This window comes from Balaenoptera acutorostrata, chromosome 8, assembly GCF_949987535.1.
Source record: "Balaenoptera acutorostrata chromosome 8, mBalAcu1.1, whole genome shotgun sequence".
NCBI lineage: Eukaryota > Metazoa > Chordata > Mammalia > Artiodactyla > Balaenopteridae > Balaenoptera > Balaenoptera acutorostrata.
In genome coordinates, this window is record NC_080071.1 from 15,687,661 (window position 1) to 15,831,839 (window position 144,179).

Genomic DNA, 144,179 nt, shown 5'->3' on the forward strand with positions numbered 1-144,179 from the left:
ACTATTTCTCCCTTGCCTTCCCTCCTTCCCTTCCTCCCTCCCATTATCTCTCCTTCCTCCTTTCCTTCCTCTCTCCCTTCTTCTTCCCTTACTCCCTTCTTCTTTCCTTCTTTTATTTTTCCCGTCAATGGCTATTTGTTAAATACATATGCCAGACACCTGCAAAGTGTGAATTTTGTTCTTTTATTTTTAAGATTTACTTTTTGTTGTATTAAAAGAGGAAAGGGGGAGGATTAAGATGTAGAGATAATGAAGAATAAAGAAGGCAGCAAACTCACTCAATAAACCAGGTAAGCAGACCATCCCTGGTTACTTTTCTCCATGCCTCCCTCCAAGAATGAACTCTGAATGCTTTGTGACTCCAACACAATTTCCACCCTCATATAGATCTTTCTGGTACTCCCTGGGAAGACTTTGAACCATAGGTCATTGTGAGGACTCAGTTAATCTTTACCAAGTTAAAACCTGGCTTCTGTAATTAGCCCTATCAAACATCTGATCTAGTTCTGTTTAGAGTTCCTGTTCTTTAATTTTAATTTTCATAGAATCTCCATTTCTAATTGCATTAAAATATATTACTTCTCAGCCACCAAAGATTTGCTGTATGATTCTTGCTTGCCAAGTTTCCCAGGTGAATTCTAACAAGGCACTGTGGATGAGATATTAAATAACTATGTAACTCGGTAGCATACATTTCATTAGAACATTGTCAAGTAGAGAATGAGAGCTCCAGGAAACTGTTTCTAGCTTAATTCAGTTCATTGGAGGGAAAAGAAAGTAAGTTGATCTCTAATTTCTACACCTTATCTGTCACTTTCTCTCAAAAGAATAATGTGCCTTTCAGGTGAGAGCTTCTCTAGTTTTTTTTTTTTTTTTTTTTGACTTTAATATGCTTGGAGCAGGTGTTGTATCTCTGTGCTCTGCACAGTGTCTGGCTGCCTAGCCTATGTTGAAGTTCCTTTTACTGCTGCTCCTTATTTAGTGCTGTGCTACCAGTTTCCACTCATCTTATACAATTCATGGGTGAACTATAGCCCTGTGCTTTCCATAGTGTATTTGATCCTTGCTACACAGGTTATGTAGGCTGTTCTAAGGTCTACTTGTCCTTTGAGTCTGAGCCTTATTTTCCTTGTTTGATGAGCTTTTAGGCCAAAACCTTCAAAGGTATGTGCTGATGCAACTGCATTGAGGAAATTAGTGATGTTCACTTTGGTGCTTTGCAACTACATACTTTAAAACTTGGGTAAGGCGAAATTAAAACTTGGGTAAGAAGAAAGAGATACAGAGATGTGGAAATAAAGATGATAATCTGGGCTGGGGCTCTGGACCCAAAGAGAAGAAAAATATACTCAAGACTAAAAATCATGATAAAAGGACAAAATAATGATTTTAAAAAAGCGTTTATCTGGGCAAAATGCAGTCTGACACTTCTGGTGGTAAATAATTGCTGCCTCATATAGTTAATGGATGAGATACTTTAGAAGACAATCAGAGCCATTAAGTGTTTTATGGGGAGACAAGAAATCTGGGAAGACCCTGTATCAAAATATCATAACTCCAAAAACACCTTTCATGCACAATTAGGAGCTGGTTTGTTATTTGCCACTGCTTAGCAGAGATCCTGGCTTCGGTCTCAGTTGGTATTCATAAGTGTCTGGGAAAGTTTTAGTCATCTGGTAAGAGAATGGAGGGTGGATCTTTTTTAATAAACTTGCTTCAAGAGTTTTGCTTGATCAAGGAATGGGAAATTTTTCTTTAAGAGCTTAGGGTAGGTGGGAAGACAGAGTGGCATTTACCTCAGCTGTTGTCCTCCTGCTAGCTTTAAGGACTTGAGTTTGAACCCTGTGGAAAGAGGGGCTTTAGGGGGAAGGGAAGCTGAAGGGCTGTTTCCAGAGTTGCTGGTAGGACCTGAGACATTCCCGTCACTGTGTTAGTGGGGAGAGGGGTGTGCACTAAGACTCCAGGGACATCCTGGGTCTTTGCTGCAGATTTGGGAAATCCAAGAGACAGCTTCCTTGACACTAGCAGATGGAGTATCACAGCCAATACCCACAGGCCAGTGAGATCTGGAACACTTTCCTTAAACCGTTTGCCTTTGTTGGTGCATAGAAAGATGCTAGGGGTAGAAGTCAGGGTGAGACAAAGATTGTACCAAGTGAAAAGGAAGCACAGGCTGTGTAGTGACTTCACCATGAGAACATAAACATCTCAGGAATTCACAGTAATCATCTTAAAATTTAAGGCACAGAGCTTAGAGTCTCCCTTTTTTTAAATCCTAAGGTGGTACTTCAGTCCCTCTCTCCCTCCCTCCTTATCCCCTCTCTCCTTTTTCCTTCTTCCAACCATTATTCCCTCCCTATCTCCCTTTTTCCTTCCATGCTATTAAAAAGGAAGCAGACTGTAATTATTTTCCCTTTACTATATCCTCAGTTTATGTTTTGCTACATTTTGATGTTACTGAATAGGCCCCAGGGATTGACTAGACGTTGCTTGAGAACTCTCAGTGTAAGCTGCATCCTTAAATCATCCATCCTAGAACTGGGTCAATATTGATTTTTTTGCTTGTGTATCCATTCCCTGCATTCATTCCCTGATTTTTATTTGTACACTTCCCCCTTCATCACTGTCAGCCCAAATGGTGTTGGTAAGGCTAGAAGGGAGGCATAAGAGGAGTCAAGACCCTGGCTTCTCATATGGCTCAGGGTTTGGCCACAAGGGACATGTTCCCCTGTACTTTTGTCAGAGTTGTTGTGAAAGAGGTGTGCTCTCTTCTGCTGGGACCCCTAACCTGGCAGAATGGAGCTGGAGCTGCTGGTGGCTAATTTTGCCACTATATTGGAAGAAGAGCCTGTCTGAGCATGAGGCCAAGAAGAGGAGAACAGGTCCGAGAGGAGCAAAGCCAGTTTTCTGAATACGTTGTTGAACCTTTGGGTCCAGTCATGCCAGATGAACTTTCAGGTTTGTGAGTCAAAATGGACTTGTTCTGCTTAAGCATTTTGAACTGGGTTTCTGGCACCTGGAGTTTCCAGAGTCTGTCTAAACACAGCACCCAAACCACACCTGCTGATGCTGTGTGGGGAAGATGATTGATTGAAAAGAGATGGTGCCATGGAACAAATGCCTCTAAAATAGGCATCTAGAAAGAAACCTGACTACTGCAGTGATCTGGCTTTACTAGGGGTGGAGTTGGGGGGATGCCAGGAAGTGCTGAGGTCCCTCTAGTCAGTACATCCCCTCCTCCATAGAGTCTTCTTTCTCTTTCAAGTCTACATATAGGCTCAGGATAGGATTTGAGGGTTTAACGCTGTGAGCTTGAGAGAGGGCCATTTCGAGGTGTTTTGGCACACCGTGACTATCTGACTGCTCGTTCGCAGGTCCTGTGCTAACAAACACACTTGCCTGAGCTAGACCTTGGCTCGTCCAGATTGTCTTATTGTCTATATGCTGGCTAGAAAGTAGAAGGGGGTGGGACAGTAGATCTCGTGATTGGAAAATGAAAGCCTTTCCACATTTCTTTCTGCCTCTTCTAAGAGACTTATTTTTAGAAGTGTAAAGCTGGCAGGTATGTACTGTCTTCCATTCTGTGTACCTGACTGCTTCAGGGATACAGGCCAAACTTGAAAGTGTTTGGAGAAGAAAAATGCAAATCTGTGCCTCAAAAATTAATCACACAGAGGAGAGATTTGGAGATTCAAATGTGTGACTCTTGTCTCATTAAAGATAAAGGTGAAATAAAATTACTGGACATAACCAATTAGAAAAGTGTGGCCTCTTGGAGATTCAAGAAGCAACTCATGGCCACAGTTGGGGGAAATAAGGTAGGAGGGTTAGGTAAGGAGGCTGGCTGATCCACCACCCAGTAACCACTGCTAAGCAGTAGAAATTGGCACTTGAAATTAAACCAATTTGAATTGTTGGCCTAATTCAGCCTCGTTCACTGCAGCCCTGCAAAGGGGCCCAACATTGGGACTCAGATTTTTCTGTGTCAAAGACAATCCTTCTAGCATTGTCACACTGTTTTCTTTAAATCTGATATAAATGTCTTTAAAATTATCAACATGTCTTTCTCTAGTGCTGCAGTCTAGGGGACAGAATTTTAAATGTAATGTTGCAGATACACAATCTAAGTAATTAACTGTTTTGGAGACTATGTTTGTCTCACTGTGACTCCCACAAAACACTTAGGTGTAGCGTGACAAGGTGTTAAAGTGTGTGCATATATATAAAGTGTGTGTGTATATATATGTGTATGTGTGTATTTACTTCAGGTGCCAAGGATTGGATTAATTGTAATTCTTGGTTTATGACACATTCTCATTACTAGTCCCATGAATGGACCATTTTTATTAATTTTCTTGGCCTTTTGGGCATATAGTTGGATGGCACTTCCTATACCCTCTGAAATTCGGTATGGTCATGTGACCTGCTTTGGCCAACAAAACATGACCAACAGAGTGACATGTAGCATTTCTGAGCAGAAGCATTAAAAGCAAGAGTATGATTTGTACACCTTTCCCACTGCTCTGATGGTTATGGAAACTTCCATAAGCCTGAGCCCCTTGCTGACCTGCACTGGACATGGAGAATGGGCAGGAAATACACTTTTATTGTGTTAGATATTCTAGGTTGTCAGGACGGTATAACCTAGCCTACCTGTCTGTGCAGTTAATCAGCTACTGTTTCTTAGTGCCAAACCCACCCTTCTCTACCTTGTTTCTGGGGCTGGGATTTTGCTAACCATATTCCTCCTTGCCCAGCTGGCTTCCTGTTATATTCTACCAATAGGGGGCTGCAGAGAGAGACTGGAAGGCAGCAGGAGGTGAAGGGACTTCTTCCTGTGTTGCTCATTATTCCTGTCAGTATCGCTTCAACAGTGACCTCTCGCCCTGACAAAGTCAGTTGATTCCAGTTTCCAGCTTCTTCTAGCACTCTCAGGACTAGCTTTATTGTGCCCCTTCCCAGGTAGAGCACACGTCAGGTAGAGTCCCTTCCTCAGACTCCATGAGGCCCCTCCTCTAAGCTTCTGGGATTTCATAATCTTGACGTCTTCTGTTTGTTCTTCCACCCCTAAGGATGGCAGCTAGTTCCTGTGGTTACTATATCTATGCTACTTTCATGTTCTATTTTAGCTTTTTTTTTTTTTTTTTTTTTTTAATGTGGACCATTTTTAAAGTCTTTATTGAATTTGTTACAATATTGCTTCTGTTTTATGTTTTGGTTTTTTGGCTGCACTGGCATGTGGGATCTTAGCTCCCTGACCAGGGATAGAACCCACACCCACTGCACTGGAAGGTGAAGTCTTAACCACTGGGCCGCTAGGGAAGTCCCTCTTTTAGCTTTTTAATTTCTCAAATACTCATTTAACCAGTTTCCCATATTAAATTCTCTTTGTTAAAATAATTTGTATGGTTTCTGTTTTCCTGAATGGATCCTAGCTGATACACAGACTGATACAGTTATTTTTAACAATGTAATAAGCACCCATGAATTTGCTACCCAAAGCCAAAGTTAGGACCTTGATAAAGTTTATCTAATTGTGTAAAGTCTAATCTAACCATATCTTTCCTCTCCATTCCATCTTCCAACCTCTTCCCACAAATGGTAGTCAGTGACTTTGATCCTGTGTTCATCACTTCCTTTCTGTCCCTTTTATGTAGTTTTATTGCATCTATATGTATACCTAACCCTAAAAATTATAAATTGTAGTTATAGTTGTTTTAGCTTTATAAAAAGGGGGAATATATAGCATGTAATTTTTCAGGATTTACTGTTTAATTTATCATATTGCTAGGATTTATCTATATTGTTGTTTGTTGCTTTGCTTGTTTTTTATTGCTGTATAATGTACCATTGGGTGAAGAGCCTGAAGTATATAATTTGAAGTAAATTAGAAAAATCAAAGTCTAGGTTTTATGTGATTTGGAAACAAAGATTTGATATTGAAAAGTGGTACTATTGGTCTGCCTGACATAGTTTCTGGACATACACTCTGGGCTCATAGATCAGGTAGCGAGTAAAGAAAGTACACATCTCACTAAGCATTTACATTTGCTAAACATGCAGAGTCTCAGGAGCCTTTGGGTGAAATGTGGAATGGGGTTTTTGTCTTTATATAATTTAACATTTTAGTTTAACAACTAATCCCAGGGTAGAAAGAGAGTCAACATAGAAGTAAAATAACATGAACCATATAATCAGATGCCTTACTGTTTAAAGTTGTCTCTATAGATCAATGTTGTTTAAAAGAAAAGCCATTTTCAGTGAAGTATCTTGGCAAGCATTTTCTATGGGTTAGAAATGGGTGGAGATACAAGGAGCTGATAAACTGTGAAACTCTGTAAGATACTGTTAATTACAATTAACAACAATTACAAAAACAACAAAGAATTGAAAAGTGGTCATTCTCAAAACAATTCTAAAGGCTTCCTAGTCTGTCTGAAGGTTATTTCTGTGGCAGAGCTTCCTTGCCTAGTACCAGCCAGTGATTCCAGTGTTCTGAGAAAAAACCACCCAAGAGATACCTAGCAAATATTGGATAATGAAAGTAATAGAAACTAACATTTATTGAACATTTACTGGGAACTTGGGCCTGCTAAATGATTTACATGCATCACTTCATTTCATCCATACAAGAAGGAGGTACTATCATTGTCTCCATTTTTATGGATGAGGAAATTAAGATCTAGAGAGAATAAGCCACTTGTTCAAATTCACACAGCTATTAAATGATGAAATTGAAATTTAAACCCAGGTCTGTCTCTCTGCAACCTAAGTTCCTAATCTCACTGTTCTTCACAACTTCAGCGAAACACAGCCTCTCTATTTGTGTTGTATTTGATCTTTAGTTTTATAGTCATGTAAACTTCAAACTGTCACTCTTAAATGCTAGAGAGGCAGGGAGTAGAGCTTACATAGACAGGACCACAGAAAGCAAAGCTGCCTGAATTTTAACCTTATTTCTATATTCAGTCATTTATTCATTCACAAAATTATCCATTAAACATTTAATGCTGTGCCAGAAATGGTATCACTCCAAAGATAAGAAAGATAGTCTCTGCCTTGAAGGAACAAATAAGTGAAGTTATACCTTTTCTTACTCTTAGGATACCTTTCCTCATTTGAACATGTGCTAAACCACGCTTTACTTTGAGTTAATGGAAAGACATTGAAGAGTTTTATAAAGAGAAGTAAAGCAGTCAATGTTATATTTTTACTTCACTGGAGATTACTTCTCTAGCAGCTGTCTTGGAGGGAAAAAGTTCGCAGAAGTCCCAAACTAAAGGCAAGGGATCACTAAAGAGCTATTGAAATTAAAGGGGTCCAGTAAAAGATGAGGAGGGTTCACATTAGGATGGAGCAATGAGGATAGAGTTCAGAAATACTACTCGTAGGAGGTGGTGGAGAAAATGTAGTCACAGATGGCTCTCAGGTTCCTGACTTGGATAAATAGATAAACAGTAGTGTTAATTACTGACATAGACAATATGGAGCAAAAGAGCGGATTATAAGTGGAGAGAGAAGTTAATGAGCTGAATTGGGATATGTTGAATTTGAGGTACCTAAAGCCCGTCCAGATGAATGTGTCCATCAGGCACCTGGTTGTATTATCTTATATATCTCTATATTCTCTCTCTCTCTCTATTAGGTAGAGGTCTTTTCTGGAGATAAAATTTTGAAACTCATCAGCAGAACTTTAAAAACTTCTGAAGAGGGTGTGATTGCAAAGGAGAGCATGTAAAATGAAAAAGCCAGAGGTCCAAGGGAGAGAAACCTTGGGGAGTACAGAGATTCAAGGGTACATTCCCCAGCAGTGGTTCAATAACAAATTCTTTAACTGGATTCAGTCTAAAGTTTTATGTTTTCTAAATTCTTTCCTTGATATATATATATATATATGCATTTCTAGCATTTATAATTTTATCATATCAAGCTGTTTTTATTTCTTATCTACCTACTTTTTTCCATAATCCCCTAGTTTTTTATAATGGAAACATTTTCTTCTTTTATCAGTTTGAGGATATTAAAATACTTATTTTTAAAACTTTTCATATGCTTTATTGTTTCCATTTCTTTGAGAATCAATACTCCCTTTTGTTGAGTTTGTGGGCTTTCATTTAATGGGTTGGCTTTCTTTGTCAGGGTTTAAATTCTAACTTTCAAGTTCATCTTAAGTAAGAGATTCTCTTTTCTCTCCTGACACCATCCTTGTACTTGGTGATTTGGCATTGCTTCCCTTTGGATTCTCAGAGTTCCCAGTTCAAAAATATTTCTTACATTGGCCCGGGGATATTGTACATCCAGTCCTAGAAGTCTTCATTTTTTCTTGTGATTCAAGGGTAACAGCTTTTCATTTCAGCCTCTGTTCACAGATAGGAATAACCTTTTTCCAGCACATATTTTCAACATTTGAGCCTGAATGTGGGCTGACACACATGGAGTGTTTTGTCCTTATTCTCCTGCAGCAGTGGACCTTCCAGAGACCAACACTTTTTTTTTTTTTTCCTGGTGCATAGCATGCTTAGAGCTGCAACTCATTTTCATTATTGTGGATTTCTTTCTATATCTGAACCATGAAGATACTTATATTATTTTTCATTGTACCTATGTCTTTTAAAAACATTGAAAAAATTTAAGCTATTTTTAAGTGTTTGGAGTAAAGGAGGGATGGGGATTTGCAAGGGAACTCACTCTACCAGCTCAATAAGCTTGCTTTTGCTTTTGTTTTTTCAGGGTAGCATAAGAGAGATTTAAGCAAAATTGTATCTACAGAGATATTCTGGCCAATGAAAGGCAGGTATATAAAAGTATAGACATATTTGCTGCCAGATGTGGAGATGAGGTAAAATAAATAAAATAAAAATAAATGCAAACTTTCATGTTACGTATATGCTCTCTAACCAGTTTTCTAAAGACTTGGTTGATGAACATAACCTTTGTAAGAAGGACCACTTTGAGCAGTGGTGACCAAGAAATCTTGTGTTTATTTAAAACTTTTGTTTCCCACTTCTCAAAGAGAGGCTATCTGGGGGAAGGTGAGGCAACACAACAGTGGTAATAATGTCACTGATATAGTTATTGGGGGGAGGATAGGATTGGAGAGAAAGCAGAGGAAAGAGGAAGATTGATCATGGCTATAAGTCCATGCTATTCTTATCTGTAGTGAATTTGTTTTATTTCTTCTTTTGGCAAGATTTTCTTCCAATAGAAAAATTACTTTGATAGTTTTTTGTAAGTTTTTGTATCAAAAACTTATTTCCTCTGAACTTAAAAAAAAGATCTTTCTGTGCACTCTCTTTTGTGGTATAGTGATATCCTAATCTGAATGCAATCTTCTGGAGTACTTCCATTAATCTTTAGAGAGGTGTTCTAGTCCCCTTGACTATAACAGAATGCCTTTTTTATGCAGCCTAAAACAGTAGTGTTCTTTTTGTGAATGCTAAATTACATTGTAGGCTTATTCTTAATGTCTCTTGCTAATAGGAGTCAGTCTCTCTTTAATGTCAGACTTCATGCATTTCACATTCATTTTTTACTTTTTAAACTGTTTATTGAAGATAACACACATAAGGAAAAGTGCATAAATCCTAAATTGATAATTTTTTATGAAGTAAATATACTTGTGTAACTACTCCCCAGATCATGAAGCAGAAAATTACCAGCACCCAGAGACACTTCTTGTGCTCTTTCCCAGTTATTACTCTTCTTTCCCAAAGGTAAGTAATACCCTGGCTTCTATAACCATCTCTAAGTTCTGTCTGTTTTGAATTTTATATAAAAGGAATCATATAATATGTCCTCCCTTTTGTCTGACATCTTTCACTCAACATTATGTTTGGAAAACTCTTTCATGTTGTTGTCGTGGCAGTAATTTATTCATTTTCACAGCTGTTTAATATTCTTTTGTATGAATATAACAGAATTTGTCATATTTGTTTGCTTATTATGAACATTTGGGTTGTTTCCAATTTTTGACTATCACAAATAGTGCTGCTGTGAACACTCATGTATGTTCATATAAGGTATTCTTGTAAGTCTTTTGTTGAGTATATATATACACATATGTATCTATCTAGGTGTGGAATTTCTAAGTCACAGGAAATGCATATGTCCAGTTGTTGTAGATAGCAGTGAATGGTTTTCCAAAATGGTTGTACCAATTTACTCCATCTCTATTAGTGTACCAAGAGTTCGAGGTGCTTCCCATCCTTGCCAACACGTGGTATTGTTAGTCATTTAATAATAGCTATTCTGGTCTTGTATAATGAAATCTCATTGTGGTTTTAAGTAACATATCCTTGGAGACTAATGAAGTTGAACAACTTTTCATATGTTTATTGGCCTTTTGGAGAACCTCTTCTGTGCAGTGTCCATTATCCTAATAAGTTGTTTTCTCTCATTGATCTGTAGTTCCTTTAAATTCTGCATATGAATTGTTTGATTGATATGCAGTTGTAAATGTCTCCTTTCACTTTGTTGCATGATCTTCTATTGTCATAATAGTATCTTTGGATGCACAGAATTTCACTTTTTTAATGTAGTGCAATCTATTAATCTTTTACTCTATGCTTAGTGCTTTTTATGTCCTATTTGAAAAATCTTTGCTTACCACAAGATAAGAATATTATCTTTATTCATTTTCTAAAAGTTTTATTGTTTGATGTTCTACATTTAGATCTACGTTCTATGTAGAATTGATATTTATATCAATAGATGTAGATGGAGTCAAAATTTATTCAGTTTTTATGCAAGTATATAATTAACAGAACACCCTTTATTGAAAAAACATTTCTTTTCCCTATATCACAGTGTTTCCTTCATCAAGAAGGCTGAATCTCTTTCTGGACCCACTTTTGTTCTATTGGTCTGTGTTCTAAATACAGTATCTAAGTACTGGAGCTTTATACCTTGAGTCTTGATAACAGTGTAGTAAGTTCTCCAGCTCTATTTTTCTTCAATATTCTTTAAGAAAGGACTCTACTTGGTCCTTTGAGTTTCCATGAAAATTTAAAGAATCAGCTTATTCCACACCTCCTCTTTAAAACCTTCTGGGATTTTGAGGCTGCATTTAATACATGTGTCAATGTTGGGGAAACTGACATTTTAACAATACTGAGTCTTCAAATATGAAAACATGGTATTTCTCTTTATTATATAGATCTTTAAAAATATCTGTTTATGTTTTTGTGTTCAAGTCTTGAATATCTATTATTGGATTTATACTTAGGTATTAGATGCTTTAAGAAATAGTATCTTTAAAAATTTATTTTTAATAGCTTGTTTTAGTATATAGGTACATTTATTTTTGCATGTTAATCTTATACAGATTCCTTGCTAAATTCTCTTAATAACTCTAATAGATTTCTGAACAATCTTTTGGATTTTTTTATATGCAGTCATGTCATCTGTAAATAATGATAATTTTTCTTTTTTGTATTTATAATTTATATAATATTAAAATTATAAATATGTGTGTGTATTATATATATATATATATATATATATATATATATATATATATATGTATAGTACAATTTTTCAATTTCAAAATTTACTATGTTGAGTAGAAGTGGTGATAGAAGGTGTTCTTGTCTTATTCCTGGTCTACAAAGTGGGGATGGGGGAAACTTTCAAATTTCAGCATGATGTTTCCAATAGGGTTTCTGTAAGTATCTTATTGGATTTAGGAAGTTCCTATTTATTCCTAACTTGCCAAGAGTTTTTTTTTTTTTTTTTACTCTAAATGGGTATTGAATTTTATCAAATATTTTTTCTTCTATGTATTTATATAATGTTTCTCCTTTACCTAGTTAAGGTGATGAATACACTGATTAAATTTAGTTTGTTTAAACCAACCTTGTATTTCTTGAATAAATTCTAATTGGTTATGGTTTTTTTATGTACTACTGGATTTGATTTACTAATACTTTGTCTAAGATTTTTATGTCTATGTTCATGAGAGAAATTGACATATACATTTCCTTCTTGAATTTCATTTGCCAGGTTTTGGTATAAATATTATGCTAGCTTTATAAAATGAGTTAAAAAGTGTTTCCTCTTATTCTGTTCTCTGGTAAAGTTTGTGTAAGATTGGTTTTACATCTTTCTTAGTATGTGGAGGAATTCACTGGTGAAGCCATCTGGATCTGGAGATTGTTTTGTGGTGGCTACGTTTTTTATTACAGATTCCATTTATTTTCTAGTATAGTAATATTCTAATTTTTAATTTCTTCTTGTGTTAATTTTTGTAAGTTGTATTTATCTAGGAATTTATTTATTTTATATGTATTTTCAAATTTATTAGCAAACAGTTATTTATGATGACTTCTTATTTTCTTTTTAATGTCCAGAGTGTCTGTAGTGATGTCCCATTTTGTATCCCTGATATTGGTCATTTGTACCTTCCCTCTCTTTTCTTGATCTCTTTTGGTAGGAGTTTATAATTTTATTTTTTTTTAAGAATCATATTGTCTTTGTTAATTTTCTATACTGTGCATATTTTCTACTTCATTTATTTCTACTCTTATCTTTATAATTTTTTTCCTTCTACTTTCATTTGAATTTAATTTGTTGTTATTTTTCTAACTCGCTGAGATATTTTCAGCATTGCTTTCAGTCTTTCTTCTTTCCTAAAATATTAATCATAGGCTAAAATTTTCCCTATAATTACAGTTTTAGCTGGATTCTACAAGATTGGATATATTGTGTTTTAATTGTCATTATTTAAAAAATATTATCTAATTTCCATTGTGATTATTTCTTTGACCCATGAGTTACTTAGTTTCCAAATAGTTGGGGATTTTCTAATTATACTTCTGCTACTGATTTCTAGGCTAATTTTCTTGAATGATTTCAGTCCTTTGAAATTAGTTGAGAATTGCTTTACCATGGGTCAATCTTGATAAATATTTCATTGCACTTGAAAAAAGTTTCTGTTTTCTCTTCTTGGTTTAAGTATTCATGAAAATAAGGTAAAACCAGTTAATTGTATTGTCCAGCTTTATTTAGTCTGTCAACTTCTGAGAGAGGTGTATTAAAATTTCCCACTCTGATGGTGGATATATTCACATTTCACTCTTTAGTTCTGTTAAATTTTGCTTTATATATTTTAAAGCTATACTATTAGGAGAATGAATATTTAAAGGTTATTTTATCTTCCCCTTTACCTTTAGGAGAATCCTTCTTTATCTCTTCTAATGCTTCTTGCCTTGAAGTGTATTTTTATGATATTAGTATGACCACACAAGCTTTTAAAATATTAGTTCTTGCATAGTACATAATTTTTCCATCCTTTTACTTTCCCAACTTCCCATGTCCTTATATTTAGTTGTACTTCTTATAAACAGAATACCATTTTTCTAGGACTCAGTCTGTCAGTCTTTGACTTCTAATTGGAATATTTAATCCATTCATACTTAATGCAATCACTAATATATAGTAATATATTAAGATTTTAACTCTACCATCTTACTATTGGGTTGGCCAAAAAAATTCGTTTGGTAATGAATATGTTGTTCAATAAAGTTCTTGGTGAAAATGAAAAATCTGTCTTTTATTTTTACTTAAAACCAAATGAACTTTTTGGCCAACCCAAATTTTTGTTTTACTTATCCTCTCTGTTTTATGTTCCTTTTCCTCTTTTTGTCTTTTTTTTTTTTGATTACTGAAGTATTTAAAAAAATGATTCCAGTTTCTCCACCTATTAGCTATGTGCTATAAATTCTTTTACTATTCTTCTAAGTGGTTATCCTGAAGATTACAGCATGCATCTATTACTTATGAGATACTAATGAAAATTAGTACCTTGTTACTTCTCAAGTGAGCTTAGAATCTTATAGTACTTTAGCTCTTGTTAATTCTCCTCATCCAGTCCTACCCTTTGTGTTACTGATGTTTTGTATTTTATTTCCACGTGTATTTTAAATCCAAGAAGATGTAATCATTGATGTTTTATACAGTCAATATTCACTTTCATTTACCAACTTTTTTACCTTTTCCTTTGCTCTTCAATACTTCTTGCTCTTCCAAGTGTCCATTTGGGATTATTTTCTTCTTCCTAAAGAACTCCCTTTAGCATTTCTTTTACTGTGGACCTTCTATGGACAGAATTTTTTAGTTTTTCCTTATCTGGAAAGTTCTCTATTTAACTTCACTTTCTCTGCAGTTTTTGAAAATAGAAAACATGATGTAATGGAAAGAGATGCTTTATGCTCTCATCTTTTATTGTCTCAAAACTTTAAATTTTGAAGTAAGTTTAGGTTAACAGAAAAGTTGCAAAAATGATATAAAAAGTATCTTTATATCCTTTATTCAGATTCCCTAAATGATAGCATTTTATCACATTTAAATTATACTTTCCCTGTCTCTGATTATATATAATTCTTTTGAACTATTTTAGAGTAAGAAGCAGATATGAAGCTCTTTACTCCTTATTACCTCATTGCATATTTCCTAAAAATTATATATTACACCTTTATCTATAACCATTTTTCAAAATTGAAAAAAATAAAATAAATTAAAAAATAAAGTTTCTGTAAAAAAAAAACAAAACAGTGTGTGTGGGGGCTTCCCTGGTGGCGCAGTGGTTAAGAATCCACCTGCCAATGCAGGGGACACAGATTTGAGTCCTGGTCCGGGAAGATCCAACACGCTACGGAACAACTAAGCCTGTGCACCACAACTACTGAGCATGCGCTCTAGAGCATGTGAGCCATAACTACTGAGCCTGCGTGCCACAACTACTGAAGCCCGTGCACCTAGAGCCCTTGCTCAGCAGCGAGAGAAGCCACTGCGATGAGAAGCCCGCACACCGCAACGAAGAGTAGCCCCCACTTGACTCAACTAGAGAAAGTCTGCACGCAGCAACAAAGACCCAATACAACCAAAAATAAACAAACAAATAAAAAAACAAACAAATAAATAAATATAGTTTCCTTTGCTGTGCAAAAGCTTTTAAGTTTCATTAGGTCCCATTTGCTCATTTATGTTTTCATTTCCATTACTCTAGGAGGTGGGTCAAAAAAGATCTTGCTGTGATTTATATCAAACAGTGTTCTGACCTATGTTTTCCTCTGAGAGTTTTATAGTGTCCAGTCTTACATTTAGGTTTCTAATCCATTAGCAGTTTATTTTTGTGTATGGTGTTAGGGAGTGTTGTAATTTCATTCTTTTACATGTAGCTGTCTAGTTTCCCCAGCACCACTTATTGAAGAGACTGTATTTTCTCCATTGTATACCCTTGCCTCCTTTGTCATGGATTAGTAGACCATAGGTCTGTGAGTTTATCTCTGGGCTTTCTATCCTGTTGCATTGATCTATATTTCTATTTTTTGTGCCAGTACCATACTGTGTTGATTACTGTAGCTTTGTAGTATAGTCTGAAGTCAAGGAGTCTGATTCCTCCAGCTCTGTTTTTTTCCCTCCAGATTGCTTTGGCTATTCGGGGTCTTTTGTGTTTCCATACAAATTGTAAATTTTTTTGTTCTAGCTCTGTAAAAAATGCCACTGGTAATTTGATAGGGATTGCATTGAATCTGTAGATTGCTTTGGGTAGTATAGTCATTTTCACAATATTGATTCTTCCAAACCAAGAACATGGTATATCTCTCCATCTGTTTGTGTCATCTTTGATTTCTTTCATCAGTGTCTTATAGTTTTCTGCATACAGGTCTTTTGTCTCCTTAGGTAGGTTTATTCCTCGGTATTTTATTCTTTTTGTTTCAATGGTGAATGGGAGTGTTTCCTTAATTTTTCTTTCTGATCTTTCGTTGTTAGTGTATAGGAATGCAAAAGATTTCTGTGCATTAATTTTGTATCCTCCAACTTTACCAAATTCATTGATGAGCTCTAGTAGTTTTCTGGTGGCATCTTTAGGATTATCCATGTATAGTATTATGTCATCTGCAAACAGTGACAGTTTTACTTCTTTTCCAATTTGTATTCCTTTTGTTTCTTTTTCTTCTCTGATTGCTGTGGCTAGGACTTCCAAAACTATGTTGAATAATAGTGGCGAGAGTGGACATCCTTGTCTTGTTCCTGATCTTAGAGGAAATGATTTCAGTTTTTCACCATTGAGGATGATGTTTGCTGTGGATTTGTCATATATGGCCTTTATTATGTTGAGGGAGTTTCCCTCTGTGCTCACTTTCTGGAGAGTTTTTATCATAAATGGGTGTTGAATTTTGTCAGAAGCTTTTTCTGCATCTATTGAGATGATCATATGGTTTTTCTTCTTCAATTTGTTAATATGGTGTATCACATTGACTGATTTGCGTATATTGAAGAATCCTTGTGGCCCTGGGATAAATCCCATTTGATCATGGTGTATGATCCTTTTAATGTGCTGTTGGATTCTGTTTGCTAGTATTTTGTTGAGGATTTTTGCATCTATATTCATCAGTGATATTGGTCTGTAATTTTCTTTTTTTGTAGTATCTTTGTAGGGTTTTGTTATCAGGGTGATGGTGGCTTTGTAGAATGAGTTTGGGAGTGTTCCTTCCTCTGCAGTTTTTTGGAAGAGTTTGAGAAGGATGGGTGTTAGCTCTTCTCTAAATGTTTGATAGAATTCACCTGTGAAGCCATCTGGTCCTGGACTTTTGTTTGTTGGAAGGTTTTTAATCACAGTTTCAATATCATTACTTGTGATCGGTCTGTTCCTATTTTCGATTTCTCCCTGGTTCAGTCTTGGAAGGTTATACCTTTCTAAGAATTTGTCCATTCCTTCCAGGTTGTCCATTTTATTGGCATAGAGTTGCTTGTAGTAGTCTCTTAGGATGCTTTGTATTTCTGCGGTGTCTGTTGTAACTTCTCCTTTTTCATTTCTAATTTTATTGATTTGAGTCCTCTCCTTCTTTTTCTTGATGAGTCTGGCTAAATGTTTATCAATTTTGTTTATGTTCTCAAAGAACCAGCTTTTAGTTTTATTCATCTTTGCTATTGTTTTGTTTGTTTCTATTTCATTTATTTCTGCTCTGATCTTTATGACTTCTTTCCTTCTGCTAACTTTGGGTTTTGTTTGTTCTTCTTTCTCTAGTTCCTTTAGATGTAAGGTTAGATTGTTTATTTGAGATTTTTTTTTGTTTCTTGAGGTAGGATTGTATCGCTGTAAACTCCCCTCTTAGAACTGCTTTTGCTGCATCCCTTAGGTTTTGGATCATTGTGTTTTCATTGTCATTTGTCTCTAGATATGTTTTGATTTCCTCTTTGATTTCTTCAGTGATCTCTTGGTTATTTAGTAATGTACTGTTTAGCCTCCAGGTGTTTGTGTTCTTTTACTGTTTTTTCCCTGTAATTTATTTCTAATCTCATAACGCTGCAGTTGGAAAAGATGTTTGATATGATTTCAGTGTTCTTAAATTTACTGAGGCTTGATTTGTGACCCAAGATGTGATCTATCTTGGAGAATATTCTGTGTGCACTTGCGAAGCAAGTGTAACCTGCTGTTTTCAGATGGAACGTCCTATAAATATCAACTAAGTCTGTCTGGACTATTGTGTCATTTAAAGCTTGTGTTTCCTTTTTAATTTTCTGTTTGGATGATCTGTCCATTGGTGTAAGTGAGGTGTTAAAATCCCCCACTATTATTGTGTTACTGTTGATTTCCTCTTTTATAGCTGTTAGTATTTGCCTTATGTATTGAGGTGCTCCTATGTTGGGTGCATATATTTTTAGAATTGTTACATCTTCTTGGATTGATCCCTTGACCATTATGTAGTGTCCTTCCTTGTCTCTTGTAACATTCTTTATTTTAAAGTCTAATTTATCTGATATGAGTATTGCTACTCCAGCTTTTTTTTGATTTCCATTTGCATGGAATATCTTTTTCCATCCCCTCACTTTCAGTCTGTATGTGTCCCTAGGTCTGAAGTGGGCCTCTCGTAGACGGCATATATATGTGTCTTGTTTTTGTATCCATTCAGCGAGCCTGTGTCTTTTGGTTGGAGCATTTAATCTATTCACATTTAAGGTAATTATCAATATGTATGTTCTTATTACCATTTTCTTAATTTTGGGGGGTTTGTTTTTGTAGATCCTTTTCTTCTCTTGTGTTTCCCACTTAGAGAAGTTCCTTTAGCATTTGTTGTAGAGCTAGTTGGTGGTGCTGAATTCTGTTAGCTTTTGCTTGTCTGTAAAGCTTTTGATTTCTCCATTGAACTGGAATGAGATCTTTGCCGGATAGAGTACTCTTGGTTGTAGGTTCTTCCCTTTCATCACTTTAAATATATTGTGCCACTCCCTTCTGGCTTGCATAGTTTCTTCTGAGAAATCAGCTGTTAACCTTATGGGAGTTCCCTTGTATGTCATTTGTCATTTTTCCCTTGTTGCTTTTAATAATTTTTCCTTGTTTTTTATTTTTGTCAGCTTGATTACTATTTGTCTCGGCGTTTTTCTCCTTGGGTTTATCCTGTGTGGGACTCTCTGCACTTCTTGGACTTGGGTGGCTATTTCCTTTCCTATGTTAGGGAAGTTTTCAACTATAATCTCTTCAGATATTTTCTTGAGTCCTTTCTCTCTCTTCTCCTTCTGGGACCTCTATAATGTGAATATTTGTGTGTTTAATGTTGTCCTGGAGGTGTCTTATGCTGTTTTCATTTCTTTTCATTCTTTTTCTTTATTCTGTTCCATGGCAGTGAATTCCATCATTCTGTCTTCTAGGTCACTTATCTGTTCTTCTGCTTCAGTTATTCTGTTATTGATTCCTTCTAGTGTATTTTTCATTTCAATTATTGTATTGTTCATCTCTGTTTGTTCTTTAATTCTCCTAGGTCTTGTTAAACATTTCTTGCATCTTCTCGATCTTTGCCTCCGTTCTTTTTCCAAGGTCCTGGATCATCTTCACTATCATTATTCTGAATTCCTTTTCTGGAAGCTTGCCTATCTCCACTTGGTTTAGTCGTTTATCTGGGGCTTTATCTTGTTTCTTTATCTGGTACATAATCCTCTGCCTTTTCATTTTGTCTGTTTTTCTGTGAATGTGGTTTTTGTTTCACAGGCTGCAAGACTGTAGTTCTTCTTGCTTCTGATGTCTACCCTCTGGTGGATGAGGCTCTCTAAGAGGCTTATGCAAGCTTCCTGATGGGAGGGACTGGTGGTGGGTAGAGCTGGGTGTTGCTCTGGTGGACAGAGCTCAGGAAAACTTTAATCCCCTTGTCTGCTCGTGGGTGGCACTGGGTTCCCTCTCTGTTGGTTATTTGGCCTGAGGCAACCCAGCACTGGAGGCTACAGGCTCTTTGGTGGGACTAATGGTGGACTCTTGGAGGGCTTATGCCTAGGAGTACTTTCAGAACTTCTGCTGCGTGTGTTCTTGTCCCCATGGTGAGCCACAGCCACCCCCCGCCTCTGTAGGAGACCCTCCAACAGTAGCAGGTCGGTCTGGTTCAGTGTCCTATGGGGTCACTTCTCCTTCCTCCGGTTCCTGATGTGCACACTACTTTCTGTGTGCCCTCCAAGAGTGGCGTCTCTGTTACTCCCAGTCCTGTTGAAGTCCTGCAGTCAAATCTGCTAGCCTTCAAAGTCTGATTCTTTGGGAATTCTTCTTCCTGTTGCTGCACCCCCAGGTTGGGAAGCCTGACGTGGGGCTCAGAACCTTCACTCCAGTGGGTGGACTTCTGTGCTATAATTGTTCTCCAGTTTGTGAGTCACCCACCCAGCAGGTATGGGCTTTGATTATATTGTGATTGCTCCCCTCCTGCTGTCTCATTGCAGCTTCTCCTTTGTCTTTGGATGTGGGGTATCTTTTTTGGTGAGTTCCAGTGTCTTCCTGTCGATGATTGTTCAACAGTTAATGGTGATTCCACTGCTCTCACAAGAGGGAGTCTCATTCTTTTTTTATGGCTGAGTAATATTCCATTATATATATATATACACATATATATATATGTATATATACATATATATACATATATACATTATATATATATATATATATATATATACATATTTATATATATATATCACATCTTCTTTATCCATTTATCTGTCAGTGGACATTTTGGTTACTTCCATGCTTTGGCTGTTGTAAATAATGCTGCTGTGAACACTGGGGTGCATGTATCTTTTCAAATTAGAGTTTTCTCTGGATATATGTCCAGGAGTGGGATTGCAGAATCATATGGTAACTCTTTCAGTTTTTTAAGGAACATCCAAATTGTTCTCCATCGTGGCTGGGCCAGTTTACATTCTCACAAACAGTGTAAGAGGGTTCCTCTTTCTCCACACCCTCTCCAGCATTTATTATATGTAGACTTGTTAGTTGTGGCCATTCTGCCTGGTGTGAGGTGATGCCTCATTGTAGTTTTGATTTGCATTTCTCTAGTAATTAGCAATGTTGAGCATCTTTTCATGTGCCTCTTGGCCATCTGTATGTCTTCTTTAGAGAAATGACTGTTTAGATCTTCTGCCCATTTTTTGATTGGGTTGTTTGTTTTTTTGATATTGAGCTGAGTGAGCTGTTTGTATATTTTGGAGGTTAATCCCTTGTCAGATGCTTGTATTGAAGGGTGGGGTTTTTTAAAATTAATTAATTTATTCATTTTTGGCTGCATTGGGTCTTCGTTTCTGCACATGGGTTTTCTCTAGTTGTGTCTCTACTCTCCGTTGCGGTGCGTGGACTTCTCATTGCGGTGGCTTCTCGTTGCAGAGCATGGGCTCTAGGCACGCAGGCTTCAGTAGTTGTGGCACGTGGGCTTAGTTGCTCCGTGGCATGTGGGATCTTTCTGCACCAGAGCTCGAACCTGTGTCCCCTGCATTGGCAGGCAGATTGTGAACCACTGTGCCACCAGGGAAGCCCCTGGAATGAAGTTTTTATAGCTCCTCCTTATCTAGTTTTTCTTCATTAGCTTCCAGAAATCTAACACGCTCTTAGTTTTCCTCCTACCTCTCCATCATTCCTTCTTAGTTTCTTTTCTGGTTCCTTCGTTTTCACCTTGACCCTGAATATCAATGTGTCCTAGTGCTTGCCCCTTAGTTAGTGATGTTGAGCATCTTTTCATGTGCCTGTTGGTCATCTGTATGTCTTCTTTGGAGAAATGTCTATTTAGGTCTTCTGCCCATTTTTTTATTGTTGTTGTTGTTGTTGTTTTTATATATATTAAACTGTATGAGCTGTTTGTCTATTTTGGAAACTAATTCCTTGTCAGTAGCATCTTTTTCAAATATTTTCTCCCAGGCTGTAGGTTGTCTTTTCATTTTGTTTATGGTTTATACCTTTGTCTTTAAAGATCATTTTTTCTGGACATATAATTCTACATTGGATTTTTAAAAATCTTTCAGCAGTTATCCTATTATTTTCTGGCTTCCATCATTTCTTTTCAAACTTAGCTGTTCATTTGGTAGCCCGTTTAAAACTAATGTGTTTTGTTCTTTCAGCTGATTTTTAGTATCTTTCCCTTTATCACGATTTTTTTCAGGAGTTTTAGTTAAAATGTGCTTAGAATGCTTTCCTTTTTGTTTAGTTTGTTTGAGTTTCTTAGAATGTTATGAAACTGTGGATTGATGTTTTTCACAAGTCTTAAATCTGTCTCAACCATATTCCTTCAAATGTTGCTTTGGTCTGATTCTTTCATCCTCCCATCCCAGGTCTCCAGTTATATGAATGTTAGATTTTTCTTCATATCTCTGTCTCTTATACTCTTTTTGTATCATATTTCTTCCTGTTCTTGAGTCTGGATATTTTATAATAACCTATCTTTTTTTGTTCATGAATTCTCTATTTGTATCCAATTTGCTGTTGAAAGAATGATTGCATTTTAATATCAATTATTTTACTTTTCAGTTTTACAATTTATAATTGGTTGTTTTTGTAGATTTTATTTCTCAGGTGAAATTCTTCATCTTATCTATTTTCTTAAACATGCATACATAATTTAAATTTTGTGTATAATAACTGGGCCTCATTTGTGGTTCTGTTTCTTTTTTTAAATTTTATATTGGAGTGTAGTTGATTTATAATTTTGTGTTAATTTCCAGTGTACAGCAAAGTGATTTGGTTATACATATATATATATATCCATTTTTTTCAAGTTCTTTTCTGTTGGTCTGTTTCTATTGTCTGCTTTTCACCTGGTCCTGTTTCTTTGTATGCCTAATAACTTTTTTAATGGAATGATGGCATTATATCTATATCTATATCTATAACTGTACCTGTCTATAAATTGGAGAGGCTTTGGATGATGTTATCTTCCTCCAGAGATGATTTGCCCTATACTCCATCAGGAAGCTAGAGAAGGGTCAGAACACTTAATCTAATCAGGGATTAGTGTGATTCTAGGCTACAGTTTTGATTTTTTTTTTTCACACACACACACACTGTATTTTATTTTTACAAGAGATAAATAGACTGACACCAAGCATTGTACATGGATGACCACAACAAAAGCAACAATGATTGCAATTACCAAACATGAAACACACTCATACTATGTCATAATATTGACATTCAGTCCAGTAATCCTCCACTGCAACAGCTCCTTTACTTTGCAGTGAAAATTGATTTGTATATTCTTTGCCTCTGAGTCCTTGTGGGATTTTTTTTTTTTTAATTCAGACAGAAAGTCACAAAAATTATACTCATCCTCATCAGTTCACTCAGTCCCATGTAATTAATTTTTTTTTTTCATCTTGATCTTTTGTTAGCACTTTTATGAGTTCATCAGTTTTTCATTAGAGTTCTGAAAATGCTTATTCATTCAGTTCAGCAGTACAGTCAGTTACCAGAAACCTGTACTTGTCAGAGTCTTTTCCATGAATTTCTTGAAGATGAAACCCTTTTATAGGAACATATTTGCAAAATCATCAGAGTACACCCAGAACTGTCTGTAAATGACAAAAGACTTAAAAATAACCACGGTTAAAGATTTGATGAAAGTTCATAATAATGCAGTTGACAAGAAAATTAGTTATTTCTGAGATATACATTTTAAAGTAATAACTAGGATTATTACTTATAACATTATACCAGAACATATAAGATTTTTAGAAATTTCATGTAATGTCTGAAACATTTATATTAACATATTTCCATACATATTTCCATACAAATACAAGATTTTTAGAAATTTCATGTAATGTCTGAAACATTTATATTAACATATTTCCATACAAATAACCCAATGAAAGTTTAGTATTAGTTGTTTTGTTTGTTTTTTTATACTGCAGGTTCTTATTAGGCATCAATTTTATACACATCAGTGTATACATGTCAATCCCAATCGCCCAATTCAGCACACCACCATCCCCACCCCACCGCAGTTTTCCCCCCTTGGTGTCCATATGTCCATTCTCTACATCTGTGTCTCAACTTCTGCCCTGCAAACTGGCTCATCTGTACCATTTTTCTAGGTTCCACATACATGCATTAATATACGATATTTGTTTTTCTCTTTCTGACTTACTTCACTCTGTATGACAGTCTCTAGATCCATCCACGTCTCAGCAAATGACTCAATTTCGTTCCTTTTTATGGCTGAGTAATATTCCATTGTATATATGTACCACAACTTCTTTATCCATTCGTCTGTTGATGGGCATTTAGGTTGCTTCCATGACCTGGCTATTGTAAATAGTGCTGCAATGAACATTCGGGTGCATGTGTCTTTTTGAATTACGGTTTTCTCTGGGTATATGCCCAGTAGTGGGATTGCTGGGTCATATGGTAATTCTATTTTTAGTTTTCTAAGGAACCTCCATATTGTTCTCCATAGTGGCTGTATCAATTTACATTCCCACCAACAGTGCAAGAGGTTTCCCTTTTCTCCACACCCTCTCCAGCATTTGTTGTTTGTAGATTTTCTGATGATGCCCCTTCTAACAGGAGTGAGGTGATACCTCATTGTAGTTTTGATTTGCATTTCTCTAATAATTAGTGATGTTGAGCATCTTTTCATGTGCTTCGTGGCCGTCTGTATGTCTTCTTTGGAGAAATGTCTATTTAGGTCTTCTGCCCATTTTTGGATTGGGGTGTTTGTTTCTTTAATATTGAGCTGAATGAGCTGTTTATATATTTTGGAGATTAATCCTTTGTCCGTTGATTCGTTTGCAAATATTTTTTAAGTCTAGATCTAAGATTTGCCCATCTCAGAAGATAGAACTCAAAAGTTCCCAAGTGAGAGCCTAGGGTATTTCCCAGGGCTGTTCTTTTTGGCAGATCCTGAACTCTAATTTTTATTTCATTTGCACTCTGAGACTGTAGAAAGCTCCACTGAGGTTTCCTGTAGATTTTTGCTCTGCTTCTTATCTACTTTTCCGTGTGTAATTTAAGAATTGGTAAATGCTATGAGGGGAAAACTTATGTGAGTTTGGGCTTACTTCTTTATACTTCCCTTCTGTTGATGATCTCAGCTTCTCTGGCCCCTCTGGCTGCCTTAGCAGACCCAAAGTGCATTTTTAAAAATTATTTATTTATTTATTTATTTATTTATGGCTGTTTTGGGTCTTCGTTTCTGTGCGAGGGCTTTCTCTAGTTGCGGCAAGTGGGGGCCACTCTTCATTGCGGTGCGTGGGCCTCTCACTATCGCGACCTCTCTTGTTGCGGAGCACAAGCTCCAGATGCGCAGGCTCAGTAGTTGTGGCTCGCGGGCCTAATTGCTCTGCAGCATGTGGGATCTTCCCAGACCAGGGCTCGAACCCATGTCCCCTGCATTGGCAGGCAGATTCTCAACCACTGTGCCACCAGGGAAGCCCCCAAAGTGCATTTTTTATCTTCTTAGTTCTATGAGAAAAGCTCCATTGGCTTCTTTGCCTCTTAGAATTTTCATTCTACAAAATTTTTTAGCCTCTGTCTTCAGCCTCTTCCCTCTTGTTTAAGACTCAACAAATGACCCAAGGGGAAAATGTTTATAGAGTATTGGGTTCACCTCAAAGAATTTCTCTCCTTTCTGAGATCTTGACCCTCAGTTCCTGGATGCCCCAAAGACTCTCCAATGCCAACAGATATATATTAAAAACTATTTTATATAGATTTTCTAGTTACTTTTGGAGGGAATATTGGACTATGAAAGCTATTCTGTTTTTGCTGCACAGAATATGTCCGCATTCATCTTTGATACATTAAATTTTTTGAAAACAAGTTTTTAAAAAAGATACTAAGTTTATGGAGATCTTATTAATCTACTTTATTGAAGGTTATTTTTTAGAAAATTTATTAATTAAAAACTTTTTTTCACAAGTGACCCAATCCCTTTTTATGATGTATGCACTCTAATAAATACTTCATATCTCCACCTACTAAGGTGGACAAATAGAAGTTGTTTGTGGCAGGGGATCTTTCTTCAGGTATTTGCTTGATTGAAGTTTTCATATTGAATATTGTTCTCTATCCATAAATCAGACACTCAAGAGTAACACCTTCCACATCAGCAAGTGCCTTGGATGAAACAGGCTGTCAGGAACATTAATGATAACTGACAGCTCCAGGGAAAGGAAGGAGGTTGATGAAAGGACTGGTGCCCTTGTAGAGTACATCCATTTGGCAGTTACTTCAAGAACATATTGTCTTAGCTTAAAGTGGAAGATAGGCTTGCCACGAAATAAAGGGTTTCATATTTTGTAATTTGCCATAATTTTTCTTTTTTTGTCATCTCAAGCAAATAATAAATAAGTAATTTTAAAATGATCCTGCCTGTCTGAAGCCTAGTTAACAGATAGGCTGTCCTTTCAAGATCTCTCTCAATTTAGTTTCTATGTTATTATTAAAAAGAAAGTTAATATGATCTTATGGAGAATTAGACAATAGTTTATAATTTCCAAGATGAATATAATGAAATGCTTTTCTTGAAAATTTCCATTTCCATTTCTCTGCTCATGTCCTTACCTGGAATGTATTCTGTTTTCCTCTTTGCATTTTACTTTGGGAGCTGGCTCAGATTTCACCATCTTGAGGAAGCCACCCCTGGTTTCCACACTGAGTCTTACTAAGTCTTTACTCATATTTACTAATGCTTGTCATGCATTAAGTACTGAATAAGTACTCTAACTGAATTATCACATTAAATAATAAAAATCACAATGAGGTAACCATTTTAGAAATATGGAGAATAAGTTTCAGAGAAGTTAAGACATTTGCTCGGTCACACCATTAGTGAATGATGTTGCATTTTTTAACCTTTACATTTCCAATTTGCACTATCTGTTGATATTAAATTCTATATTTTGTTATTGCTCATCTGTAAATTTTTTATACAGTCTTATATAGTTGATTATTCTTCACTCATTGTATCTAGTAGAAGACTGTATAGAGCTAAGTGCTTACTAGTGTCTGCTGGATTAACTGTTTGGAATATAAAGAACTGTCATTGTGCTGGAAAGATCATCATGAGCACAGTTCTGGTTCATATACTGACTATAAGAGAGATCAAGGTATATTGTCAGAAAACACTAGAGATGTATAATTTTAAAACATGATTCAACCCTGGATATTTGAGGGGAAATTAAAATTGAGCAAGCCCTTGAAAATCGTGAGAAATACTTCTGGAGGCCTCTATAATCTTTTAAATTCATGAATTCCATCTGTTCTTTAGAATCTCTATTTTCTCTTTATTTTTATTATTAAGCAGTAATATTTTTCCTTTTGGGGACAATAAAAAATAAAATTATTAAAATTACTTCTTAAGAATTATTGTTTACGTGGTGATGAGGATGGCAAAAATAAATTGAGATATAGATCTCGAAAGGTTTGCCAGACTCCCTCACTAAAAAGTGACATATTCTTAAACTCCAACCAAGTGTTCAATTCAAATTTGTGTTTCACCTGATTCAGAAATTATCATAGCCTTAGATCTTGAGAGTTGCTTTCAAAATAGTGGAAAATGCACATATAATTTCCTGAGAGGAAAGTAAATTCTCCTGTATGCAACAATAGTATTTTCATGAAGGATATTAATTTATTGGACTAAGACCTCTTTGTTTTTGAAGTCAAAGATGTCTTATATCTAAAATTTAAAAAATAAAATATTATATTTTGAATGCTAAATTAATACCCATAAAGAATTAAACTTAGGAAACATTTTATTCATTCTTATAAAATTTCAATTAAATTTATACTTTTTTCAGAGAAAAAGTTATTATTAAAAATGGCATGCTTGTCAATTAAATTTTTCTTCTTCCTGGATATAAATGGTTGTTCTTTCTTACCTCTTTGGACATATATATTTATTCTCTCACTCTGTTTCAATTTATTAAGATTTCACTGAATTTTGATGCTGTCCTTATGGCTTTAGCACATATACCCTCTATTCCATCCCAATCATTGTCATTTTCAAATGCCATTTGCTTAGAAGGCAGCCAGTTCAATTATTCTTGTTGAAATTAATCTCTTCCATAACCATCCATGAAGTCCAGCCTAGCCAGCTGTAGACTCTGAGTGGCTTTTGGATCTAGGGCAGAATCAGAAAAGACATGGCATGGTGCTGTCATTCAATTCTTCTCTCCATGACAAACATTGCTTATGAATGATGATACTCTAATCTGCTGGGCCTGGATAAGATTTCATAGTCCTCTCAATATGGTGCTCTAGGCTATAATTAACCAACTGATAGACTTTGGCAAATCAGACCAAGCCTCCATGCCAACTTAGGTCTTCTATTTTAGTCAAGGGAATGGTATGTTATGCTAGATGGAATTTAAAAGTACCACCAGCACCAAAATTTACCACAGCTAATACATTTTTTAGGTATGAAAAAATTTTAAAGGCTTCACACTCCCAGGAAAAAGCGTACATGATAACCAGCAAACATCAGTACTGGTTTTAAACCTGTCCAATTGATTAATGAGAGTTTGCTTTTGTGAATTCCCCTCTGAAAGCCAACCAATCAGTTGGCTCATGCTCTGAAAGTCAACCATTCAGCAGTGAACTCACTCCAGTGAACTTGAGTCAAAGGCTGACGTCAACCAAACCTTATTTCTGTAACCAAGCACAGCATGTTTCTTTATCCAACATAAGCCACCTTTTAAGACTGATGTAAACCTACTGTTGCCTCTATAACTAACACAATCTCCTCCTCCACCACCAGTATTTCTTAAAATCCTATGTAATATCAGCAGTTTGCTTAATTCAGTGAGACTGTGCCTAACCAGCATAGCTCTCTCCCTTACCTAGGTGAGCAATCAGTCAAACTTCGCCACTTTGGGTTTTGCTTCAGAGTTTAAATGGTGGTCTCACCCTTTGACAGATGACAGTAATGTCAGTGCTCCCCACCCCACCTTTTTTTTTTTTCAGTAAAGGTAACATATTTGCTCAACTTCTCAAATGAATCATTTTTGGGGAATAAAGTCTCATTCCAAAGGGTGGATTGGCCATATGACTGAACCCTCCTTACCAAAAATAGATTTCATTGGGCTATCACATTAATGAGCATTGAGAATTTCAAAAGCTTTTTTTTTTTTCCATTTTAACTGCATGGAATGTATTTCATTGTTTTATAGTATCCATTTTATATAACTTTCATGTGAAATCAGCCTCTTGAAGTAGAACATTAGCAAGTCTGACACGCTTGAAGTGTGAAGAGTTGTGGGCTTAAGGAGAGAAATTCTGGGAAATCCCTGGGAGTAAAATAAAGAGTTGATGAGTGATAGAAAATGTCTGTTTGGAGTTCCCCAAGATGAGACTGCACTGCACCATTTCTGCATCTTTTCTAGACATCTCAATCAGTCTAGAAACAGAGAAAATAGAGTGGAAGAACATGTATATGTGGGAAACTAATTTGGATATTAGCTTGCCAGTAGGTCCTAGGGTGAGGCTTTTGATGGTGGTGATGGGGCTGGCAGAGAAGTGACTCAACAGTAGTCCAGGACTGAGTAGGGATTATACTGCCAGTGGGGAGATCAATGATGGACTGGAAGAAATATAAAAGACTTGGTTATTAAGTATCTTTTATAAGAATGAAGTGCAGATGTGATTGGAGATGGGGAGGAAGACAGATGGCAGGATTGTGACCAGGCAGGGGAGAATGCTGTGGTAAGAATCTCAGATATATTCCATTTTCAAGCCTCAGTGGTATATTACGTGCTGATCATTTTGCCAAATGCTGTGGGAGCTGCAAAAATTAGCAAGCTGTAGCTTTTGCTGTCATGGAACTTACAGTTTATTAGGACCAGACCTTTACGACGAGGTTGTTCAGACATGTTTGTCGCAGGCTGGTTTGGGAAGGAGGCCATCAAAGCCATTGAAAAATACAGGCTGTGAAGTCCATGTGCCAGATGGTCATCAATGTAAGTGCTAAAGGCTGAGGATAAAGGCAAGGAATGGACTGAAGGGAAATGAAAATGCTGCACATCCCCAAGGTGTGTAGGTCAATTATGATTGCTTCTTTCTTTTGATTTCTTCCTTTTGGATTATCTAGTAAGGGATAGGAAACCAAGAACTCCATGGGAACCCAGAGCAGATGGTATAAATTTACAGAGACGTCAGATATACATTTATGAGAGGAGGTGGGCCTGGCTAATTATGAAAGCATTACATTATTACTTGAGATATTAAGTGCTACATAAATTGCCTGAAAACATTAATTCAAACCTGAAAATTTGAAACCTTCTTTTATAGGAAGTGTATACATCTGGGAAAATTGTTAGTAGCTGCATAATTCCTGTGATCATTTTTCAGTCTCTAACATCAAGGCTTTAGCACTCAATGTTTGAAGAATAATGCAGCTTTGATGATTACTTGTTTACATCAATTCTAGAAGAAAAGATAATTTTGCAAGGTTAGATGATAATATTAAGGATAAATCAATAGAATCAAAGCTAGAGGCCTAATCACAGACTGAATTTGGGGTAAAGTTGCCAAATTCAAGGCTTCTTGTTGTACTTAATCCTCTTAAGCCAAACTGTTACACTTCGTACCCAGCATCACTGGTAATTTATCCACAGTGTCCTCATGTCTATAATTTATGTTGCAGACCTTGTCTGCAGCACTTGGTTTTTTTTTTAAAGCCTTCTTTCCATGTATGATAGTTGGGCTTAATATGGTTATTAGAGAGAAGCTTGTTAGTGGTAAGGGAGTTCAGAGATGAAAGTCGGTGTTCTCAGATGGCCTGTCTGTTCTGCATTCCGTTTGCTGGGAGGTAGCAGTTATCAAAGGAAACATTGGCTGCTGCTGGTGAGTCTGAGGGGTCTGAGGAGTTTTCAGAGCACAGGCTGATGGACTTGGGGTGAATAATTGCCAGAGGTTTAATCCTGGCTTGTCGCCAACTCAGTGCCTGGGAAGCTCACAATAGGAAATGACAGGTGTGTTAAAGCATGGGGCCAGTGTGTGACATGGTTTTGGACAGAAGCCACAGAGTGCTGGTTACCTTAGGTGTTGCTGTGTCTTTTCTTTTACCTTACCACTTGTTTTTCTTCACAAGGTAAATTAAACATCCTCATGCGGTTCCAGTCCTTGATGAAAAAGATTTTTAAGGGGTGTATTTATATCTTTCCTTTGTACTTACATGAATCATGTGTGCTGGCATCTGTTGGCTGCATTTGTGATGGGGCCAAGCGGGAGACAGTATACCCACAGTTTTCTCATTTAATTATAAGGGAAAGAGCAGATCATCCTTGTGTCACATGCTTTGGTATCATGGCATTTCTAGCATCTGGCACTGCATGTGGTGCAGTTAGGCTCATATGGATATGTGGCAGGAGGAAGATGCCCAAGGCAGATAGAAATTGAAAACAAGATTACAGGCAGGGCCAAACAAGCAGTGTGTCATTTTTGGAAACACTGAAATATTGAACAGAGCCTTAACTTGGGCAGCAGATTGGCTGCAAATGATCTTTTCTGATGCTGGTGCTTAATGTAGCATTAAAAAAAAAGAAGAAGAAAACATATTGAGCAAGTACCCTAAAAAGAGGCAAAAATTAGCCCCAAAAGGAGATGGCATTGTTCCTATATCTGTTTAATTGTATAACAGTATTTGGAAGCACATCTGGTTTCCTGTGGGAATACTGATACCATCATTTAAAGCTTAGATTGCCTATGCCAAATACTAGGGATGCAAAAGCATTCTTTTCCTTTCATGTAGGTACCTATACAAGAAATGGTAACTACACCTAGAAGAGGCATGAAACCACATGAAGAGAAATGACTTGAGTCATTTACAAACTTTTGTTTGTAAATATTGTTGTTTCTCATATAGAGACAATATATGTTGCATGTTCTTGGCAAAGCACCCAATTCTGTTTCAAGGGGAACATCACAGAAAGGAGGGGGTTTGGAAAAGAGAGTAGTTTTCCTTCTTTAAATGGTACTCTTCAAATCCTACCTGGGCCAGAAAGGATGCAAGTTCCCTTTGATTTCTATTCCTGTAAAGTGTTGAAAACATGAAAGTAGTTTCCCAGCAAATTAGCCTGCTCCCTAATTTTCACGCACTGTCTTTCAACCAAAGAAATATCAGTAAAAACACAAATGGTTTTGTATTTTCTCCTTAGAACAGTCTGTGGCAACCAGCTCTGTTTCTTGTTTTCTTCCTTTGGCATCTCTTATTTTGTATACCATCTAGCTAATACCAGATGTTTAGCAAGGAAACATCACTAAGACTTTTTTCTGCCTTCCTGAGGAATACATGAGATATGTCATATTTACTTTGCAAGCCACAAAGGGGTAGAAGAATGGTTACTTCTTAGAATTAGGTTTTTCAGCAAACAGTAGAGTTTTTATTAAATACTGACATAACACAATTTAATCTATGCTCTCTGAAGTTTTCTGTGAGTTTCCAGAATTAGGCTTGTGAAGTATGAAAGTGTGTATCTGTCTTCTTGTACCATAATGAGGTTTCTTGTACCTCATTATGGTACAATGAGGTTTTTTAAAAATTCATGATACTTATTTTATCTTTTACTCAAAGAGAAACTAGAGATGCACAGTGATTTTTTTTCTACCTGTGAATGACAAATCAGACATAAAATTAGTAATTAAAAAATCTCAGATACAATAATATTTATTCCTTAAATAAACATATATGCAATTTGTTGACTTAGGAAATTTAAGAGGAGACTCTAGCTTCAGTCATGCTGTATACTATAGAAGTATAACTGAGGTTATCAGGAATCTGAGTCTTTTACTCCATCTATTAACTCTGCTTTCCTCTGAATCAGCTTCATTCTAGGTAGGAGCTTTCAGTGTGGAGGTGAAGATGGCCACCGGCCTCTCTGGTTATACATTATCCTTACAGCAAACACCTCTTTCCTTGTAGGTCTATCCAGTCTTGCTAATGACCTTTATTGGCATGATTTGGATCACATGGCCATTCCTTTTTTTAAAAAATTTACTTATTTTTATTTTTATTTATTTTTGGCTGTGTTGGGTCTTCGTTGCTGCGCACGGGCTTGTTTCTCTAGTTGCGGTGAGCGGGGCCTACTCTTCGTTGCAGTGCGTGGCTTCTCACTGTGGTGGCTTCTCTTGTTGTGAAGCATGGGCTCTAGGTATGCAGGCTTCAGTAGTTGTGGCATGCGAGCTCAGTAGTTGTGGCTCATGGGCTCTAGAGCACAGGCTCAGTAGTTGTGGTGCATGGGCTTAGTTGCTTTGCGGCATATGGGATCTTCCCAGACCAGGGCTCAAACCCGTGTCCCCTGCACTGGCAGGCGGATTCTTAACCACTGCACCATCATGGAAGCCCCACATGGCGATTCTTGATCCAATTACTGTGGCCAGGCTTGACTTATATGCGCATGCCTAGAGCTATCAGGACCAAGGACAGCAGTGGTGCTTCCCCAAAGAGATTCTGATTCTAGTCAGAAGAAAATCACGTGTCCACTACAAGTTTCTATTACGTACCAGGCAGCCTGTACTTTCAGAAACTACTTTTTGGAAACCTATAAATGGATAACTTTTTTTTTTCAGTTTTACATATAGATTAATCATGGAACTAATGTTTACAAGCTATAATGATTCCAGCAAATCTTTACAGGGCTAATGATTTATTTTGCTATTTATTTAGAAGTCTAATATTTCCCAAAGGATTAAAATCCCCAACAATTATATGAGGAAATAGAGAAGAAGACACAATCAAATTTATGAGTCTTTTCTGGGCTTTCTCCCAAAACAATGTTTTGATGTGCTGTTTCAAATAGGTATTTGCATGGCCATCTATGAAATCAGCAACCCATTAGATAGACAATAGAAATGGCAAGATAGCATAAACTACTTATCTGCCAATTATTAATAGATATTAACTCACTTATAGAATTTAGTTAGATAAGTGTATTCAAAGTTGTGATTGGACATTGTGCCAGATTTCAATCTGTGGGTTCTTTATAAGAATCCTCTTCTTTTATTCATCATCAAAGTTCTTATACATATGACTATAAATTAAAACATATTTCTTATTTCCTCTTCTATGCTTTGTTTGTGCTTCTAATGTTGCACTTATTCCACAGTTGTTGTAATTTAGTGACCTATATTCTTTTGGGGACAAATTAAGAGTCTAGATAGATAAAACGTTATAACATTATTATTATTTGCTTATGGATTTGTCTCAACCATCAGATTTTAGGAGGGCAGATATTGGGATTTTCTTATCTTTTCTCTCCCCTTATTCAGAACAGTTGGCGCATAGCAAGGAATCAACAAATGCTAGTTGAATCATTTATGAAAGCCCTTAGGGAATTTGCTACTGAAAGAAACGGGGGAAATCTTTCAGTGAGTCTTTGAATAATCATTCTCCAAGTTACCTGTTTTATAAACTTGGATACTTATTAACTGGGTTCCTTTAAAGTAAGATTTATCACACACATGCCCCAGCCAAAAACCTGGTAGAGCCTCCTCATTGATTGTCTATGTGCAACGTTGGATAGATTCTAAAAAATGTTCAGAAATTACCTGTGTATGTATGAAGATGCATGTATATGATGTGTATATATGAAGAAAACCTAAAATTTATGAAATCTCGTTAGAAGTGAAAGAGATCAGACACTGTAATAAAAAATGGTGCATGCAAGCCACTTAGATGGAGTTCCCCCCCGCCCCCCTTACTTATTGAAACCAAAAGAAGAAAATAATTCTTTCACTCCTTGGTGGAAAATGTAGTTTCAGAAAGCAATAAACAGGCTGTAAGGCATAAGCTTTTTCAAAAATCAGAAATAATTTGGTGAAATTTAAAACAAGGATCAGATGTGTTCTCTTTGGCAGGGTAGGAAACTGATATGCTCATTTCTGTAAAGAAGATTTTGGATGTCTTTAAAACAAAAACCTTACCACTCAATAGAGGCTTTCTAAATGATAGTAGCTAAATTTTAATTTCCCAACTGAGATAGTCTAAATACTTTCCTATACATAAAAGATACATAATTATACCTCTTGAATAAGATATGGATATTTGGAAATAAGGCTTCATTTCCACTTTATATACTAATTCTGTGGTTTCTAAAATTAAAATTTACTGTATTTTGTAGCTCATTGGAAGTTGAAATGTTGAAATGGTTCCATCTCACTTTCAGTGAGTTATATTTTAATACCAAAATCATAGAATTAGTATATAAAGTGGAAATGGAGCCTTATTTCCAAATATATATACCTAATTCAAGTGGTAGTTTTAATTCTCCAAGAAATATATGCATTCTAATAAAACATATGGAGAATCTCACTTAAAGGTGGATCACAGATACCTTAGATTCAGGCTTTGCAAGGCTAAATTTTCACAGCACAAGGTATAATAAAAATGCCACTTTATATGTTTTATATATAATAAGGAAATGGCAAAAGTGGATGATAATATTAGGTGGTGGATAGTGGGATAGTTAAAAAACATTCAGGAAGAATAAATATTTACTTGTTGCCAATCCTAATTTTCTTTTTCTTTTTTGTTGTTGTTGTTACTAACACATAGATTCCCCAGATTTTGCCAACTCATCACTCCATTTTGGTCTGTCTTCTCTGAGGTTCATGGAAGTTTATTATACCTTTAGCTCGGACAACAAAAAGAGGTAGGTTATTTCTTTGTGTTAATGGCTTTTTGTTTTTAATGTGTCTACCTTTTCCTTTTGTTTATCTCAATTCCAGCAGGTAAGCAGCCTATACCTTGACTTCTACACGGTGATAGATTATTCTTTTTGTTTCATTTACCAATGTGGAGTGCAGCTGCATCTTCATACCAAAATGTGTGGTTTGCTTACATGGTGTGCCTTCTGTGAAGGAGCGAGCCTGGCTCTTTAGCAGCTCTGTTTCCTCAGATTCTCTATATGCCAAGGGATTTGTACTTTGACAGACGTTAAGCTCCTCAGCTTTGATCAGTATTCCTTTAGAAATGTTGTTGTTATAGTTTCTTTATAATAAGAAGGGGAAACAAATTGCCATGCTTTATGATCCAGAGCCAATAAAAATCCTTTGAAGTAAAAGGCATTTCCTCTTGATTTGTCATTCTCCTAGGAAAGCTTGAAGAAAGGTACCAATTATTTCTGACTGGTGGCAAGGGAATTATGAGCAATTCTCTATTAACATGTTTTTGGTCATTTGCCAGCTTATCTGTATGGTCTGCTAACGCTCAGCACTAATTAACAAAACTCTAAAGAAAGTGAAAAAAGGAATCACCTAAGTTCAGTCAAACTAGCATGACACTGAAAACAGCTGAGAAAAACCTTGCTTTTCTAGAAACATTCTTGAAAGAAGATCCTGGAGACAGAAGTTACTTGCAGAATTAGGACAGTGCTTGGGTTCTTTCACTTACTCCTTATGCATTCTGGCCTGATTATTCTATAGATTGAATGGTAAGATGAATTTGAGATAAAGTTAATGAAATGCATTTAATATCTTTATTTTAGTGCATGAACTAGGACACTTCACACAGTCGGCTTCTTATCATCTCATCACATATTGATTTTTTGCTTTCATTCTCATATTTTTTTCTTTCATTAATTTTGGCCCCAGCTTCTTTACTACCTGTCTGAAACCCTTGTTTAAGGACTAGTTTTGTTGTAAGTTTTGACAGAGACATTTTGACATGGAGAATTCTCTCACATTCTCTATCATCATCCCTAAAGACACTTTGCAGTGTGTGTGTGTGTGTGTGTGTGTGTGTGTGTGTGTGTGAGAGAGAGAGAGAGAGAGAGAGAGAGAGAGAGAGAGAGAGAGAGAGAGAGAGAGGGAGGGAGGGAGGGAGGGAGAGAGAGAAAGAGAGAAAGAGAAGCATTGTTTATCTTCAAGTAGTATCTAAATAGCCGAATAAGATTCTATTAATGTACAATCTCCTTGCTTTAAGCGCTTGGCTAAGATGTATCATGCTGAAAGGGAATGTTTGTCACCATCACTACAAATAGCAGAATTCCAGGGGGTTATAACGAGGCTGTCTCCTCAATCTGAGTTATCTCATTATGGATCCAATGCTAGGTTCCTCTTCTTAGTTGGGATTTGTTCTTTATCAGAGCAAATTGTGATATTATGTTTAATTGGCTCTGTTCTTGTTCAGAGCAGTGATTCATTTTCAGTGCTGTGGTGTAGTGTCTGATATTTATAAAAGGCTAATTTAAAGATGTAATGAATGATACAGATTAGTGATACAGATTAAACATTCTGCTTTCACATCTGTTAAGGGATAAAATAAGGATATGTAAAGAGAAATAACTTAGAAAGCAAGTACACTTTTGACATTCACAGTTGTAGGGTTTGGCTCACAGGTGGCTAGCCTGGCTGACTAGATAGGAGAGCACATAAGGATCTAGGGCCTCAATCTCAATGAATAGTGAAGACATCATTTCCCCAAAAATGTTCTCTGTGCAGAAGATATGCATTGGAGACATGTAGGGACAATAGGTGATGGGTCACGGATCATCAATATAGGCTCTATCTTTTCTGTCAGAGGCATGACTAACACATGGTCATGGTAAAGCTAATTTCCGATGGTATAAGGAGAGTTTATAAAGATAATTAGAATGTTTCTAAGCATAGCTCCTATGTCATTTCTACATTTTTTGGTGTGTTTCTCCATCTAAATCCCCATATTTTGTTCAACATCTACTTGTGAACTTCTTTGTAGAATAGCTTGTTATGAATTCTGATTTGGGGGATAGTGTGAGATTTGTACTGTGAAACTTTTTACTGTGCTTCTCATAACAAGGTTGAGGACATTGTCTTTTATCCATGGTCTCTAGAAGTACTTGGAGTTCTTCTGAGAAGCTGTTATAATTTCTTTTTATGTTTACCATGAATAATGTAACAAACTGTGCTTTCCTCTTTGAATTGACCCCTGTAAGTCTGAATTTGTGGCCCATCTATAAAAAGATAGAACCTCATGGGATGTGTTTGTGTGTGAACTCACTCCAGTTTTATCTTTTTTTTTACTTATATTTATCCTTTGTCATAAAATGCCATCTATTTATTTTAAATTTAATGTTAATTTGAATATGTCTCTGAAAACCTCCTTAAATCATTTTTGGAAAAGGGTGGTTATAAAAAAAACAGTCAAATTTTAAAGACTACTTTACTCCTTAATACTCATTGGTAATTTCCCCATTTCCTAAAGTTCTATTTGTTAAGAGGATAATAGAGAGAAGCTCTAGTAACAGAGTCAACTTTGTGAATAGGTGAGAAAGAAGAGAAAGATTTGGTGAGGGGTAGAAATGTCTAATTTCGCTTTGCTCCCCCGTAAACGTCCCAGGAAAGACAACTGCATTCATTTCTGTGGAAAGATAGAGGTTCTGAGAGTGGGGAGAAGGAGAGAAAGAGGGAACACTGGAGGGGAAAGAAGAGTAATTAAAAAGGGGAGCCAGAAAGCAGAGGGTGAGGAGGATAGAGGACCAAGGCTGCTGGTGTGCTTGGTGCTACCACAGCACGTCCAGGCACCGCTCTGACAGCTGCTTTATTAGGCACGACTGAACAGCCATCAATGGGTGATGGATTAGTATTCCCCAGTTTCCTCTATTTTCTTCACTATTCACATGACTGCTGAAATCAAATTGAAACAACCAACCAGAAAACGTTATTAAACCCCAACTTGTAATGATATTATTTTCTTTATTCAAAATTTCAAAAAATTCTGGTTTTAATTTCCAGAGGAAAACATAGTTTTGATTTTCAGAATAATTTGTGATAATAGCCTTCCAAGCTGAATTTGTAATTCCACTGTTATCATCCCGTGTAATAGTTGCCATAGTTGGAGTAGGGGAGGTGTGTGAGGCATGCCTTTCTTCATGCTGATTATAATAGGCTATAATTTTTTCATTTATGATTTCCATAATCACTACTAGGTATTGTTGTCTTTCATGCTTATGCCCAAATGAGACATGTGAGGGACATCAGAACTAAATTTCGCACATTCTTAAATTGTTTCTACAAGAACATAACTATAAAAATAACAGGGAACATATGTATATGTATAACTGATTCACTTTGTTATAAAGCAGAAACTAACACACCATTGTAAAGCAATTATACTTCAGTAAAGATGTTTAAAAAATAAAAAAAATAAAAAAATAAAAAACAAAATTTATGAAGATGAGCTACTACTCATGTTGATATATAATATTAAGATCAGTTTGTAGCCAGGTTTAAAAAAATAATAAGCATCTGAGCTTGGGAGGGAAGTATAATTTTAAGTCTTTAAGCCAACGTTTAATTTAAATGTAATAGGATGCCCTTCTGGCCTAATAGTCACTTAAAATGAATCCTCCACCACACTTCTGCCTTTGTATAACCACTGCAAACAGCTTGCCAGATTCTCCTTGGTCCGAGCTGTCTGAGGCTCTGCATGTCAGAACTTACCTTGAAACTAGTTACTTCAAGCCCACAAAGCTTTCAGAAACTTTTGCCTGAAGTTGTTCTCCATTGCTCTCATTCCTGCTCAAGGAGTATTCCTCCTTGTTCAAGCCCTTGAACTTCTCTCAGTTGCACCAGCAAGAAAATTCCTACCGTACTTAGCAGATTTTAAGCTGAGTTAAAGTTTTCAAGAAAATGCAACCAACCGCTGTGTCCTAGTTGAGTGGCGGCGAAGTAGGGACATAGGCTCTGAGCCTACTGGCTACATTCAAATACCAGCTTTTCCTCTTATGAGGTATTTTATATGCCTCAATTTCCTTTTATATAAATAGGAATAGAATATTACTAACCTCAAAGGATTTTTAGGAGGAATAAGTGAATTAAGACATATAAACTGCTAGAACAGTGCCTCATGCCAGATAAATGCTATACATGTATTTTTTATTTTTTTAATTAAATTTTTTCATTTGAAAATCTTATAAATAAATTTAATTAAATTGTGTATAGTGAAGTTGAAGTTGCCATAAATTTAAATTCTATGAGACCATATTTAGGTTATCTTTCATCTTTAAAGGCTAAGCTATCACTGGGTCTTCTTTAAAGATACATGTAAACACACACATTCATATTACAAAAGAAATGATTTAGCTGGGTGAGTTTACTATGCACTTTTAGGAAACCAGTAATTACATTGTGGGTTTTTTCAGCTTTAATGAAGTATAATTGACAAATAAAATTGTAAGATATTTAAAGGGTACAATGCGATGATTTGATATGCGGATACATTGTGAAAGGATTCCCACCATCTAGTTAATTATCACATCCATCACCTCACATATTTATTATACATGTATTTTTTATATGAATTAGGAAATGATGTTTTGGTGCTGCTTATCCATCCTCTTTCATCTTAAAGTTCTGAAGCTACTTTTTAATCTGAAATCCCTGCCCAGCCTTTTAAGAAATTAATAGGGAATCACTATTTTTAAAATCACCCAACTTCAGATGAACTATTTTATTATTTTTCTGTCTCAGTAGTGAAATCTTAGAAACAGAACTTTGATCATAATCAAACATTTATTTCAGAATCCTATTATCTCTCATAGTTTAGAGCAGGGATTGGTAAACTATGGCCTATGGGCCAAACCCAGCCACTACCTGTTTTTTAGATAAAAGTTCTATTGGGATACAGCCAAATTCATTCACTTACATATTATCTATAGCAGAGTTGAGTTATTGTGACAGAGACTATATGTTTTGCAAAGCCTAACATATTAACTGCCTGGCCCTTTACAGAAAAACTTTGCCGACCTCTGATTTAGAGTATTAAGATTGTAGTATATTCCCCAAACTAAATCTTTTATGAACACTTCTTGATTTTTGCCACATCTTCTTATTACTTGTTATTTATTTAATATTTTCTTTAAATAGTCCATCATTTTTTTTTAAATCTATTCTTTTTTTAAAATTAATTAATTAATTAATTTATTTATTTATTTATGGCTGTGTTGGGTCTTCGTTTCTGTGCGAGGGCTTTCTCTAATTGCGGCAAGTCGGGGCCACTCTTCATCGCCATGCGCGGGCCTCTCACTATCGCGGCCTCTCTTGTTGCGGAGCACAGGCTCCAGACGCGCAGGCTCAGTAATTGTGGCTCACGGGCCCAGCTGCTCCGCGGCATGTGGGATCCTCCCAGACCAGGGCTCGAACCCGTGTCCCCTGCATTGGCAGGCAGATTCTCAACCACTGCGCCGCCAGGGAAGCCTCCATCATTTTTTAGTTAAAGTTATTTTATTAAAAAATCTTTATATTATTTAAATGAAAACATTAATAAAACAATAGGAGATATTTATGAAAGCAAATATGCTTAAAAACTAATTTATTAAATTCTCTCTGAATACTATTCCCCCGCCGGTCTGCAAACTGCTCTCTTAGGTTACAAAGGACATTTTCAGTTGCTGGAAAGATGATAAAGACATACTTGGCACCAAAACTGAAACTTCAATCTTGTTTTAATCAGAAGAATTAAGTGAGAATTAAAAAAGGAAGGCATACTTTTCTCATTACATGTGATTCATTCCATTCAGTGACACCTCTGAGTCCCCCCTACAATAACTGTATCACCCTTAATCTTGTATATCTGCAATGATACACATCGTACACTTTCAGAAACAATGGATGAACAACGACGATGATGGAAGCTAATGCTATATACCTAAGGTGTATTTAGAGTTTACTCTTCACCAGGCACTCTTTGAAGAGCTCCGCATATAGAAATTTATTCATTTCTCACAAGAACCACTGAAATAGGTTCTATATTCTTTTCCATTGTACAGATGTGACAGCTAAGGCAGATAGAGGCTGGTAACTTGCTCATAGTCCATTGGATTAATAAATGGCAAAGTTGGCAATGAGGAAGTGATGGAGGGTTAGGAATGCAGGCTTGGCCACCAATTTTGCTTGTAGAAAACTTGAGATCAATTGTGAGTTTTCACTTTTTTCTCTGCATGATAAATATTTTAGTAGGATTTTGGGAGAAGGTTTTGTTAGAAACTGCAGTCTTATTAAGGAAAATAAGATTTTTTTCATATTTTTTCTAAAGTATCTCCTTTCTAGTTTGAGGTTGCTGAGAATGGATATTAATGAACAAAATGAATACAAATAATATGGCTTTTTCCTGCTGTACTAGTGAAATATTTCTAAAGTTGTAAAATATCCAATTCTATAAAGATGCAATAAAAATTTTGAGATTTTATATTACATTTATAAATTCGTGGTGGCAATCTAATTTGGTAGGGCTGTTTTGGGAAACAAGCTTAAAATATGTTTTAAGGACCATAATAAAGTTTATTTCTTTAAATTCAAAATTCGACTTTGGGGAATCTGTTGTGAATTAATAATATTAATGGTAAAGATAATTTGGAAACAACCAAAAAAACAATACAACCTTTGGAATCAAGTAGATTCCAGAGCCTCAGTCTATTGTCTCATCTATAGTGAAATGGTGAAGGGGTTCAGGATATGCTACCCCAAAATATGGCACCTTGGCATACTGGATATTTTAAGCTGAAGGAGGTGGAGAAAATGTAGAAGCAGGAAGGTCCCTTTGACCTCCCACAACCCTTCTCCTCCAAAACAGTCAAGAAACCATCATAGGGAAGGAGCATCCTTATGTCCAAAGATAAAGGGACGCTGAGAAGAATGTCAACAAATATGCTTTGTTAAGTTTCCCCAAGTTTACTACACTTACTTCATATTCCTTGACCTATCATATTTCTCCACGACTGTCAACACTTCATTAAACCTAGCATAAAGATACGCAGGTTTAACTGTTTGTTCCCGTCTTCATTTCCTTATGAAGGATTTATGTCATATAAAACTTATATTAAATAAATTTGTATGCTTTTCTCCTGTTCATCTGTATTTGTCAGTTTAACTTTCAGACCCAGCCAGGGACCCTAAGAGGGTCAAGGAAAAAGTTTTCCTCCCCTGCAATGGCAACATCTGAAGGCATAATTAATAGAGCATCTGCACCAAAGAGTAGAGAAAATGGTATTGTACTCACAGGGAGTTACTTAGATGAGTCAGGCAAGAGTTCCTACTTCAGTTTGGGCTTTTGAGTTTCCAGTGGTACCAAATGTGGTAAAAACTGTGCCCACGTGTGGCAAGAAGAGCCAGTCTACATTTGAGTCCTGCCTCTGCCTCTGGATGGTTTTAGGTTGCTTAACCTCTCTGAGTCAGTTCCTAATCATTAAGCAGAGATAAAAATGTCTATCCTGTTCCCAGTACTAAATGAGACAATGTGTGTAAAGGGTCTCAAGAATATTGTTCTTTCAAGAAGTGGTAGCTAACTTTCTTCTCTTTCTTCTCCTGTTTGGTTATCTTTAACATGTAGTAGAGTAAAAAGACCAAACCAGTTGGGACTGAATAGCACAGGTGGCAGTGTTTGCTTAGCTTCAGGTGTGACAATTCTCTTTGTGACGGGGAAGCAGTATTTTTGACTTTTTACCACCAAATATTAAATTCGATTCAGATTTCAAAGTCAGTGTCAAATACTTTTCAGTCATATGCAAACACCAAGTTACTCAGTATCAGAGGACCCAAACTACCAGGAGTTGAAAGGAGCCTCTGACATTTACTAGCCCTGTGATCTTGAGCAGGTTAAACTTTCCATGCCTCCGTTTCCTCATCTGTAAAATGAAGATAATAAGAGTACATCACTCAGAAGGCTAGGAAAATTTAGATTTTAATTTTGTAGATTTATAACACTACCTGATACTTATAAGCATTCTGTATGTATTGTTAAATAGAATACTTTGACACTTCTGAAAAAGGCCATTGAAGCAATAATTACAATGCCATTGAAGCAACAACCTTCTTGAGGTTGTTGGTAAACACTATCTTATCATTATGCCACAAATCCTCTATCTGTGAGCTCTTAAATGATGAAAAGGGCTGGATTCCACTCTCTTGCCTTTAGTTCTTGCTCTTCATGAAGTACATGTTACCTTGTTGTCAAGGAAACAGGATTCAAGAAGGTTTTGTAAAATGAGAATGGGTGCCATTAAAAAAAATAGCACCAGGAAATACTTTAGAAAGGGAGATGGCCTAATAACAGAATTTTATTGAAGCAAAAGTGTCTAAATTTCACTGAAGGCAGAGAATCGATTGCTCTGCAGTTCAGCTGCCTTATTGAAAATAGCCTGTATTTTCAAACACGAGCTTGGCATTTAATATTGTCACAATAATGGGGCAAAACTTTTGAGAGTGAGAATATGAAGAGTTAGTAAAGATTTTTTCCCTTGAGAAATAAACATAAAATAACAGTAGATGTCACTGACTTATGACTGGGGGAAAATGATATATGAAGAGATCTGACAGAATGAGTCTTAGCATTATGAAGAGTATATCAATGTAACGATTTCACTTAGCTTTTCTATCTGAGTCCTGGAACCAATTCACTTGCATGCCAAGCCAAAGGTTAATAATGATAAAACAAATGTAGGAAAATCTAATTTGGGAACAAATAACCTCATTTACATATCAGCTGATTTAAATTGTTCGAAGGAAAGATTTGTTACCAAATACAAGTTCCTGTGCCAAATGCACAGTGAGGCCAAACAAACTGAAACGCTGGAGTCTGCAGCAGAGAAAGGTGTATTGCAGGGCTGAGCAAAGAGCACAGGTGGCCTGTGCTCAAAAACCAGAACACCCTGCTGGTTTGGGGGAGAAGTTTTTAATAGGCAGAATTTGGGGTGAGGGCTGCAGGGTGTGTGACTTTCTTCTGATTGGTTGGTGGTGAGGTAACAGGGTGGTGATCTAGGAATCCTGTGCTTGGCCTGAAGTTGCCATCCTCCACCTGGGTGAGGGCCTTAGTTCCTGCAGAAGAACTCAAAGATACTGTATTTCTTCAGGAGGAACCAGGACCCTGCCCCTTTGCTGCACTATTGTTTCTTGGCTGCTCCTTCTTTGTTTCTGTATTCCCTCCCTTCCCTGATTAGCAACTGTTTGAATCTGCCCTTTGGTATTCAGGGAAGGTCTAGGAGGCTGAAGCCTTTTTCCTACAAACAAGAAATGGGGACACGGAAAGGATTTGTACCAGGGAGGGCCCCACAGGGTCCTGCTTGGTTTTAGATTTTTGCTCTTTTGGTTTTTTACCATACATCTATTAGTTACAAAAACAAAACAGTGTTTATTCCCTTTTTGGGATATCAAGAAAAGAGGAGTGTATGAGAAAAAAAGACCAAGGTATATGAGATGTTTTACAACTTCATTGCTAATTGTGTTTTCATCTTAATTTAATGCATACTATCTAATCTGATAACTGTATATTAAAAACAAAGAAAAAATTTTGGAGCTCCTAATTGTGGGTCTTGATTACAAGTAATAGAAATTGACTCTAGTTTTTCTAATAACAAGAGAGGCATCCCTGCTTGAGATTAGCATTGGATTCTGTGCTGATGGCTGATACCACCACGAGTAATTCTAGCCAGTTTGTTTTCTTTGCATTGCTCCAAAGTCCTGGACATAGAGCCAGATGGCTGAGACTAGGCCACAGGCCTGTGCCCTGGCTGCAGGGGTGGGGAGCTGAACCATCTTCTTCCCCTTAGGTGCCATAGTGGGTGGGTAGGAATTTGCTTCACACCAAGTCTCACACAGTGGGGTCTTCTCTAATTTAGGAAAGAAGTTTAGATACAACAAGTAACAACAAATACCCTAGAGTATAATTTTAAAAAGAGTGGAAAAAAACAAAGGGATAGCACATATATAAAATGGCTTGATTCTATGTATATGATAAGCTATACCTGTATGAGAACTCAAGAACTTGGGTTGCAATTAATATCCTCTTATACATATGCACTCTCCTGATGTCCCAGAAGTGCAGCTCCATCCCACTCAAGGTGATTTAAAGGCTTCTGGCAGACAAAGTATCCCTATTCCCTGACCCATGGGAAAAAAGGGGGCAGAAATAGCTTATCTTCTTGAACACTAGACTCTCCTAATATTAATGTCTTCTCTCCCTACTCTGGCTCTTAGATTGACTAGGTGCTGTTAGTAGAACTGGTCCTGCTAAACAGTCCTCTCAAAGAACTCCACAGGGAGATGTCTTGTACCAACTACTGGTGGTTATTAGAACTTAATGTGGATGTACAGCATCTTTTATTCTCAGCTTGATCTTAGGTCTTAGTCCTAATTCTTAGGCAACAGAAAAAATTCCCATTGCTACCCAGTGACTTACAGTTGGTGCTCCTGAAGAGAGCAGAATAAATGAATCAAATACATATTCAAAGGCAGAATAGAAGAAATGTCTTGAAATAAAGGAATCTGCAGCTAGGAGGGCACAGTATATGCTAAGGAAAAGATGGTAGAGTAGGATCAATATCAAGCTGTATTATAGGGAAGTTACTGAATTTCAAGGGTCTAGAAACCATTCTTAAGGCAAAAGAAAAAAATTGACATGTTTAGACTACATCAGACACAGTGACTTTCAATGATAGAGTATCATGGAGCAACATCAGATACCTAAGAGGAAAAAGTATGACTCAATGATTTTTTACTTTATTAAAGATAAAGATCAAAAACACATATCATCAACTGTGCAAAAAAGAATATAGCACAAATTAGGCCTTGGAAAAAAATTACCTGATGAAAATCAGGCATTAGAGAAGTGAGTCATGATAAGGATCTCAGAAATTGGGAAACTGGTATTAGAAGACTAGCAGTGAATATTCATATGTCTCTATTAGAATTAGGGCTCAACAATTATGGGAATTATGGTTATAGGGAAGTATCTAAGTGTTAAAAGTGTAGGCAGTATAAAAATAATAATCTAAAAAGCAAAATAATGGGAGATGAGGAGAAAAAGTGTAAGGTAGAATGAAATGTAAGTGTACTTTTTTTAGCAGGAAGTCAGAAAATATATTCTGGCAGATAATTCAAGAAATATACTTTAAATATACCATTTAAATTTTTCTTAAAAAAAATAAGAGATCAGACAACTTTGTAAACAATAGAGAAAAGAAAGTACAAAAATCAGAAAATATAAATAAAATATCAGGAACAAGAACAAAGCATATCTGTTTTAAAAAATGAAGGTAACTGAGATAAATTACAAGAGAAATATTCTCAGATTAGTTTCATGAGAATAGGGATTTTGCCTGTTTCATTTGCTGTTGTTTCTTTAGTGCTTAGAATAGAGACAAAGTCAAACTGTCTTGAAAATGAATAAACTATTTGACTCATGTGTTAAAAAACAAAATTCAACTGAGTAAATTGTAAAGATCTTACTGGCTTTATTCAGTGATTCATGAATTGGGCAGTATCCAACCTAGCAGACAGAAATGAGCTCTGAGGAGCTATACAAAATGAAGCAGTTATCAGCAGAAGGGAGCAGGAACAAGGAAGTTATACTAGGCTGAAAAGTGGATTGGTTGTTGGACGGTTGCTGTCTTTTAGGGGATAAAAGGGGTCTCTCAGGCAGATTATCTAACCCAGTGCTGATCAGGGGATTCCTGATTGACTGGTTTAAGATTCCCTTCTGGGAGAGCTGAAACTGTAATTAAGTTTCAGTTTGGTGATGTGGGGCTTACCATAAGTGATTCCATTTTGGGCCTGTTGTCTTATTTTTAACATATGTAACCAAAGGTTCAGTGGAATAGTGGGTGCCATGGGGTCTCTGGCCTTGGTTTTCTGTGAATGTCCTTGGTGTGTACCCTACTTTGTGTGGCTGGTTCTCAGGCTTGCTTTCCTTGTGGTTATAGTAAGAAGGCTGCCCACTGCAACTGTGGCAATGTGATTCCTCATTCACAGTCGTCACTCTTCTTCATAGCCCACCCCCAGAATTCTCAACCACTCTAAACCCATCACAGTGGAAAGGCAGATAGGATTACCTCCTGGTTGATTTAGACCAGACTTCTCAAAATGTGAACCCTAGATCTCTAGGGCTTCTCAAATCTCTTTCAAGAGATCGGCAAAGTTAAAACTATTTTTATAATAATACTAGCAGGTGACTTGCCTTTTTCACTGTTTGACATTTGCCATGATGATTCAAAAGCTGATGGGTAAAATTGCGGATACCTCAGCATGATTCAAGGCAATGGCACCAAACTGCACTAGTGATCATTGTATTCTTTCCTGCCAGTCATTTGCAGCCAAAAATGCCAGTTTCACTTATGTCATTGATAAAGCAGTAAAAACTATTAATTTTTATTAAATCTCAACTCCTGAAAGCAAGTCTTTTTGATATTTTGTCTGATGAAATGAGAAGTAAGCATAAAAGCACTTACTCAATATCTTAAAGTACAAGGGGTATCTCTGGTTGTCTCAGGGACGGCATTTTAGGACTGTCTAAGGTGCAACTGAACTAGCTGCTTTTTTCATGTAACACCATTTTATTTCAAAGAACCACTGACAGACAAACTATTGTTATTCAGACTTGGAAAACATTTGACATTTTCCTGAAAACAAACGAGGTGAATCTGTCACTTCAAGAAACCCACTGGTAGTATTTTTTACCAAAGATAAAATTCAAGCTTTCAGGCAAAAATTTGAATTTTGGAAACTTGTGTCTGCTACCGTGAGCTGAACAGCTTCCCAATATTAAAAGAATTTTCTGGTCATAATGATGATGTTATTACCAAATGTAATTTTTTGGTATTATATAATGAAATCTATCAGCATTTAGAAGATTCACATAACTTAGAGAACCAATATTCTCCAAATGACCAATGTATATTCTTACAAAATCATGCTTCGTAAAATATCCATTCACACTACAAAATAGACCAATAAATTTTAATGAAACAAAATCTTTAGAGTATAAAATGTTTGTTTATATGGTTTCAGATTCTGATTGCAATTAACATTTAAGATACTTACCAGATGTGGCCAAAATGGCAGAGTAGGAAGACCCTGAATTCACCTCCTCCCACGAGCACACCGAAATTATACCTACTTACAGAGCAACTATCTATACCTGCTATAAAATATTCTGTCAGTACAGAAGGGTAAAAAGTAAAAAAATATCTGTTCTTACTCTTACTCTTTTTCTCACTCCTCAAAGGAGGTTTTAACATTTATTTTTCTAGCTCTGTGGATACAATTATACGACACTTGCATAAGGATTTCTTCTAAAGTGATCATATATTACTTTCATAATTTAAACATGCAAAGAGAGAAGAGAAAGAAAAATAATTAAATACCATTTTTTAAGGAAACCGCATATTTCACATTTATCATGAAAGTTTAAAGCTATTTAATTGAGGAAAGCTCCTTTATAATTTTATGTGCTGCTGTCTTCTTTTGGCTCACTTTTGTGTTTTGATTTGGATGTTTCCAAATACTGACCGCTTTCTTTTACTTTTTGCCAGAGATGGAATCACCTGAAATAAGCAGGTATGATGAATCAGAGCCTGTGTTTGGTGAAGTCCCCATCATGGTGTCATGGGAAGAGTTTGCTTATTGGAAGCCTAGATGGGCTTCCTGTCCTCAAATCTGAGGCTGCAACCTTTGATAGTGCCTCTCTCCCAGTGACTCTTAAGTATGTCATTTGTTTCTTACATAGTAAAATTCAGTGGGATGTATATTCATCACTTATATTTCTACTTTTAAACAAATGAATGTATACCAGTCATCTTTCCACTTTCCATCCTTTAAACCTTTTTCAGAAGTACTAGATCATATTGTCCAACCTGATTAGAAATAGCAATCCCACAAAATGAACCATGAGAGAAAGGTACTATGGATAAAAATATTTTGGAACGTGTTGCATACAGTATCTCTGCTTTGGATAGTCCCTGAGTATTAACATATTAAAGGTTTGATTTAGCACTTCTTTAAAAACCTGGACATAGGACTCTTTCTTATCCCCCTAATTCCTATTAGCATCTCAGAAGGCTCCCATTCATCAAAGGCCACAGGAAGCAGGTACAAGAGGAAAGGAAACTAAATCTTTCATGGAATATTTCATGGAAAATTTAGGCTGGAGAGGCAGTATTCCATAGCAGGAATTCCATAGCAGTTTCTGAACCAGATAGATCTGGCTTTGAATTTCAACGCTTTTCCCTCTGTATTTAATAACTGTTAAATCAGGATAAATTTTTCAATATCTCATAGTTCTTATTTTGAAAACTGTAAAATGTGAAAACTAGTTTCTTGGCTTGTAGGGAGATTTAAATGAGATGAGGTGTCTAAAGTAGGTGTTCAAAATACTAACTTCTTTTCTGGTCTCTTTTAGAGAAGTTTTCCACTTATCATGCTTTCCTTCCTCATAATTCTATTTTATTACCTTTAAGGCAACCATTCTGTCCCTCCAAAAAAACCTGGGAACTTTCTTTTCTTTATTTTTTCCCCTGAAACTTTATATTCTTATCTTCGCCCTTAGTGTCTCTTGTTGGATATGATTAATGGAGACAAACCAAAAAGATACAAAAAATACTTTAAGGGTGAAGAAAATAGCCTATTTTGATTTAGCATTTAGCTACGTAAAAAAATTTAGCCTTAAAAAAGTTTTTTATCCCCTACTTTCCAATAGTCATAATAGTCCTAACAGGTCATAGAGATACAGAATCAATTTGGGGGGACTTGATTTGGCCTTCTCCTTATTTGCATTTCATATTTATGCTGGTCATTGTGCTGACCCTACCTCTTGTTAGAGTAGTTTCCGAATTGGGCTTCCTGCCTCTAGAATCTCTCTAGTGTCCCAATGATCACCAACACACCTGTCAGTCCATCTTCCTAAATATTCCACTTTATCTTACTCTTAGTCATTAATTTCAGTAACTTTCCTTGCCCATAGAATTGTGTCTAAGGAGCCTTCCACTATTGAATTCTTCCAGCTTAGTTAATCTTTTGTTTTTATGTGTTTAACATTTACCCCCTATTTCACCAAAATCAGCATTTTTTCTGTTTTATGTATACACTAGGCTCGTGCCAGTGCTGCCAGTTTGCTTTCCTCCAAACCTCTGTGCTCCTCTCCCTATTCTCTGCTGGCTCTAAGCTGACCAGTCTTTTAAGGACCAATGAAGTCTTTCCTTCTACCTGAAACCTTCCCCTTTTACTTCAGCCAGTGAACATGATTTCTTTTTTGAATGCTTAACCATATTTGATTAACTGTGAACAACTTACTGTGGTATATAATCAAATGCTTACCTGAAACGGTAAGACCTTATCTTTTTTCATCCCAAAGGGACAGAAATTTCCTAGAAGATAGGAATTAATTTTTAGACTTCTCTTGTATTGTTTATGAGGTCTAGCATAGTGCATTGGTTGATTTCAGTGACTGAATCAGGTATGACTTTGACTTCATCTAAATTACTGCTATTATCATCTGAATATTGCCATCCCCCTTACCTTGTGACTTTGTCCCATGAGTTATCTTCACTGTTTTAAAACAGTGTTTGAAGTCCTATCTAGGGGAACCTAGTCTAGAGTTATGACTAGGGAGCTCTGGAAGTTTTTATATGTTCATGCAACTATATGCCATTGTAATCAGATGAAAGTTCTTGCGATCAAGCAATTTAAATAAATGAATTGCAAAATAAGGGCATAAAGATTGAAAAAGACAGTGAAGCTCAAGAGGTTTAGGATGACAAGGAGCACAAAATTTCTATGGAAATTAACAAATAACATTATGTTCTATTCAGGAGCTTTCTGATAAAATCAGTTTTAGGAAGCCATTCATTTTCTTCCAAATTCTGTGTTTCCTTGAGAGAAGGCAAGGCATGAATAATAGAATTTTGAAGAGACAGTTCAGGGAAGAAACATGCAATTTGCTGTTGTATTACTTTAAAAGAGAAAAAGACCGTAGGAAATGCCTAAACTTTTTATTTTGTCCTGGCAGTCAGCATTTAGATTTGAAACTCTTGCCTATTTCTTTGCCCACACCTCCAGTATCCAATCCATGTTCAAGTTCTATTGGTTTCTACCTCACAGTGCATCATAAATTTACACTTTAATTTCTACTTCCATCCACAACTATAGGTCAAATTTCATCAGACCTTGTCTGGAACATTGTGTTATAAATGTCTTCTAACTGTTCTTGCTCTCATGGGCCTCTTTTTCCCAAAACCCATTCACCATGCTGCATCGTGAATCATATTCCTTAAGCACTCTTACATCATGTACTTTTCTGCTCACAGAAATGCCAAATAAAGTTCAAATTTTCATGTCCCATCTGATTCTGACCTATTCTTTCTCTAAAATGACTTTCCAATGCACAACCTATAGTCTAGTCATGCAGAACTTCTTGCTGTTTTTTGACACAATCTACAATTTCTTGCTTCTGTTCTAATTGTCATCCTATTATCCCTACTTGGAATGTCCTCTTTCATGCCTACCCATTGAAATCATTTCCATCCTCCAAGAACGAGCACCTACATTAACTATTTTAAAAAACCACCACTGACTTTCTGAATACATGTGAATTGCTCTTGTTTTTGTACATTTGTTTACAACAAACATTGTTTGTCATAATTCTATTCTCCTAAGTCAGTAGCAGAAACTTGTCTTATTCTTTTTTTTTTTTTTTTTTATCCCATAGCATCTAGAACAGAGAGCACTTCTATTTACTTCTATTATTGTCATAAGGGTTGCCTGCAAGAATGACAAGGGCTACTCTGGATTACTGTTAAACTCTTTTGCCTCAGTTTTAAAAATTATTAATCATGTAATCTGTTGTGAATAGGACTCTCATGATTGATCAAAATTAGTTTCTTTTATTAGAATTAGCAAATTTTCTTTCCGTTCTCAATTCATGATTGTTAAGATCACATAATGTTAGTAAACTGTCAAGTTGGGGAACTTTTCAAATTTCTTTCATAAGAGTTGTAACATTTCAGGGCATTTAAAGTTTTTGGGCAGTAACTAGTTTTAAATACTTCTTCAGTTGATGATAGCCATTAAGCATGTTTGTCATCAATGTCCTTGTATTAGTGGTGTATTGTTTTATGTTATTTTGTTCAATGTCAGTATTTTATGTCAAATCAGCAAGAAATTAATTTTTCTAACATATTCATGTGACCCACTGTTATTTGTTGATTTATTAATCACTCCATGAATCTATTGAATATTTTAAAATTAATTTAAAGTTCATCTCTTCTTTTAAATGAATTATTGCTTTGGCAGAACCTGAAAATTTTTGTTACAGTTCTCAATTTCCAAATAATTTCTATTTAGTTACTCATTTGTATCATTTTTATTTAATATTCTTTAAATTTTTAATTTAAATTTATCTCATTTATTTTATTAATAAATTTAAATGTAACAAGAAGAAGCATGCTTCACATCCATCCACATTAGGAGTGGTGCACTCCTAATCCAGTGTTCCCTTAGCCAGATCTCAGAAATGCCCACTGCCACTTGACACAAACATGACATGGGGAAGTTAGAGTGGGAAGAGACTGTGGTCTTAACTGATTTCAGCTAAAATAATTTATTTCTAAAAAGTTTAAAGGAACATATGGTAATATAAACATTGCTAGGAATTGTCTCTGGGTCTTGGAAATAATCCTCACGAATGAAGTAGAAGCTTGAGCTTCCTTAACTGCATGGTAAATCTGATCTTAGTTGACACTGTGGGACCTTGGTTACAATCATGTGATCTTGCAGTTTCCTCATTTGGAAAATAAAGGAGTTGAACTAGATAATCTCTAAAGTTCCTTTCAGGATTAAGTTCTGGGATAATAGTTATATTGGAAGAGGGGGTGTTTGTGGCAGACATATTGCCTAATTAAACAAGATGAAGGTGTTCAAAGGGCTGAGAGACTTAATAGGAATGTCAGATGTGTCAACTATTATGTTTTGGTTACCTGAGAAAAGTTTAGTTGGCTGTTGAGTTGGAGAGGGCATTGGAGACCGTAAGAAGGCACACCCAATTCTATTAATTGCAGCATTTTTCAGACTGGAAACAACCCAATATTCTGTGGTATATCCACACAGTTGAGTAATGTAAAGCTGTAAAAGGGAAGGAGTTACATATCTATATCTACATGGAATGCAGGGAACCAATTAAGTATTCTGAAAACCAGAAAATTTTCTGAACAAAATACTCAAGGGAAAATTTTTTACAGAATAATTCCAGCTAATAAATGTAGAAGGAATGATAGACTTAAGAGTATCACCTTTTCCCCATTACTGATGAACTAGTGGATCTAGGCAGTGATTACCAATGGATAATAAATCTATTAGATGTGAAGCTTATGGGAAACTTTATAATGTATTTTGTGTGTATATATATATATATACACACATAGTATATATTTTGTATTTATATATGTATACATAAATATATTTATATTTATAAATATATATAAATATAAATATATAAAAAATATAAATATAAATATTTATAAATATAAATATATAAATATTTATAATTTTTTATACAAATATATAAAAATATATATTGTATATTAAATATATAAAAATATATATTAAATATATGTTATATATAATATAATATATAATATATATTAAATATATATAAGTATATATTATATATTATATATAATATATATAATATATATATTTATATATTTATATATTATATATAAATATTTATAAATATAAAAATATATTTATATATAAATATATGTATTTATATACACATATATTTATACATAAGTATATATATTTTGTATTTGTATATGGTTCATATAAAGTTTGAATTCTGTAAACAATCTAAATATCACAAAAAGAGATACAATCAGATGTTATTGCTTCCTGCTGTGATGCTATCGGTAATATCATTATATAATACAACCTGTGAAACTGTATATTTAAAAAAATTCAACCTTAATCTAATCAAGCCTCTAGTTCTACCAGTTTATAAGAATATAAGGGACAGAGGCACAAGTTAAATTTTAATATGAGGGTACAACAAGCAAAACCCAGAAAGTGTGAAAATACATGGGTCAAGTGATCTGATGTCCTCAAAATAAATTATAAATACTGAAAGAAACTTAAGGAGCATATCAGCTGAATTCATAATAGGGAATTTATTTGAACAAAGCAACCATAAAAATAAAGTCAAACACTAACAGTAACAAGAGAAACCCAAAACAGTGTATGGGGGATATTTGCCTATAGTCTGGATATTTGATAACATTAAGATATTCTTAAATATTGCCATTTTTATATGTGGTAATGTTATTGTTGTTATATTATTATAGAAAGACCTTATACTTTAGATATACAAACTGAAGAAATTATAGAAGAAATGATCTGATGTGTGGGATTTGTTTCAAAATAATCAAATTTGTGTGGATGATTTCAGTGGATGGGTATGTGGGAAACACCTATAATATGACATTTAAAAACATACGGTTAAGTAAAGACAAAAATTGTTCATGAACTGAGGCTGTGCTGATCTGTAGGATACCAGATCCGAGGTGGAAATCAGCAATGATACATCTGTAGAAAAGATTATTTTGCACCAGGGGTCATTTTCAGAGAACTGAGAAGGGAAGGAGTGATAATGAGGGCTATATAGGCAGAAGATGGCCTTTTAAAATTCTCTTCTTCATGTGGCAATTTCCCTCTTTTGCCTTCCATGTCTGTGCACCACTTGACCTTCATATTCTCCTCTCCATTCCTTACCTCCCTTTCCTTTCTCTTGTTCCTTTTCTACCAATTCTCATTGACTCCCTTCTTTCATTCTTGAATTACCCTCCATTTGCTTGGCATATTATGCAATAAAGGTATATTCAATATATTTTGGAACAATTTGTATTTTCTCTTTTTGATTGAAGTTGTAGATTAATTATTTTATTTTACTTTTTACTTTATTTTATTTATTTATTTATATTGGAACAGAGAAAGGTTTATTGCAAGACCAAGCAAGGAGAACAGGTGGCTTATGCTCAAAAACCTGAACTCCTAGATTAGTTATTTTATATGTAGGTGATCATACACCCAGGTTTGGCTACAACAGTCATGATTTATGACTTTTATCCAAGAGAAGTTATTAATAGCACCCCTGTCCCTCTCAAAAGTGTCTTGGCTTGTATAATAAGTTAAGCTTATACTTTTCTAAAGTTGGCAATAATTAGCTGTCATTCATATGCTTTAAGTAGTTACTTAATGGTGCCATGTGTCTGAACCTATTCCAAGGCTTTGTTTTTCCCTGTACTTTACTCTGGTAAGACTAGCTCATGTGGGCCAATGGTTCTCAACAGAAATAAAATGTCCATTCTTAAAATATTTTTCTAAGTAGACATTTGTTTTAATGAAAACATCTTACCTTTGAGAGATAGAACATTAAAGTATTGGCAGCCACATACCCCTTTCAATAGATTTATTTGGCACAATGAAAATATTTAGAAGCAGAGAGCAGGCTCCCCAGGGAGAAGAAGAGAGGTACATTTTACCAGGGAAGAAAGGAACCAAGCACAGGCACTCTTATGGAGGAAAAGCCAGATATGGGGGCTAGAATGGGACCTAGAAGCTGAAATGAATCAGTGAGAACTGATAGAGTCAGACATTAACATTGAGATCAGGAAGAGTCTGAGACTAAGGGAACAGCAGTTTTATTTATGTAGAAGATAACATTATCTCTAATGTAAATAACAAAAACAGCAAAACAATACTGTAACAATAATAATACAGTGAAACACAGATAAGCAAGAAATGTCCCCTTTTCCCCCTATAACTTCCCTTGATTATAATTTAAAAACTAGATTTTGGTCAATTCACTGTTCTCTCAAATCAGTTCCTTACCTCCCTCAGATTTCTGTTTCAGAGCATAGTTAGATACCAAGATATGTGGGGGGTGTTGGTAAACCTGGTTCATAGTGTCATCGTCTGACCATTCAGGCATCCTCTTAGTGTGGTTGTTCCTGTTTGTGTTTTGCTCCAAAAGCTATCTCAGTGTCTGCTCTCATATCTATATTCAAATCCCTCCAGTCTTTGACCACAGAAAGTCATTGGCTGTGCTCTTGGTGCTGGGAGTTGTGGGGAAAGCTCTGTGAGCCTGTCTCAGGCTGGCTGCCTAGATACCTCAGGTAGCCTTCTCCACGCTTCTGTGTCTATGTCAGGTGCCATGCTCGGAAGCTCTTCAAGGTTTGCTACTTTTTCTGGCACTACCTGAAGAGAGAAGCACAGTTGATCTCTGCTCCTGGATCCCCAAATTCATCTGGGAATTTGTGCCAGTCTTGGACATGTTTGCCCTCAGATCCTTGCTCTTATTTTGCTCTGATCTGTATGGTAAGTCTCTTACTATTGTTTGTATTTTCCTTTCGGCTTTGGGTCACATTTTTCTGCTTCTTTACATATCTAGTAATTTTTTTATTAGATGCTGGACAATGTAAATATATGATGTGAGGATCTGGATCATGTTTTTTTTTTAAAAAAGTTGTGACTTTTATTTTAGCAGGCAGTTAAGTAACTTGAAGATCACCTTGATCATTTTGAAGCTCATTTTTAAATTTTAATTGTTCATATCTGGAGTCGTTTTACTCTAGGTGAATTTAGCTCTGATATTAAAGGGTGAGCCTCTGAGGTCTCTACTCCCTGTTCATTGAGATTTCTCTACTCTAGCTAGTTATATTTCAAACTCCTCCAGGCCCTATCTAAACTCTGGGAATTTTTCATCTTACAGATCCTTAGTTGTTTTTTTTGCCTAGCTTAATGGAGTTTTAACGCTATGCATGTGCCCCTAATAATATTTAGCAAAAGATTCAAGGGGGCGCCCATGTAGATTTTTGGAATCTTTTTCATCTCTCCTCTCTGATTTCTGCCTTACACAATCCATCAGCTTCCCTGAACTCTGATCTCTATTTCCTTAATTTAGCAATAGTCTTATTCTCCACTTGGGTTTTTCCTCTATGTACTATAGTCCTTAATGTGTATCCAGTCAGAGTATGGAATGATCATAGGGCCCACCTTGTTTTCATCCCTTCCCGTAGGAACCATGGTCCTCCTTTACCTACTACCCAGGCCTGAAAATAATTACTGAACATAGTTTGTCAAGTTTTCTAGTTACTGCTGGAAGACAAGTCTGCCTCCACTTACTCCATCAAGGCTAGAAATGGAAGTCTATGATTGCCCCTTTTAAGTTGTATTTGACTCTCCTTTTTAAGTATAAATTCCTTTGCAGATAGGTAATGTATTCCGGTGTACATGCTGGTCCTCCCAACTAGTTAGGCTTATCGAAAACTACCACCACTCTATATGTGGTGGTAAAAACTTGATTACTTGCTGTTTCCTGAATCTACCTTCCTTTGCCACTTCTCTATATTTGTACCTGGTTTTCTCCCCACTATTGGGGATACTCAGAAGATGACACAGTTTTTGTCTTCAAACATCTGATGAACTGAACCTTAAAAGTCCTGCAATACAAAGTCAAATAAGGAAAGTATGGAGACAAGCATAGAGCTGAAGATGTTTTAAATGGGTCTGAAAAACAAAAGTAGAATAATCAGATTTGGTTGTTGGTAGCCAAAAACTTTTATTTATTATGTGCCCCAATTAATGCCATACACCATTTCAAGGATAAAACAAGGTAATTAAAAGTGACCTATTAAAAACAAGCCTTCTTAATAAATGTACTTTAAAAAAATTTTTAATGATATAAACCAGAATTTGGCAAATTACAGCCTATGGGCCAAATCTCTCTTGAGATTTGTTTTTATACAGCCTGAAAGCTAAGATGGTTTTTACTTTTACAATGGTTATATATTAAGTGGTTATATATAAATATCTATATAATATTCTCAATTTTGTCTCTTGGCCTATAAAGTCTAAAATATTTACTGTGTGGCTCTTTAAGAAAAAGTTTGCCAATATTGGTCTTAAACATTTTCTCCATCCATTCCTCTATGCCATCCATTTAAGAAGTATTTATTCAATGCCTTACACTGTGCAAGGTACTTGGCTAAGATTAAAAACTTGAATTATGCAAGGAACCTTCTTTAAGGGAGTTCATAATTTTATCAGGAAAGCTGGGACATGAACACAAATAGCAAGAACACAGAGTTGAGTAAAAGAGGAATCATGGGAGAGAGGTGACAGGTTAAGGACTGTCATATTTCAGAAAAGAATAGTCAACACAGAGCTGGGGAAACTAGAGGATTCTCATCAGAGGAGTTGGGATTGGATCTGGGCTAGGAAAGATGGGTAGGACTTGAATAACACAACCAAGTACATTCTAGGAGGGCAACTTGTTTAAAACTCAGCCATAGTTAAAATTCATAAAAGGAGCTACCAGTTCACTCAGTTCTGAGTCCTACCCTCAGAAGGGCAATTAATTGGTGTTCTGGGTTTTGGAGAAAAACATTCTTTCCCTTGATACAAATTTTCCTCTTGCCATCCTACCTCTTTTCTTTCCTCTGGTCATTATTTAGCCTGAGTTTCCTTTCTGAAATTGTAAGAGATTAAGTAACAGGCTTTGAGAAGTGGTTTCTTAGCCGATTTTTCAGATTTGGGACTCCAGTATGTTTAGGAGGGAGCCAGTATTCTGTACTCTCATCCCAAATTAGAAGAGTTTTGACCAAATGACTCCACATATCATTCTCCATGTATGTCTGTGTTCAGCAGGGAGAGCTCTGCCAAGATTTCCTTCTATAACTGCACTCTTTCTCTTCACCAAGATCCACGGCCAACAGCAGCATTTCTCTTTCTGTGGCTTCGCCAGCCTAGTCTCTCTGCCAACGGTGGGAGAGGGAGGAAAATCAGATTCAATATTTGTAATGTTTAGAAATTACTTTCTCTCATGTAAATAACCCTCTTAATGGTAGGACCAAAGAAACTGATCTGAGCAAAAAGAGAATCTTGATTTCTCTGTTTAATAGAGATCTGAATACAGAATGAGGAACTGAAATAAATACTGTCATTCATCCTAAATGAAATAAACATAACCTGAAAATAATTTTCTTTTATAGTAGAGTTGGAGTATAAAAAGATTATTCAAAGGACTGAAATTCATGAGCTTTCCTATGAAAATAATCTTTTAATATGATTTGGGATAATGACATGGTTCCTGATTGATGAGTTAAAGGTAAAAAAAGAATAGTTATTTGGGGAATAAGAATACAATCATTTTCAGAAAAAGAGCTTTTAAATAATGCTACTATTATTTGAGGTAAATGTATTTTTTGTTATTAAAGACTAGTCATCCTTGAACTTGAATGTTAATTAACCCAAGTGCCTAAAATCCAACTCTATTCATGTACATACACAGCAGTACTTATTAGTCAAAATAACCAAATAATTTTCAAAATGAATTTAATGCGTTTGCACTTGGCAGTCAAAATAGTGTTCTTCCATGTTACAGGTATACTGCTTTTATAACACCTTTTCATTTCCTCCATAGCCTTTGCAGTTAAGTTTGGTTAATTCTATGTTTTCATTTAAATTTTATTTCAAACTCGTATAATAGTCATATTGTTTATGCAACATAACTGAGTTGAAAGTTGTGTTAAAGAATGATGGAGTCACTAGACTCGATCGAATAAGATCAAATAGAATATTTTAGAGAAAGTTCTTGCATTTATTTGGCAACAATAAAAATGCCTTATGTTTGTATACCACTTTAAAATTTTCTCATCGCTTTTCCATAATCTCTCAGTCTGCCTTTGATTGCAAGTGACAGAAACTTACAAGAGCTTAATTTCAAAAAGAGAATATATTGCTTCATACTTGTGAAAAGTCTAGAGGCATCAGTCCTCAGGAATAGCATGTTATATGTTTTCAACTATATAATTAGATTTTGTTTCTGTCCATACCTTGGCTCTGACTTCCTCTGTGTTAGCTTCATTCTTAGAGTCTCTTTCTACAAGGTGGCAATGTGGCCACTGACAACTCTAGGCTTGTGTGGTCCTTATAGCTTATATACAAAAGGAAGAAGGAGCATCGTTACCCACAGATCTAACAATCTTCCCAGAGTGGACTCTGGTATGGGTCATATATCATGAATATGGTTAGGGACTATGATACTGATTGACCAAGCCTGCCTCGTATGCACACATCTGAGGCAGTGTACTTTGGGACTAGGAGCTTCTAGATCAATTCATCAAAAGTCAGTTAGCCAGGGCTTCCCTGGTGGCGCAGTGGTTGAGAATCCGCCTGCCAATGCAGGGGACACGGGTTCGAGCCCTGGTCTGGGAGGATCCCACATGCCACGGAGCAACTAGGCCCGTGAGCCACAATTACTGAGCCTGCGCATCTGGAGCCTGTGCTCCGCAACAAGAGAGGCCACGATAGTGAGACGCCCGCGCACCGCGATGAAGAGTGGCCCCCGCTTGCCACAACTAGAGAAAGCCCTCGCACAGAAACGAAGACCCAACACAGCCATAAATAAATAAATAAATAAATATTAAAAAAAAAAAAAAAGTCAGTTAGCCAGAAGACTAATGAACAATTTATTAAAATAATTTTCTTTTAAGAATTTATTTTTAAACCAGATTTCATTTTGCAATCATGACAACACTTTAAGAGATAATCACTTTATCACTGCTTTATTCCCTACTTCTGTAGCTAGAGATAGAGGGCCAGAGAGGTGCAGGCTCAGGAGCAGAGAGAGGAGAGACACCTGACTCAACTCTGCCTTTGCTTTATGGGTAGTGTCACCTCATCAGAGCTTTTATTTTTCAGATCTAAGATCTAAGGCCTAAATTACTTCATTTGTTAGCATTGAGGGGTTCTATTTAAGTGAAACATGACTCATCAGTGGACAAATTCCATTGACAGCTCTTTTGGAACGGAAGCACCCAGTCCCAGGACCACAAAGTACTCAGAGAGCACAAGTTGGGACTTGGCCACCAACATAATATGAATACATTGTTCACCTGTCATACATTGTTTAAGATGTGGACTTTTGTGATATGCCATTAGCCAATTTATATGAAATAAGAACAAAGTATTTTATCAAGCATTTTCTAGAGGTCCTGAGAAGAGAGGTCAAAAAAGGAATTGCAGTAATTCCCTGTACCCTCAGCCATGAACTCAGTCCACATGCAATTCCCTTCAAGGGTTTCAGGCTTTGAGAACAGAGCAAAAGGTACAGTTTTGAGAGAGGAGGATGACATTTTAGGGTACTTTGTACTCACACTAAAGAGTCACTAGGGTGTAATGTAAAGAACATTTAATTAGGGGTCAAAACATGGGGAGTTAAATCCCATTTTTTCCCTGTTCTAGTCTTTCAACTTTAGTTAAATTCAACTTTCTAACTTTTGAGTTCACCAGTGATATAGCAGATTGATAAGGATCCTTTAAAATGGATACCCATAATAGCATTGTGAGTGTTGCAATGACAGAACAAGATAAGATGAAGCAATTGATTTACTATTCAGAAGAAATGAGTACAATTTTCTCAATATTTCCAGTGTTCTTGTCAACTGCTTGGAACAAAAGGACTTGCTTTTTACTCCCCTACAAGGACATATCAAATAAAATACATTTTAGAAGGATAGGTGAATATCTCTTTGTCATTGCTTATTTAGTAGTGGTAGTGGAACATGTAGCTGACTGTTTCCAAAAGCTATTTCTTTATACTGTAGAGTACTTTAAGCTTGCATTATACAAAATAGCCATCACCATCTCTTGCAGAAATAGCAGTGCAGTACATAGTCACAGTTTGAAATATCAGTGGCTATCAGTCAAAAAGCCTGAGATGTCTTAAAACATTATTGCTGTGTGAGGGCAAAAACCTGTTTTGATCAGGAAATTACACCTTGAGGAACTATTTTTTATTATAGACATTTCTTAAAATGAAATTACACTTTATGGTGCAGGCTGGGGTAAAAAAATTCCAACTATCAATATGATTCTAATATGTTATGCTCTAGGGTTTATCTTTCCTGAGTTTTCAAAATTATATTTCTATGCTTGGCATCCATTCTTTACTCTGTGCTCTGGGGCATCACATTATGTCTGTGTATTTCACAGATTTTCCTTTTGGAAGTGCAGTGATTAATGAGAACAGTAATCAATTAACTCATTTATTACACTCCATTAAACCAGTGATCTATTGACACAAGACATGAACATAAAGTAAAATTTAATGACTAAAATAGTACAGTGAATTAAATTTATCATGCAATGTTAGCTTATTGGAAGAGTTGACAAAGATGATTATTTTTGTGCAACACAAGAGGACTGTCTTTATATGAATTTCAGCTAAAGGAGAAATGTGAATTAAAAACAGTGGAATGCCAACAACTTAATAATGGAAGCTATGTTACAGAACAATTAAAACTGCTTAGCAAAACTGAAAAACAGGAGAGAAAGAAAACCTATTACAGGGTAGGTTGGTAGAAAACAGTAACATTCATTCAATTAGTATTTGTGACGTACTATGTGTACTGTGCTAAATGCTGAAGACCCAAGATGATCAAAGCACTGAAGAGATTTTTAAAAATCTGTTTTCTCTTTTGATTACTGAAGAGTATTCTGCTTTATTTTTATATTATTATAGGAAAATGCATTTGTTTAGCTAAATGGGACCCAGTGCTGTTAACTCAAACATTACCTTCCCTACTCCTTTTAAAAAAGCATCTATTTAATACAGTTGCTAATTATGGGAGATTTTGTTTTGTAAATAGTTGAGGAGGGAGTTTTGGTTTGGGTTTGGAGGAGAGAGCCTAGGTGATGAGGGAAATGGTGGTGTTGATTAGTGGTTTCCAAAAGATGTGATACCACTCCTGATGGAGTGTTTAGAAATTTGTGAGGCATTTTTATATTCTTACAGTGATGGAAGAGGGGGAATACCACTGGGCTATCAAGGATGCTAGATTATCTGCACTGGATGAGACATTCCCAGACAATGAAGACTTGTCATGTGACGCCTATAAATATTTATTGTCCAACCAGACATTAGTGTATATTAAAAAAAAACCCTATTTATAACTATCTGAGTCTAGATGCAAATCACATTTTTACATACAATCACATTTTTTTTGGCAGGTTGTTATATAAACTGAATTTTCGCAGAATGAAGTTACTAAGTAAATCATGGGAAGATTACACTTTGTTTGGTTTATCACCTTACCAAGAATTGTTAATTATTTTGGAAAATAACATCATTGAAGGAAATGCTAATGCAAAATACCAGTATCAGACTTTTTTGGAGTTTCACTGTGGTTGTATACACAGAGATGAGTATCAGATTATACCTTGCCAAAGATTTTGTGCAAGGATTTTCATATTGAAGCACATAATTTTTTTATAAATTGATTTCCATTTATTCTTCTAAAATATAGTTAAAGGTTTCATATATCATAATTTGAATTCATAATATATATTTTGAAATTCTATATTTAGGTAGGTTATCTTATCTATGCATTTTATTTCATACATAAGCATTGAAAAACACAGATGGCAATGGTATGGTATCTGTCCCTCTTTGGAAAAATCTAATTTGAACTCTTATGTATAAAGAAATAAAGGGCAGAATTTTTTTTTTGAAGATTTCTTTTTATTTATTTATGTATTTATTTAGGCTGTGCCGGATCTTAGTTGAGGCATGCAAAATCTTTGTTGCGGCACGCAAACTCTTAGTTGCGGCATGAATGCGGGATCTAGTTCCCCGAGCAGGGATTGAACCTGGGCCCCCTGCATTAAGACCACTGAGTCTTATCCACTGGACCACCAGGAAGTCCCAGGACAGAATTTATAGAACTGTTTTGATGAGGACCCTGTGAGATTCTCTGCTAACAAGAACAACTCAAGAAAGACTATGAAAGACTGAGGAACATTTAGATTTGACTCAGTGTCCAAATGACAAAGTTTGGCACTAAAGTTGGGGAGGAGGACATTCTTCTTGTGTCTCTACTGATCCCAGCATTGGCCAAATTTGGGATAATCTGGAGAGAAGACACTTAACACTCCTATTATGTAATACGTAGCGATAAAATTTTACAAAGTGGCCTAGAGGGGTGTTGGCCTGGGCACAAGAACGAAAGGCAGGAGAGAAAAACCGGGTGGTCATTATAACGGCGGCAAATTCATTGGTTTATTAATTGGTTTATAGGGATTATTTTGGGGACTTCCAAAAATAATAATGGGACACATTGAGGGGGTCAGATTTCCATCAGGCATGCTGATTGGGGCTATCATAATTTGGTCACTGAAACTAAATATCAGTATTCACTTGAAAGAAAATAGAGTTGGGTTTATCCACATACCACGTACTAAAATACATGTTAGACTAAGCATTTTTTTTAACATCTTTATTGGAGTATAATTGCTTTACAATGCTGTGTTAGTTTCTGCTTTATAACAAAGTGAATCAGTTATACATATACATATGTTCCCATATCTCTTCCCTCTTGCATTTCCCTCCCTCCCACCCTCTCTATCCCACCCCTCTAGGTGGTCACAAAGCTCAGAGCTGATCTCCCTGTGCTATGCGGTTGCTTCCCACCAGCTATCTATTTTACGTTTGGTAGTGTATATATGTCCATGCCACTCTCTCACTTCGTCACATCCCACCCTTCCCCCTCCCCATATCCTCAAGTCCATTCTCTAGTAGGTCTGTGTCTTTATTCCTGTCTTGCCACTAGGTTCTTCATGACCTTTTTTTTTTTTCCCTTAGATTCCATATATATGTGTTAGCATACTGTATTTGTTTTTCTCTTTCTGACTTACTTCACTCTGTATGACAGACTCTAACTCCATCCACCTCACTACAAATAACTCAATTTCGTTTCTTTTTATGGCTGAGTAATATTCCATTGTATATATGTGCCACATCTTCTTTATCCATTCATCTGTTGATGCACACTGGTTGCTTCCATGTCCTGGCTATTGTAAATAGAGCTGCAATGAACATTTTGGTACATGACTCTTTTTGAATTATGGTTTTCTCAAGGTATATGCCCAGTAGTGGGATTGCTGGGTCGTATGGTAGTTCTATTTTTAGTTTTTTAAGGAACCTCCATACTGTTCTCCATAGTGGCTGTATCAATTTACATTCCCACCAACAGTGCAAGAGTGTTCCCTTTTCTCCACACCCTCTCCAGCATTTATTGTTTCTAGAGTTTTTGATGATGGCCATTCTGACTGGTGTGAGATGACATCTCATTGTAGTTTTTTTTTTTTTTTTATAGCTACTTTATTTATTTATTTTATTTCTTTTTTGGCTGTGTTGGGTCTTCGTTTCGTGCGAGGGCTTTCTCTAGTTGCGGCAAGCGGGGGCCACTCTTCATCGCAGTGCGCGGGCCTTTCACTATCGCGGCCCCTCCCGTTGCGGGGCACAGGCTCCAGACGCGCAGGCTCAGCAACTGTGGCTCACGGGCCCAGTTGTTCCGTGGCATGCGGGATCCTCCCAGACCAGGGCTCGAACCCGTGTCCCCTGCACTAGCAGGCAGACTCTGAACCACTGCGCCACCAGGGAAGCCCTCATTGTAGTTTTGATTTGCATTTCTCTAATGATTAATGATGTTGAGCATTCTTTCATGTGTCTGTTGGCAATCTGTATGTCTTCCTTGGAGAAATGTCTGTTTAGGTCTTCTGCCCATTTTTGGATTGGGTTGTTTGTTTTTTTGTTATTGAGCTGCATGAGCTGCTTGTAAATCTTGGAGATTAATCCTTTGTCAGTTGCTTCATTTGCAAATATTTTCTCCCATTCTGAGGGTTGTCTTTTCGTCTTGTTTATGGTTTCCTTTGCTGTGCAAAAGCTTTTAAGTTTCATTAGGTCCCATTTGTTTATTTTTGTTTTTATTTCCATTTCTCTGGGAGCTGGGTCAAAAGGAATCTTGCTGTGATGTATGTCATAGAGTGTTCTGCCTATGTTTTCCTCTAAGAGTTTGATAGTGTCTGCCCTTACACTTAGGTCTTTAATCCATTTTGAGTTTATTTTTGTGTATGGTGTTAGGGAGTGTTCTAATTTCATACTTTTACATGTAGCTGTCCAGTTTTCCCAGCACCACTTATTGAAGAGGCTGTCTTTTCTCCACTGTATATGCTTGCCTCCTTTATCAAAGATAAGGTGACCATATGTGCGTGGGTTTATCTCTGGTCTTTCTATCCTGTTCCATTGATCTATGTTACTGTTTTTGTGCCAGTACCATACTGTCTTGATTACTGTAGCTTTGTAATATAGTCTGAAGTCAGGGGGCCTGATTCCTCCAGCTCCGTTTTTCGTTCTCAAGATTGCTTTGGCTATTTGGGGTCTTTTGTGTTTCCATACAAAGTGTGAATTTTTTTGTTCTAGTTCTGTAAAAAATGCCATTGGTAGTTTGATAGGGATTGCATTGAATCTGTAGATTGCTTTGGGTAGTAGAGTCATTTTCACAAGGTTGATTTTTCCAATCCAAGAACATGGTATATCTCTCCATCTATTTGTATCATCTTTAATTTCTTTCATCAGTGTCTTATAATTTTCTGCATACAGGTCTTTTGTCTCCTTAGGTAGGTTTATTCCTAGATATTTTATTGTTTTTGTTGCAATGGGAAATGGGAGTGTTTTCTTAATTTCACTTTCAGATTTTTCATCATTAGTGTATAGGAATGCAAGAGATTTCTAGGCATTAATTTTGTATCCTGCTACTTTACCAAATTCATTGATTAGCTCTAGTAGTTTTCTGGTAGCATCTTTAGTATTCTCTATGTATAGTATCATGTCATCTGCAAACAGTGACAGTTTTACTTCTTCTTTTCCGATTTGGATTCCTTTTATTTCTTTGTCTTCTCTGATTGCTGTGGCTAAAACTTCCAAAACTATGTTGAATAATAGTGGTGAGAGTGGGCAACCTTGTCTTGTTCCTGATCTTAGTGGAAATGGTTTTCAGTTTTTTGAGGACGATGTTGGCTGTGAGTTTGTCATATATGGCCTTTATTATGTTGAGGAAAGTTCCCTTGATGCCTACTTTCTGCAGGGCTTTTATCATAAATGGGTGTTGAATTTTGTCAAAAGCTTTCTCTGCATCTATTGAGATGATCATATGGTTTTTCTCCTTCCATTTGTTAATATGGTGTATCATGTTGATTGATTTGCATATATTGAAGAATCCTCGCATTCCTGGAATAAACCCCACTTGATCATGTTGTATGATCCTTTTCATGTGCCGTTGGATTCTGTTTGCTAGTATTTTGTTGAGGATTTTTGCATCTATGTTCATCAGTGATATTGGCCTGTAGTTTTCTTTCTTTGTGACATCTTTGTCTGGTTTTGGTATCAGGGTGATGGTGGCCTCGTAGAATGAGTTGGGGAGTGTTCCTACCTCTGCAATATTTTGGAAGAGTTTGAGAAGGATAGGTGTTAGCTCTTCTCTAAATGTTTGATAGAATTCGCCTGTGAAGCCGTCTGGTCCTGGGCTTTTGTTTGTTGGAAGATTTTTAATCACAGTTTCTATTTCAGTGCTTGTGATTGGTTTTTTCATATTTTCTATTTCTTCCTGGTTCAGTCTCGGAAGGTTGTGCATTTCTAAGAATTTGTCCATTTCTTCCAGGTTGTCCATTTTATTGGCATAGAGTTGCTTGTAGTAATCTCCCATGATCGTTTATATTTCTGCAGTGTCTGTTGTTACTTCTTTTTCATTTCTAATTCTATTGATTTGAGTCTTCTCCCTTTTTTTCTTGATGAGTCTGGCTAATGGTTTATCAATTTTGTTTATCTTCTCAATGAACCAGCTTTTAGTTTTATTGATCTTTGCTATTGTTTCCTTCATTTCTTTTTCATTTATTTCTGATCTGATCTTTATGATTTCTTTCCGTCTGCTAACTTTGGGGTTTTTTTGTTCTTCTTTCTCTAATTGCTTTAGGTGCAAGGTTAGGTTGTTCTAGATGTTTCCTGTTTCTTGAGGTAGGCTTGTATTGCTAGAAACTTCCCTCTTAGAACTGCTTTTGCTGCATCCCATAGGTTTTGGGTTGTCGTGTCTCCATTGTCATTTGTTTCTAGGTATTTTTTGATTTCCCGTTTGATTTCGTCAGTGATCACTTCGTTATTAAGTAGTGTATTGTGTAGCCTCCATGTATTTGTATTTTTTACAGATCTTTTCCTGTAATTGAAGACTAAGCATTTAAATGTTAAAGAAACCTATAAAAATATTAGGACAAAATTCAGGAGACTATTTGTATTATTCTGCTGTGAGGAGGGTCTTCAACCCCACTAATAAAATATACAACTTAAAACAGTTATTAAATACAAACTTTTCACAAATCTGATAGTCAAAATTTAAAGATTGTTAACATCCAATTTTGGTGATCAGATGGGGAAAAGTCACTTTTATATACTGGTAATGTACAGGTGTTTGGAAGGGTAATTTGGCAATATTTTTAAACATTAGAAATCCATAAACCTATATTTAGAAATCCTACTTTCAGGAATTGAATCCAGAAACTACAGTCCAAATGAATAAATAAATATACACACACACACACACACACATACAAACACACACATACATGTATCCATCAATGGGGAATGATTAAACAAATTATGGTACTATGGTACAAGAGAATACTATGCAGTGATTAAAATGAAAATTAATACTTCCTTTATATATATATATACATATATAATAAATGTGACTATATATGTATTCATTTATATATGAATCTAGATTTATTTTTCTGGGAAGATATGCATGATCTATTAAATGATAAATTTCAGAATAATGCATTTATTGTCACCCAGTATTAGTTAAACAAAACAAAAATGTCCATTGTGAGACTGGACTGGATTGTAATGGTACTGGTAGAATTGTGTCCAGGGAGTCAGAAATACACTAATCATGCTCTGCTCTGTCAATCAGCTGTCTTCCCAGGGCCTCCATACTGCACACCGTGACAGGACAGCATAAACACTTGAGTTCTTCTTTGCATGGTACAGCCTTTCCTTCCTTGGAGTTCTGGAGGCTGCTGAATATTAAAGAATTGTAGAAATGACCAAGTAGTCAATAACCTTTAATGGAGAATTCTCATCAACCTGGATTGGCTCCTATAGCTTAGACCAGAAACCCAAATGATATTTTTATCTCCTTTAAAATTCTAAATCCAAACATTGGGGTTTTATCATCCCCTGGCTCACAGCATAGAAGAGTAAAGTCTAAGAGTGCTAATGGGGAAGACCTTAAAGAGTGAGAAAGAGAGAAAGTGAATGAGAACCAGACAGAAGAAGGAAATTAGAAGAAGAAAATGATTTAGAAGCTTGACCTACTTAGACACCTGGTTGCACTTAGTTGGATGGAAAACAAAGATGTGGAAGGGAGAATAGAATATCCACGGATGTGTACAAGACTTTAAAATACAGTAGCTGAGCCCACCAGTAAATGTGGCTCAATCAATACCTGAAGACCTCGTCAATCATATTCACATTCATTGTTTTTAGGAGGAGCAGGAAGGGGATTCGTGGAGAGGTAAATAGATTTATAAAATCTGGAAGGGTATACACCAACTATTAATACTAATTACCTCACTGAGGGAGGTGGTGGATAATGGAAGTGGGGAGAGAGAAGACTGAGAGCTTTTGTTTCCTAAGGGGGAAAAAAGTAAATGTGATTTATTTTGTTGTCATATTTGGCAAAGTTTGTTGAGATAGAAACTGCCTAGATGCTCACCCATTCTAGTTCCTTTTCCAGGGCATATATTTCCCAGTCTTCCTTGTAGTCTGGCCAATGAAATGTTTCCAAAAGTGACGTCTCTAGGCCTGAACCCTAAAATCTCCAGTGAGATTCTTGGTTCACTTTCTCTCCCTAATCTAGGCAAGTGAAAGTGATAATCTGGTGTGGTAATGCCACAAGATGGAAGGAATCTGGGTTCCTGAATCACTGGTCAGAGAACAGTCCAGGAGAACTACCCAATTGCATCAAACTATGATGGGGGAGGCATAAACTTGTGTTAAGCTGCTGAGATTTTTCAATGTTTATTTGATACCAAAGCATAACTTGGCGTATCCTGACAAATAAAGAATTTGTACTAGAAGTGGGGTACTGTGATGTAACGAAAGTATAAAACATGTAGTTTTGACTTAGTAGCTGGTCTGTGAATGGCAAAGAAAGATACAGCTGGATGGACAGCTAAAGGTCCATTTATGTGCTGACAAAATACTCAAGCTGTTACCTACTTGGAAGGCCCACCTCATGCCAACTGAGTGGGCAGCTATGGGGACGAGGTTGGAAAATTAAATTTGAATAGTTTATATTTGTTACTAATATCTGTTTTAAGAAATTTTCTAAGAAATTAATATAAGAGAGAATCTGGAAACAATTGGCAATTTCAAGCAGATATGAAAGGAAATAGAATTCAGATATCTGGGGCCTAGAAAGATTGAAAAAAAATTATCACAGCTTCTATACCTAAATTGTAAAAGTTGATATTAAAAAAAATAATGAAAACTTTGAGTGTTGAAGGTGCTAAAAATTCACAGTTGAATAAAGTCAGGAAAAGATTTCATTAAGAGTGAAACTTCTCACCTACTGTTCCAGAGAGCCTCACTATAGCCAGTATTACATTGAGAATGTGAGGCACTGGGACAAAGAGGCAAAGAACAAAAGACAGATTTGAGATCTGTGTCTGAAAAGAACTTTGAGTATGGCACATGGAACTACTGGAAGTAAAAATACTAAGTGCTTACTGTGTTTCTGAGGAGAGTGTATATGGCCCAAGAAGCCACACACCCAGAATAAAATCACTTTGACTATTTGAGATGTAAAATAATTCTTGTCCCTTAACTTTCCATAAGCAGGAGGCAGCTTAGAGGGCTTGGTCTAGACCTCAAATAGGATCTTCTCCCTAACACTCACTTTAGATGTGGCCAAGTTGATTAATGAACAAGGAGGAAACTCCCTAAAGATGGAATTATTTGTTTCAGATAGCCAAAAACTATGGAGATGTTCTCAAAGAGCAGAATCAGGGTCTACTTAAGGAACTACCCCCAGATGGAGGGGCTCTTAAAATGTGTGCCTAACAAGATTTCAGGATGACCTATGTCTGCTGTGTTCCTTCATTTTTTCCCTTTTCCAAATGGGGAGTGTTCCTTGTGTAGTCACTGTGTAACCATCATGTCCTTGTTCAACCACTGTATATGGGATGTAGGGAAACAGATACCTTTCTAGTTTAATAGGATGCTGGAACATGAGGAGCCACATCTAGACCTGATGGAGAAGACTGCGTCTCACCCAGTGTTCCTGGACTTGAATTGCAAGCAGTGACTGGATGGGACTTTGGGTTGTCATCCCTGGAGGGAGAGTAAGTGTGTTTCTATGTGTGTGAGAAAGAGTGAAATAGATTTAATGACAAGAAGGGAGAAGATCCAGCTATGGAAGAGAATAGCTAGATTCTCACTAATACCATTTTCTCTTCTTGAGCAAAGTCTACATTTACAGCCCCCTTGCTGGGAAGGAGTTAGTTTAGATAACATAAATATGGTCTTACATCTGGAGCACTCTGATAAAAACCATATATACAGTCAATGATGAAGTGACTTAGAATAAATAAACCAGAGAATATGGGAATAGATTATAGAAGTATCTTTTCACTAAGGAGAGGTCATAGGGCATGCCTATCATAAAAATAAGCTAATTGATAATAATAATGAGCCATTTATATCACACAAATGAGCACAATGAGATCAGGAAAGGATCTGCTGGTCATAGGAGGTGGTAAACAGAACGTAAGTAGTGATATGAAGCTACCAGTAAAAGAAAAGCAGAAATTAGTATGCAATTAGAAGAAACAAGATATTTTTTTGTGTGTCATTGCCAAAATACTCATAGAAAAGCATTCAATCTAGTTCTACAAATTAAGGAATATGAAGAAAGTGATGATGGTTTACTGAAATTATTTTCACCACTTTCAGTAAAGGAAACATAATTTGTTCTTTTTTCTTTTTTTGACTCCTTTTCTTATGTGAACTTTTCACAACATTTGATATTTTTGTCCATTCTTTTTTCTTTAAAAGCTCTTCTTTTCTAGTCCTATAGCACCACTATCTTCATCTTTTTTGTTTTAACCTGGTCATTTTATTTTTATTTTTGGCCACTCTGCACAGCTTGTGGGATCTTAGTTTCCCAACCAGGGATCAAACCCAGGCTCCCGTCAGTAGAAGCGCAGAGTCCTAACCACTGAACCACCAGGGAATTCCCACTATCTTCTAAATACTGTTGTATGTGGATTTTCATGTGCTGAGTATTGAGTTAATCATATTCTCTGTTCAGCGAGTATTTTCATCATGAGGTCCCTTTTTGTTTTATTTGTTCTGTATTCACCGTCCTCACTCACTTTTCCCCACCCAACACACATTCACCCTTTTTACTGTATTTAATAGTCAGCCTCCTAATATACTATCCATATGTTTACTTAGATATGTATCTATTTAAAAAAATATATAGTGCTATTGCTTTGTGTTTTTGATTTACATAAATGACATGGTTATGTCATTGTGCATCTTACTTTTCTTGTGTACTACTGTATTCTTTTGTATCTACGCATGTTGTTACATGTACATCTGGCTCATTATTTATGACTACTCCATGCCATCATTTGCATATGCCATATTGTACTTGTCCATTCTCCTACTGATGAATGTCTAGGATCCCTCCAAATACTTGCTACCAAAAGTCATGCTATGATGTGCATTCCGTCTGTTTCTCTGAGGTTTGTATTCAAGACTATTCAAAGTACACAATTTCATGCTTTCCAGAATGTTTGCCCCGGTTTACATTCGTAATACTAGCAATGGATGTTAAAATTTTCTTATATCCTTGCTAACACTTGATATTACTAATGCTCCAATTTTTACCATTCTAATGACTATATAATTCTATTTCAAATTTGTTTTATTGCCTCTCTCTGACCATTAGGGAGGTAGAATATCTCTCCATATTCTTAATAGTATTTTGGGCTTCCCCATTAGTGAATTGCCTATTCATACTCTTTAACCATTTTTCTATTGTTTCCTAATTTTTGTTTTAAAATATGATTTATAGTACTTCATTATATATCATAGCGATTAATTGTTTGTCAGATTTAGAGATTTCAAATATTTTCTTCTAGTGTGGGACTAGTCTGCTGACTTTGACTGTGTTGCCTTTTTCTGAAAGACATCTTTAGGGGTTTTTTTTTTGAATTTTATTTAATTTATTTTTTTATACAGCAGGTTCTTATTAGTTATCTATTTTATATATATTAGTGTATATATGTCAATCCCAATCTCCCAGTTCATCCCACCACCAACCCCGACACCCACCACTTTCCCCACTTGGTGTCCATACGTTTGTTCTCTACATCTGTGTCTCAATTTCTGGCCTGCAAACCAGTTCACCTGTACCATTTTTCTAGGTTCCACATATATGCATTAATATACGGTATTTGTTTTTCTCCTTCTGACTTACTGCACTCTGTATGACAGTCTCTAGATCCATCCACGTCTCTACAAATGACCCAGTTTCATTCCTTTTTGTGGCTGAGTAATATTCCATTGTATATATGTACCACATCTTCTTTATCCATTCGTCTGTCGATGGGCATTTAGGTTGCTTCCATGACCTGGCTATTGTAAATAGTGCTGCAGTGAACATTGGGGTGCATGTGTCTTTTTGAATTATGGTGTTCTCTGGGTATATGCCCAGTAGTGGGATTGCTGGGTCATATGGTAATTCTATTTTTAGTTTTGTAAGAAACCTCCATACTGTTCGCCATAGTGACTGTATCAATTTACATTCCCACCAACAGTGCAAGAGGATTCCCTTTTCTCCACACCCTCTCCAGCATTTGTTGTTTGTAGACTTTCTGATGATGCCCATTCTAACTGGTGTGAGGTGATACATCATTGTAATTTTGATTTGCATTTCTCTAATAATTAGTGATGTTGAGCAGCTTTTCATGTGCTTCTTGGCAATCTGTATGTCTTCTTTGGAGAAATGTCTATTTAGGTCTTCTGCCCATTTTTTGATCGGGTTGTTTGTTTTTTTAATGTTGAGCTGCATGAGCTGTTTACAATTTTTGGAGATTAATCGTTTGTTAATTTGTTTGCAAATATTTTCTCCCATTCTGAGGGTTGTCTTTTTGTCTTGTTTGTAGTTTCCTTTGCTTTGTAAAAGCTTTTAAGTTTCATTAGGTCCCATTTGTTTATTTTTGTTTTTATTTCCATTACTCTAGGAGGTGGATCAAAAAAGATCTTGCTGTGATTTATGGCAAAGAGTGTTCTTCCCATGTTTTCCTCTTAAGAGTTTTATAGTGTCGGGTCTTACATTTAGGTCTCTAATCCATTTTGAGTTTATTTTTGTGTATGGTGTTAGGGAGTATTCTAATTTCATTCTTTTACATGTAGCTGTCCAGTTTCCCCAGCACCACTTATTGAAGAGACTGTCTTTTCTCCATTGTGTATCCTTGCCTCCTTTGTCATAGATTAGTTGACCATAGGTGCGTGGGTTTATCTCTGGGCTTTCTATCCTGTTCCATTTATCTATATTTCTGTTTTTGTGCTAGTACCATACTGTTTTGATTACTGTAGCTTTGTAGTACAGTCTGAAGGCAGGGAGTCTGATTCCTCCATCTCCGTTTTTTTCCCTCAAGACTGCTTTGGCTATTCGAGGTCTTTTGTGTCTCCATACAAATTTCAAGATTCTTTGTTCTAGTTCTGTAAAAAATGCCACTGGTAATCTGATAGGGATTGCCTTGAATCTGTAGATTGCTTTGGGTAGTATAGGCATTTTCACAATGTTGATTCTTCTAATCCAAGAACATGATATATCTCCATCTGTTTGTGTCATCTTTGATTTCTTTCATCAATGTTTTATAGTTTTCTACATACAGGTCTTTTACCTCCTTAGGTAGGTTTATTCCTAGGTATTATATTCTTTTTATTGCAATGGTGAATGGGATTGTTTCCCTAATTTCTCTTTCTGATCTTTTGTTGTTAGTGTATAGGAATGCAAGAGATTTCTCTGTATTAATTTTGTATCCTGCAACTTTACCAGATTCATTGATGAGCTCTAGTAGTTTTCTGGTGACATCTTTAGGATTCTCTCTCTATAGTATCATGTCATCTGCAAACAGTGACAGTTTTACTTCTTCTTTTCCAGTTTGTATTGCTTTTATTTCTTTTTTCTTCTCTGATTGCTGTAGCCAGGACTTCCAAAGCTATGTTGAATAATAGTGGTGAGAGTGGATATCCTTGTCTTGTTCCTGATCTTAGGGGAAATGATTTCAGTTTTTCACCATTGAGAATGGTGCTTGCTGTGGGTTTGTCTTATATGGCCTTTGTTATGTTGAGGTAGGTTCCCTCTCTGCCCACTTTCTGGAGAGTTTTTATCATAAATGGGTGTTGAATTTTGTCAAAAGCTTTTTCTGCATCTATTGAGATGATCATATGGTTTTTCTTCTTCAATTGGTTAATATGGTATATCACATTGACTGATTTGTGTATATTGAAGAATCCTTTAATTCCTGGGATAAACCCCAGTTGATCATGGTGTATGATCCGTTTCATGTGTTGTTGGATTCTGTTTGCTAGTATTTTGTTGAGGATTTTTGCATCTATATTCATCAGTGATATTGGTCTGTAATTTTCTTTTTTTGTAGTATCTTTGTCTGGTTTTGGTATCAGGAAGATGGTGGCCTCGTAGAATGAGTTTGGGAGTGTTCCTTCCTCTGCAGTTTTTTGGAAGAGTTTGAGAAGGATGGGTGTTAGCTCTTCTCTAAATGTTTGATAGAATTCACCTGTGAAGCCATCTGGTCCTGGACTTTTGTTTGTTGGAAGGTTTTTAATCACAGTTTCAATATCATTACTTGTGATCGGTCTGTTCCTATTTTCGATTTCTCCCTGGTTCAGTCTTGGAAGGTTATACCTTTCTAAGAATTTGTCCATTCCTTCCAGGTTGTCCATTTTATTGGCATAGAGTTGCTTGTAGTAGTCTCTTAGGATGCTTTGTATTTCTGCGGTGTCTGTTGTAACTTCTCCTTTTTCATTTCTAATTTTATTGATTTGAGTCCTCTCCTTCTTTTTCTTGATGAGTCTGGCTAAACGTTTATCAATTTTGTTTATGTTCTCAAAGAACCAGCTTTTAGTTTTATTCATCTTTGCTATTGTTTTGTTTGTTTCTATTTCATTTATTTCTGTTCTGATCTTTATGATTTCTTTCCTTCTGCTAACTTTGGGTTTTGTTTGTTCTTCTTTCTCTAGTTCCTTTAGGTATAAGGTTAGATTGTTTATTTGAGATTTTTCTTGTTTCTTGAGGTAGGCTTGTATTGTTATAAATTTCCCTCTTAGAACTTCTTTTGCTGCATCCGATAGGTTTTAGATTGTCGTGTTTTCATTGTCATTTGTCTCTAGGTATTTTTTGATCTCCTCTTTGATTGCCTCCGTGATCTCTTGGTTGTTTAGTAACGTATCGTTTAGCCTCCATGTGTTTGTGTTTTTTATGTTTTTTTCCCTGTAATTGATTTCTAATCTCATAGTGTTGTGTTTGGAAAAAAATGCTTGATATGATTTCAATTTTTTAAAATTTACTGTGGCTTGATTTGTGACCCAAGGTGTAATCTGTCCTGGAGAATGTTCTGTGTGCACTTAACAAGAACGTGTAATCTGCTGTTTTAGGATGGAATGTCCTATAAATATCAATTAAGTATCTTTGGTCTATTGTGTCATTTAAAGGTTGTGTTTCCATATTAATTTTCTTTCTGGATGATCTGTCCATTGGTATAAGTGAGGTTTTAAAGTCCCCCACTATTACTGTGTTACTGTTGATTTCCTCTTTTAGAGCTGTTAGCAGTTGCCTTATGTATTGAGGTGCTCCTATGTTGGGTGCATATATATTTATAATTGTTATATCTTCTTCTTGGATTGATCCCTTGATAATTTTATAGTGTCCTTCCTTGTCTCTTGTAACATTCTTTATTTTAAAGTCTAATTTATCTGATATGAGTATCGCTACTCCAGCTTTCTTTTGATTTTCGTTTGCATAGAATATCTTTTTCCATCCCCTCACTTTCAATCTGTATGTGTCCCTAGGTCTGAAGTGGGTCTCTTATAGACAGCATGTATATGGGTCTTTTTTTGTTTGTTTGTTTGTTTGTTTTTAAATTTATTTATTTATTTTTGACTGTGTTGGGTCTTCGTTTCTGTGCGAGGGCTTTCACTAGTTGCGGCGAGCGGGGGACACTGTTCATTGCGGTGCGTGGGCCTCTCACTGTTGCGGCCTCTCTTGTTGCGGAGCACAGGCTCCAGACGCACGGGCTCAGTAGTTGTGGCTCACGGGCCCAGTTGCTCCACGCCATGTGGGATCTTCCCAGACCAGGGCTCGAACCCATGTCCCCTGCATTGGCAGGCAGATTGTCAACCACTGTGCCACCAGGGAAGCCGGGTCTTGTTTTTTTAATCCATTCAGCAAGACTGTGTCTTTTGGTTGGAGCATTTAATCCATTCATGTTTAAGGTAATTATCGATATGTATGTCCCTATTACCATTTTCTTAATTGTTATGGGTTTGTTTTTGTAGGTCGTTTTCTTCTCTTGTGTTTCCCACTTAGAGAAATTCCTTTAGCATTTGTTGTTGAGCTGGTTTGGTGGTGCTGAATTCTCTTAGCTTTTGTTTGTCTGTAAAGCTTTTGATTTCTCCGTTGAATCTGAATGAGATCCTTGCCGGGTAGAGTAATCTTGATTGTAGGTTCTTCCCTTTCATCATTTTAAATATATCATGCCACTCCCTTCTGTCTTGTAGAGTTTCTGCTGAGAAATCAGCTGTTAACCTTATGGGAGTTCCTTTGTATGTTATTCGTCATTTTTCCCTTGTTGCTTTCAATAATTTTTCTTTTTCTTTAATTTTTGTCAATTTGATTACTATGTGTCTCTCCATGTTTCTCCTTGGTTTTATCCTGCCTGGGACTCTCTGCACTTCCTGGACTTGGGTGGCTATTTCCTTTCCCATGACAGGGAAGTTTTTGACTATAATCTCTTCAAATATTTTCTCTGGTCCTTTCTCTCTCCCTTCTCCTTCTGGGACCCCTATAGTGCAAATGTTGTGTTTCATGTTGTCCCAGAGGTCTCGTAGGCTGTCTTCATTTCTTTTCCTTCTTTTTTCTTTATTCTGTTAGGCAGCCTTGAATTCCAGCATTCTGTCTTCCAGGTCACTTATCTGTTCTTCTGCCTCAGTTATTCTGCTATTGATTCCTTCTAGTGTATTTTTCATTTCATTTATTGTATTGTTCATCTCTGTTTGCTCTTTAATTCTTCTAGGTCTTTGTTAAACATTTGTTGCATCTTCTCCATCTTTGCTGCCATTCTTTTTCTGACGTCCTGGATCATTCTCACTGTCATTCTGAATTCTTTTTCTAGAAGGTTGCCTATCTCCACTTCAATTAGTTGTTTTTGTGGGGTTTTATCTTGTTCCTTAATCTGGTACGTTGTCCTCTGCCTTTTCATTTTGTCTGTCTTTCTGTGATTGTGGTTTTCGTTCCATAGGCTGCAGGATTGTAGTTCTTCTTGCTTCTGCTGTCTTGACATCTTTAGTTTTTATGTAGAATATATATCCATTAATTTTGCCTTGTGATTTGTGCAGTAGAGGCCTTCTTTATTAAAAAGTCTATCTCCATTTCCATCTTCTACTTCACTCTTTAAATTTACTTTCACATTTAGGTTTTTATCAATCTGGAGTTCATCTGCATGTATGATATAGGAACTATCCAAATGTATTTTTCTTCATATAATAAGCCACTTCTCCAATACTATATACTAAATTATTACTCCATTTTCCACTGATCTGTGATCCTACACTTTCATTTGCTAACTTTTCGTTAATTATGGTGTTTCTGGGCTCTCTATTGTATTTCACTGGTCTTCTCATCTGTTCATGCACCACTCTCATGCTGGTTTCATGGTTTTAAAGTGTCTTAAAATCTGGAAAGGTAAGTACAAACCAAAAAAGATTTGTTCTTTTAAAAAATTTCATAGCTATTCACAGATCTTTATTCTTTGATGTAAATTTAAGAATCACTGTCTTATTCTAAAATAATTCTTTCTAGGATTTTAATATGAATTTTATTGAATATATGGATTGATTTGGGGAAATCTGGCATGTTTAAAATGCTTCATCATTTTATTCTCAAGCATGTTATCTTACTCCATCTTTTAGGCCTTTTTTTTTTTTAAGAATTAACAAATACCATACTACTTCTGTATCCCCACACATGTACTATTTTATTCCATTAAATATTTAATTATTTATTTATTTATGGCTGTGTTGGGTCTTCGTTTCTGTGCGAGGGCTTTCTCTAGTTGTGGCAAGCGGGGGCCACTCTTCATCGCAGTGCGCGGGCCTCTCACTGTCACGGCCTCTCTTGTTGCGGAGCACAGGCTCCAGATGCGCAGGCTCAGTAATTGTGGCTCATGGGCCTAGTTGCTCCGTGGCATGTGGGATCTTCCCAGACCAGGGCTCAAACCTGTGTCGCCTGCATTGGCAGGCAGATTCTCAACCACTGCGCCACCAGGGAAGCCCTAGGCCTTCTTTTAATGGTCTTTTAATATGGTTTCAAAATTTTCTCCCAGAACATTTCAGGAATGGTTTGCTAAATTCATCCCTAGATACCCTATAGTGTTTCTTGTGTTTTATAAATGGATTCTATTTCTATTATATATTCTGTGTAGTTACTGCTACTTTAAAGGAACATTATTATTTTTAAGTTGGATTTTAAATGCAATAAACTCCCTTTACTTTATTATTGATTTTAATATTTTAATAATTTGTTGATTTTCTTTTAGTTATTTTTTATCTGCAAAGACAAATTTATCCTTTTTTTAAAAATTCTTATATGTATTTTTTTTTTAATAAACTAGTTTATTTATTGACCAGGACATTCTCTACTAAATTGAATAACAGCTGTAATAGCGGGTGTCCCTGCCTTGTTTCAGAATGTGAAAGGTGTACATCTAAATTTTTCTCTAGTAAGTGTAATGCATAGTATTTATTTTATCATGTTTGGGAAATTTTATTTTATTCCTAATACAATGTAAACATACATTGATAGTATGTTTTAAAATAATAAATTACTATTAGAGTTTATCACGTAATTTTTTGCACTATTGAGAACATCTCTGGAGCAGCTCCTTAGGACTTTTGGGTATAAACTGTGTGGGGTTCTGCAGTAAGACAACAAAGGAAGTGTCTTTATGAGCTTGGCCACTTAAGGTTAATAGATTGTTGATCTAATTTACTACCCACTTTTGTTCTTAAGCATGTTTGTTTAAAGACTCTAATTTTTGACATGGCTGTGTAGCTGGGTCATTGCAAATCAAATGAGGGTAACATGAAAATGTAATAGTAAACATTAATTCTTTTTGGGCTAAAACTATTCACAGTCGGTACTGATAAAATATAATTTTAATACTGCTACCAACTTCTTTGTTATATTTTGACAGAAAAAGTGACACTTTTAAGCTGGATTTATACTTAGTAAAGAAAAAACAATATCAAGAATATAAAGTGTACACAAGTTTGAGAGGCAGAAAAACAAACTCATCTTTAGATTACAATATCCCGTTGCTGTTTCAGTTTGATTTACTGTGGTTTTATAATTACAAATGTTTCATCAGTTGTAATCATTGCTTAGGAAAGTGTTGTGCACTAACAGAATCATGGAGAATTTTTCAATTTTTTTATTTGAAAAAGAAGAAAGGAAACAAAAGAATTCTATGCACAGTTTCAGTTGTAATCTAGAGTCAATTAATGATTTTGTGGATGACCATAAAGACTGGAAAATCATAAGAAGAAGGGCTTAAAACTTTAAAACATGCCAGGTACTACAGACTTTGAAATAACAAGTAAAAGTGAGCATTGTGTGTATCTCAGAAAAAGAGAATTTATTTATTTTTCCTTTTCATTCAAGGTCATTGACTCTCTGATATCTGAAGCACAAAAAACAGAAGTTCTTTGTAAAAACTCTGATGGCATTTTTTTAAACTACAAAAATCGATTATGTGATTCTGGACCCAACTATAAATAACTTCCTTGAGGAATTCAGTGTCACTTGTGGGGAATTTTTTATTCAATTTACTTTTCCTTATTTTTTTCTATAAGTGCAGCTACACTTAAAAAAAATTCTGAGTTTTTCTACTTTTCTTTTCTCTTTTCTGTTTGGCATTGTTATGTTGAACTTAGGAGTGGTTCAGATGTGGGAAATGGGAAATATTTAGTGAGTTCAAATATAGGACTAGTGTGCTCCTTTTTCTTTTTTGTAATTGGCATGGCTCAACTGTCTGGTACTCAACAAAATTAAGGGGTGTTGGGCATCATCAGAAAATCTACGAACAACAAATGCTGGAGAGGGTGTGGTGAAAAGGGAACACTCTTGCATTGTTGGTGGGAATGTAAATTGATAAAGCCACTATGGAGAACAGTATGGAGGTTCCTTAAAAAACTAAAAATAGAATTACCATATGACCCAGCAATCCTACTGCTGAGCATATACCCAGAGAAAACCATAATTCAAAAAGACACATGCACCTAATAAGAACCTGCTGTATAAAAAATAAACAAATAAAATAAAATTCGAAAATACAAAAAAAGAAAGAAAAAGACACATGCACCCTGATGTTCATTGCAGCGCCATTTACAATAGCCAGGTCATGGAAGCAACCTAAATGCCCATCGACAGACGAATGGATAAAGAAGTTGTGGTACATATATACGATGGAATATTACTCAGCCATAAAAAGGAACGAAATTGGGTAATTTGTAGAGACGTGGATGGATCTAGAGACTGTCATACAGAGTGAAGTAAGTCAGAAAGAGAAAAACAAATATTGTATATTAACGCATATATGAGGAATCTAGAAAAATGGTACAGATGAACCAGTTTGCAAGGAAGAAATAGAGAAACAGATGTAGAGAACAAACGTGTGGACAGCAAGGGGAGAAAGTGGGTGGGGGGTGGAGATGGTGGTATGAATTGGGAGATTAGGATTGACATATATACACAAATATGTACAAAATAGATGACTAATAAGAACCTGCTGTATAAAAATAAATAAAATAAAATTCCAAAATAAAATTAAGGGGTGTTGTACTCTTACTCTCCACTATCTGCTTCTCCTAATAATAGTCTCCCAGGATAAAAATCCAAGTCACGTATGAATGATGATGTAGGGATAAGAGTATCATAAATATTACACTAACTTCTCAAATTTCTTGCTTTTGTATTTCCCACTGGGTTTGAGTTAGCATTTTAGCCAGGAAAGAGTGGTAGATATCAAAATTTATTATAAAGCTACATTGTAGATCCTGTAAGCAAAGTAAGAGATTAAAGAGAAGGTAACTGTAAGACTGTAATAGAGTTACGTAAATTTTGCAATGCTCGTACTTTAAAATGTAGTAGAAGTGACAATTATTTCCATTCTTAAATCACTCAGTCTACTTCAATTAGAGGGTGTTATTCTGTAATAGGAATGGAGGGTCAGTATTAAGATACACAATTTGGTGAAAGGGAGACCTTTCAGAAAGAAAGGTTTCAGAAAGAAACTGGTAAGTTTCTGGTAAGAAAGGTTTCAGTTTCAGAAAGAAACTGGTAAGTCTTTCTCAGCAAGTGACATGGTAGAGTTTTGCTTTACTGCTCCCGGTGATATCATTCAACCTCTCTCTGTCACTACTGCTCTTTCAACTAACACCTGCTGCTTTTACAACGGTTCTTCTTAATATCTCCACGCACTCGTGTTTTCTTCTTCATAACTTGATCTGGCCCATCATATCCTCTCCTTCACCTCATGGCTTCTATTTGAGCAATATTTTACTTTAATTTCCCACTGCTGACACCAATTCTCACTGTATTTCCCAGTTCCCAGAGCAAGATTTTAATGAACTCAGTTAAGCTTTTCACAATAAGCCAACTTACAGGCCACTGGACAACTGAAAGGTGATCTCACCTTGGGTCAGATATCCACCCATTTTCCAATCACTTGTGTTCCAAGGGAAATAGAGGAGGTGGGTTATGTGATACAGAATATGGCCTCCCCTACAGTACGAAAAGCTGTGGCTAGTATCTTCAGCAGGAACTGTGGAAAGGCATTTTCTTTGTAAGGGGTGGTAGGCATGATGATTGATGTGTCTGGTGTGGCAGCAAACCACAGACTCTCATGGTTTGTAAGGAGGAGCTGAACCGTCACTCTGAATGTTACGGGAGGCAGTGGTCTCAGGAGACTCTCGCACAGAAATATAAACATCCCCAGAGCTTTGCTGCTGGAATGTGATACCCAAAGAAGACAAAAGCTTTTCAAGCAACCTGTAGCTGTTAACAATTAGCAGAGGTTCTGGGGTAGTGATGCACACAGAAAGGCTGGTTTTATTGTGTCATGAGTTTATCTGTTTTGGGAGACTGCATGAAAATATTGATTAGTTTTACCACAGAAGCAAAAGAACAGATGTCTTGCAACTCTTTCTGTGCTCCTTGGTTACCATATCCTGTGTGATTTTCTTTCTCATCAACAGGCATTTGAAGGCTGATCTGTGATAATTAAATGTAGATTGAAATGTGACAAGATTTAATATAAACCTCTGTGCTTCCAAGGAAACTGCAATTAGTGAAACTTACATTCCGGACTCCTTTAAAAATGCTGTGAACTGTCATTTTTCTCATCAATTAGCACTCAGCTTTGGATTTCCTCATGGTTTTAGAAATAAAGAGGATTCTTCTCAGTCCAGTAGAAATATTGTCATGTTTATACATGGAATAAATAATAAAAATTGCTGAAGGATATCTGCTTCAATCAAAATTATGCTATTACAATGTTAAAATTATAAATAATTTATTTTCCTTCACACGGTTGACTTAGAGTTTTGCAAAATACGGAAATCATTAGATGAGTCAACAGCCTTACTAAAATTTGGGATGTTATAAATATTTGAAAGATTTAAAAAATTTAGGATGAAGGTAGGGGTTAATCAAATCAAAGATTTGGTTCACTAAACTTCCATCATCTTTAAAAATAATGTGATTTTTAATGCTTCCTTTTGCTTAAACATGCTTAAGTAGTAAGAACTTGAAGTGTTTTCTTTTTAAATAAACTTTCTTTACTGTCCATGAAATAGAAATAAAATAAAAATCAGCAATAAGTCAGTAATGAATCCAAAACCCTCTTTACTCTCCATGAAATAGAAATTACATTTACCCAAAATAAATCAGTAATAAAATGGAAAGCTGGTTTTCTAGCTTGCCTATTGGCAACATTATCATAAGTTTGCATATAGATTATGCCATTTAATGTTTAATTTTTTAAAACTGTACCTGGACAATGTTGTAATTTATTGTATTTAATATTCTCTAACTTCTTTCACTCAGCATTAGTTTTTCAAGATGAATCTGGATGATATAGGTAGATCTAATTCATTCATTTTTACTGTTATCTGGTATTATATTACATAAAATCCCACAATTTATCTGATTTTAGATTGCTTTCAGTATTTTGCTACTATAAACATTTTTGTACATGTTTTCTTGGGCATATGTAAGACAGTTTCTCTAGGAATTCCCCTAGAATTCCCTAGTTTCTTGTATACTCTTGAGAGGGGAATTGCTGGATGGTGCGCTAAGCAGACTTTAAAGTCTTTTAGATATTGGTAAATTTCACTCCAAAGGGATTGTACCAATTTGTACTCCCACAGATAGTATAATGAAAATTGCTATTTTCCCATGTTTATGAAAATCCTGATCTTAATTTAAGGTTTTCAAATTTGATAGATATGAAAGATCAATGTCTTTTAATTTTTATTTCCTTGATTACTAGCCAGAACATAGAGCTAGAACAAAGAGCCTTTCATATGTCTGTTAACCATTTGGAAATTTTAGTCTATTAACTGTTCATATCCTTTGCCATTTGAATATTTTATGGTCTTGTCTCATCTTTAATTGACTTATAAGAATTCTTTCTGGGTTTGAATAGTAATCCTTTATATATATAAGTATTATAAATTATAGATAATATAATCATATTTAATATAAAATAGTAAGTATATGTTATATTACATATTTAATATATTATAATTTAATTTACTAAAATAATATAATTATTCTGTATAATAAAGATTGTATATAATTATATATTATAAATATAAATATTTCATATATGTATATTTTGATGCTTATTTAGATTTACCAAAATATTTTCCAGTAGTTTTTGCTAGTTATTGTTTTTTACACTTTACTTTTTCTTCTGTGGTTAATTTTCTCCTTCCTGAAACATGCCCTTTAATACTTCTTTTCAACAAGAATCTGCGGATGGTAAACCATCTCATTCTTTGTTTTTCTGAAAATGTTTTCATTTTATGTTACTCTTGAATGCTGTTTTATCTGGTTTTCTAATTTCGAATGACTATTTTCTCAACACCTTGAAGGGGTAATTCTATTTGGCTTCTGTTGCTGTTTATGGAGAGTCTACTCTTTGTCTAATTGTTATTTCTTTGAGAACTGTTAATCTTGGGTTTTTAAAAATATTTTTCTCTTTATCATAGATAATTTTCAATATTACTCTGAAGTGTTTAGGTAGAAATTTATTGTTATTTGCCTCTATAAGTCCTCTGCTTTTTTCAATTAAGGAGATATTTTTATTCATTGACTCTTACCTCTCCTTAGTTTTCTTTATTCCCCCTTTACTGGAACTCATATTGAATGTATGTTGAATTTTCTCATTCTAAACCCCCTATTCCCTATCTCTTAACCTCTCTTCTGTGGTTTTCATCTTTTTTATTAGTGCTACATTCTGTGTAACTTCTTTGGATCTCTTCTCCAGTTTACCATTTTTCCCTTCAGCTTAACCAGTTGTTCCGCTTCTTCCTGTGTTTAACCATTTGTTTAGCCTATTGAAATTTTAGTGTCAAATATTATATTTAAAAATTTATGTTTTTATTTTTATTAAAATAAGAGCACACTATACTCATTAAGTTTTTCATTCCTTCTTTTAAACACTTAAAAATTTATCTTTGGACTGATTTAGTATCTCAAGTTTCTTGGATTTCTAATTCTCCTGTTAGTTCTGTCTAATTATTATTTATCATGGTGTATTATTCCTTTGTATGCATTATAAGCTTATTTTCAATGAGTGTGTTTATTCTGTGGGAATTCCCTGCACCCTAAATATACAGTGTTTCTACAGAAGAATTTTGGGTTTGTTTCTGCCATAGTTCTAGGATTTCACTAATTTTTATGTTAAATTCTGGGCTTTAGATGTCAGCACCATATGAGTAGTATAAATTTGGACTCCTTACTCATGTACAGATGTAACTTTGATGTTTCATTTTTCATGGGATTCATTTAACTTCCACTGAATTCTAGGCACACAGTAAGTTTCCTTGCTGCTTCCTGAGTTGATTGGAGAAACTATTCCATTCTCATTTTTATGGAATGGCGTCAATTCAAAGCTTCCTACTTTGCAAGAAGCTTGATTCCAGCTCTTTGCCTTATATAAGCTCAAGGCACATCTCCTGACCTTGTTTGGTATTTGAAGCCCCAGCTCTGAAGTCCTTAGGGCTTATATCCAGGAATTATATCCTTGGGCACCTGATACATTGGCTTTTGCATCTACCAGTTCATCTTTATATATAAAAAGTGAGAGTTATACTTTATTAATCCTTTCTCTGTTTTTATAGTGAGATAGGGGTTTATATTAGTTCAGTCTTCTATATTTTTGGAAGAGTATTATTTTCCCCTGAATTTTCTAGATATTAAATGGAAAAAGCACAACTTTGTTTATGTAATATTAATTAGGCTTAAGGGTGGCTATTCTGTTGATCAGTACTGTACTTGAAAAAAAGTAACCAAATTCCTATTGTTTATCACACATTTAAGTTTCTTTTAAAAGTAGAATATTACAGCTGATATTGGGGAAGTGAAGAAGGCATGAACAGGATTACCAGAAATGGGAGTGGAGAGAATACTTCAAAAAATGCATGTTACTTCAATTAAGCTTTAAAGGGGCTTTTAAAAAAGTGAGTTAATTGAATATTTTGACATAGGTTACTATTTTTAAAGGAATTTATCTTCTAAAAGAGGTGTATTTTTATGAGGAAAAAAACGACTTTAAGAAGTAGGGCAATCACACTGAATAGTATCTAGAACTAGAATATATATACACAGTCTGTATGTCTATATCTGGGGTTTTAGTTGAGGAAAACCATCATAAATGTATTTTCTATTTGTCCTATCCTCTTCTCTCAACTGACTTACAACTAAGTCAGTTGGGAGGATTATTTTTAGGAAACCAACATAAAAATGAAAATCACTGCCTATCTTACTTGGGTTCCCCTAGAGAGCAGAACCTAAGTTGAAAACTTTTGTATAAGCACTTTATTGGGTAATAAACCCAGGGATCAGGAGAGACAAAAAAGAGAACCAACACAAGAATATGAGTTGATTACTACAATGGAAGCCTGGGTATTATCTGAGAAGCCATGTATCCCAGGGCCGTCTGTTTGTGAGTGAGAGGAGGAAGGGAGAAACCTCGATTCATTGGATTCTGTTCGCCATTGGCCAACTTTTCCCCATGGAGAATTACCTTCAAGGTTGTATATGTGTCAATATATCCATACTGAAGCTTAGGAGTGGAGGAAAGAGATGTGTAGAGTGGGATGGAGGTACTGTGTGAAGCTAGTCAGACTCTATGATGAACTTGCTGCAGTGGTGACTGGAATATAAGACAGGTGAAGCCAAGAGGATTTATAAGAATGCATGGGTGCAAGTAAAGACAAAGACCAAAACCTTTTTCGTGTGTGTGTGAAGTTAGTACATTTGCTTAATAACATAGTATCATCAATTGACAACCAAATAATTACTTTTTACTTTGGACACTTCAGACAAGATTCTGAATGAAAAATATATGCAGTGGATCATTTTGACATTGGGAAACATGACAAAGACAAATCATTTGTAAGTGTGCAATAGAATGAGAACACCGGGCCAGGTAAACATATTGTGTTTGCAGAACCTCATCCTTTTGTTCCAGAATCATAATAGAGAAGGCAGAGCTGGAGGTAAGTATAGGAGCTGGGTTCTGCTGATAATCAGGGGAGGAGCTCCAAATGCCCATCAATCATGCATGAACTTGTAATACTGGAATAGATCACTATAGAGGGGACCAATATTCCCCTTATAAGAGCATAACTCAAAAATTGATAGAGTGGCCACTACTTCCTCTGTTCTGTCCATAAAATCTTACCTCTCCAAAAATTCAGATCTTCTAGTAAGTACAGGTAGTGATTATTCATTTTACAGTCCATCTCCTGCCTATTATTTTCTCCCACCTGAATAAGGTATTGAGGAGGGCCCCTAGAAGTTTGAATGTTTTCCTCTTCTCTCACAATATGTGTGTCATTTCTAATAGAATATAAATACATGCCAATAGCATCTACAGATTATAGATTTGTGAATATCATTGCCCTATCAAATATCAACAAATTAAATGTTTAGAGGTTGCAATTGAAGCAAGCATTCAAGGATTCTTGAGCTGAACACTACGTTCCTACCAGTGTTTATACTGTGATTTGGGGGTTATGGATGGTTGGATATTGAAAGGGGAAGGGGTAGTACGGGCAAAGAGTTAAAATCCATAGTTTTGCATAATGTCCTCATTGGAATAACTGTTTGATTTTATGTATCTAAGATGCCTTGTGATTGACTAAATTTCTCAGGTTTTGGGTGGAGGTTTTGGATGGATCTTATACATAGTGTTGGAGGAGGTAATCTAGAGAACATGACCACTGTTTGACCTGTGAGCTGGACTGGGGCAATCAGAGGCTCCTCGCCTGCCTCTGCGATGCATGGAATGTACCCTCTCCTCATGGTTCCTACAGTGGGAGTCATTTTCAAGGATGCAGTCTTTGAGAGAACAATGTGTTGTTGACACCATCTGGATGGTATATGTGCCTGAACCCCATTAGGGCCTCTATACAAGCTTTTAATATTCTGGTAGGTGGGTGTGGTGATATATTAGTCTTACAGCCACCCAAGACAAGTCTCATAAGTTCCCTTGCTTATTAAATCTGCCACCTACCAATCTGGAGTGCTCTGCATCTTTCTTTGGTCTCTCCCTGCCCTCTGTTTACAGGGGCCAGTTTTTAAACCAACACATAGTGGGGTATTAATATTTTTGGATTGAATACAAGAAGATAATTTATTTGAATGAAATAGATTCAAACTGTGCATGGGTTATTGAAGAGGTAAATGAGGGATTTATAAAATTTCTTCCTCTGCAGACATTCGAAATGAGATAGATTATTTATTAACCTTAGGTGACTTAGTGGTAGGACTCAAGTGAAGGCAGGAAAATGATTAGATGAATGTCTATAGTGCCTTCTGGTCCCATGATTCTGAACACCATCTACTAAACTGTAATATTCAATTATAGTTCAGGACTTAGTTTCACTTGAATATTTTTCCTAAGGAAATCTAACACTTTTTATTCTACTGTCCTCCCTAAATTTAATAAATGTGTGATGTGATTGCTTTTTTTAAAGAAAAATTCTTTTTATACTAGTGGGTTGTTCAACCTGCTCCCACAGTGACATTTCTGGGATATTTTCCAATCTTTTCTTCTTCTTAAAATAGACTGGGACCTTATGTTCCATCTTGGAAAGCATTACATTTATCTGCTATTTGGTATCTGAAATATGCATTTTCAATGCTGCTGAAAGGCAATCCTCTGAAAGACATATAGTTGTTTTCCAAGTTTTATCTGGCTTGAATTCTACATAAGATTGCAAGTTTTTGTTTGTAATGTTCTCTGTTACTAAGCGTAAAGAAATATGTCTTACAGGAGCCCTGGAAAGGATTAGACAAGATGTACTTAGTAAATATCCTCGGGGAAAATTCCCAAGAAAATTTCAGGAAATCCTTCCTTTTGTACATAAAGATTTTAAAAGTAGGAGAGGCTTGGTAATTCTTGGGGCTTTAAAGTAAATATTTTCATAAACAAAGGAAAATGTAAAAGGATTGCTCTTACACTATCAAGTGATAATTTAAACAGCTGTCCAAGCCTCTAATGAACCAAATATATGAATCGTATGGACCTTCATCATGAAAAATATTGTAGAACTAACAATTCAAACTCTGTGTATAATGTATTCATAAGGTGTAACATTCAAAGTGAACAAAAATTCAAATTATGGGAGGACTTTTTTTTCCAGAAGTGAATTGATTGTGGTCTATATATGAAAGTAAATACGGGGTCTTCCCTGGTGGCACAGTGGTTAAGAATCCGCCTGCCAATGCAGGGGACACAGGTTCGAGCCCTGGCCCGGGAAGAGCCGACATGCCGCAGAGTAACTAAGCCCGTGTGCCACAACTACTGAGCCTGCGCTCTAGAGCCCGGGAGCCACAACTACTGAGCCCAGTGTGCCACAACTACTGAAGCCCGCACACCTAGAGGCCATGCTGCACAACAGAGAGAAGCCACTGCAATGAGAAGCCCGTGCACCGCAACAAAGAGTAGCTCCCACTCGCTGCAACTAGAGAAAGCCCGTGTGCAGCAACGAAGACCCAATGCAGCCAAAAATAAAAATAAATAAATTAAAAAATAATCTGTGACTCTGTTTAAAAAAAAAAGTAAATATGAGTTTCTTTAGATTCTTCACATGGTGAAAACCAAATAATTTTTCCAAAGCAAATGTGCATTTTGTCTAGGCTCTAAGTCTTCCTCAAAATGGGCATTAAAGACCACCTGCATTAGTATTACCTGGGATGCTGGCGAAAAATGCATATTCTTTGGTGTCACTCAGACCTAAAGAATCAGATTTTCTGGAGTTAAGGCCTTGGAACTTTATTAAAAATGCATGCACGGTGATTCTGATGTACACGAAAGTATGAGAACTTGGTGCAGCATGGTGGAATTTCAGATAACTCAGAAAACAAATAATACAAAACCCCACTGGAAATCCAAAAGCCCAATTTTTGTTTCTGTCAAATAAAAGCAGTTGCACCAAATTGCATTCTCATGATTAGTTTACCAATGACATATTTTCTTTTTTTTTTTTAGCTTGCACATTCCAGTAGCAATGTATTTTTTTAATTTAATTTTATTTTTTTATACAGCAGGTTCTTATTAGTTATCCATTTTATACATATTAGTGTATACATGTCAATCCCAATTTCCCAATTCATCTCCCCACCCCCCCAACCCCCGCCGCTTTCCTCACTTGGTGTCCATACGTTTTTGTTCTCTACATCTCTGTCTCAATTTCTGCCCTGCAAGCTGGTTCATCTGTACCATTTTTCTAGGTTTCACATATATGCGTTAATATATGATATTTGTTTTTCTCTTTCTGACTTACTTCACTCTGTATGACAGTCTCTAGATCCATCCACATCTCTACAAATGACCCAATTTCATTCCTTTTTATGGCTGAGTAATATTCCATTGTATATATGTACCACAACTTCTTTATCCATTCATCTGTTGATGGGCATTAAGGTTGCTTCTATGACCTGGCTATTATAAATAGTGCTGCAGTTAACATTGGGGTGCGTGTGTCTTTTTGAATTATGGTTTTCTCTGGGTATATGTCCAGTAGTGGGATTGCTGGGTCATATGGTAGTTCTATTTTTAGTTTCTTAAGGAACATCCATACTGTTCTCCATAGTGGCTGTATCAATTTACATTCCCACCAACAGTGCAAGAGTGTTCCCTTTTCTCCACACCCTCTCCAGCATTTGTTGTTTGTAGATTTTCTGAGGATGCCCATTCTAACTGGTGTGGGGTGATACCTCATTGTAGTTTTGATTAGTGTTTCTCTAATAATTAGTGATGTTGAGCAGCTTTTCATGTGCTTCTTGGCCATCTGTATGTCTTCTTTGGAGAAATGTCTATTTAGCTCTTCTGCCCATTTTTGGATTGGGTTGTTTCTTTTTTTAATATTGAGCTGCATGAGCTGTTTATATATTTTGGAGATTAATCCTTTGTCCGTTGATTGAATTGCAAATATTTTCTCTCATTCTGAGGGTTGTCTTTTCATCTTGTTTATGGTTTCCTTTGCTGTGCAAAAGCTTTGAAGTTTCATTAGGTCCCAATTGTTTATTTTTATTTCCATTGCTCTAGGAAGTGGATCAAAAAATATCTTGCTGTGATTTATGTCAAAGAGTGTTCTTTCTATGTTTTCCTGTAAGAGTTTTATAGTACCCGGTCTTACATTTAGGTCTCGAATCCATTTTGAGTTTATTTTTGTGTAGGGTGTTAAGGAGTGTTCTAATTTCATTCTTTTACATGTAGCTGTCCAGTTTTCCCAGCACCACTTAGTGAAGAGGCTGACTTTTCTCCATTGTCATAGATTAGTTGACCATAGGTATGTGGGTTTATCTCTGGGCTGTTTCTCCTGTTCCATTGATCTATATTTCTCGTTTTGTGCTAGTACCATGTTGTCTTGATTACTGTAGCTTTGTAGTATAGTCTGAAGTCAGGGAGTCTGATTCCTCCAGCTCCGTTTTTTTCCCTCAAGACTGCTTTGGCTATTCGGGGTCTTTTGTGTCTCCATACAAATTTTAAGATGTTTTGTTCTAGTTCTGCAAAAAATGCCATTGGTAATTTGATAGCGATTGCATTGAATCTGTAGATTGCTTTGAGTAGTATAGTCATTTTCACAGTATTGATTCTTCCAATCCAAGAACATGGTATATCTTTCCATCTGTTTGTGTCATCTTTGGTTTCTTTGATCAGTGTCTTGTAGTTTTCTGCATACAGGTCTTTTCTCTCCCTAGGTAGGTTTAGTCCTAGGTATTTTATTCTTTTTGTTGCAGTGGTAAATGGGAGTGTTTCCTTAATTTCTCTTTCAGATTTTCATCATTAGTGTATAGGAATGCAAGACATTTCTGTGCATTAATTTTGTATCCTGCAACTTTACCAAATTCATTGATTAGCTCTAGTAGTTTTCTGGTGGTATCTATAGTATTCTCTATGTATAGTGTCATGTCATCTGCAAACAATGACAGTTTTACTTCTTCTTTTCTAATTTGTATTCCTTTTATTTCTTTTTCTTCTCTGATTGCTGTGGCTAGGACTTCCAAAACTATGTTTAATAGCAGTGGTGAGAGTGGACATCCTTTTCTTGTTCCTGATCTTAGAGGAAATGCTTTCAGTTTTTCACCATTGAGAATGATGTTTGCTCTGGGTTTGTCATATATGGCCTTTATTATGTTGAGGTAGGTTCCCTCTATGCCCACTTTTTGGAGAGTTTTTATCATAAATGGGTGTTGAATTTTGTCAAAAGCTTTTTCTGCATCTATTGAGATGATCATATGGTTTTTCTCCTTCAATTTGTTAGTATGGTGTATCACATTGATTGATTTGCTTATATTGAAGAATCCCTGCATCCCTGGGATAAATCCCACTTGATCATGGTGTATGATCCTTTTAATGTGTTGTTGGATTCTGTTTGCTAGTATTTTGTTGAGGATATTTGCATCTATATTCATCAGTGATATTGGTCTGTAATTTTCTTTTTTTGTAGTATCTTTGTCTGGTTTTGGTATCAGGGTGATGGTGGCCTCGTAGAATGAGTTTGGGAGTGTTCTTGTCTGCAATCTTTTGGAAGAGTTTGAGAAGGATGGGTGTTAGCTCCTCTCTAAATGTTTGATAGTATTCACCTGTGAAGCCATCTGGTCCTGGACTTTTGTTTGTTGGAAGGTTTTTGATCACAGTTTCAATATCATTACTTGTGATTGTTCTGTTCATATTTTCGATTTCTCCCTGGTTCAGTCTTGGAAGTTTATACCTTTCTAAGAATTTGTCCATTTCTTCCAGGTTGTCCATTTTATTGGCATAGAGTTGCTTGTAGTAGTCTCTTAACGATGCTTTGTATTTCTGTGGTGTCTGTTGTAACTTCTTTTTCATTTGTAATTATATTGATTTGAGTGTTCTCCCTATTTTTCTTAATGAGTCTGGCTAAACGTTTATCAATTTTGTTTATCTTCTCAAAGACCCAGCTTTTAGTTTTATTGATCTTTGCTATTGTTTTCTTTGTTTCTATTTCATTTATTTCTGCTCTGATCTTTATGATTTCTTTCCTTCTGCTAACTTTGGGTTTTGTTTGTTCTTCTTTCTTTAGTTCCTTTAGGTGTAACGTTAGATTGTTTATTTGAGATTTTTCTTGTTTCTTGAGGTAGGCTTGTATAGCTATAAACTTCCCTCTTAGAACTGCTTATGCTGCATCCCATAGGTTTTGGATTGTTGTGTTTTCATTATCATTTGTCTCTAGGTATTTGCCGATTTCCTGTTTGATTTCTTCAGTGATCTCTTGGTTATTTAGTAATGTATTGTTTAGCCTCCATGTGTTTGTGTTTTTTACGTTTTTTTTCCCTGTAATTGATTTCTGATCTCATAGCGTTGTGGTCAGAAAAGATGCTTGGTATGATTTCAATTTTCTTAAATTTACTGAGGCTTGATTTGTGACCCAAGATATGATCTATCATGGAGAATGTTCCGTGTGCACTTCAGAAGAAAGTGTAATCTGCTGTTTTTGAATGGAATGTCCTATAGATATCAATAAAATCTCTCTGGTCTATTGTGTCATTTAAAGCTTCTGGTTCCTTATTTATTTTCATTTTAGATGATCGGTCCATTGGTGTAAGTGAGGTGTTAAAGTCCCCCACTGTTATTGTGTTACTGTTGATTTCCTCTTTTAGAGCTGTTAGCAGTTGCCTTATGTATTGAGGTGCTCCTATGTTGGGTGCATATATATTTTTAATTGTTATATCTTCTTCTTGGATTGATCCCTTGTTCATTACATAGTGTCCTTCTTTGTCTCTTGTAACATTCTTTATTTTAAAGTCTATTTTATCTGATATGAGTATTGCTACTCCAGCTTTCTTTTGATTTCCATTTGCATGGAATATCTTTTTCCATTCCTTCACTTTCAGTCTGTATGTGTTCCTAGGTCTGAAGTGGGTCTCTTGTAGACAGCATATATATGGGTCCTGTTTTTCTATCCATTCAGCAAGCCTGTGTCTTTTGGTTGGAGCATTTAATCCATTCACGTTTAAGGTAATTATCAATATGTATGTTCCTATTACCATTTTCTTAATTGTTTTGGGTTTGGTTTTGTAGGTCCTTTTCTTCTCTTGTGTTTCCCACTTAGAGAAGTTCCTTTAGCATTTGTTGTAGAGCTGGTTTGGTGGTGCTGAATTCTCTTAGCTTTTGCTTTTCTGTAAAGCTTTTGATTTCTCCATCGAATCTGTATGAGATCCTTGCTGTGTAGAGTAATCTTGGTTGTAGGTTCTTCCCTTTCATCACTTTAGGTATATCATGCCACTCCCTTCTGGCTTGTAGAGTTTCTGCTGAGAAATCAGCTGTTAACCTTATGGGAGTTCCCTTCTATGTTATTTGTAGTTTTTCCCTTGCTGTGTAGAGTAATCTTGGTTGTAGGTTCTTCCCTTTCATCACTTTAAGTATATCATGCCACTCCCTTCTGGCTTGTAGAGTTTCTGCTGAGAAATCAGCTGTTAACCTTATGAGAGTTCCCTTCTATGTTATTTGTAGTTTTTCCCTTGCTGCTTTCGATAATTTTTCTTTGGCTTTAATTTTTGCCAATTTGATTACTATGTGTCTTGGTGTGTTTCTCCTTGGGTTTATCCTTTATGGGACTCTCTGCGCTTCCTGGACTTGGGTGGCTATTTCCTTTCCCATGTTAGGGAAGTTTTTGGCTATAATCTCTTCACATATTTTCTCTGGTCCTTTCTCCTTGTCTTCTCCTTCTGGGATCCCCATAATGCGAATGTTGTTACGTTTAATGTTGTCCCAGAGTTCTCTTAGGCTGTCTTCATTTCTTTTCATTCTTTTTTCTTTATTCTTTTCCACAGCAGTGAATTCCACCATTCTGTCTTCCAGGTCACTTATCCATTTTTCTGCCTCAGTTATTCTGCTATTGATTCCTTCTAGTGTAGTTTTCATTTCAGTTATTGTATTGTTCATCTGTGTTTGTTTGCTCTTTAATTCTTCTAGGTCTTTGTTAAACATTTCTTGCATCTTCCCGATCTTTGCCTCCATTCTTTTTCCGAGGTCCCGGATCATCTTCACTATCATTATTCTGAATTCTTTTTCTGGAAGGTTGCCTATCTCCATTTCATTTAGTTGTTTTTCTGGGGTTTTATCTTGTTCCTTCATCTGGTATGTAGCCCTCTGCCTTTTCATCTTGTCTGTCTTTCTATGAATGTGGTTTTTGTCCCACAGGCTGCAGGATTGTAGTTCTTCTTGCTTCTGCTGTCTGCCCTCTGGTGGATGAGGCTATCTAAGAGGCTTGTTCAAGTTTCCTGATAGGAGGGACTGGTTTTGGGTAGAGCTGGGTGTTGGTCTGGTGGGCAGAGCTCAGTAAAACTTTAATTTCCTTTTCTGCTGATGGGTGGGGCTGGGTTCCCTCCCTGTTGGTTGTTTGGCCTGAGGCGACCCAATACTGGAGCCTATCTGGGCTCTTCGGTGGGCCTAATGGTGGACTCTGGGAGGGCTCACGCCAAGGAGTACTTCCCAGGACTTCTGCTGCCAGTGTCCTTGTCCTCATGGTGAGACACAGACACCCCCCGCCTCTGAAGGAGACCCTCCAACACTAGCAGGTATGTCTGTTTCAGTCTCCTATGGGGTCACTGCTCCTTCCCCTGGGTCCTGGTGCACACACGACTTTGTTTGTGCCCTCCAAGAGTGGAGTCTCTGTCTCCCCCAGTCCTGTCAAAGTCCTGCAATCAAATCCCGCTAGCCTTCAAAGTCTGATTCTCTAGGAATTCCTCCTCATGTTGCCAGACCCCCAGGTTGGTAATCCTGATGTGGGGCTCAGAACCTTCACTTCAGTGGGTGGACTTCTGTGGTATAAGTTTTCTGCAGTTTGTGAGTCACCCACCCAGCAGTTAATGGGATTTGATTTTATTGTGATTGCGCCCCTCCTACCTTCTTGTTTTGGCTTCTCCTTTGTCTTTGGATGTGGGGTATCTTTTGTTGTGAGTTCTAGTGTCTTCTTGTCGATGATTGTTCAGCAGTTAGGTGTGTTCCGGTGCTCTTGCAAGAGGGAGTGAGACCATGTCCTTCTACTCGCCGTCTTGAACCAATCTAACCAATGACATATTAAAAACTTAAAAATAACTTGTAGATAGGGATTTTTAAAAGCGTTTTTTTTTTTTTTTTTTATTCTGGAAAGACTGTCTTCTAGGCAGAAATAAATCTCACTGAAATTCTCTTGATACTTTTTACTTTTAGAGGTCCTAAGACCAACTTGAATAAAAACATAATCTAGATATAGTGGTTAGCCCACTGACTCAAGAATTGTATATACCCTGAACAACTAATAATGCTCAAAATGCCTGAAGCAACTTAGGAGTAATAGTCCAAATGTTAACACTTTTCCCCTAATACCTTTTTTTCTCTCAGTTTTATTGGGATATAATTGACATACGGCACTGTAGAAGTTTAAGTTACACAGCATAATGGCTTGCATTTTATGTGTTGTGAAATGATTACTGCAGTAAGTTTAGTTAACATCCATCATTTCACAGAGATACAAAAAAATGGTTTTTTCCTTGTCGTGAGAGCTTTTAGAGTTTACTCTCTTGGCAACTTTCAAATCTAGCACACAGCAATGTTAACTATAGTCATCATGTTGCACACCACATCCCCAGGGCTTATCTTATAACTGGAAGTTTGTACCTTCTGACCACCTTCATCCAACTCCCCCACCCCATACATACCCTATTGCTGGTAGCCACAGATGTGATCTCTTTTTCTGAGTTTGATTTTTTAAAAAATTCCACATATAAATGAGAACACAGTATTTGTCTTTTTCTGTCTACCTTATTTCACTCAGCATAATGCCCTCAAGATCCACCCACATTGTCCCAAATGGCAGGATTCCCTCTTTTTTTTAAATAACTGAATGATATTTTGTTTTATATATATATATGCCACATTTTCTTCATTCATCTGTTGGTGAACACTTAGATTGTTTCCATGTCTTGGCGATTGTAAATAATACTGCTGTGAACATGGGGGTGCAGATAGCCCTTTCACTTAGTGATTTCATTTCCTTTGAATATATACCCAGAATTGAAGTTGCTGGATCATATGGTAGTTCTAGTTTTAATTTTTTGAGGTATGTACATAGTGTTTTCCATAGTGGTTGCACCAATTTACAATCCCACAACCAATGCACAAGGATTCCTTTTTCTCCAGATCCTCAATAGCATTTATGTCTTATCTTTTTGATGATAGTCACTCTAACAGGCATGAGGTGATATCTCATTTTGATTTTGATATGCATTTCTCTAATGATTAGTGATGTTGAGCACTTTTTAATGTACCTGTTACATATCTTTTTTGGAAAAATGTGACTTTAGGTCCTTTGCCCATTTTAAAATTGGATTATTTGTTTATTTGCTATTGAGTTGTATGAGTTCTTTGTGTATGTTGGGTATTAACCCCTTATGAGATATATGATTTGCAAATATCTTCTCCTATTTGTAGGTTGCCTTTTCGTTTTGTCATTCATTTCTATTGTTGTGCAGAAGCTTTTTAGTTTGATGTAGTCCCACTTGTTCATTTTGATTTTGTTGCTTGTGCTTTCAGTGTCATATCCAAAAAATCATTGCCCAGGGAAATGTAGCCATTGTTTTGTAATAACTTTAAATGGAGTATAATCTATAAAAATATTAAATCACTATGTTGTACACCTGAAACTAATAAAATGTTGTAAGTCAATTGTACACCAAAAAAAAAATCATTGTCAAGACCCATGTCAAGGAGTTTTTCCTGTTTTCTTCTAGGAGTTTATGGTTTCAGGTCTTACAAGTCTTTAATCCATTTCAAGTTAATTTTTGTAAGTGGTGTGAGATAAGGGTGTAGTTTCATACTTTTATATGTGAATATCCAATTTTCCCAGCACCATTTATTAAAGAGACAGTCTTTTCTCCATTAAGGATTCTTGGCTTTCTTTTCAAATATTGGTTGATCACATATGCATGGGTTTATTTATAGGCTCTCAAAACCCATGCTGTTTCGATTGCAAGGGCTTTGTAATATAGTTTGAAATCAGGAAGTAGAATGCCTCCAGCTTTACTCTTCTTTCTCAAGATTGCTTTTGCTATTTGGGGGTCTTTTGTGGTTCCATATGAATTTTAGAATTTTTTTTCTGTTCCTGTAAAATATGCCATTGGAATCTTGACAGGGATTTCAATAAATTTATAGATAGCTTTGGATAGTATAGACATTTAAGAAATATTAATTCTTCCAATTCATGAACATGGGATAGTTTTCCATTTATTTGTGTCTTCTTTGATTTTTTTTATCAAGGTCATTTTCAGTATAAAGATCTTTCATCTAATTGGTTAAATTTATTCCTGAGTATTTTATTGTTTTTTTTTTTTTAAATGCATTTTTTTTTTTTAAATTTTATAGCTACTTTATTTATTTATTTATTTTTGGCTGTGTTGGGTCTTCGGTTCGTGCGAGGGCTTTCTCTAGTTGCGGCAAGCGGGGGCCACTCTTCATCGCGGTGCGGGGACCGCTCTTCATCGCGGTGCGCGGGCCTTTCACTATCGCGGCCCCTCCCGTTGCGGGGCACAGGCTCCAGACGCGCAGGCTCAGTAGTTGTGGCTCACGGGCCCAGCTGCTCCGCGGCATGTGGGATCTTCCCAGACCAGGGCTCGAACCCGTGTCCCCTGCACCAGCAGGCAGATTCTCAACCACTGCGCCACCAGGGAAGCCCCTATTGTATTTGATGGTTTTGTAAATGGGATCCTTTTTAAAATTTATTTTTTATGTAATTTATTGTTAGTGTATAGAAATGCTACTGATTTTTGTATGTTAATTTTGTATCCACCTAGTGTTAACACTTTACCCAAGAAAAAACTCTCAGGTGAGTATTGACCTAAAAAAAAAACCCTACAGTTTAGTAAAGCTTAAGAATCTTGAAAGCTATGAAAGCAGAAAAGAAACAAATATTTTTAAAAGGATTTAATATGTATAAAGACCTTTACATACATAATCTCATTTAATCCTTTCTACAGCCTTATATTATTGGTTTTACTATCCCCATTTTACAGTCAAGGGAACTCAGGTTCAAAGGGTCTAAGCATATTGGAAAAAATATCACCCAGCTAATAAATGGCAGAGGCAAGGCTCAAAACAAAACTTTTCTCTCTTAAATGCGCTCTTAATGCTTTCCAACAACCTATATTGTACTGGAGTATCAATTCTTCTATTTGTCACAAAAAGTATTTCATATCTTCTCTGTTTAAAACTCTCACTGAAGATCTTGCCTCATATTTCTGTGACCCAGTTGTGACAGGGTTTCTGTCAGTCATCATTTTTTTGACACGGCGTCTGTGGCTCTCTCCCTCCTGGTAACCCATGTCCTCTGGCCTAGAGTAATCCACTAGGGTGGACCAGTGCTAGTTACTCCCCTAAATTCTTCCTTTCTCCCCTGTTTACTCCAGATCAAACATTCACTAGAAGAATCTCAGAAAAGCCATATCATGTTGGAGGAATAGAAATCATTTTATGTGACTTAGTAAAGGGACTAGCACACTCAGACCTTCTAAGAGAAGCTGTCTCAAGTGAGTGTTCTGTCTCTCTTGGTCTCTCTCTACAGTTCCCATTAATCCCCATTTTTCTTTCTTTCCCTTTCGTCTTTCTCTTTCTTTCTTTCCTTCTTTTTCTTTCTTTCTTTCTTTCTTTCTTTCTTTCTTTCTTTCTTTCTTTCTTTCTTTCTCTTTCTTTCTTTCTCTCTTTCTCTCTTTCCTTTCTTTCCTTTCCTCCCTCCCTTCCTTCCTTCCTTCCTCCCTTCCTTCCTCCCTCCCTCCCTCCCTCTCTCAAATCCTACTCAGGTCCACACACTCTGCTTCAGAGAACTCTACCGTAGAGGAGGCCATGTCAGTCCACCTCTTTCCTTCCCCTTTGCCTTATATAACAAGACTGTTTCAGGCTTTGGCTGATGCTACTGAGACTCCTAATCTACTCAGTTGTGCTGACTCTGATGATGGAGGGTGCCCCTGAGTGCAGACCAATGTGGGTATTCCAATTCCAGGTTATTCTTCCCTCTAGCCACCGTGACTGATTTTCTCATTGTTTATTTAAGAAACAAGTATATACCTTACCAAGGCAAGCTTTTAAGTAGCTCAGTGAAGATACAGTCTAATTCATATGAACAGAGACATTTCTCTTGTTTGCATGGCTTTAACCTTGATCTCTGTAAGCCATAAACTCTAATATAATTGTGCTCTGGACCTGGTTCACATCACAAGGGCCACCATGATAAAAGCCATTTTCTTTGCCTGCCAAAAAGATGGTGCCATTTGTTAAATAGATTTCAAAAGATTATTTTGGCTCTTTCTACCTTTGCTATCCATCACACATACCCCCAGAGGAAATTTCTATTCACCTGATGGGAAGGCTTATACCTTCCCGCTAGGGTGCCTGCAAATATTCTCCTCTTTATATGCCTCCTCTTCTGCTATCATGGAGAAATTTCTCTCCTACCAAAGAACAAGGCTTCTACCTATATTCTGTATTCCATCCTTTCATACCATCTTGGTGTCCTTCTTAATTTACCACCTCTCTTTCTCTTGCATTTTAGATATTTTTCTTTCTGGTTTTTTAAAACTGAACCAGTCTCACCAATATTCAGATATTATCTAGTGCTCCCTTATTATAATCTGTAATTATATAATTATTTCTTTGTTGTCTTACTTCTCTCTATTAGACTGTAAGCTGCATATGGGAAATGGCTATTTGTATTTAATTTCCAAGGCACCGAGCACAGTACTAGACACATAGTAGGTTTTCAATAAATGTTTGTTATCTGAATAGTAGGCCCTAAATCCTATGTTGAAGAGTGATAAGCATAAGGAAATCGTGATGTGTACCATTTGTTGACTCTTGGTCATCACCTGTTTCATTGCTTTTACTTAAAAAATAATTAATAGAATTTATTTTTTAGAGTGTTTTTAGCTTCACAGGAAAATTGAACAGAAAGTACAAAGAGTTCCTACACAGCTCCTCTCTACCATAGGCAAAGACTCTACACATGCAAAGACTTTCCCACCATTAACATCCCATACCAGTGCACCAGTGTGGCACATTTATTAAAATCGATGAACATCAGTCACACATCATTATCGATCAAAGTCTATGGTTAACATTAGGGTTTACTTTTTATGTTATACATTCTATGAGCTTTGACAAATGTGTGATGACATGTATATCATGATGACCATTATAGTACATTACAGAACAGTTTCACTGCCCTAAATATTTTCTATGCTCCACCTATTTATCCCTCTCTCCCACAAAACCCTTGTCAACCAGTGGTCTTTTTACTGTCTCCATAGTTTTGACTCTTCTAGTATGTCATATAATTGGATTTATACAGTATTTAGCTTCTTGAGACTGGTTTCTTTGACTTAGCAATATGCATTTATGGTTCCTCCATGTTTTTTAGTGGCTTTGTAGTTTGTTTCTTTTTAGCGCTTAATAATATTTCATTGTCTGGATGTACCACAGTGATTTATCCATTTATGTATTGAAGGACATCTTGGTTGCTTCCAAATTTTGGCAATTATGAATAAGGCTGCTGTAAACATTCATGTGCAGCTTTTTGTGTGTACATAAGTTTTCAGCCCATTTGAGTGAATATCAAGGTGAGCAATTGATGGTTTGCATGGTAAAAGTATGCTTGATTTTGTAAGAAACTGCCAAACTATCTTTCAAAGTGCCTGTACCATTTTGTATTCCCACCAGCAATGAATGAGAGTTCCTATTGCTCCACATCCTTGCCAGCATTTGGGTGTTGTCAGTGTTTTGGATTTTGGCTATTCTAATAGATGTGGAGTGATATGTCATTTTAATTTGCAAGTCCCTAATGACATATGACATTGAACTTCTTTTCATATGCTTATTTGATGTCTGTATATCTTCTTTGGTGTGGTGTCTGTTCCAATCTTTTGCCCATATTTTAATCAGGTTGTTTGGTTTTTTTACTGTTAAATTTTTTTTTAACATCTCTATTGGAGTATAATTGCTTTACAATGGTGTGTTAGTTTCTGCTTTATAACAAAGTGAATCAGTTATACATATACATATATCCCCATATCTCTTCCCTCTTGCGTCTCCCTCCCTCCCACCCTCCCTATCCCACCCCTCCAGGTGGTCACAAAGCACTGAGCTGATCTGCCTGTGCTATGCGGCTGCTTCCCACTAGCTATCTATTTTACGTTTGGTATTTACTGTTAAATTTTGAGAGTTCTTTGTATATTTTGGATAACAGTTCTTTACCAGATATGTCTTTTGCAAATATTTTCCTTCTGTGGTTTTTCTTCTCATTCTCTTGATCCTTTTACTTTCTACCTTCTTTTTGAAACTTTTTGGCACCTACTCTTTTCCTGTCATGGAGAAAAATTGTCTGAGTAATTCACACTAAGATGTAAGTGCCTCAGTGTTATTTATTCCTCATAAGAGGACTGCAGGGAAATGGTGAGGCTTAACATAAGGAACCTCTGATGATAGAATTTAAGGCGTGTTTAAGGCCTTATGATAGTGAAATGAGGTAGTTTTTGGAAGAGATTTTTTTTTCCATTATCATTCTCCCCAACTATTGTTGACTATAGACACAGCCATGGGTGTGTTTACTCACAGAATTCCAATTTGCTACTGCTGCTGGACATTTGAGATACCTTAAAGACAAATAAAAGGAAATACAACTTTTTACAACTGGTAGTAATCTCAAAGAGCTCACCTTGAAATCCTAGGTTCCTAAATGTAACTATATTCAAGAGGAAATTAAGTAACTCCATGACTGAGAGAATTGTATCTGTCAATTTTTTTGTTTGCAAATGAAACTCAGATCAAATTAGCTTAGGCTAAAAGGAAGTTTGTTGGCTCATGTAACTGTAAAGGGCAAAGGAATAGCTGACTCCACATGCCATTCTATCACTCAGCTCTGCTTCTTCTGTTTATTGATTTCATTATCAGACAAGATCTCCCCAAATGGCGGAAAATATAGCTACTGTAAACCCAAGTTTATAGCCGTACAGATCACAATCCAGAGGAGAGACTCCAAAGCTCTCTCTGACTGATTATATAGTAAACTTCACTGAAAAGTATGATTAGACTTCTTGGATAATGTCTCCAATTGCTGTGGCCAAGGAGGTGGAGAACTTTGTTCAATTAGGAGTTTTGTGCCCACCTCTGTGGTCTGGGATATGTTAAGTTCAACTCTGCTTGAAGGACAAGAAATGGGTTCCCCCAGGTAATAGGGGTTTTGTTGCTAGAAAAAAGGTGTGAGGTGCTTCAGACAGCAAAAGCAACAGATGTTCGCTTTACATGTTCCTTATCTTGACTGTACGTTACTCATTTCATTTCTTATCTCCATAGTGTTTATCAGAAACAGGTCAGCAACAGAACAGTTTGGATGACTCACTGGTCAGATGCTATAAGGTATTTTTCTCACTGAAATTAAAGATATATTTATTACTTTTATACCTAGGAGTTTAGAAGACTCAACAAAGAATGAAGAAAGCATTAGTTTATATATTAAATGGCTATTTTTAGGCATATAATATAACTTTATTTGCTCTATTTTGTAATTCAACACAAGAGTAGAACAGAGAGATAAGAAATTAATTATTTTTAGTATGGTTGTGATAATTCTTATGTAGTTGGTTTTCTCTGCCTCATGGTAACCAAGCAACAGGAACTGCTACAGAATAAACTGTGAAGACTAAATTTTTATTAAATCTCTATTTTTTAATTTAATTTTATTTTTTTATAAATTTATTTTTGGCTGCATTGGGTCTTTGTTGCTGCACACCAGCTTTCTCTAGTTGCGGCGAGTGGGGGCTACTCTTCGTTGTGGTGCACGGGCTTCTCATTGCAGTGGCTTCTCTTGTTGCGGAGCATGGGCTCTAGGTGTGCGGGCTTCAGTAGTTGTAGCATGTGGGCTCAGTAGTTGTGGCTTATGGGCTCTAGAGCACAGGCTCGGTAGTTGTGGCGCATGGGCTTAGTTGCTCTGCGACATGTGGGATCTTCCTGGACCAGGGCTCGAACCTGTGTCCCCTGAATTGGCAGGCGGATTCTTAACCACTGCGCCACCAGGGAAGCCCTATTAAATCTTTAAAATTTACTTTCCCATAGTAAATATTTTCGATCTCATCCAAATGATTTTTTATCTGTCTTCAAACATGAACTAAGCTTCAAATAAAACGATGAAATATATTTTATTCGGTTTTTATTTTATTTCATTGTTATTTAGACATTTTCAGACAAACTTTTCTTTACCTGTTCTATTTTTGCACTTTTTTCTGAAAAGTTGGGGAAATAATTTCTTATGATACTGATTCAATATAGCACTGACTGTGGAACCAAAAATTCTGGCTTTGGATATTATTTTGTCGATTCCTAGTTTTGTGACCTTGGGTAGATTAACCTCTGTGATCTCCAGTTTTACTTAAAATGGAAATAATAAGAGTACCAACCTTATAAGACTATTGGGAGGATTCAGTGATATAATACCTGTGAACCACTTGGCATATGCCTTGGTACTCAATAAGTATTTAGTCAGTGTTAGTTTTTATTAGCTATGTTAATACCTTTCTGTCAAGAGATGCAAAAAATTTCTGATTTCTGTGATTATTAATGTTACCTCCCTCCATAAAGGGATCACAGCCTGAGGTCTGGAGCTGTCCTTTAGCGCATCTGATTTCAGAGTGAAGGTGAATATTTGACACTCAATTCTTCTTCAAGAACAGAGGGTATGGAATGAATGAATAATATTAATTAGATGTTCCAAAAGTCATTGGTGGATAAAATTCAGAATCATTTTATACTTCAAAATATGTATTAAGGTTGGGTAAATGTATGCTTTAGAGTAAAATTATGTGAAATTTTGATATGTTGCTATGGAATCCATTATAGTTTTATCTTTTTTCAATAGTTTTAATTTATTCTATTTTCTTTGTTTGTGAATTAATTTATATTTTATACCAACTGATCATGACAAGAATATACCAGTTCTTATTTTAGCTTATAACTTTGATAGTTCAAAGGAGAGGTTCTGCCCATTAATTTGTTGGTGCATATGTAATACAACATGGATCAGAAACATACAAATTTAGAAATTTTTGTAATCCATTTGGAGTTTTGTTGAAACTTAACTTTGTATCACACTCTAAGCCAATCAGCAGTATAAACAAGATTGCAACATGTATACTTATTTTGAATAAGAGAATATATTGTTTTCACATATTTCAGAACATATATATTTTATACAAATGAGTATATAATTTACAAGTATAACTTCATATTGTCCTCAAAAATGCAAACATTTATTAAGTACTTTCTGTGTGTAATTAATTGCACAGCACCTTGTGATACTAAGAACTAAAGTACAAAACATTTGATGTTGAATAACATAATGGGCAATGGCCTCTGTAATATTTTTAAATTTTAAAGGCAGATTGTACATTCGTATAGTTTAATGACCTTTGATAAAAACAAAAATCATAATATTAAGGGACAATTCAATGATGATGAGGCTAGGAGCCACCAGACTTCTGTTTTTAAGAAGATGGTCTTCCAAAGGTCTAACTTGATTCTAAACTTTTAAGCAGTTTTCCCACCATATGATTTATTTTGTCTGGGATTTGTTTTCCGATTGAATTTTGCTGAAAACAAACTGAATTTATAATCTAACAAATTTCAAGAACACTGACATTTTATATTTTGAATTTCTTTCAAATTTGAATATATTATAAATTTACTCTTCTAATTTTTAGCTGGTTTGGACCAGTCTTATGCATGATTAGTCTGAATTCATGAAGGTTTATGATACAGCTTAAGTTTTTTCAAGTAGGTTTGTGGAAAGTTATTATCTTCTGTTTGAAAACATGAGCTGTGATATCAAGACATGAAATCTGACATTTACCAGTAACTGCTTCTGACATGGTTTTCATCATTGATTTTCTTTCTTCTCTTCCACTTGTTCTAGTTGTACTTTCTTCATTACAGATGCACGGAAGATAAATATTCTGTTTATCTTTTATGACACATTGTAAACAATGGTGCTACCAAGAGTGAACTTAGAATGTAGGTACAAGGATGCTTCAGATGATAACCAATTCTTGATTTGAAATTAGAAACCCTACCTCAAGTAAAGCAAGGATTGAGATTTTGATTTGATATTATGGAGGGCAATTTTCTCTCTCTTTTTTTTCCTGGGAAAATTAAATTAATTAATATTCTTATTGAGATATAATTGATAGATAACTTTGTGAAAGTTTAAGGTGCACAATGTGTTGAGTTAATACATTTATATATTGCAATATGATTAACACTGTAGCATTAGTTAACACCTCTGTCATGTTATATAATTATAATTTCTTTTTTGTGATGGGAAAAATTAAGATTTAGTCTCAGCAACTTTGAAATTTATAATACAGTACTGTTGTCTATAATTACTATGCAGTGCATTAGATCCCCAGGACTTATTTATCTACTAGTTGTAAGTTTGTACCCTTAAACAATACGTCCCCAATTCCCCCACCCCTCAACCCCTAGAATGTGGTATATATACACATACACAATAGAATATTATTCAGCAATAAGAAAGAAGGAAATATGGCCATTTGCGACAAAATGGATGAACTCTGTGGACGTTATGCTGAGTGAGATAAGTCACACGGAGAAAGACAAATACTGTATAATACCACTTACATGTGGAATCTAAAAAAGCCCTGCTCGTAAACACAGAGATTAGAATGATAGCAATTCTGTTCTTTCTGTTCTTCTCCACAAAAGGTTTCTTGATGTCAGAGGTTTCAAATTTACTGAAAAGCTGACCTTGGCTGATTTTTGTTTATATTATATCCCCCAATACTCTTAGTATGGTGTCTTGAAAATAATAGTGGTCAAAATTATTTCAAAGTGGACTGATACGGAATCACTATTTCAAACTACCAACTAGTTACTTTTACTACCTGATAGCCATAAGAGGATACCAGGAATATTTCTGACTATACCACATGGCAAAGGAAAACATCCTATGGGCATGGGGATAGTAGAAACTGTATATAAATTTGACAGCCATATATCTAAGTACTAAATGATTGCCACTGCGTGAAATTTCTAAGAGTTTTAAGACTATAGGCACTATAGAATTTTATTTGTGCTAAAAGTTTTGAAAGAAGATAGAGTTTGTTTCAAGCAATTGCTTATGTTTTTAATGGAGGGAGGGTATGTGTGTGTAGAGTTTATAAAAGACAAATTAGGTTCTGTATTTCTATAGGGGTACATTTCATAGATTAATGCTAAACTGGCAGTGTATTCTTTAGTGCCGATGGGCATTTTCAGTGTGAGACATTCAGTTCTTTGTCTTTTGAAGTTTGTATAAGAATTCATTTTCTTCAGGCTTGCCTTCCTAGTGAATCTCTATTCATTTTTGTTAGCAAAAATTCATTTCCTATGCAATGTCTCTCTTAGTTATAATTCCCAGTAAGCAATTACCTGTTTGGATTTTGTTATTCTCACTATTTAGAAGGATATACATACTCTTGAGGGAAATTAAGATGTTTTTCATTAAAATTAGAAGTAATTCTGCATACAGAAAAGTAGTTATGTCCTCAGAGTGAAGGTTTAAAGTTTTTATACAAATTCTCAAATCCCTCTAGAACTAAGAGTGATATATGCAGCAGGGGTGTATGTACAGGGGAATATCTTCTATATCTCTGGATAGATTGCCACATAAGGACCATAGTATGTCTTGTGAGTGCTTGTTTTTCTAGAAACATGTTAAACACTTTAATCATCTTATAGTGGAAAGACAGCAGGTCTTGGACTTGGGAAGAAGAGGTCCACCCTCCAACACTGGACTGTCTGGGTGATCCTTTATAATTGTATCTATTTTCCACTAAATTCTTGTAGTATTATGGTATTATCAACATTTGAAATATGATGCTATGCCATTATTATTATTGAAATACAGACTCCTTGCACAGATTTGAGTTTTTCCCCCCAAGATACTTCTTTTTAAAGAAAGTAACCTTAATATTTCAACATTTTGTTAACCATCACCTAACTATCAAAGTTAAAAAAGAGATACTCATTAATTACCCATCCATAGTTGAGCCCCTTGTGCTACCTGATCCTCTTTTCTTTAAGGAACTTTTTACTTTTCCTTAAAAAAAATTTTAAGTATATATAAATACACAATTTCTGCCACAAACCCAGAAAGTTTCACTAAGTTAATTTTTCTACAGTGAGCTATAGATATCCTAAGGAAGCTGAAACATCCCATTATTCAGTCAATATGTTAGAATGCCCCCGAGGAACCGTTGCTTCAGCCCTCCTGTCTCTCCTAGAGTCTGGGAAACTCACTCAGTTGTGTAGCCAAACTGATAAGAGGTCACATGACCTTGACCTCAGAGAACTGAGTGGTGGGGGGTGGTGGTTTATCAGTTATGGAAGATCGCCCACTGTCACTTCCTTCTGTTTAGTGTCTTGGGCTACGGTTAAGATGGAGCCCAGGGACAACTCATTGTGAGGAGAAGCCAGCCCTGGAGTAATTCTCTGTAGGTGTGTGTGCATGTCTTTGTGTATGTAGAGAGAGAAGTCTTGAAAGAATGAATCTTGAGCTGTGCAAGTTAGAAAACTGCCATTTGGAGGGTTGTAAGCAGTTCCCCTCAACTGTGGTCAAAACTCACTTTGTATATATGGAAAACTTCCTTTTTATGAATTGGACCTATTTTATACATGTAGATATTAGATAAATTTTCAGATAAGGCTAGAGAGTGGTCCAAATGCTGATGCTTGAATCTGAGATGGTAAATAATCTAGTAATATTAATACAGATTATTAACAGAATTGGGGTGCTATAGAATTAGATAATTTATTTTTTCTACATATGCTGCCCTATGGCTGAAAATGCTGTTTGTTCTCAGGAGATCTTTTTGAAGGAGATCATGAGGCTTTACCAACCCTGTGAGGGAAGATTGTGTAATGAGTTGAGTCTGGACTAATGGTATTTCATCTAGAATAGTATTTAAGCCTGAACAATCTATGTTTTGAGAAAGTACTATAAAATATTGTCATGGCTCCTCTGGACCTTGGAGTTCAGGCCACTCCTTATAGATAGAGGTAAGAGCATTCTCCAAATAATTGACATCTCTGCCCAGCATACCTGATCTGGAATGGGTGGAGACCTTTTCTTTTCTCAGGGTGAAAGGAGAGTTAGGGTCCTGTGTCAAGGTGTGGGGATGAGTGAGGATTCTCAATAGTGTGGGTTATTCTGATCCTTCACCTCCACCAGGAGGAATCCTGAGATAGACTGCTTAGTCATTCCAAAAATATATACCAGACATTATGCTAGGTGTAGATGAAATGTAGAGGCAGAAAAAGCAGAAGTAGAAGCAGAAGAAAAAGAAGAAGATGGGGAAGGGTGAGAAGAAGCAGGAGGAGAGTGACAACAGGAAAAGGAGCACAAAACAGACACAGCTCCTCTTTATTAATCAAGTCATATGATTAAAATGTAACTTTGTAACTGTGGTCAAGTGCTATAATGGAAAGATATATGATGCTATTAGAATGTATATTGTTAGTAATTTACCAAGTCCATTAGCCTTGAGGAGCCTTCTCTGAGAAAATGACAATTAAACTGAGAACTAAAGCATGAAAAAGAATTAACCAGATGAAACAGTGGGGCAAAAACATTGTAGGAAGAGAATTAAATAGTAAATGAAAAGGCCCTGTGGCAGGAAGGAGCATGAAGAATATGAAAGACTGAGCAAAGACCCAGGTGGCTGAAATGGAAAGAGAGGCTGGTATGTGTTGAGGCTGGGGAGGCACACAGGAGAGTTTATGGGCTTCTTAAGGAATTTTATCCTTGCCCTTAGAGTAATGGTAAGTCATAAGTTTTAAGAGAGATGAGGATGATCAGGTTTGGCTTTTGAAAAGATTACAGATTTCTATAGATTTTGCACTTGAGCTGACTGTATTAGAAGAGAGGAGGAGCCTGAATGTTAGTTATATTGGGGCATAGACCCACCTTTAGCACTCTGGACCAGCAGTTCATTTGTGGAGGAAGAAAGGGTTTCTTCAGGAGTCCTAGACCTTTCTGATGGGGAACCTGACAGAAGCATGGACATCTGCAGAATAAGGGCTCACATAAGTTGTCACCTGGCTCTTAAAAACAATGTGACTTCATATATGGAATCTAGAAAAATGGTACTGATGAACCTAGTGGCAGGGCAGGAATAAAGATGCAGACGTAGAGAATGGACTTGAGGACACGGCAGTGGGGGAGGAGGGGGCAGGAAGGGGAAGCTGGGACAAAGTGAGAGAGTAGCACTGACATATATACACTACCAAATGTAAAATGGATGGCTAGTGGGAAGCAGCTGCATCGCACAGGGAGATCAGCTCAGTGCTTTGTGACCACCTAGAGGGGTGGGATAAGGAGGGTGGGAGAGAGGCCCAAGAGGGAGAGGATATGGGGATATATGTATACTTATAGCTGATTCACTTTGTTGTACAGCAGAAACTAACACAACATTGTAAAGCAATTATACTCCAATAAAGATACTTAAAAACAAAAAGCGAAAAAAGCAATGTGACTTTATTTAGCAATCATGGGCAGGTCAGAACTGGGGAATTATAGATATCTATCCATATATAAAAAACTAAATTGAGATCATACTGAATAACAATGAAATATTAAGTAGATCACTCCCTTTTATTACTTAATATAGAGAACTTTTCAATTTTATTAAATGTTGCTCTACATTTTAGGTTGTTTTATGTTGTACTATTGCATGGATTTACTATAATTTCTTTAATTATGGCTTGCCAGTGGATATTTGTATTATTTCTTTTTATTGTTATAAAAACTTTTAAAAAATTGTTGTGTTGTACATCAATACAGTTATATCATTGCGTATATGCTGGGTATGTCCTTGAAATAAATTATTCTGGGAGTGGGAGAGTGAGATTCCTGAGAGTATGTGTTTTTCTATAGAATGGCACAGGTTCACCTAGTTTTTCTTACTAATTTGATCTCTCATCTGTGTGTAAGAGGCCTTGTCAACAGTGAATAGTAGTGTTCTTTTCTTTTTTGTCAATTTGATAAGTAAAATTTGGATCTCATTTTAATTAACATGTCATGAAATAAAAAAAATTAAATCTGGAAGAAACCCTAGAGAGTATCTAATTTAACCAACTCATTTTACAAAGCTCACAGAGGCTGTATCTTGGGTTGTGCCCAAGATCTCACAGCTAGTGAGCTGCAGAACAGGGATTATGATTCGGTTCTCTTGGATCTCAGCCCAGGGCTCTTCCCATTAAAACAAGCTCAGCAGGGGTCCTTGCTGCAGTTCTCTTTCTGGAGGCATTGGAGTACAAGACTGTGGGGAAGAGAGTTGGGTTTTGTCCAAAGAAAGACTATTAGCTGCTGATTGCAGCCTACAGAAGCAATTAGTGGACCCAGAATTCTGGACATGCTTCTGCCCAAGGGAAAAAATGTGAGGATGCTATAGCCTCCAGGAGGATCTGGTTGTACCAATACCAGAAACTCCTCGGGAGAGGACATTGAACTAAGGAAAACTTACTTGGATGATAACTGTGCTCTGGCCAACCCTAGTATGAGTCTTACTGAGACCAGCCCTTCTTGCCAATGGGTCTTCAGATGGGGATAGAGGTGTTTAACCATTTTCTGGGTAGAAGGAATAACAATGGCTTATCAGGATATTGACAGGCTGGAGTCCTAAAAGTATGGGTGGAAATTTGAGTCATAGCCAAAGACTCCAAGTTGTAGTCTAACCTCCAGTTTTAGTTTGTGAGGAATGCTGCTGGGAGAAATGGTTATGTCTTCAGTTTCCTCTTGCCCCTTTCAGTCCCTTTTGTGCACTGGCAGCAGGGTCCTCATCTTAAAGTCGTGTTTATATCTCATGCCCCATTTACCTTACACCAAGTTCAAAGACAATTCTTTTTCTATACAATATAATGTTTCATTACAACCAAAAGACGATGTAAATACAGGGATAGAGAATCATTTCATAGAATAGAATAGAGAGAAATAAAGATGGAAACCAGATTAAAAAAAAAAACAACTAATAGCAGTGAATCTGATAAATAATGAGGATTTCTTCTCTGACTGCAGAATAAAGCTAGAAACAGTTCTGGCATTGGATACTGTGGTCTGTTTTCAGCCTTCCTTTTTAGACTCATTCACCCAATCCTCCTTTCACAGACCTTTTGCTCTGGTTAGATCTGCCATTATCTTCGAATGCCTGGTTATTCCTGACTCTGGGACTTTGCCATTTTCCCTCACTGGAACACTGCATCATCATCATCATCTTGAAATCTATCCATCATGCCAATCCTATTAACCACTGCCTGCACTTCTCTCTACTTTTTCTGAAATCACTCATTTAATATTTATATATTGAATTTCTGATACTTATCTTTTAATGAACACATATTTTGCCTGTAACTATAACATAAGCTACTTTGGTAAAGAAACTATGTGTTGTGCTTGTGGTGGCTTCATAATGTGCCAACTTGGCTCTTATGAACTGCATTTCCCAGAATTCCCTTTCCTGCATGTGTCTAGTTAGAGTGGGACACAGAAAGATACTGGTATGAGATTCGGAGGGCAGAAATGAAGCAGCAGCTGTTTTGTAGCTCGCACAGGCTGTTGGTGATCTGCTGCCTCACTTGGTGGCTGTGAGGTGCTGACTGAGCCTGCAACTGCTCTACCATCTCTTGGTTTTCCTTCAGGTGTGTGTATTTGTGTTAACCCCATGATGAAGGACTCAGCTTTTGCAGGACACCCATACCGCTAAGGTCAGAGGCAAGAGAACTGACACAGGTTTAAGTCCACCATGTGCTGTAAGTTCCAGCTTTACATTGCTCTCTCCCACCATCCATCCATCTCCGCTTCCTGCCTGCCTGCCTATAAACGTCAAACTCCAGCATCAGATGTGAAAGTGACAGTCTTACAGATATTGTCCAGTCAGCCTTCACAACTGTGTGAGGTCAAAACATTATAGCACCTTCCTTTTAGAGGAAAGCTGGGGCACACGATCGGCTTTTCACACATACACCTAAACCAAACATATAAAACATATTTCTAGGTGTGCACATAGAGCTTCATAAAGCCGATTTTCTTTTCTTTACAGTATAATATTTCAGTGCAATAAATAGATAATGATCATGGTGGATTTTAGAAATCAATACAGAGGAGAGAAAAGAGAAATTATTATAGAAATCAGGAAAAATAATCAGAATCAATGATGGTAGTGGATATATCATGATGAACAAAAAGAACGAACTAAAGGAAATCATAATAAGCAACAACTGGAGTGGGAATATGATTAAAAATAGAATAGGAAGGCAGGTTAGTCCACATAAAGAAAATTAACAATTGGCAAGGACAGAGTTTCATGAACTTTCTCAGTTCCTGTTGTGTTTCCGTAATTTTTTCGCACAGCCTCTAGGCTCCAGGAAATACTTAGCAGTTCTTATTATGTGATTAGGTAACCAACTTAAAGAGTACTTATGTCCTAAAAACTTAGTGCTATTGGGACACTGCACATCTTCTCGAAATGTGAGTCAAATTGGGCACCTCTACTTAATTTTGTACCATGTGATACTTCCTTTTTATCACAGCTACTGTGAAGAGCCAGCTTCACGAAGATAAGACATTTTGGAAAGAAATGTAGTTATCTGATGTTGAAACTCTGAACTCCCTTGAGCTAGTAGATTTCGTGGTATATGATAGATGTTGCTATGCTTCCCTTGACAACTGAAAATATCTCATGGTGGCCCTGTGAGTTTGCTAAGACATTCTGAGGCACCTTGGCACACAGATTGGGAGACACAGGTCTAGGACTTTAAAAGAGTAATGGAAAGACTTATGGGGAAAAAAGGACATTTAATAGAAAGAATATTTTAAAAAATGAAAATGAAGACCCAAAACAAAATGTATTGATATTTTGAAATTCATTCATTATTTATTCATTCAACAGATATTTATTGAGCACCCACCTTACACCAGACATAGGTGTTATGCTAGGTACAGAGTATACAGTGTGAAAGAGGTGAACACAGTCCCTGCCCTCAAGTAGCTGTTAGTCTAGCAAGACAACAGGCATTAGAAAAAGGTGGAAATTATGATAGGAGATGAAGACAGAGCTAAGAAAGCATCTAGGAGTAAACTTCAGTCTAGTCTGAAGGCCACACCAGGCCTCATCCCTGAAATGTGTTCTGACTTGAGACATAAAGGACAACTAGACTTAGCCAGAAGAAACAGTAGGAAGAGTGTTCCAAGATGAGGAGTCAACATCCATGAAGGACCAGAGACTAGGAAAGATATGGCATGAAAGGCACAGAAAGAATTTCAGGATGCCTGAAGTATTAAAATTTAAGAAGATAGATTGTACAGGCTGAAGATGGGGAGACCGACACCAGAACTTGAAAGACCTGTAAGAAAGTTGAAAGATTGGATAGTATGTGAATGGTGAAGGGAAGACTTGACAGGTTTTCAGAAATAGAATGACACTAACAAATTTATGACCCAAGAGGTTCACTTTGGCTGCAGGGTGGGGAATGGATTGCAGGAGAACAAAACTGAAGTAGAGAGATGAGTTAGGAGGCTGTTGAAATAACCAGGTGTTAGATGAGGTGGTGGCAGGTGGGCAAAGTTTGTTGCCATTTCTCCAACCTTCTGAGAATGTGATATTGGGAGGGATCAAGAGCACAGACAGAAGGACTAGTCTAAGATAGTTGTTCTTAAACAAACGAGCATCAGAGTCACCTAGAGGACTTGTTAAACCACAGATCGTTGGATCCAGAATTTCTAATTCAGTAGGTCTGAAGTGGGGTCAGAGAATTTGCATTTCCAGCAGGTTCCCTGATGTTGCTTATTTGGGAACTAAACTTTGAGAACCACTGCTCTAAAACATGTAGTAACAAGAGGAAGGAAGGAAGAAGGGAAGGAGAAAAGATAAAGAGGACTACAGGCTGGGCACTGAAGGAGCTTCATTCTATTTGGCTTTTCGTATTTCCATGAAATTGGAAGAGGTCATCTGTTGAGAGCAAACAGAGAGGCAACAAAGCAACCTTTCTGCAGACAGTGATGGTTAGTGCTAAACAGGGAAGAGCCTTGATTAAGAGTGCATGATGGCATTTTGGGATAATGCTGAACTTACAGATGAGATTGATCATCTTAAATTTGTATGACACAAATCTACCAGTTTTTGTGATTTTATACAACAAAGCTCAACTGCCCATGTGCATCTACAGAGAAGGTAGACATTTGGGTTTCCCAAGGTTGGTGTTTTCCTGGCTTAGAATTTCAGAAGGATGGTGAAGTAAGGGAAATGATAGAGCCATTGAAATGTTGAGCCTTGACTCTAAGGAGTGGAAGGAAGGAGAAGAGAAAGATCCTGGCAAAGAAAATGTTGAGAAGCAGAGATCCTAACAGATTGAGAAAACTGGTGTATTGGGGCTAAATGAACCAGCAAGCTAGAAGAGCAAGATATCTTAGTTAGAGAATAAAAGGTCTAAAATTATGATGTGAGGACCTTCATGATGGCAGAAGAGTAAGATGTGGAGATCAACTTCCTCTCCACAAATACATCAAAAATACATCTACATGTGGAAGAGCTCCTACAGAACACCTACTGAACACTGGCAGAAGACCTCAGACTTCCCAAAAGGCAAGAAACTCCCCACATACCTGAGTAGGGCAAAAGAAAAAAGAAAAAACAGAGACAAAAGAATAGGGACGGGACCTGTACCTCTGGGAGGGAGCTGTGAAGGAGGAAAAGTTTCCACACAGTAGGAAGCCCCTTCACTGGTGGAGATGGGGGGTGGTGAGGGGGGAAGCTTCGGAGCCATGGAGGAGAGCACAGCAACATGGGTGCAGAGGGCAAAGCAGAGAAATTCACAGAGGATTGGTGCCAACCAGCACTCACCAGCCTGAGAGGCTTGTCTGCTCACCCGCCGGGGCAGGTGGGGGCTGGGAGCTGAGGCTCAGGCTTTCGAGGTCACACCCCAGGGAGAGGACTGGGGTTGGCTGTGTGAAGACAGCCTGAAGGGGGCTAGTGCGCCACAGGTAGCCTGGAGGGAGTCCAGGAAAAAGTCTGGAACTGCCTAAGAGTCAAGAGACCACTGTTTTGGGGTGTGTGAGGAGAGGGGATCCCTTCCCTGTCTGCCCACAGAAGGCAGAGCACAACCTAAATGAGCTCCAGAGACGGGCGCGAGCTGCGGCTATCAGCACAGACACCAGAGACAGGCGTGAAATGCTAAGGCTGCTGCTGCAGCCACCGAGAAGCATGTGTGCAAGCACAGGTCACTGTCCACACTTCCCCTCCCGGGAACCTCTGCAGCCCACCACTGCCAGGGTCCCATGATCCAGGGACAGCTTCCCCGGGAGAACACACAGTGCACCTCAGGCTGGCGCAATGACATGCTGATTTCTGCTGCCGCAGGCTCGCCCTGGATTCTGTACCCCTCCTTCCCCCCAGCCTGAGTGAGCTAGAGTCCCCCAGATGAGCTGCTGCTTTAACCCCCCCGCCATCTGGGCAAAGAGGAGATGCCAGAGGGCGACCTACATGCAGAGGTGGGGCCAAATCCAAAGCTGAACCCCAGGAGCTGTGTGAACAAAGAAGAGAAAGGGAAATTTCTCCCAGCAGCCTGAGGAGCAGTGGATTAAGTCTCCACAGTCAACTTGAGGTACCTTGCATCTGTGGAATACCTGAATAGACAACTAATCATCCCAAAATTGAGGCAGTGGACTTTGGGAGCAACTGTAGACTTGGGGTTTGCTTTCTGCATCTAATTTGTTTCTGGTTTTATGTTTATCTTAGTTTAGTATTTAGAGTTTAGAATCATTGATAGATTTGTTTATTGATTTGGTTGCTCTCTTCCTTTTTTTTTTATATATAGATACATATATACTTTTTCCTTTTTCTCTTTTTGTGAGTGTGTATGTGTATGCTTCTTTGTGTGATTTTGTCTGTATAGCTTTGCTTTTACTATTTGTCCTAGGGTTCTGTCTGTCCGTTTATTTGTAGTATAGTTTTTAGTGTTTGTTATAATTGGTAGATTTGTTTATTGGTTTGGTTGCCTCTCTTCTTTTTTTTTCTAATTACTTTTTTATTTTAATAATATTTTTTAATTTCTTATTTTAATAACTTTATTTTATTACATTTTTTCTTTTTTTCTTTCCTTTTTTTCTTCCTTTTCTTCTGAGCTGTGTGGCTAACAGGGTCTCAATGCTCTGGCTAGGTGTCAGGCCTGAGCCTCTGAGGTGGGAGAGCCAAATTCAGGGCATTGGTCCAGCAAAGACCTCCTGGCCCCACGTAATATCAATTGGCGAGAGCTCTCCTAGAGACCTCCGTCTCCATGCTAAGACCCAGCTCCACTCAACAACCAGCAAGCTCCAGTGCAGGACACCCCATGCCAAACAACTAGGAAGACAGGAACACAACCCCACCCATTAGCAGAGAGGCTGCCTAAAATCATAAAAAGTTCAAAGACACCCCAAAACACACCACCGGACGTGGTCCTGCCCACCAGAAAGAAAAGATCCAGCCTCATCCACCAGAACACAGGCACCAGTCCCCTCCACCAGGAAGCCTTCACAACCCACTGAACCAACCTTACCCACTGGGGGCAGACACCAAAAACAATGGGAACTATGAAGCTGCAGCCTGATAAAAGGAGACCCCAAACATAGTAAGTTAAGCAAAATGAGAACACAGAGAAATACACAGCAGATGAAGGAGCAAGGTAAAAACCCACCAGACTGAACAAATGAAGAGGAAATAGGTAGTCTACCTGAAAAATAATTCAGAGTAATGATAGTAAAAATGATCCAAAATCTTGGAAATAGAATGGAGAAAATACAAGAAACGTTTCACAAGGACCTAGAAGAACTAAAGAGCAAACAAACAATGATGAACAACACAATAAATGAAATTAAAAATTCTCCAGATGGAATCAATAGCAGAATAACTGAGGCAGAAGAACAGATAAGTGACCTGGAAGATAAAATAGTGGAAATAACTATCGCAGAGCAGAATAAAGAATGAAAAGAATTTAGGACAGTTTCAGAGACTTCTGGGACAATATTGAATGCACCAGCATTGGAATTATAGGGGTCCCAGAAGAAGAAGAGAAAAAGAAAGGGTCTGAGAAAATATTTGAAGAGATTATAGTTGAAAACTTCCCTAACATGGGAAAGGAAATAGTCAAGTCCAGGAAGCACAGAGAGTCCCATACAGGATAAAATTAAGGAGAAACATTCCAAGACACATATTAATCAAACTACCAAAAATTAAATACAAAGAAAAAATATTAAAAGCAGCAAGGGAAAAGCAACAAGTAACACACAAGGGAATCCCCATAAGGTTAACAGCTGATCTTTCAGCAGAAATTCTGCAAGCCAGAAGGGTGTAGCAAGACATATTTAAAGTGATGAAAGGGAAAAATCTACAACCAAGATTACTCTACCCAGCAAGGCATTCAGATTCGATGGAGAAATTAAAATCTTTACAGACAAGAAAAAGCTAAGAGAATTCAGCACCACCAAACCAGCTTTGCAGCAAATGCTAAAAGAACTTCTCTACACAGGAAATAGAAGAGAAGGAAAAGACCTACAATAACAAACTCAAAACAATTAAACAAAATGGTAATAGGAACATACATATTAATAATTACCTTAAATGTAAATGGATTAAATGTTCCAACAAAAAGACATAGACTGGCTGAATGGATACAAAAACAAGACCCATATATATGCTGTCTACAAGAGACCCACTTCAGACCTAGGGACACATATAGACTGAAAGTGAGGGGATGGAAAAAGATATTCCTTGCAAATGGAAATCAAAAGAGAGCTGGAGTAGCAATTCTCATATCAGACAAAATGGACTTTAAAATAAAGACTATTATAAGAGACAAAGAAGGACCCCGCATAATGATCAAGGGATCGATCCAAGAAGAAGATATAGCAATTGTAAATATTTCTGCATGCAACATAGGAGCACCTCAATACATAAGGCAAATGCTAACAGCCATAAAAGGGGAAATTGACAGTAACACAGTAATAGTGGGGGACTTTAACACCCCGCTTTCACCAATGGACAGATCATTCAAAATGAAAATAAATAAGGAAACACAAGCTTTAAATGATACATTAAACAAGATAGACTTAATTGATATTTATAGGACATTCCATCCCAAAACAACAGAATACACTTTCTTCTCAAGGGCTCATGGAACAGTCTCCAGGATAGATCATATCTTGAGTCACAAATCAAGCTTGGTAAATTTAAGAAAATTGAAATAATATCAACTATCTTTTCCAACCACAACGCTATGAGACTAGATATCAATTACAGGAAAAATACTGTAAAAAATACGTACACATGGAGGTTAAACAATATACTACTAAATAACCAAGAGATCACTAAAGAAATCAAAAAGGAAATCAAAAAATACCTAGAAACAAAGGACAGTGAAAACACGACAACGCAAAACCTATGGGATGCAACAAAAGCAGTTTTAAGAGGGAAGTTCATAGCAATACATTCCTACCTCAGGAAACAAGAAAAATCTCAAATAAGCAACCTAACCTTACACCTAAAGCAATTAGGGAAAGAAGAACAAAAATCCCCCGAAGTTAGCAGAAGGAAAGAAATCATAAAGATCAGATCAAATATAATTGAAAAAGAAATGAAGGAAACAATAGCAAAGATTAATAGAACTAAAAGCTGGTTCTTTGAGAAGATAAACAAAACTGATAAACCATTAGCCAGACTCATCAAGAAAAGAAGGGAGAAGACTCATATCAATAGAATTAGAAATGAAAAAGGAGAAGTAACAACTGACACTACAGAAATACAAAGGATCATGAGAGATTACTACAAGCAAGTCTATGCTAATAAAATGAACAACCTGGAAGAAATGGACAAATTCTTAGAAAAGCACAACCTTCAGAGACTGAACCAGGAAGAAATAGAAAATATAAACATGCCAATCACAAGCACTGAAATTGAGACTGTGATTAAAAATATTCCATCAAACAAAAGCCCAGGACCAGAAGGCTTCACAGGCAAATTGTATCAAACATTTAGAGAAGAGCAAAAACCCATCTTTCTCAAACTCTTCCAAAATATAGCAGAGGGAGGAATACTCCCAAAATTATTCTATGAGGCCACCATCACCCTGATACCAAAACCAGACAAAGATGTCACAAAAAAAGAAAACTACAGGCCAATATCACTGATGAACATGGATGCAAAAATCCTCAACAAAATACTAGCAAACAGAATCCAACAGCACATTAAAAGGATCATACACCATGATCAACTGGGGTTTATCCCAGGAATGCAAGGATTCTTCAATATATGCAAATCAATCAATGTGATACACCATATTAACAAATTGAAGGATAAAAACCATCTGAAAATCTCAATAGATGCAGAAAAATCTTTCCACAAAATTCAACACCCATTTATGATAAAAACCCTCCAGAAAGTAGGCATAGAGGGAACTTACCTCAACATAATAAAGGCCATATATGACAAATCCACAGCCAACATCATTCTCAATGGTGAAAAACTGAAACCATTTCCACTAAGATCAGGAACAAGACAAGGTTACCCACTCTCACCACTTTTGTTCAACATAGTTTGGAAGTTTTAGCCACAGCAATCAGAGAAGAAAAAGAAATAAAAGGAATCCAAATCAGAAAAGAAGTAAAACTGTCAGTGTTTGAAGATGACATGATACTATGCATAGAGAATCCTAAATATGCTACCAGAAAACTACTAGAGCTAATCAATGAATTTTGTAAAGTTGCAGGATACAAAATCAATGCACAGAAATCTCTTGCATTCCTATACACTAATGATGAAAAATCTGAAAGAGAAATTAAGGAAACACTCCCATTTTCCATTGCAACAAAAAGAATAAAATACCTAGGAATAAACTTACCTAAAGAGACAAAAGACCTGTATGCAGAAAACTATGACACTGATGAAAGAAATTAAAGATGATACAAATAGATGGAGAAATGCACCATGTTCTTGGATTGGAAAAATCAACCTTGTGAAAATGACTCTACTACCCAAAGCAATGCTGATTCAGTGTAATCCCTATCAGACTACCAATGGAATTTTTCACAGAACTAGAACAAAAAATTTCACAATTTGTATGGAAACACAAAAGACCCCGAATAGCCAAAGCAATCTTGAGAAAGAAAAACGGAGCTGAAGGATTCAGGCTCCCTGACTTCAGACTATACTACAAAGCTACAGTAATCAAGACAGTAAGATACTGGAACAAATACAGAAATATAGATCAATGGAACAGGATAGATAGCCCATAGATAAACTCACACACCTATGGTCTACTAATCCATGACAAAGGAGGCCAGGATATACAATGGAGAAATGACAGTCTCTTCAATAAGTGGTGCTGGGGAAACTGGACAGCTCCATGTAAAAGAATGTAAGTAGAACACTCCCTAACACCATACACAAAAATAAACTCCAAATGGATTAAAGAACTAAATGTATGGCCAGACATTATAAAACTCTTATAGGAAAACATTGGCAGAACATTCTATGACATAAATCACAGCAAGATCCTTTTTGACCCACCTCCTAGAGTAAGGGAAATAAAAACAAAAATAAATGGGACCTAATGAAACTTAAAATCTTTCGCACAGCAAAGGAAACCATAAACAAGATGAAAAGACAACCCTCAGAATGGGAGAAAATATTTGCAAACAAAGCAACTGACAAATGATTAATCTCCAAAACATACAAGCAGCTCATGCAACTCAATATCAAAAAAAACAAACAGCCCAATCCAAAAATGCGCAGAAGACCTAAACAGACATTTCTCCAAAGAAGATATACAGATTGCCAACAAACTCATGAAAGGATGCTCAACGTTACTAATCATTAGAGAAATGCAAATCAAAAGTACAATGAGGTATCACGTCACACTGGTCAGAATGGCCATCATCAAAAAGTCTACAAACAATAAATGCTGGAGAGGGTGTGGAGAAGAGGGAACCCTCTTGCACTGTTGGTGGGAATGTAAATTGATACAGCTACTACGGACAACAGTATATAGGGTCCTTAAAAAACTAAAAATAGAACTACCATGTGACCCAGCAATCCCACTACTGGGCATATACCCTGAGAAAACCATAATTCAGAAAGAGTCATGTACCACAATGTTCATTGCAGCACTATTTACAATAGCCAGGACATGGAAATAACCTAAGTGTCCATTGACAGATGAATTGATAAAGAAGATGTGGCACATATATACAATGGAATATTTGTCAGACATAAAAGGAAATGAAATTGAGTTATTTGTAGTGAGGTGGATGGACCTAGAGTCTGTCATACAGTGTGAAGTCAGTCAGAAAGAGAAAAACCAATATTGTATGCTAACACATATATATGGAATCTAAAAAAAAAAAAAGGTTTTGAAAAACCTAAGGGCAGGACAGGAATAAAGACCCAGACGTGGAGAGTGGACTTGAGGACACGGGTAGTGGGAGGGGTTGGCTGCGACGAAGTGAGAGACTGGCATGGACCTATATACACTACCAAACCTATAATAGACAGCTAGTGGGCAGCAGCTGCATAGCACAGGGAGATTAGCTCGGTGCTTTGTGACCACCTATAGGGGTGGGATAGGGAGGGTGGGAGGGAGACACAAGAGTGAGGGGATATCGGGATATGTGTATACATACGGTTGATTCACGCAGAAGGTAACACACCATTGTAGAGCAATTATACTCCAATAAAGATGTTGAAAAAAAAAATAAAATTATGATATGAAGGATAGAACAACTCATCAAGGATGATGAGTTCCAATATTGCCATGGGAGTAGATGACTGAAGTGAGTGAAGGAGGAGGCCATTGGAGATGAGGAGTTAGAGTACTGAGATTTCAAAGAATTGTTCTCTCTGTGGACATGGAAGAAAACTAGGATGGTGGAAGAAATTAAGATGATGTGTCAGAGTCTTCAATAAATGAGGGAGAGTAGCCAGGGACTTGTCCTCATTGATAAACAGGAGTGTAGGATAATACAGCCAGTGACATGAGTGAGCCTCAAAGGAGAAAAGAAAAGTTTTCTGTAAGAAAACTCTCTTACAGAAGAGAGTTAGGAGTTATATGGCGCTGGAGTAGCAGTGAGGAACAGGGAGTGCTCTGATTCAGACCCCAAAATGGGTGGGGTGTTGAAAAATGAGTAGCCTTCCCCTGAAAGACCTACAGGGAGAGTGAGGTCCTCAGGGGAGAGCTGATTTTGTCTTGAGCAAACAAGGCAACATGTAGTAAAAAAGTTGAGGTTGTGGGGAAGTTTGTTAATAATTAAACATGAGTTTTAGAGGACGCAGTGGAAACATTTTAATTTATGGAATAGAAGCAGCATATTAGAGAAAATTGTTGGCATGGAATCAATAAGCTTGTCATAGCCTCACTTCTTAATTTATAGTTTGCTGAAGATTAGTGAAATTAATTAGTACATTTGCTGAGATTGTCAATTAAGTAAGGAAAGTCATTCACATGCTCCTTGAATTCCAGCAGGCTTGGTCATGTAAATGGCACAGAGAAAAGTCAGAAAATATATATGAAATTAAAATATTGATAATATAAAAGCAGGAACTGAGTTTGTAGTATCTTATGCACTTTAAGAATTACATTTATAAACCATATAAAAATTCAGAAATTTGGAGATCAAAGTCACCTACATATGACTGACTAAAAGGTTAACGTGATTAAAATTTATTATGCTCATTGTTCTTACTGCCATTTAATACCAAATGGTAGATGGCTTTTATTCAAAAGGAAGCAATTATACTGAATTTATTATATTGCTAGACTAGGTATTTTAAACTACACTTTAGAACATTTTAGGTCTGAGTCTTATAGGATAAAGTAACCTTATGTATATGTAAAAAAAGATTTAAAATCCTGCTCACATTTGTAAGATTATATTCTGGTGTATATGAGATTTGCAGCTCCAACTCTTGCAGAAAACGGTCTTCTGAGATTATATGGAATGATTCCTCATGGAAGGGACTGAATGCAAATTTTATTTCATATACAAATAGTTCAGCTATGGACTGGAGATGGATTGATTTCCCTGTCTGAAGAGAAGGGGGAGGTAATGTGCTGGTTTTGAAGATTTCTTTCTTCCTTCTTGTCCCTTCCTTCCCCAGCTTGGCTCTCTCTCTTCATTTGATAGGGAAGATTCCCGCCCTCCCCGCAGCCCCACCCCAGCCCCCTCCACCCATGCTTTTCCTGCGCTTCCATCCTGGGGTAAAACAATGGGAAGCACTGGCAGGAGATTGGGGCCCTGGAGGAAGGGAGATGCCTGAGTATTTCCCTCCCTCTTTCTCTACCTTGGTGGCATTTCGGGTACTGCTTGTTTCTTCTCGGACTCCACAACTCCTGGGCAGCCCCACCATGAGTCCACCTTCTGCCAGGACAGCTCAGACCCTAGGTTTCAGTAATCCATACCTCTGCTTATTTTCTCTAGCTCTTGGGTGGTCACAGTTTCTGCTGTTTGTTGTTACAGCCTCTGGTTGCCTCTCTGATCCCTCTTGCCATCCTCATTCTTGTGTTAAATTACCTTTGTTTTAAATACTTAGAAAGGTTTCTGTTTTCCTGATTGGACTTTGACTGACATAAATTTCTAACTGATAAAGTTGTGGTAAGACTCTATAAGTATAAATCAAGAAAATAGGGCAGTGACTGATAGGTTCTTAACAAATTTTTGAGTGGGAAAAGCAACTTTACAAAGCAGTTATGAGTCATTTTTCTAAATTGTACAAAAAGACACAGGTACCTCACAAACAATATATAGTCACATTAAATAGCTGCAATCACTTTCCCAACTCCTGATAAGTCATGTTGTCAGGAAAGAATTTTGAAAAGAATGGAGCCAAAGATATGGTGATTTGAACCATTTTGATACTAGTTTGAGGAAAATAACAGTCATCAGAATAATTCCCAACTCTGCCACAGTTATAAGGAGCTGAAGTACTAGGCGTTTGCATTTTATGCAAAGATGCTTTTCTGAAGGCCACTTTTAATTCAAAACGCATATAATTCAAGGCTAAATTTTCCATAAGCCTGAATAAATCTACAACTTGTTTTACTAGTAGATGGTGTCATGGCATTTGATTGTCCTCCTTCGTGGTCTTTTATCACGTCTTCTTTTCTCAGTTATTGATTTTGGCTTTTTCCTAAACTATCTCTAGCCCTACCACTTGATCGATAATATACAGCATATTTTACATATAAGGAAAAAATTAAAGTATGATAATAGTGAATGAAAATTTCTTGTGCAATACTGATGAAGTAAACAAAACAAGACTATGTGCTATGGAAGAAAGATTGGGTGGGTATTTATAGTTTATGTGAAAAGGTCATCTGTTTGGCAAGAGCATACATATAATTTATAATAAAGTTGGCCTGCCAGCTCTGAAATCATAAAATTCTTGGTGAGCTTTTACAAATTGGGGAGGTCTAAATAATTTTCTTTTTCAAATTTTATACCTGAGGTGAGACTTTAGTAGCATGTTGTTTTGCATCATATCAAATTTGTGTAGTTCAACATAAAACGAGAACCCGTCACAGCAAAAAGTTTCAATGCTTTACCAATCTGAAGTCAAGGGGCATATATGTTCTCAAAGGGTTTTTTAAAAATTACTATGTAATTTTTCAAGGAAAGTTTAAAAGAATTCTTCCATTCAAGTTTTGAATAAAAATAGGATTTAATTAAACAGTATTTGGTGACTGTGATACCAGTGTGAGAGTATCATAAAAATAAACACACCTTTGAATTTTGCATTAACTTACTATCCTTTTAAGTTTAATAATTAGGAATAGTGTTGAAATATTAATTGAAATGTTCTTCGTGTCTGGTAATTCCTCTTTACCCTGCAGCCTGTTTCCTATTAAAGATTAAACAGAAGACTCAGGTACCATTGCCTGAGGGAAAGAGGAATAGAAAAATCAGTCAATTTTCGGCTTTTAGTTTTAAGAATAGGCTTATAAATGCAGGGGAGAAGCAACAGTTTTGAAAGAAAAGATGTTTTTGAGTTTGAAGAATCTGGGCATTTGTATTGGCTTAAAAAGCCAAAGCATTGACGAGCTTGAGCATGCAGTTATGCCATGAACAACAGGTATGAAAAATACTGGCAAGGACAGTTTTTCTTCTCCCTGACTAGGTAAAATCTCAGGAACTAAGAGGAGAGGGGAGTCTAAAGGAAGGAAGAAAGTGAGTTCTAAGTATGTCTCCGATAAGTGGGCTGTACTCTGGTCCCTGAGGTTGGAAGAGAGGGAGTAGAAATTAAATCCCCTAGAGAGGTTTTGGTATTCAAGACCAGTGGCAATTGAAGTCTTACTTCAGGGTTGAAGCCCAGGGAGACAGCCAGCTATGAAGGGAAGCACTCCTGATTTCCTAAGAACTCAGGGCATGTGGAATAGAATATCTACGTGGGGACTTCCCTGGTGGCGCAGTGGTTAAGAATCCGCTTGCCAATTCAGGGGACACGGGTTCGAGCCCTGGTCCGGGAAGATCCCACATGCCGCGGAGCAACTAAGCCCGTGCGCCACAACTTCTGAGCCTGCACTCTAGAGCCCGCAAGCCACAACTACTGAGCCAGCGTGCCACAACTACTGAAGCCCACACGCCTAGAGCCCATGCTTCACAATAAGAGAAGCCACCACAATAAGAAGCCCGTGCACTGCAACAAAGAGTAGCCCCTGCTCACCACAGCTAGAGAAAGCCCGCATGCAGCAATGAAGACCCAATGCAGCCAAAAATAAATAAATAAATATATATATATATTTTTAAAAAAGAGAATATGTGGCATGTCTAGGCAGAGAGGACTTCAGACAGCCTTAGAAAGCTCTCTGCTGTTCTCAAGTGGCATGGAGGAGTGGGCACATCTTACTGTGCAACCCAGAATGAGGCCTGGGAGTAACTGAGAAAAATCTGGCACTGTAGAGATCTTGCGGATAGTTTAAGGAAGATGTAGGCCATGTTTGGACTTCATGTCTGGAGATGCAGTAGTCACCTCGATGTCTTACGTGATTTTCAAAAATTTTGGCCCATGACCTACAATAGGAAAGACATTTTACATTATGTGCCAGGACCACAAAACATTCATAAAACAATATTTTTATTTTTATTTTTATTTGTGGTGCTGGCTTATGTTTTCTTTTCTTTCTTGTTTTATTCTTTCTTGTAAGAGCATCTGTGTGATCTACTGAATTGATGTCATAGATTGAAACCCATAGTTTGAAAAACATTCTTTAGTGGATGCCAGTGGCTAGTCTGCCTGGCAGTCTCTAACTCCTCCCCACCCATGAGATGTAAACAAAGGGGAGGGAGACTTCCAAATTGACTGAGATTGGGGCCAAATGTGATTAGGTAACATTATAAAAATGTAATCATATTTCATATACTCTTGGGTACATTGAAAAAAAATTTGCATTCATTACTCAGTGCTTATACTTAATAAAGAAGTACATTTGAAAATCAAAATTGAGTGGAGAAGAATGTAATATCTTGCTTTTTAAAAAAAAATTTTTTTAATAAGTATTTTAATTAATTTATTTATTTATTTTATTTTTGGCTGTGTTGGGTCTTCGTTTCTGTGCGAGGGCTTTCTCCAGTTGCGGCAAGCGGGGGCCACTCTTCATCGCGGTGCGTGGGCCTCTCACTATCGCGGCCTCTCTTGTTGCGGAGCACAGGCTCCAGACGCGCACGCTCAGTAGTTGTGGCTCACGGGCCTAGTTGCTCAGCGGCATGTGGGATCTTCCCAGACCAGGGCTCGAACTCGTGTCCCCTGCATTGGCAGGCAGATTCTCAACCACTGCGCCACCAGGGAAGCCCAATATCTTGCTTTTTATAAATTGCTCATAAGATTTTGAACTATTTGGTATAATTAGTGCAATACAACCCACCTAATGGTAGCTTCCTGATTCGTGGGGGAAATACATGGTTGAAAATAACCTCTTGGAGTATCAACATTGCCAACTCAAAGCTATCATAGAATGATGAGCATTTCTCCAGGAAAGAGTTGGTAATGTTCTAAAATTCTTTCAAATCAGAAGGAAATATTTTTTCTTATGCATGTTGAAGGTAAGAGTAGAGAGAGGACACTTTGCCAGTATTGCAGTAAGGGCCTGGAATAGATTCACCTGTACTGTAGACCTTAGAGTTCTATATCATGTTAATTGTGCTTTCCTCTTAATGTATTTGCACTCTTTCCTTATATTTATGGCATTCTTATCTGTCACTCTCAGTGATAATAATCCCTTGGGAGAAACTGAGTCAAATTCTACCAACAAAACTAGGTTGTTGGCATTCTATAACATTAAATCACTTCATCTTGTTGGCCTATAACCTAAAAAAATCGTGGTAGGCCCAGAAACAAGTTTCTTGAGGACCCAGAAATATTGATCTAGGACAATAAGGCAAATGGGGAGAGAATTCTTGATTTCTGTCTTAGTCCATTCAGGCTGCTATACAAAAATACCATAGACTGGGTGGCATATAAGCAACAGAAATTTATTTCTTACACTTTGGAGTCTGGGAAGTCCAAGATCATGGTGACAGCAGATTCAGTGTCTGGTGAGAACCTGCTTCTGGATTCATAGAAGACCATCGTTTTGCTGTGTTCTCACAAGGCAGAAGGGGGAAGGGAGCTCTGAAGTTTCTTTTATAAGGGCTCCACCCTCATGACCTAGTCTGCACCTAATGACCATCATATTGGGTGTTAGGATTTAACGTATAAATCTGGGGGCAACACAAGCATTCAGTCTATAGCAATTTGCTAGTGAAGGAAGGTTATCATGTTGACACATCATTGGGAACAGTATGACCTAACCTGTAATGGCAAGGAAGTGACAGAGACACAGACTGATGGCAAGGTTGCATTTGAGCCCAAACCTCAGGCAGCCCATGAGTTCTAGGACAAAGGCCTTTAGTTGACTCAGACTCACTCTATAGCTCTTGAGTCTTACTATAGACATGGAAGGAGCAAGATCTTTGATGAAAAGACAATGAAAGAGAAAAATTACACGTTTCCTGAGAAAACTTCTACTCTGTCCCTGTATTCCTTGTCATGTATATTTGGTTAGAAAGCCTTTATGTTTTAAAGTAAAGTATGTTACAGCTTTATAAAGTATCTTGTTCTAGCCAGGAAGTCACAAACTAAATCCCTCTAGGGACCAAATAGAAAACAAATAAATGGAGAAACCTGGTGTAAGAGAGAATAGAGGTGATTATGGAAAATTGGAAAAATCTATGCTCTATATAAAAACAACCAAACACACATTTAAAAAAATCAATGTGTAGGCCTAAAAGGACAGTCTGTCCCTGGATTCAGCTTTGGTATACCAGTTTGCCTTCAATCAAGAAACAAAGAATTCAGTTCATCTCAGAGGAGTACAATGAGATTACAAATATAGGTCAGAGTGAATACAGATCTGATCACTCCAACTTCTGGTGGACCAGACTTAAAGCAGACATTGACTCAGGGCAAGGAAGGGGGAAATTACTTACGGTAGGAGTGGAGGCGAGTGACATGGGTGGTGGTGGAGGCAAGTTACATCAGCTTCACCTGGAAGCTTTTTCAAAATGCACACATCCATTCATTTCTCCTCCCATCCCTAGATTCTGATATGAACCACCCCAACCAAAGCCACATCCTGCAAATAAGAATTATTACTTTAATGGGCTATTGTTACAATACAGTACTTGGTATTACTCTGATGTGAGGGGAGTGCAAACAAGATTGAAAATCATTCCTTTTGAAGGTCATCTACTCCAATAAGATTTTGACTGTTTTACATTAATTCTTTTTCTCTCTAACTCCAATATCTAGTTCCAGTGAAGAATCAGAAGGAAGTCTGATCTCTTCTTGTAAAAACACTATTTCCTTCCCCTTGAGTCAGTGTTTTCTCATTAGTTCAGATATAGTTCTTGAGAAAACTCTTCAAAACATAAATCTGAAAAATTTCTCTACGGTGAGATCCCCCTGTGTGCCTCCCTGCCCTCACCAGGCAAAGAGAAACACTTTTATTATTTTCTCAGGGTGCTACAGATGTACATCATATATATGCAAATGAGGTATGTATTTTTTTTTAAATGTGTACTATTTTAAGGCAATAAAATTTGTCAGAAACTAAAGGTTCAAAATAGGCTTTTACTAGTTATACCCAGAGAGTAGAAATACAGGTGTATATGTAATAAGATGGAGAAAATGTTATTCTCCAGAATTCCAGGGACTGGAAAGGGCAGACTGGCTTGAGCAGACTGGGCTGCTTACCAAGAAATAAATTCTTGAAATGGGGAAGGACCTACATCCTGCAGAGGTGTGTGTGGTGCAGGGAGAAGTTTCTAGAGGAGTATGAGGTGGGGAGGCAGTGACATAGAGACCCATAACTCTTTTTAAATTTTTTAAAATTATTTTTTATTGAAGTACAGTTGATTTACAATGTTCTGTTAATTTCTGCTGTACAGCAAAGTGAGTTAGTTATACATATATATACATTCTTTTTAATATTCTTTTCTATTATGGTTTATCACAGGATATTGAATATAGTTCCGTGTGCTATATAGTAGGACCTTGCTGTTTATCCATTCTATATATAATAGTTTGCCATCTACTAATCCCAAATTCCCATTCCATCCCTCCCTCACCACCCCCCCCTTGGCAACCACAAGTCTGTTCTCTATGTCTGTGAGTCAGTTTCTGTTTCGTAGATAAGTTCATTTGTGTCATATTTTAGATTCCACATATAAGTGATATCATATAGTATTTATCTTTCTCTTTCTGACTTACTTCACTTAGTATGATAATCTCTGCGTCCATCCATGTTGCTGCAAGTGGCAGCATCCATTTGCATCCATTCATCTGTTGATGGACATTTAGGTTGTTTCCATGTCTTGCCTATTGTGAATGGTGCTGCTATGAACATAAGGGTGCATGTATCCTTTTGAATTAAAATTTTGTCCAGATATATGCCCAGGAGTGGGATTGCTGGGTCATATGGCAACTCTATTTTTAGTTTTTTGGGGAGCCTCCATAGTTTCTTCATAGTGACTGCACCACCTTACATTCCTGCAGAGTGTAAGAGGGTTCCTTCTTCTCCACATCTTCTCCAGCACTTGTTATATGTAAACTTTTTTTTTTTTTTTTTTAAAGAATTTCACTTTATTTTTTGGCTGTGTTGGGTTTTCGTTTCTGTGCGAGGGCTTTCTCTAGTTGTGGCAAGCTGGGGCTACTCTTCATCGCGGTGCGCAGGCCTCTCACTATCGCAGCCTCTCGTTGCGGAGCACAGGCTCCAGACGCGCAAGCTCAGCAGTTGTGGCACACGGGCTTAGTTGCTCCGCGGCATGTGGGATCTTCCCAGACCAGGGCTCGAACCCGTGTCCCCTGCATTGGCAGGCAGATTCTCAACCACTGCGCCACCAGGGAAGCCCCTAAACTTTTTAATGATGGCCATTCTGACTGGTGTGAGGTGGTACCTCATTGTAGTTTTGATTTGCATTTCTCTAATAATTAGTGATGTTGAGCATCTTTTCATGTGCCTGTTGGCCATCTGTATGTCTTCTTTGGAGAAATGTCTATTAGGTCTTCTGCCCATTTTTCTATTGGAGACCCATACCTCTTTAAGCCTTGGTAAAACTACAAAGCTCCTATGTTATCATCACAAGTATGACTGGACTTTTAAAATGGAAAACAGTAGTGTTTATGTTATGATTCTTGAAGTCCACGTCACAGTGCAAGCTCTTTCTGTCTCTCACTTAGATTACTGCAGTTCAGTTGTGTCTTCAGAAGTTGGTATCCTTGATTCAGGCAAACTTTTCTCTCTAAAACATTTTTGCTCAGCTGCCAAACTGATGCTTCTACAGCATTAAAAAAAAATGTGCCATATTTAAAGAATAATATTGGTGACTCTTGTTTGCCTTACAAGGGAATGCCAAACTTCTTACCACAACATACTCATGACCCTTCATGACGTTGTCCCAGTAACAAAGGCTTGCTGACATTTCTTGAAGGGGTCGTGCTCAGTCACTCTTTTATTTTCCTTTGTTCACACTGACAAACCCAGTGTTTAATAACTCTAGGGTCAGAAATAATCCGTCAGAAATAAAACTTGAGCTACGTTGAGGAAAAAGCAACATTGTTAGAGAATGAAGAAGACAGAGTCAAATGCAGGTGACATTGACATCTCTAATTTTTTAACAGTTATAAATGTTCACATGCTCTTTATTAAAAAAATTATGAAAAGGAGTATTTGCCCTTGGTTCTTTGGATAAGAGTTGGATGATACATTGGCTCCATTAATTTTATGATCAAAAATCTTGTGTCATCAGTCCAGGTTGGAAATCAGACTTTTCAACATTCCTATTAGCAACTGTGTCTTACTTTTTCTGTATAGCCATGGCAACCAGTTCTCTGCAAGTTATTTGGTTATGGTTCACATAGGGTCTCTTTTGTAGAAAAGCTGCAAACAATTCATTTCTCTTAAAAAATGAACTGAGGAAATAAGATTATGCAATATGAGAGTATCAAACTGTATTATGTAAATGCAAATAAAATAAAATATATTCTTTCTCAAGTGCCATAGGGTATTAAGAAGAGGTTAATGGGATTTACATGAATTCTCATAAATAAATTTCAGGTTACCCGAGTCCTCAGAGAGGAAGCAAAGGACAGTGAACTGCAGTCTTTGACATTTAATAAGATCATTTTTTAAACTATTTTATACAGAAATCACTAATATCACTCTTCATGAAATGATAGAAAATTTTAAAAGTTTGTTGCTTCAGCCATCGGTGTTCAGCATACAAATTTTATTTGACCCAGTTGGATTTCACTGGTTTGTAGATAAGTGGGGTCATTCTGAGGGCAACATTATATAGTCAAATTCATGCCAGGTTATTGTCATTGAAAAATGATAGTAATATTGTCTCTCATTTATTGGGGAACTATGGGTAAATTGTAATCCCACTCAAATTAGAGGTTCCATATGGTGAAAAATTGCAATATGTAGCATTCTGCATTTTATTAAGCAAAGTAAGAAGGTCATTCAGGCGCTTGAATATTGAAATTTAAACACTGAAAACTAAACCCTTTTTTCCCTTGAATAATTCTGATAATACAAATCATATTATCACATATAATCACATATATATATGTATTTGAAAGCTTTTCAATTTAAGGTCAATGTTTAGATTTTTTATCTTTCTCTTTAGCTTCCTTGCCTCTTACTCTTTCTATGATCCACTGCTTTCATTTAAAAAAAATTTTATTTTATATTGGAGTACAGTTGATTTACAATGTTGTGTTAGTTTTAGGTGTACAGAAAAGTGATTTAGTTATACATATACATATATCTATTCTTTTTCAGATTCTTTTTCCCGTATAGGTTATTACAGAGCATTTAGTAGAGTTTCCTGTGCTATACAGTAGGTCCTTGTTGATTATCTATTTTATATACAGTAGTGTGTATATATTAATCCCAATCTCCTAATTTATCCCTCCCCCCCATCTTTCCCCTTTGGTAACAATAAGTTTGTTTTCTAAGTCTGTGACTCTATTTCTGTTTTATAAATAAGTTCATTTGTATCATTTTTTTAGATTCCACATACAAGTGATATATGATATTTGTCTTTGTCTGACTTACTTCACTTAGTGTGATAATCTCCAGGTCCATCAACGTGGCTGCAAATGGCATTATTTCATTCTTTTTGATGGCTGAGTAATGTTCCATTGTATATACGTATCACATCTTTTTTATCCGTTCCTCTGTTGATGGACATTTAGGTTACTTCTATGTCTTGGCTATTGTAAATAGTGCTGCAATAAACATTGGGGTGCATGTATCTTTTCAAAGTATGGTTTTCTCCAGATATATGCCCAGGATTGGGATTGCTGGATCATATGGTAGCTCTATTTTTAGTTTTTTAAGGAAACTCCATACTGTTCTCCATAGTGGTTGTACCAATTTACATTCCCACCAACAGTGTAGGGGGTTTCCCTTTTCTCCACACCCTCTTCAGCATTTATTGTTTGTAGAAATTTTGATGATGGCCATTCTGACTGGTATGATGTGATACCTCATTGTAGTTTTGCTTTGCATTTCTCTAATGATTAGTGATGTTAAGCATCTTTTCATGTGCTTTTTAACCATCTGTATGTCTTCTTTGGAGAAATGTCTGTTTAGATCTTCTGCCCATTTTTTGATTGGGTTGTTTGTTTTTTTGATATAGAGCTGCATGAGCACTGATTTCATTTGTATACATATAAATCTATGTGTAATATGTAGCTAATGTATCCATTTTAGAGCCTAACGTTTTATTATTTTTGTTATTGTAGGCAGTGGTGTGTTAGTAAATGTTTAATAGTGGACTTTCTGGGGGGTGGGAATGCCTGATTTGTAATATTTGCCGATTTCCATGGTGCCGATACTCCCACCTGGCTGATTTCAAGCTATCAAGGACCCCACTGAATGCAGAATTGGAAAGAGATGTGCAGTGGCTCACCACTATTAAGTATTTCTGCTGCACAGATACATTGGACATAAATAATCTTTAGGGCACAGGTATAGTAAAATATAGTAAAATAATTAGGAGGTGATACTTTCTGAGTATTTATTACCTTGGTTTTTAATATAATCTATTTAATTTCAAGTTAATATAATTTAATTTTTTAATAGTTGGCTGTAACTACTGGCTCACAAGAGTCTTGACAATTTAACAACCTGCTTATTTATCCTGGTCTGAGCCTGGCTCCAGCACATCACTAATTGTAGGCAATATACCATGGTAGGGACTTTAAATCTCACTTTCTACAGCTAGTTTTTGAATAGTTAAGCTTTGAATATGTTTACAAACTTGTCAGTTCCTTTCAGACATCAGAATACAGAAAATTAACCAAATGAATGAGCCCTGCCCCCAGGCTGTAGCTGAAACACCAGAACCCTGCTTAGTTTGATTCTCAAATGCACTCACCTCCCCCCAACTTTGAACACCTCTGAAATTGGCATGCATCTTATAATTGAGATATGTACTTTCTCATCATTTACTTGGCAGTGTTTTTCTATGGAACCTAGAATAATGGTGCATCTTAACAAGTTATGGCATCTTAGAGTTGCTGGAATATGGCACTTTTAAAGTATGAGAAATTGCTGATTTGGCTAAGACATTGTTAGATTATTTGTTCTTATTGAAAAATGCAAGAAAGTCCCTTCATGTTACAGGGGTTGAGTATCTTAACATTAATTCAAAATATCTAAGTACTGTGTTAGTAAACAAAAAAGGCCCAATCTATCAAATGAAGGGAGTTGACATTAAAATGTTCTAGCTCTTAAAGTCAAAACTATCATGTTCTGAGAAGAAAACATCATTATTTTTCTCCTCATCATAGCTTCAATGTTAACATTTATTGTGTGAAGAATGAAGCATGTGCTAATCTATTTCTTGTAGTAATTGGCTATATCCATTATATGTTTTAGTGATGGTAAATAAGCGGTTGTTAATGCAGAAAGAGCCTGTAGGTGACATCTGAAATGTAACTGAGTATTATGACCCAGAGAGAGAGAGAAAATTGCCTTCAGTTTATCTGCTGCCAAGTCATTCCATCTTCTGATTTTAGAGAAAAGCCATGTTGATTTCATGTCAGGGCAGAGAAACAAATAGGAAGTTCTGTTTTCTCTCTGCCCATGGCCTGTCGTGGCAAATTAGTTCACTCGTATGTATCATCCTTGTATACATTAGTGGAATGAAAGTAGGAAAAGCAAAAGGGTGGTTCTTTTTCTGTGGAGTTTAATTGTTGGTTCATATCTTATCTTTTAAAATAGAAAATAAATTTACTTTGTTTTTCTGCTTATAATGGTTGTACATTTCAGTGAAAATATTTGAAAACTATAGAAAACTTTAAAAATGAAAATAAAAATCATGCATAATAATCCCATCACTTACAAATAACACTTTTGTGCAGAACTTTTTGTGAGTATCTCTGATTTTTTCAGAGGAAAATTCTTTTGCATGATATCACCATGTTAAGAGAATGGACATTTGTAAGGTTTTGTAAATGCCTCCAGGAATTTGGATCAGTTTATACTCCTAACAATAGTGTATGAGACTGCTTATTCCACTGCACCCATGCTAACATATAATCATTTAATTTGCCAATTTAATAGCAAACAATCACATCTCATTATTAATTTTTGTCTAATGGATTAATGATGCTCTGATTAAGATTGAACTTCTGTGCACATATTCATTAGCATTTATATTTCTTTTGTGATTAGCTTCTTCATGTCCTTTGTCCACTTTTTTTTTGTCTCTCTTTTTTATTTGTAACATCTTTATTGGAGTATAATTGCTTTACAATGGTGTGTTAGTTTCTGCTTTATAACAAAGTGAATCAGCTATATATATACATATATCCCCATATCTCTTCCTTCTTGCGTCTCCCTCCCTCCCACCCTCCCTATCCCACCCATCTAGGTGGTCACAAAGCACCGAGCTGATCTCCCTGTGCTATGCGGCTGCTTCCCGCTAGCTATTGGTTATACATTTGGTAGTGTATGTATGTCCATGCCACTCTCTCACTTTGTCCCAGCTTACCCTTCCCCCTTCCCATGTCCTCAAGTCCATTATCTAGTAGGTCTGCGTCTTTATTCCCGTCCTGCCTCTAGGTTCTTCATGACCATTATTTTTTAATCCCTAACTCCCTAACTATCCCTCCGCTCCCCGAATTCTCTTTTTTTTAATGTTTATTTATTTATTTATTTATTTCTTATTAGTCATCCATTTTATACACATCAGTGTCTACATGTCAATCTCAATCTCCCAATTCATCACACCACCACCCCCACCCCCCGCCGCTTTCCCCCCTTGGTGTCCATACGTTTGTTCTCTACATCTGTGTCTCAATTTCTACCCTGCAAACCGGTTGATCTGTACCATTTTCTAGGTTCCACATATATGCGTTAAAATCTGATATTTGTTTTTCTCTTTCTGACTTACTTCACTCTGTATGACAGTCTCTAGATCCATCCACATCTCTACAAATGACCCAATTTCATTCCTTTTTATGGCTAAGTAATATTCCATTGTATATATGTACCACTTCTTCTTTATCCATTCGTCTGTCGATGGGCATTTAGGTTGTTCCATGACCTGGCTATTGTAAATAGTGCTGCAATGAACATTGGGGTGCATGTGTCTTTATGAATTATGGTTTTCTCTGGGTATATGCCCCTTAGTGGGATTGCTGGGTCATATGGTAGTTCTATTTTTAGTTCTTTAAGGAACCTCCACTATGGAGAACCTACTGTTCTCCATAGTGGTTGTATCAATTTACATTCCCACCAGCAGTGCAAGAGGGTTCCCTTTTCTCCACACACTCTCCATCATTTGTTGTTTGTAGATTTTCTGATGATGCCCATTCTAACTGGTGTGGTGTGATACCTCATTGTATCTTTGATTTGCATTTCTCTAATAATTAGTGATGTTGAGCAGCTTTTCATGTGCTTCTTGGCCATCTGTATGTCTTCTTTGGAGAAATGTCTATTTAGGTCTTCTGCCCATTTTTGGATTGGGTTGTTTGTTTTTTTAATGTTAATCTGCATGAGCTGTTTATATATTTTGGAGATTAATCGTTTGTCCGATGATTCATTTGCAAATATTTTCTCCCATTCTGAGGGTTGTCTTTTCATCTTGTTTATGGTTTCCTTTGCTGTGCAAAAGCTTTGAAGTTTCATTAGGTCTCAATTGTTTATTTTTGTTTTTATTTCCATTGCTCTAGGAGGTGGATCAAAAAAGATCTTGCTGTGATTTATGTCAAAGAGTGTTCTTCCTATGTTTTCCACTAAGAGTTTTATAGTGTCTGGTCTTACATTTAGGTCTCGAATCCATTTTGAGTTTATTTTTGTGTAGGGTGTTAGGGAGTGTTCTAATTTTATTCTTTTACATGTAGCTGTCCAGTTTTCCCAGCACCACTTATTGAAGAGACTGTCTTTTCTCCATTGTATATCCTTGCCTCCTTTGTCATAGATTAGTTGGCCATAGGTGTGTGGGTGTATCTCAGGGCTTTCTATCCTGTTCCATTGATCTATGTTTCTGTTTTTGTGCCAGTACCATATTGTCTTGATTACTGTAGCTTTTTAGTATAGTCTGAAGTCAGGGAATCTGATTCCTCCAGCTCCTTTTTTTCCCTCAAGACTGCTTTGGCTGTTCGGGGTCTTTTGTGTCTCCATACGAATTTTAAGATTTTTTGTTCTAGTTCTGTAAAAAATGCCATTGGTAATTTGATAGGGATTGCATTGAAGCTGTAGATTGCTTTGGGTAGTATAGTCATTTTCACAATGTTGATTCTTCCAATCCAAGAACATGGTATATCTCTCCATCTGTTGGTATCATCTTTAATTTCTTTCATCAGTGTCTTATAGTTTTCTGCATACAGGTCTTTTGTCTCCCTAGGTAGGTTTATTCCTAGGTATTTTATTCTTTTTGTTGCAATGGTAAATGGGAGTGTTTCCTTAATTTCTCTTTCAGATTTTTCATCATTAGTGTACAGGAATGTTGGAGATTTCTGTGCATTAATTTTGTATCCTGCAACTTTACCAAATTCATTGATTAGCTCTAGTAGTTTTCTGGTGACATCTTTAGGATTCTCTATGTATAGTATCATGTCATCTGCAAACAGTGACAGTTTTACTTTTTCTTTTCCAATTTGTATTCCTTTTATTTCTTTATCTTCTCTGATTGCCATGGTTAGGACTTCCAAAACTATGTTGAATAATAGTGGCAAGAGTGGACATCCTTGTCTTGTTCCTAATGTTAGAGGAAATGATTTCAGTTTTTCACCATTGAGAATGATGTTTGCTGTGGGTTTGTCGTATATGGCCTTTATTATGTTGAAGTAGGTTCCCTCTATGCCCACTTTCTGGAGAGTTTTTATCAGAAATAGGTATTGAATTTTGTCGAAAGGTTTTTCTGCATCTATTGAGATGATCATATGGTTTTTATTCTTCAGTTTGTTAATATGGTGTATCACATTGATTGATTTGTGTATATTGTAGAATCCTTGCATTTCTCAGATAAATCCCCCTTGATCATGGTGTATGATCCTTTTAGTGTGTTGTTGGATTCTGTTTGCTAGTATTTTGTTGAGGATTTTTGCATCTATATTCATCAGTGATATTGGTCTGTAATTTTCTTTTTTTGTAGTATCTTTGTCTGGTTTTGGTGTCAGGGTGACAGTGGCCTCATAGAACGAGTTTGGGAGTTTTCCTTCCTCTGCAATTTTTTGGAAGAGTTTGAGAAAGATGGGTTTTTGCTCTTCTCTGAATGTTTGATAGAATTCACCTGTGAAGCCATGTGGTCTGGACTTTTGTTTCTTGTAAGATTTTTATTCAATTTCAATTTCATTGCTTCTGATTTGTCTGTTCATATTTTCTGTTTCTTCCTGGTTCAGTCTTGGAAGGTTATACCTTTCTAAGAGTTTGTCCATTTCTTCCAGGTTATCCATTTTTTTGGCATAGAGTTGTTTATAGTAGTCTCTTAGGATGCTTTGTATTTCTGCGGTGTCCGTTGTAACTTCTCCTTTTTCATTTCTAATTTTATTGATTTGAATCCTCTCCCTCTTTTTCTTGATGAATCTGGCTAATGGTTTATCAATTTTGTTTATCTTCTCAAAGAACCAGCTTTTAGTTTTATTGATCTTTGCTATTGTTTTCTTTGCTTCTATTTCATTTATTTGTGCTCTGATCTTTATGATTTCTTTCCTTCTGCTAACTTTGGGTTTTGTTTGTTCTTCTTTCTCTAGTTCCTTTAGGTGTAACCTTAGATTGTTTATTTCAGATTTTTCTTGTTTCTTGAGGTAGACTTGTACAGCTATAAACTTCCCTCTTAGAACTGCTTTTGCTGCATCCCATAGGTTTTGGATTGTTGTGTTTTCATTATCATTTGTCTCTAGGTATTTGCCGATTTCCTGTTTGATTTCTTCAGTGATCTCTTGGTTATTTAGTAACGTATTGTTTAGCCTCCATGTGTTTGTGTTTTTTACGTTTTTTTCCCTGTAATTGATTTCTGATCTCATAGCGTTGTAGTCAGAGAAGGTGCCTGGTATGATTTCAATTTTCTTAAATTTACTGAGGCTTGATTTGTGACCCAAGATATGATCTATTGTGGAGAATGGTCCGTGTGCACTTGAGAAGAAAGTGTAACCTGCTGTTTTTGAATGGAATGTCCTTTAGGTATGAATTAAATCTATCTGGTCTATTGTGTCATTTAAAGCTTGTTTTTCCTTCTTAATTTTCTGTTTGGATGATCTGTCCATTGGTGTAAGTGAGGTTTTAAAGTCCCCCACTATTACTGTGTTACTGTTGATTTCCTCTTTTAGAGCTGTTAGCAGTTGCCTTATGTATTGAGGTGCTCCTATGTTGGGTGCATATATATTTATAATTGTTATATCTTCTTCTTGGATTGATCCCTTGATAATTTTATAGTGTCCTTCCTTGTCTCTTGTAACATTCTTTATTTTAAAGTCTAATTTATCTGATATGAGTATCGCTACTCCAGCTTTCTTTTGATTTTCGTTTGCATAGAATATCTTTTTCCATCCCCTCACTTTCAATCTGTATGTGTCCCTAGGTCTGAAGTGGGTCTCTTGTAGACAGCATATATATGGGTCTTGTTTTTTTTAATCTATTCAGCAAGCCTGTGTCTTTTGGTTGGAGCATTTAATCCATTCACGTTTAAGGTAATTATCAGTATGTATGTTACTATTACCATTTTCTTAATTTGGGGGCGTTTGTATTTGTAGGTCCTTTTCTTCTCTTGTGTTTCCCACTTATAGAAGTTCCTTTAGCATTTGTTGTAGAGCTGGTTTGGTGGTGCTGAATTTTCTTAGCTTTTGCTTGTCTGTAAAGCTTTTGATTTCTCCATCGAATCTGAATGAGATCCTTGCTGGGTACAGTAATCTTGGTTGTAGGTTCTTCCCTTTCATCACTTTAAGTATATCATGCCACTCCCTTCTGGCTTGTAGAGTTTCTGCTGAGAAATCAGCTGTTAACCTTATGGGAGTTCCCTTGTATGTTATTTGTCATTTTTCCCTTGCTGCTTTCAATAATTTTTCTTTGTCTTTAATTTTTGCCAATTTGGTTACTATGTGTCTCGACGTGTTTCTCCTTGGGTTTATCCTGTATGGGATTCACTGTGCTTCCTGGACTTGGGTGGCTATTTCCTTTCCCATGTTAGGGACGTTTTTGACTATAATCTCTTCAAATATTTTCTCTGGTCCTTTCTCTCTCTCTTCTCCTTCTGGGACACCTATAATGCGAATATTGTTGCGTTTAATGTTGTCCCAGAGGTCTCTTAGGCTGTCTTCATTTCTTTTCATTCTTTTTTCTTTATTCTGTTCCACCGCAGTGAATTCCACCATTCTGTCTTCCAGGTTCATTATCCGTTCTTCTGCCTCAGTTATTCTGCTATTGATTCCTTCTAGTGTAGTTTTCATTTCAGTTATTGTATTGTTCATCTCTGTTTGTTTGTTCTTTAATTCTTCTAGGTCTTTGTTAAACATTTCTTGCATCTTCTGGATCTCTGCCTCTCTTCTTTTTCTGAGGTCCTGGATTATCTTCACTATCATTATTCTGAATTCTTTTTCTGGAAGGTTGCCTATCTCCACTTCATTTAGTTGTTTTTCTGGGGTTTTATCTTGTTCCTTCATCTGGTACATAGCTCTCTGCCTTTTGTCTTGTGTATCTTTCTGTGATTGTTCATTTTTTTTCTTTTTTTTTGATTCCATATATATGTGTTACATATGGTATTTGCTTTTTCTCTTTCTGACTTACTTCACTCTGTATGACAGACTCTAGGTCCATCCACCTCACTACAAATAACTCAGTTTTGTTTCTTTTCATGGCTAACTAATATTCCATTGTATATATGTGCCACATCATCTTTATCCATTCATCTGTCGATGGACAGTTAGGTTGCTTTCATGTCCTGGCTATTGTAAATAGTGCTGCAATAAACATTGTGGTACATGACTCTTTTTTAATTATGGTTTTCTCAGGGTATATGCCCAGTAGAGGGATTGCTGGGTCGTATGCTCATTCTATTTTTAGTTTTTTAAGGAACCTCCATACTGTTCTCCATAGTGGCTGTATCAATTTACATTTCCAACAACAGTGCAAGAGGGTCTTTGTCCAGTTTTATTTTAGAATAGTTACATTTTATATGGTGACATAGAAAACATCTATGTTTTCATATAAAAACTCTTGCCATGTATATTTCAAATGTTCTTCCCAATTTTTTTAAAAAATAGGTTTTTTCTTTCAATTATAAAAGCAATAATGTTCATGATGCAAAGTTTACAAACTATGAAATGTAGAGAGACAAAATAAAAGGCATAATAATCCTTCTTCCTAGATAGAATTATTTGTTTACATTTTGGGGATTTTTTTCCTTTTGGCCTTTGCTTTCACACATTCACATACACTCTTTATTTACAAATTCAAATCTGTATGTTATGTTTTTATTCAGATTTTTAAAGACCGTATCATGACCAATTATAAAAGTGCTATTTGCTTATCTTCATTTCAGTTCCTCCAAATGCCAACCCTGAGACAAGGACTTGGGTGTGGGTGTCCAACTCACACATAGAACAGATGGCAAAGCCAAAGCCTGATGAGCCAAATGGTAGAGATACAATGAGCCACTTTTAGATCAGAGAGTTGATTACTTACGTACACAGCAAAAGGAAGAATAAGCCAGAGGAGTCAACTCCCCTTGGTCCTTGTCCCATACACTGAAGCAAAAGGACCCAGGAGACTAACACGAGTTGTGGTCCAAGCCTAGACTGCTACTGGCAGTTTTATATTCTGCAGCTCTAGTCTGATGGGGCCAGAGCAGACGGTCCCATGCCTCATCAGAATGCAGAAAGTGGTGGGAAATCATCTTACCATAGTCAATAGGAAGATGAGTTCAAGAGAGCCTCATATCAGCTCCTTACAAGACCTCCCATCCTCTAGTGTGCTAGATGGAATACAAAGTTCTCCACTGAAATGGCTGTGTTGCAATTCAAGCATTTAC